Source organism: Castanea sativa, chromosome 11 (assembly GCF_040712315.1).
Source record: "Castanea sativa cultivar Marrone di Chiusa Pesio chromosome 11, ASM4071231v1".
NCBI lineage: Eukaryota > Viridiplantae > Streptophyta > Magnoliopsida > Fagales > Fagaceae > Castanea > Castanea sativa.
This window is the reverse complement of record NC_134023.1, coordinates 54,027,460-54,171,638: the sequence shown is the minus strand read 5'-3', so window position 1 is coordinate 54,171,638 and position 144,179 is coordinate 54,027,460. Positions and strand designations below refer to the sequence as shown.

Sequence of the window (144,179 nt, the reverse complement as noted above, 5' to 3'; positions counted from 1 at the left end):
TCATTTAGTCCACTTGTTTCTATTCTTAACCAAAACAAACTGACTGGATCCAACTATGTTGATTGGAAAAGAAATTTTGACATTGTTCTTACTGCTGAAGAGCACAAATATGTGCTTACTCAACCATGTCCTAACTTTCCTTCATTAGATACTCCTCTTAAGGAAAAACAGCGATATGATCGTTGGCAGAAATCTAATGAGATGGCCAAGTGCTACATCCTAGCATCTATCTCAAATGTTCTACAGCATCAAATGCAGGATGTAGAACTTGCTTCGGACATAATGCATAGTTTGAAGGAGATGTTTGGTGAGCAAGCAAGGCAAGAAACCATGAGGAAAATTTATAATACCAAAATGGCTGCAGGAAGTTCAGTGAGAGAGCATTGTCTTAGGATGATTGCTAATCTGAACACATTAGAAGTTTTAGGTGCCGACATTGATAGAGAATCCCAAGTGGATATGATACTCCAGTCACTACCAGAATCATTCAAGGAATTCAGACTCAATTATAATATGAACAAAAAGATTTATTCTTTGTCTGAATTAATGAATGAGTTAGTGGCGGCGGAAGGCATCCTTGGTACTTCTAGTGTTGAAGCCAATGTGGGTGAAGCTTTTACTTCTCAACCTAAGTCGAAAGGCAAGAGTAAGAAGAAGAAGAAGAAGGACTTCACTAAGAAAGATGGTAAACAAATTGCCTTAGGGGTTGCCAACAAAGGAAAGAAAACCAAAGGAAAGTGTTTCCATTGTGGTGAGAAAGGACATTGGAAGAGAAATTGTCCAACATTCAAGGCTGCCAAGAATAAAGGTATGAAAAGTTCATTTCTTCTTGAAATATGTTTGGTACGAGAATCCAACGGGTTCTGGTGTGTGGATTCGAGTTGTACTAATCATATACGCAATTCTTTGCGGGGGTTCCGAGAGACCGAGAAAGTTGAATGAGGGAGAACTATTTCTTACTTTGGCTAATGGGAGCAAGATTACGGTTGAAGGTTGTTGGAGTGTTTAATTTGTGTTTTAAGTCTAGAGTTTTAATATTGGAAGACTGTTTGTATGTACCTAATGTTCGTAGGAATTTAATTTCTGCAACTTACTTAGGTAAACATGGATATTGTATTATCCTGAAAGACAATGTTGTAATAAAGAAAGATAAAGTGTTTATCTGTTCTGGAAATATTGTGGATGGTCTTTATATTTTAACTCCTGATAAGCATGAATTATACAATTCTGAATTAGATAGTAGCTCTCATGTGAAATCATTAAAGAGAAAGTTTCCTTCTACTAGTGATGCATATCTATGGCACTTGCATTTAGGTCATATTAATTCAAGTAGGATTCAAAGACTAATCAAAGATGGACTTTTACAGCCCATGGACTTTGATGGTTTTCCAGTTTGCGAATCTTGTTTGGAAGGAAACATGACCAAACAACCTTTTAATGCAAAAGGTAGAAGAGCACAAGATTTGCTAGAACTAGTACATTCAGATGTATGTGGTCCTATGTCAATCCGAGCAAGAGGTGGCTATGAGTATTTCATTACTTTTACTGATGATTACTCTAGATTTGGTTATGTGTACCTAATGAAACGGAAGTCCGAATCCTTTGAAAAGTTCAAAGAGTTTAGGGCTGAAGTTGAAAATCAATTGGGTAAACACATAAAGGCCATTCGATCTGATCGAGGTGGCGAATACCTTCTTGGTGATTTTAAGGATTACTTGACTGAAAATGGGATTATATCCCAGTTGACTGTACCTGGAACTCCACAACAAAATGGTGTAGTAGAAAGAAGGAATAGGACTCTTTTAGATATGGTTAGGTCCATGTTGAGTTATTCGACTCTACCAATTTCTTTTTGGGGATATGCCTTAAATACTGCAATGTATCTTCTGAATTTAGTACCTTCAAAGTCTATTCCTAAAACACCTGTAGAGTTGTGGAATAGGCGTAAGCCTAGTATGAGACATCTCCACATTTGGGGTTGTCCAACACATGTGTTGAAAGGAAAGTCTGACAAGTTACAGTCTAAAACAGAAGTGGTATTTTTTGTAGGGTATCCAAAAGGAACAGTTGGAGGTTTATTCTATAGTCATAAGGATAATAAAGTATTTGTTAGCACAAATGCCAAATTCTTGGAAAATGACTATATGAATAATTTTACTCCTAGAAGTAGAGTTGTCTTGGATGAAATGAATGAACTTGTAGTTGAACAACCAATGGATGAAACTAGGGATGATGTGACTGTATTAGATACACCACAAGATACTACTCATGAGATGTCTAGTACACAGGTGCCTCGTTGTAGTGGGAGAATTATTCGGCCTCCTATAAGATTCATAGGTTTGGGAGAAACTTATGAGGCTATCTCAGAAGAGGCTGAATCGGATCCTTACACTTATGATGAAGCAATGAATGATATAGATGCACATCATTGGGTCCAAGCTATGAGATCTGAATTGAATTCTATGGATTCCAATCATGTATGGGATCTTGTAAAGGCGCCTAACGGCATTAAACCTGTTGGTTGCAAATGGGTTTACAAGAAAAAGAGAGGGATAGATGGAAATGTTGAAACCTTTAAAGCAAGACTAGTGGCAAAAGGGTATACACAAAAAGAAGGTATTGATTATGATGAAACTTTTTCGCCTGTAGCCATGCTTAAATCTATCAGAATTCTCTTATCCATTGTTGCTCATCATGATTATGAGATTTGGCAAATGGATGTCAAGACTGCATTTCTTAATGGCAATCTTGAAGAAGAAATATACATGTTGCAACCAGAAGGTTTCATAGCAAAGAACCAAGAGCATATGGTATGCAAGTTGAATAGGTCCATTTATGGACTTAAACAAGCATCTAGGTCATGGAACATCAGATTTGATCAAGCAATCAAGTCATTTGGTTTTGAACAAAATCTTGATGAACCATGTGTGTACAAAAGACATCGAGACAAAGTAGTAATGTTCTTAGTGCTTTATGTTGATGACATTCTGCTCATTGGGAATGATGTAGGGGTAATGTCATCGGTTAAAGTTTGGTTGTCAAGCCAATTTGATATGAAGGACTTGGGTGAAGCTAACTTTATTCTAGGGATCAAGCTTTGGCGAGATCGCAAGAATAAGATGTTAGGCTTATCACAAGTTGGATATATAGATAAGATTCTAGAACAGTTTAGCATGCAAAACTCTAAGAAAGGATTGCTTCCTTTTAGACATGGAGTTCCTCTGTCTGATGACCAAAGGCCTAAGACTCAAGAGGAAGAAAATATGATGAGACAAGTTCCTTATGCTTCTGCAGTGGGAAGTCTCATGTATGCTATGCTTTGTACTAAACCGGATATTTGTTATTCGGTTGGCATGGTCGGTCGATATCAATCAAATCCGGGACCAAAACATTGGCAAAATTTGTAAAGCATATTCTCAAGTACCTTAGGAGAACGAGAGATTATATGCTTGTTTACCATAGTGAGGATTTGATTCCCATTGGCTATACAGATTCAGATTTTCAATCAGATCTAGATTTTAGAAAATCCACTTCAGGATGTGTTTTCACCTTGGGAGGTGGAGCCATAAGTTGGAAGAGTGTCAAGCAATCTTGTATTGCGGACTCCACCATGGAAGCCGAGTACGTTCTTGTTGTGAAGCGACAAAGGAGGCTGTTTGGCTTAAGAAATTCCTTTCTGATCTTGGTGTAGTGAGAATGGAGCAAGTTCCCATCACATTGTTTTGCGACAATAGTGGAGCGGTTGCACAATCCAAAGATCCAAGAAATCACAAGAAAGGAAAGCACATTGAGAGGAAGTACCACATCATTCGAGACATTGTTGCTCGTGGAGATGTTGTGGTAGCAAAGATTGAAAATGCAAATAATCTAGCAGATCCTTTTACCAAAGCCTTACCTCAAAGGACTTTCGAGTCACATTTGGAGGGAATGGGAGTTAGATTAATGCACAATAGTCTTTAGGGCAAGTGGGAGATTGTTAGGATTAGTGCCCTTAAATCCTATTGTATGATGCTATGTATGATATTATGTATGACATTATGTATGACATGATGTATGACTTAATATTGCGGTTGATAAAGTTATTTTATTATTATCTAAAATAATGGTAACATGAATATGAGACATTATCATATAGTCCATGAGATGCATTGTATGTGATTTATGTGAAAAGTCACAGAAGATGTAAATCACAAGTTCTTTGTAAACTTAGAATTTATAGTTCGTAGTCGGTGATGAAATTGGGCATTTCATCTGCGAAGACTATAACGTGTCAACTACGATGATTTGTCTTGATCATGGAAGTGGAGACTTCTAGTTGATATGTTGATATGTTTTAAGAGTTAAAACATATTGAACAGGACCGCTGTGAGATTTATTATTCTCCTAATGACTGTCAAATGAATAATAAATCTCACGACTTCTATTTGCATGAGCTCTTAATCCTGAGAGAATAATGGACCTGATCATGAAGTGTAGGTTGCTTTGATATATCATGAGTGAGACCTGAAGTGACGGTCAAAACCTCAGTATGTTGGGCAGTCACATTTAGTGTTGATGAAACATATATTCTCAAGATGGAATTCATAGTCTCTTGATGGAGATATAAAATATTCCCTTGAGATAAGTTTAATGGGTTCAGTTATTCAGAGAGTTAGGCCTAACCACTTTAGTAAGAAATTGCTAAAGTATATATTTATGAAATTGGATTTCATAAATATATAATGAATAACTTTAAAAAATTAAACCGGGTACTCAAGGATAAGATGTAGTAATTTACAAAGTGGCAGTCTACATTTATGACTTTGTGTTACTACGAATATTTTATGAAGGGGTTACGTGTATAATAAAGTCTTGGGATATAATTTATTAATAAGGCCTAGAGTGCAATTATATTTATATAGTGGTATTAAATATAATTAATGGTAACTTTGGACTTGTCAAGAGTTGACGGAAAAACCCAAGGCCCATTGGAGCTAGTGTCTTATTGGTCTCACTCCAAGCCACACACTAAAGCCCAATTGGAAAGGCCCAATAGGCCAGCCCAATTAGATAATCAGTTAGTTATAAAGGGAGAAACATGCAGAATTTTTTTTTAGAAGAGATAAGAAAAGAAGAGAAACGGTGTGTGAGAGAGTGTGAGACACATTTTCATTCTCCCTTTGAAAAACTGATTGAGAGACCGCACATCTTGGGCGTAAAGTGGAATTGGAGTGAAGATTAAAAGTGTTCCCAAGTGCTTCTAATCTTTGTTTTGAATTTCTCCACACCAAGGTACGCCATCTTGTTCTTAAATTTTGAAATTTACATTGTGCACGTTATCAATCATGAATGAAATAGACCCTAGTTCGTTGCTTCCGCTGTGGGTTTTGCATGAGATGCAAAACCAAAATTTTTCCTACAGCGAGGACGCAGGTTCTTCTTGGATGGCTGTTGTTTGTGAATGCGCCGAGAGCGGAACTGATGCGATGGGGCGAGAGTACAAATTGACGGAGGGGTCATCTGGAAGTTCGTTGATAGAAAGGCAGCCCGGTCTTGAAACATCTATTCTTCTACGTCTCTGGTCACCTGCGGTGATCGCGTTGCCAATCTCTTGGAAGTCCTATGATAAAGGGTCGTATCTTAATATTAGGTGGGCTGCCCTCACTTGCAAATCTTTGCTTATGAACACTTTAAATCGAAGAACGCGATTAAGATCCACGATGCTGCAATGACTTAAACAAGGCCGAACGTGGTGTTTATCTGCGGAAATATCAGAAGAGACAGGCATGGTAAGGTCAGCAGCGAATGCCAACTCAAATGAAATAACAAATAATGCAACTAGAAATGGTCTGGTTAAATAGGACTAATTCACAAGTTAGGGAATCTAACTCCTATAGAGTCACACCTGGGTCTCTCCATTTGACTGAGCAATGAGGACTGTCAGACCAGTACCCCGAGTTGATGAGATAGTCATCTTTCATGCCTTTGTTGGATTTGGGAAGACAGGATATTAGCCTAACAATGTTAGATTTGGATTTAAGGTAATACCCTACGCCTTTAAGCTTGTAGCACTCATACATATAAACGATGTTGAGCCATGTAAGGTTCAAACCCATTTGCTCGTTTAGAGCGTCGGCGCAACCTAGGATTCTAAACACGTTGGGTGTACATTGGTCTGGGCATAACCTATGGCTGCGTAGGTATTCGTTGGTTACGTTTCTCATAGGAAGGGTCATCCCACCCTCTAGAAAGGCGATGATGGGGATAATCACTTCTCCCTCTTTCCTAACGTTACCTATGGCTTCTGCAGGGCAATAATTTAGGCCTTCGTCTGGGGGAATATGGTACTTGGCCCTAAAACCCGCCATACTGGCGTCGGTGTCTACTAAACACTTGAATCTACCCAATTGGTGGGGGTAAGAACGGATGTTTGGGAAGAGAGAGGATGTGATTGGTGGCCGAGGACAAAAGCCGAGAAGAAATGAATGAAGAAGATTGAGAACTTACGGGAAATAGCTAGACGATTCTTCATGAACTTCTTGAAAGGAGTGAGAATGAGAAAATCTTGGATTTGATTGATTTATGAGAGAGTAGATTGAAATTCATTTTTCTAGGCGTTTTGGCGTGTGAGAGGCGGCTTAAAATCAGAGTTATCCCGCTCAAATTTCGAGGAGGAACTCGGGCCGTTAGATGCGAATCTCGCTGTTGAACTTGGGGAACAGGGTGTAACTTACGGCCATTAATGCGGGTGTTACAGATTTTGAAGTGTCAGGGATAGTTTAAAAGGAGTGAAGTGATCCTTACACATGTGGCAATTCGTAGAGCATGTGGAAGTTCTGCCGTTAGGTCAAAACTCCATTTCTCTCCTCGGATGCGGAGAAAAATGAAGTTTTGAGGGGCTATTGTGAGGGAAAAATAAATAAAAAATATATATATTTGGGCCTTGGGCCCGATTTGGTGGTGTAAGTCTGTTCAAGCAAAGCATTCAAGGCCTACAGACCAATTCATTCTACAAGGGGAGAAGGAGTTGTTCGAGGAGGAGTATCTCCTCAGACGGGCCTAGTAAAGGCCATGGGACGTGCTAAAGGATTTAAAGGCAGAATTCTGGAAGATCTGTTGGGTAAAGACGTGATCCAAGCAGTCGTTAGAAGGAAGAACGTGTGAGGAATATCAGAGGAAAAAAGCTGCTACCACCTCATTAAAGGGCTTGCACCTACCTCCCTGGCCGCATTAATGGAGAAATGACCTCTAAACAGTAATATTCAGTCTTTCAGTTATTATTTGAAGACTTCAAGAAGGTAGTGGATGGGACAAGTATCTATTTGGAAAATCTGTGCTACACATGAAAGAAAAAAAGAAGAAGAAGAGGGATATAAGAGTACATGAGAGGTATGAAGATGGAGGGGACAGAAGACTTGAACACCAATTGTAATCTTTTGCTTAAAGAAAGAAAGGCAATATAAGTGGTCTTCAACTTACATCCGAGGAGAGTTTTTTTGTCATATTTAATTATTATTTGCATAGATTGCAGCATTTTAGCCTGTTTATTAACTCTCCAATATCCCTAACCTAGATTTCAAACCCATACTCTACAAATTTTATTGTATAAGGCTCTTTGGGCCTGGGTCCATCTAATGATTGAACTGGATACAAATTGTGCACTTACATACATACATACATACATACATATATATATATATATATATATATATATCACCTTATTTTATTTGTCCATTATTATTCTATGTGCAATATCCTAAATCATTATATGTTCATTCCTTTTAGTACAATTTCAACAATAGTTCTTTTTTTATTAACAACTTTGAAACACTCCTCTATTTCGTTGAAAAATTTAATGCGTTTTGTTTCTTTGCGTTATATATAATTTAAATTATAAAGAATAACGTTAGAACACTTTAATTTTTAATTTACAGGATATTATATATTAGAGGATATTAAAAAAAGAAGAAGAAGAAAATAATCTATTAAATGACTGTCAATGAATGATCTTCTGAAACACCATTCCGAAAGCTCGAAATATCTGTGGCGATGTGGCATGCATTTTGATCGCAGTACACATTTGTCAACAACAGCTTTTACGCCTTAAACCTAACATTTTGGGGTTTGGCAGTACTATTTATTATTATATTTTCCTTTATTTATATATATATATATATATATATATATATATAGGGTTTTACTAAGGACATATTTTAGTAAATTGTTTAAAAAAAAAATTTATGAGAAGATAAAAGAGTTACTAATTTTTTAAATAATATTTTTAATTTTTCATAAAAATATTTTTTAAGATGAATGATTAATGTCTGATCTAAGAACTATATTAACAGGAGTTATATATAAATAGGAAAATATTAACCAATGTCAACCGTTCCTGTTTATTGTTAAAGCATGTCATACTGTCATATCATTTTCCTCAAAAACAAAAACAAAAACAAAATATGCTAAATTCACTGTCATGCTCATGATATATTTTTTGGTCGGAGTTTGGACCACTTCCGAATTAAAAATGGCTTTTTCTTTTCCGATGAATAGGAATATGATTGAATTAACCTTAAAAAAAAAAAAACAATAAAAAAGAAGAAGAAGATTGAATTAACATATGGTCCATTATTTTAATCCCCATGTTAAAAATATGTCATTTTCATATTTCTTTTTTTGTCCTCATATCTTTGAGACTATTTTCAAATTATTCCTTTCATTCATTTATGTGAGTAATGCATGTGCCCTTGCATGTGCCTCTTAAATATTAATATAAACCAGAACCTACCATTGTGATAAGGTTTTTCCTCCTGCCTAAGTGACAATTGTTCTAATTAAAAAGATGACATTGTTAGAATATGGTTGAATAATTAAATTTATTATTTTTTTGATAGTTTAAGTTTTTTGAAACATCAGTAATTTAGCGCGGTATTATATTAAGGAAAATGTTAACCAACACTACCGTAAAGTACTCGCTAAGGATAATTTTATTGTGGGGTCCATTTAATAAAAAATTTATATAAATTAATGAAGGGACATAAATTATTACTGAAGTGACAAGTGGAACTCAAAAGGTTAGCTTTTTTGGCTCTATACTTTATAAAGTTGGTCAAAAATTTGACATAAAAAAAAAAATTTTTTGAGAGAATTTCAACTTATGGCATTTGTTCTCGATAATAACTCTTTATCATTAGACTAAGACATTAATCGGTTTTTAGTGCAGGCGAGAATTGAACTCCAGATCTCTTGTTTAATCATCAGAGATTTTACCAGTTGAGTTAACTAGAACCCGTTGACATAAAAGAATATGATTTGACATAAAACTGTTTGTTAACGAACACCTTACAATGCCTGTTAATACTACCCTATTATATATTAAAGGGGAGTTTAAAGCCCACACATGAGGAGAAGTATTGGAATTACGATTAAATGATTAAATTCATCATTTTCTAATAATTTAAACTTTTGACACAATCAATAATTTAACATTAAATCTAACTCTAACAGTAGCTCCTACAGTAGAAGAACCAAAAAAAAAAAATCTCAATATCGTTTCCTATCACTCCCATTGCATCACTCTCAAGCACCCTATCTCTAAATTGTCAGTGATTGAGGCTTAAGAGTGGTGCTAGTGTAAGCTTTGGAAATTGTGCATATCGCAACAAAGCATAGGTTATAATGTGAATGGATTCAATTGTGGACATATGGTTGATTGGGTGGGTTTTAGGATTTTAGTGTGGCATGTTGTGTATTTGTCAGGTGGGTATTTGCGTGGCCATGCTCTCATTGTCAATTGCTGGCAATGATAGTGTACGTTTTTAGACCCCTTAAATACAAGTTGTTTAACTTAGTTATTTAGCCAAGTGATTAACTTAGGTAGATTATTCAAATCTAGGTTAACACAAACAAATCATATCATGTAAAGCAAAGTGGAAAAGTAAATAACACACGATATGATAACTCAAGAAAACCAAATCGGTAAAAAATCTGGGTAGGATTTAACCTAACTATCCTCAAGGTAAAACAGATTCACTATGAAAGAATTGAAGTTTTACAATAGCGACTTAGACCACTAACATCCTATTACTACCTCAAGTAGAAAACTTACTATCACGACCATGTGATAGTTCCGAGTCCATGGACTGCTTCTTTCTCAGATCTATAGCATCCACAAGTATACCACTTGTATTTCTTTAAGCTTTTTATGCAGCAATTGAAACGATCACCAAGCTCTCGACATCAATCTTGATCTTGATAACCCTAAGTATGTATGAAGACAAATACCAGTAGATCTCACAAGAGATTCACACACACAGCATAAAAATGTGGCTATGGTTTTTCCTTTTATATTTAAGGCAAAACATAAAACCCTATACGTCATATGGGCTTGGGCTGAGTTGAAAAATTCTATAGAAAAACAATCTGCACGAGTTTCAATCGATCGAGTCTAATTTTCGATCGATTGAGCTTTGCAGAAAGTGAATAGTAATTTTTCGCAATTAGTCGATTCCAACTTTACATTAAACATACTTTGAGTAACCTAAATCTAGACTAAACGTTTTGATCATGGTTTGCCAACATATACGCATTGAAGTTCTAAAATATTTAAATCCTAAATCCTTATAACCTAACAAACTTGTTGGTAATCTGTGAAAAAACACAAAATAAACAAAATGCTCAAAGTTACAAAAACAGCCCATTACATTAAAATTTCCCAACCAAAAACAATTCAACTTAACCACTATCTATTAGTTGCAAGTGTAGATAGCAGCACGACTAAATCAACCTGTATATTTTTGAAACACTCAACAAATACGTAAACGCATGTGTGAAAAATACAAGTAAAACAAAATAAATTCTTGATTTCACATAACATAAAATAAAAGACATATATCATGAATAACCTCATAATATAAATCAATAACCAATGTAGCACAATGTCAAACAAGAAACAGAAATAATAAATAAAATGTCTCCCCCTAACATATACAACACATAAAAATAAATACATCAAGATAAAAACATTATGAGCAAAAAAAAAAAATACAAGATGAAGCACCTAGATAAAATATAAAGCTCCAAAAAAAAAAAAAAAATCTCCCCCTATCTCCATCCATATGTATTCCTCCTTTTTGTGACGAATTGCCAAAGGGCAATCAAGACTCACAATTAAAAGGAGGTGGTGGAGGTGACCGTCGACTACTTGCCAACTTTGCATGTAAAGCCTGAAACTCTGTGAGTACATCCACCAAAAGCTTACCATGAGTCGCCTGAACGGTCACGACAGTGTCCAACATACGACGAATGCTAGAATCATCCGAAGTAGAAGGTGGATGATCAACAGTAGCAGTCGGATTAACAAACTCCTCAGCAGTGGGGTCACCTGAAGAAGGAGGAGGAGGAGGAGGAGGTGCAACACCCGAAGAAGACTCAACTCTAAGGCGTTTAGAGCTTTCTCTCATCTGAGCAGCTCTCTACCGAAGGAAGGTGGCACCTATGGGAGCTATAATGTATACGGGCTCAGATGCAGGAAAAACATCTAATCAAGTGTAACAAAATCTGATGTATGAAAACAGGGAAGAAGAGACCATGTGACCTAGAACTACTCCTTTGAACCTCAACCAAGGATCGAATGAAAAGAGTAGGAAAACTCATAGGAGCATCTGTCACAAGGGCATACAAAAACGCACAACGCTCAATAGGAATGGTGTGCAAGTGAGAAATAGGCTAGATGGAATGACAAGAAATCCGAAAAAACAGATAATTAAGCTCAATAAGCTCATGAGATGTGATACGAGGATTAGTACCCCACTGAATGGTAGTACCAGTGATGAGGGACATGATGGCGTCCAAGGGAGGAGACCTAGGATAGGGATAAACTGGCTGTTGTACCAAAGGTACACCAAGAGCAGAGACCACTACATGAGGAGTAATGATATACTCGTCTCATTTTATCCAACTCTTCACAAACTGAATGTTGGATGAAGTGGAGTGAACAAAGAGGTTCAAATAGAACTCTCTGATCAGAACAGTCGAAGGAGAATGATCTACATCTAAAAGAGGCAACCAACCCCTACGATCAAAGTTTCTACGAATCTTAGAATCCAGCTCATCTAAAATCACTTTCCTCTCAGCCCACACCTTCCTATATATATTTAGCTTCTCAAGGGTTTCTTGGTTTTTCTTAGTTAGAAACCTATCACTCTCAAAGGTTGGAGAAGAAGAGGTGGTGGTCCTATGGGATCTAGTCTTCCTAACCATGATGCTAAGAGATTGGAAAGGATAGATAGAAGAGAACCAAAAAGAACAAAAACAAAGAAAAACCAAGGGCAAACTGCATCAGATAGAGGTAGAGCACAAAAATATAGAAACAAACAATCTATATGATGCATGAACAGAATAAACACATGATGCATGCTCTAATGCATTGAGAATAGTCCAATTATACTTGAAAACCCAACAATTGACTTGAGCATAGAGTTTTAGTACAAAAACCCCAAATTTTGAAAACCCACTTTCAAAACATTTAACCAAATTGAGTAATTAATCATTATACTAGATAGAAATCATCATATAATGATATAATCAATCAATTTCACAAGTCAATTTTACTCATTTAAGCCCAATTGAAAAAAATTCCCAAATTCAGGTAGTTACAAGCCCTAGAATTTCAAATTGTCCCAAAACACAATTTTGATCAAATTAAAGCATGAGGATCAATTTAATAGTATCTAGAGACAAAAAAGGATGAATCAATTTGGACAAAAACCAACTCAAACATCAAAAACCTCAAAAATCATTAAGTTCGAAATTACACCTAAAATGCATGAAATATGTGAATAAAATGAAAAATGAGATGTAGAAATGACTTACTGACACAAGAAGACAAAAACCTTGAGAAAAAAATTGGACGAAAAACGACAAAAACTTGGCTTTGAATCTGGACTGGTCGAAGAGAGAAAAACTTTTTGAAAACTTTTGAAATAGTGAAGAACATGTGAAAATCTCATGTTTTAAAAAACTGTCTTTACGATTTTCGATTGGTTGAAAAATAGATTTGATCGATCGAAAATCACATTTGATTGATCTAGCATCAATCGAACAGCGATCAAGCCAGGTAGATTCAAACCAAAATTTTAATTGCAATTTCGATCGGTCAAGCAACAGGTTCGATCGATCGAAAAATCTTAAAAATTCAATTTTTTTGAAAAACAGAGCAATTTAAAGCAGAAACACCTCAAAGCACATTGTTTTATGAATGAAATGCATGAGTATGAGATGAAAAGTTTTTCAAAAACTCTTGAATTTAACCCAGATCTTCCAAAAACAAGATTTTCAATCAATTTGTCCTCAATTCTCAAACTTTAAAACACATTTTGCATTAAAATCAAGGAGTTTTTAATCTTGGATGGCTACAACAAGATCACACACAATATTATGTACTAAGTTTAACAAAGAGTAACTTGTGTAGTGTGTGCAACTAGCAAAAACTTGAGATACATGTGAGGTGATATGTAGATAGTAATCAATCACAATTTCTACAAAATTCATCACATAAAGTTGAAAAGATACTATCACTTAAAGAGTTACATCATATAACTCCACATCTCCATAAGCTTGCAATCATGTAAGTTTTTATTTTGCTTTATAATGTACACACTAATTTTATTTGATTTGGAATTTATTAGAATATTCAAGATAATGTACACACCAATTTTATTTCATTGTGAATCGATTATAGTTCAATAATGTACACACCAATTTTATCATTAATCTGAGGCTACACCTTATGTTCTCATTAAGTTCAAGTCCAACAATAAAAAGCATGTGACTTCATGATTAAGATCAAATGATCAAAAACTATAAACATCTCCTACACAACATGCACTACAAAGCTCAAACTAGTAAAGTGAAATAAAATAATCACATCCAAGCTAAACAAAGTACATAAACAAGTTACGTAAAGATAATATGGCTAGCCTTAATTTCAAATCCAAGAAAAATAATGCAAAACACATTTTTTTTTTCAATTTTTGAAAAAAATAACAAAAACAACATAGCATGAAATGCATGAATGATATGCAATGCAAATCCTAGAAAAACAAAGAAAACATGACTAACAAAGAAGAATGGTCACAAAGAATAGAGAGATGAAGCAAAAGGACCATATCAGAAAGATTCAATTAGATTGAGCCTTTTGCATCCAAAACTTTTTAGATGCAACTCTAGCATTGGAGTTATTATTCTGATTAGAATGATGAGCAACTCCAAGATTGGAATAAAGGTTTAAAGCCTTCACCAATTCACCAATAAGTACCATAGGATCTTGTGCTTGAGGCACAGGTACTTTTGACTTATTTGCACGCTTAGTAGCTTGCAACTTGAAACAGTTTGGACGAATGTGCTCAAACTTTCTACAAAAATGACAAACCCATGCAAGTCTATCATGCAACTTATCCTTAGGAGGGTTAGGAGTCTTAGTTTAAGAAGGAGCAAACTTTATGGAATTAGTTTAAGACAAAGAGATGCTTTCAACAAAACTTAGACCAGTTTTGTCTAAAGGAGACTTTTGAACACTCAACATGTGATCAAGTTTAATTAGAACTAGCAGACCTATTTGTTTATTCTCTAGCAACAGATAATTCTAGTTCTACGTTCTTAACTTTATCAAGCAACAACATGTTCTCAGTCTTCACCTTATCAAGCAATTCATTAGCATTAAACAATTTCAAGAGCAAATTCTTCTTATCAAGTTCAAGAGAAGCAATTTTTTGTAAGCCTAAATCAACATCCATAGCATCCTTTGTAGCAACCTTGCAAAGCTTATTATAGCCTTTTTGCAAATTAGCATTTTCAGAGAGTTGCCCATTAGAAGGGTTCTCATCAGCCACAACATTTTCATTAACTACAGCAGTAACTGTGAGAGTAATGAAGTTTCCATCATCATCACTATCGAACTCATTATCAGAAACTTCATCATCACTTAGGGTTACAACCATAGCCTTATCCTTTGATCTCAAGAATATAGGACATTCTGATTTCACATGACCATACCCTTGACAACCAAATCATTGTTGACCCGTAGAATTATTAAAGGTTTGACTTACTTTCTCTTTAGGTTTTTAAATATTGTTCACTTTAGTGGGATCATTCCTCCTAAAATTTCTAGGTTCAACATTGTTTTTACCTCTTGCCTTTCTATTGTTGTTCTTAAGAAAGTTTCTAAAGTTTTTGGCAAGATATGCAATCTCTGTTGCAAAGAGTTCATCATCAAATCCATTCCCATTTACATCATTAATTGACTTAAGAGGCATTGATTTGGACTTGTTTGTCTTGGGTAGGTCTAACTCATAAGACTAGAGAGATCCTACAAGTTCATCAACAGGGATGGATTCCACATCCTTGCTTTCAGTTATGACAGTCACTTTGGGTCTAAAGTCCTCAGTCAAAGATCTAAGTATCTTCCTAACAATTTTAGGTTGATCATAGATTTTACCCAAATTATAAGCAGAATTAACAATGTCATTAAGCTTAGCATAGAATTCATCAAAACTTTCATCATCAGACATCCTAATGCTTTCAAATCTAGTCGTTAATTGTTGCAATTTGTTAATCTTAACTGCCTTTGTGCCTTCATGCACAGTTTGGAGAATATTCCATGCAGAATGAGCAACCTCAACATTAGAGATTTTCTTGAATTCCTCCATAGAAACAACATTAAAAATAGTATTCATGACTTTGCTATTAAAAGCGGCTGTTTCTTTTTGAAAAGTTTGCCACTCACTAACTAGAGTAGTGGGCTTCTCCCATTTGTATTCAACGGAATTCCAGACTCTCTCATCAATGGATTTCAAGAATTCTCTCATTCTTACTTTCCAGTAGGTATAGTTGTTCCCATCAAAGTGATGTGGGATCACAAGAGAGTGACCGTGTTTCATGACAGTAGGGGTCAAGGATCAACTCTTAGATCAAAGGATCTAAACACTAGAATTCTGATACCACTTGTACGTTTTTAGACCCCTTAAAACACAGGTTATTTAACCTAGTTATTTAGCTAAGTGATTACTTAGGTAAATTATTCCTATCTAGGTTAAAACAAACTAATCACAAATATTAAAGCAGCAGAAAATAAAAAAACACAACGATATGATAACCTAGAAAAACCAAACCAGAAAAAAACCTGGGGAGGATTTAACCTAGTTATCCTCAAGGTAAAATAGATCCACTATGAAAGAATTGAAGTTTTACAATAGCGACTTAGACCACTAAAATCTTATTGCTACATTGAGTAGAAAACTTACTACCACAACCACGTGACAGCTTCGAGTCCACGGACTACTTCTTTCTCAGATCCACAGCATCCACAAGTATACCACTTGTATTTCTTTAAGCTTTTTATGCAGCAACTGAAATAATTACCAAGCTCTCAACATCAATCTTGATCTTGATAACCCTAAGTGTGTATGAAGGCAAACACCTCTAGACCTCACAAGAGATTCACACAAACAGCATAAACAACACCCTAAAAATGTGGCTAGGGTTTTTCCTTTTATACTTAAGGTAAAACATAAAATCCTACACGTCATATGGACTTGGGTTGAGTTGGAAATTCTGCAGAAAAAACATTCGGCACGAGCTTTGATCAATCGAGTCTAATTTTCGATCGATCAAGCCTTGCAAAAAGTGAACAGTAATTTTCTGCAATTACTTGATTCAAACTTTACATTAAACATACTTTGAGTAGCTTAAATCGAGACTCTAAGTTTTGATCATGGTTTACCAACATTACACATTGAAGTTCTAATACATTTAGATCCTAAATCCTTAGAACCTAACAAGGCCTCCACCACGCTGATCCCAAACCCAGACTTCCACCACACCGATCCACAAACCCATGCCCTCCACCTCACCTCCACAACCACAACACCAACCCACCTCAGCACGACAACAACACCCCACCACCACGGCAACACCATATGCACAAAAATCCATAAAAAAAAAAAAATCAAAGAAAATCCACACAAAACCGACAAGCACCGAGCATGCAAAGAGTTGAGAGATGAGAGTTTCAGAGAGAAGAGAGTTTTAGAGAATTGAGAGAAAAGAGAGTTGAGAGGTTCAGAGAAAAAGTGACTGAGAGAGGAAAAAACAATGAATAAAATAATATATTTCAGTTTACAAACTCATGAACAGTAGGCTCTAAATGTAAGTACCTACTGTTTACAAGTTGTAAAATATTTAGAATTTGCATACTGGGTTGGAGCATGTTTTTAGGTTCTCAGTGGCAAAAATAGCAACTAGGAGTGTTTTACACCCCCGACTGCTAATGCTCTAAGAGCTACCTTGATATCTATTCTTTTTTTTTTTTTGACTGATTGATATCTATTCTAATCCACCTAGGGATTCAAATTAATTCACCTTGGGATTTGTGTTAATATGTCTTAAGATTTTTTCACCTAGATGTATTAATTCAACTTAAAATTGAGTAGTATTAAGGGTATTACAAATTCAACAACGTAAGTCTTACAAATTGAGATGTCACTGATTAAAAATAATAATAATAACTCAAACATTGATTTTATTATGGTGTTTAAGTGAGAATTATTATATTCCTGTTATATCAATTTGTGAGCTTTATATAGTAAAATGCATAACAAATATATAGTAGCGGAACTAGGAAATTTTCCTAGGGGGGGCCAAGTTAGTTATGCCTACATTATGTTAATGGGCTAAGCCTACTTTAGTCCAGCCTATATTGGCTCAAAATGCAAAAAACTCAAGTTAATTTGGCCCAAATTGTGGCAAAAAATAAATTACTTTTTTTCATAAACTAACTTTAAGTAAACTTGTGCCTACATTTTTTTTTCACTATACTAAATTATTCATACTTAGGTTTGAACTTACCTTTTTTACATTTTAGAGCTTTTCAAAGGAGTTACATCTAGTATTTCAACATTTAGGATAAAAAAATTGATTAGTAGGTTCTGAATTTTGAAGATTTATATAATACTTTTTGTTAAAAAAAAATTGTGAACAATGAAGTACAAATTACTATTTAAGTGCAATTAGATCAAATCAAACAATTAAACAATTATTTGTCTTCCTACTATTATCATATATAAATAGATAATCTAATATTCAAATATAAACCACATTATTATTATTATTATTATTATTATTATTATTATTATTATTAATTGTAGTGTATTGTGTAAAGAACATTAAATCAACAGAACAAAACTAATATATGTTATTTTAACAAAAAAAATAAAGAGAGATAAAAGTATTATATGTGAAATGTTGTACAGCTGTATAGCACTTCATTACTCAGTCTAGAAGTTTACTAGTCGGTCAAAGTGAACTGCTTTACAGCAGTGTTGAGCAATTATTAACAAATATAATAGTAGTGTTGAAATGATAGTGGCAAGAGAGATAGAGGTGTACCAGTGTTGCTACTGAGGAGTGGCATTACAGACTCTCAACAAGAGCACTGGTGGCGTGGTCAACTGGCCATGGCAAGCAGCTTAATTGGGACAATACATAGTAACTTAAAATTTTTTTTTTTAGTTTATATATGTTGCAAATTTAGAATTTATAAAAGGTGAATGAGGGGTTTTGGAGGAACGTGGGATGATTATTGGGCCAGATGGTGGATTTCGTTTGTTTGTTTATTTTTAATTTTTACCAAATTTCATTTTTTGGGTTAAATTTTTACTGGATTAGATTAAAAATTTGAGTGTTCATAAAAAAAAAAAGCTTAAAAATTTGAGTAGTCCATTCTAAATTTTAATGATATTTCCATTATATATTTTTTAAAAATTCAAAATTTTTAGAGGGGCCAAGGTCCCCTCAGTCCTCAAGTGGCTCCGCCACTACAAATATAGCGTTTTCCATTAGATAAGGGTCATCCCATTTTGAGATTTTTGTCCATTTCAATGAACATGTTTTAATCCTCCTTTCCCTCAAATCAATTTTTTGCAGTGTTCTAATTTTAACATTGTAAGTGAATTCTATTGTATCACATATTGTACAAATTTCCCCCCCACAAAATATATTGTTTTGCTAGCATCTCCAAAACCCTCAGAGGCAGAGAACCAGACACACTACAGAATGTGGTTGAACAAGGTTCACATCCTTATTTATTGGCATGTGGACTTATGCGCCAAAATAAGAAAAACAACTTTGATTGAAAGTGAACTGTACCGGCATTATCATTTCACAATTATTATCACTTTAGGACCTTTCTAGATTTTAGTTAAGTACCTTAAATATAGGACTTTTTAGGTAAGTAAGTAAAAAAAAACGTCTTTACGTAACCTTGAAACACATCACACATGAATACAAACAGCCTTTAAAGATTGTGACTGATATTATTAATTAGCCCTTCCGTCCACTTTATTTGTCTACCTGTTCGGCCTTGGTGGTTGGGGGTTTTATAATCACCCTTACAATGGTGGTTTGTTTCAGTGTGGGTGATCTCGTACTGTACTAGTCGGTACGACCAATTTATATCGTACTAGCCAGTGCACCAGTACAGGCACACCCCCTGTTTCATACTAGAAAAAATATTGGTCATACCGACGAAATTCGGTTGTTTCGTCCGGTAAATGAATACCGGGCCAAAACACGATTCTGCCATTTTCTGGGTTCACAATCAATTTCCAAAACAAAGTTAATACCCAAAAGAACATTGAAACTGAAAAATCCAAATATTTGTGAACTTACCCAACTGAGAATTGTCCGGAGCAAGCTGGGTAGTGGCCGGACACGCCAAAAAAACCTCTTTGGAGCCGCCACCCAAAAATGATTTCTTTCCGGGTTTAGCGAGTGGCCGAAGGCAGCTCTCTCTCTCTCTCTCTCTCTCTCAATCCAGAGGACAGTGATGGGAACCCAAAGAGCACTCATCCTACACTGAAGCGCAAGAACCGCAGTTCGCTTCGAATTCGAGGTCATCACACCGGGCTTCGCTTTAATGATCTGGGGTTGGTGGTGGTGGTCTTAGTTGAACTCGGTCCCATCAACCAAGAAGAAGAAATGGAAGGGAGATACAGATGGGTTTGTTGTCAAGTTAGGGTGGGATTTTGGGATTTTTTTTTTTTTTTTGAGAAACTGAATTCTGGGATGAGGGGTGAGATTTAGACGTCTCTGTCCCTTTGCTTTTTGAGAAATAACAAGAGGAGTGGGAATGTGGGATTTTGACTCTTTGAGGGTGTTACCCCTTTTTTAAAAAATTAAATTTAATTTAGAAAATAAATAATAAAATAGAATTTAAAATATAATATAAATTTAAATGAGGGGCATTTCCAAGGTTGTGTTTGTGTGCGTGTATATATATTTATATATTAATTATATAAAATAGTGGTAAATCCGAAACGGTACACTGATATTGACTGGTATCCGAAATATATTGTACCGTTGACCAAATCGGTACAGCCTTCGGTACGGTATTGACTTCCTTGGTTTGTTTGGTATTTGTCAACTATCCCATTTAAAATTGTCTTAAAATATTGGTAATATTTTAAAAGTTTAATAGGTATAATTTGTTCAATTTTAGTTTAAAAATTATTGTGGGGACAGAAGGGTCAAGATGTGTCCTTGGGCTTGATTCGGGGGTATTAACTTGTCTAAACAGTGTCTTGAAAGCCCACAAGCATACTATTACTAATGAGGTTGATGGGAATGATCTGAGGAGGGGTATCTCCTCGGTTAAGTCAAGTGAAGATCATATGATACGCCATGATATTTGAAAGGAAATTTTGGAAGGTCTGGTGGACGAAGATGTGTTCCACAAGGGCACAGAGAGGAAGAACGAATAAGAAATATCTTATAAAAAACTGTTACCACAGTATTAAAGACTTTGCACCTACCTCTCTGGCCACATTAATGGGAAAATGACATTTGAACAGTGGTGATCAGCCTTACAGCTATTGTTTGAAGACTTCCAGAGGGCGGTGGATGGGACAAGTATTTGGATCATTGATCTGATCCATACGTGGAAGATGGAGGGAAGAAGGAGAATGATATAAAAGGAAAAGAAAGGCATTCTAAGAGGGGGGATCAGAAAAGAAAGAGAAAAATACTGTACACATCACCTATAATTGTACTTTGTCTTTAGAACAAGAAAAAGTAATACAAATCATCCTCGGCTTATATCCGAGGAGAGTTTATTTGACATAAACAGTCCGTTGCATGTGAATCGCAGGTATAGCCCATCATCTTTTTTATCTAATATCCATAAAACCTAGGTTTCAAGCCCACACTTTACAAATTTCATTCTATTGGGCTTTTTGGGCCTGTTCCCTTCACACTGTTGGCATGGGTTCGGGTGCGAATTGTGGCCCTACAATTATTATTCATTTTCTTTATTATTTTATTAGAGTTTAAATTAGGAAGCATAATTATGGAAACATGTATGTTTCAAACTCGATCAATATCTTTTTATTTGAGGCGAGTTTTGAAAATCTAACCATTGGATTGCATGTTCTTATTATATACCCTATTCTTGCAAAATTTCAAGAAGATTAAAGATTAATAACTATATCATCAATCAAATATTTTAATTTCAAGTCTTTGTGATCTAAAATTATGAATAAAAATAAGTTTATTGATCGAATAGTAAGTAACATCTGATTTGAATGAAATTTGACATGCATGTTAAGAATATAAGGACTCTAACGGTTAGATTTTTAAAATTCACACTTAATAAAAAAATATTGGCAGAGTTTGAAAGATTTTTTTTTTTAAACTAGTTTGAAGAGAAACCTTTTCCTTAAAGGATATTACTTTAAAAAAAATAAAAAAAAAATTCTAAGTTGGATAAAAATTTTCTAAGATGGAGAGAAACCTTTTTCTTAAAGGACATTCCTTAAAAAAAAGATTTTCTAAGATGGATAAACAATTTAAGTTGAGGAAGTAAAATTAAGGGGCCAATGAATGTTATATTAGAATGCTCTACATTTCAACTAAAATGAAGAGTATCCATGTCTTGGTGAAGATTTTGTTTGTATTTTATTTTTTGTTTTTTTTAAATCTAATAATAATATATATTGTGTCACGTTAGTTAAAAATTATAAATGATATGATACTATATACATATTTAGAAATCAATAATACTTTCTTATATTTTCCAGTAAACGTGGAATTCCAAAATCAAACTAGAAAACCTTTAAAACTACTTCCACATGGAGTAGATTTAACACCACACTTTCCTCCATATGGACAATTCTGGTGTAAATTCATTTTCTTCTTATCTCAATTTTTATTAAAAGGATATGTTAATATTAGAGAGCCTTAGGGCTTGTTGGATTAGAGAGATAAAAAAGTGGGAGGATAGAAAATGGAGAGTTAATGAAAAATTGGGAGAATAGAAGAGATTTTAGTTTTTTTCTCATGATGTTTGATTGGGGGTGAGGAAAAGTAGAGAGATAGCAAACTCTTTTATTTATTTAAGAAGACTAATGAGAGGATAAATAATGAAGTTTGTATAAATTTACTCTCATGCCTGTGTGAGGTAAAAAGACTTTGATGGTTACAGGGGCCGTTGGGCCATGCTAAGGAAGGCCGACCTGCTCTTGGGTTTAGGACTTGTTAGAATTATGGATCGGCCCATACGCCGAGGATCCGAGGATATCGCTGAGGGTGAATTTCTCTTCGGATGGACACCGGAGAACCTAGGACTTCATGATAAACGTTAGGCAATGACATGGTTAAAACCAGTGGATAAAAGGGGTAAACCCTTGAATGTCCTGGAAGCACCGATGTAAGAGAAACACCAAAGATAAAGGCTGTCACCTCCACATTAAAGACCCTGCACCTACCACCCTGGCCGCATTAATGGGGAAGTGACACCTGAACAGTGGAAGGGAAACTTCTGGTTACTATTCAAAGGCACTGAGAAAAGAAATATCTAGACTAAGGGGGAGTTGGGGCTACACGTGTGTAGAGTATCAAAAAGAGTAGTATTTAAGGAGCAACTTAGAACAGAAATGAGGATCCCTTCTTTGTAACCTAAAGGAAAGAGAAAAAGATAGAGAGAAATAATATAAGAACAGTTCTCGGCTTACGTCCGAGCATGTTGACTTACAGTATTCCTTGTTGTTTTTCAAGTGTTTATAATCTTTGGCTTGTCATTTAATCCTCAAACACTTCTAACCTGGGTTTCAAGCCCACACTCTACAAATTACATTGTTTAAGGCTCATTGGGCCTGAGCCCGTAACTGTTCTTGGGGCCAGGTGCAATTGTGCACTTACAATTGGCGCCGTCTGTGGGAAATCTAGTCTAGAAGGGACAGGGATACTATGGCAGGCTTAGGTGCTCACCATGCTGAGTCACAGGGATCACAGCCGGAAGATCATTTTGAACGTCTTGAACATCGAAGAGATCGTGAGGGGAGTGTCCATACAGAATATCCAGGTGCTAGCCATATTCATGAAGGGGGTAGCACCACCCACGACGAGGGTTCTAAATCCATGCAGAAGGAAATCAACCGTTTAAAGAGAAAGCTACGCCGCGCTAAGCGTAGGTTTTCACCGTCCTCATCTAACTCTTCCTTAGAGGAGGATAGGGGAGCTGGCCACGGCTCAAGGTCGCGCCCTCCCACCAGTGCAACATCCTCCAGTGAGGAGGGCGACCAGCCAACTCGCAGACGTAAGAAGCCTCGTTCTAGGGGCTTAGGCAACGATGCTATGAGTAGGGCGTTGCACCAGCTCTCCAAATCTCCATTTGCACGGAGGATTGAGAAAGGAAGGCTTCCCAGAAGGTTTACCCAGCCCACTTTCACCATCTATAATGGCCGGACTGATCCGGTGGAGCATGTGAGTCACTTTAACCAGAGGATGGCGGTGCACTTTCACAACGAGACCCTAATGTGCAAAGTTTTCCCCTCCAGCCTGGGACCTGTTGCTATGAGGTGGTTCAACGGCCTTAAGTCGGGGTCTATAAGTTCGTTTGGGGAGCTTACTAGGGCATTCGCTTCACGGTTCATCACGTGTAGCAGAATACCTCGTCCATTGGACTCACTGTTATCCATGACCATGAGGGAAGGGGAGACGTTGAAAGCATACTCCGATCGTTACTGGGAGATGTTTAATGAAATAGATGGCGACTTTGATGAGGTGGCACTTAATACCTTTAAGGTGGGCCTCCCTACTGATTACGACCTGAGAAAGTCTTTGACTAAAAAGCCTGTTCGCAGTGTACGTCGCCTTATGGACCGTATTGACGAATATAAGAGAGTGGAGGAGGACCAACAACAAGGAAATGGAAATGAGAAGGTTATCCCGCAGGAGAGAAGGGATTTCAGGTCGGACAGATATCACAATAACAAGCCGAGGAGAGATTACGTTGGACAGTCCGCCTCGGCAGCACCTCAGGCCGTGAACACTGTTTTCCGAGAACCAGTACATCAGCTGTTGGAGAAAGTTCGCAAGGAACCCTTCTTTAAATGGCCTGATAAGATGGCAGGAGACCCTGCGAAGAGGAATCACAACCTCTTTTGCCAGTACCATCGGGATGTGGGCCACGCTACCGAGAATTGTCGGACCCTGTGGAACCATCTGGAATAGCTCGTCAGTGAGGAAAAGTTAAAGCAGCACCTGTGTCAGCCCACTGGGCAGGTCAGTCAAGTAGGCTCAAACAACCAGAGGAACAATACATCTCGGCCAGCTTTGGGAACAATTAATGTTATCTTCGCTGCCCCTGGCAGGACCGGCTCAGGTCCCACTAGGGTGATGGCGGTTTCCCATCCACAGACCGAGGATGTGGGTCATAGGCCGAAGAGGTTGAAGGGCACTTTGCCCGTCCTAGATTTCTCGGAGGAGGATAAGGTAGGGACTATCCAGCCCCATGACGATGCTCTTGTGGTTACCCTCAGAATTGAGAACTATGACGTGAGAAGGGTGATGATAGATCAGGGCAGCGGTGCAGATATCATGTACCCTGATCTATTTAAGGGGTTAAGGTTGAAGTTGGAAGACCTTACTCCTTATGACTCGTCACTTATAAGCTTTGAAGGAAGAGCTGTTGTACCGAAGGGACAGATCCGTTTGCCCGTTCAATCCGGCTCAGAAACGGTTGAGGTGGACTTCATCGTGGTTGATGCGTACTCTCCATACACGGCCATCCTTGCCAGGCCTTGGCTGCATGCGCTTGGAGCCGTCTCCTCTACCTTACATGTTAAAGTTAAATTCCCCTCGGGGGAATGTGTTGAGGAAATCCTCGGCAGCCAATCAGTAGCCAGGCAGTGCATATCGGCTGCAATACTGCATCAGACAGAAGCCGAGTCTTCGGCTTTGATCAACAAAGACTTATAGCAGTTAACGGCTCCTGATTCATCTGGAGTGGTGACAGGAGATGAGACACAGTGCGAGGGATTAGAGAAGTTTCCAGTGGCCGATGACCCGGAGAGATTCTTCCAAGTCGGTGTACTTTTGCCACACCAAGAGAAGATGGAGTTGTTAGAGTTCTTGAAGGATAATGTTGATGTTTTTGCGTGGGATCCTTATGAAGCTCCAGGCCTGGATCCGGGCTTCATTTGTCATCACTTGAATGTCAACCCGGCTATCATTCCGAGAAGGCAGCCACCTCGGCGATCTTCCAGGGAACATTCCGAGGCTGTGAAGGAAGAGGTGCTTAAACTCAAGAGGGCTGGGGCTATCAAAGAAGTCTTCTACCCTGAGTGGTTAGCCCATACAGTCGTCGTCAAAAAGAAAAATGGAACGTGGAGGGTATGTGTGGACTTTACTGATCTGAACAAGGCCTGTCCCAAAGATTCGTTCCCAATGCCACGTATTGATCAATTGGTGGATGCCACTGTCGGACATCCTCGGATGAGCTTTTTGGACGCCTTCCAGGGTTATCACCAGATTCCCCTGGCATTAGACGATCAGGAGAAAACTGCCTTCATTACCCCGACGAGGAATTATCATTATAAGGTCATGCCATTCGGCTTGAAGAATGCCAGGGCTACCTATCAAAGGATGATGACCAGAATGTTCGAACAGCAAATGGGGAAAACCATTGAGGTATATGTTGACGATATGGTGGTGAAAAGTAAGACAATACCCTCACACGTGAAAGATTTGGCCGACACTTTTCAGATACTAAGAAGGTACAAGTTGCGCCTCAACGCCTCAAAATGCTCTTTCGGCGTGGGGTCTGGAAAGTTCTTGGGATACATGATTACTCATAGAGGCATAGAGGTAAATCCAATGCAGGTCAAGGCTATTCAGGACTTGCAGCCTCCTCGGAACCCAAAAGAAATTCAAAAGTTGACGGGAATGATTGCCGCTTTGAACAGGTTCATATCTCGGTCAGCTGACCGGTGTCGTCCTTTCTTCCAACTGTTGAATAAGTGGAAAGGGTTTCAATGGACCGAGGACTGCGAGTTAGCTTTTCAACAGCTCAAGCAATATCTTTCTCGGCCACCCATTCTGTCTCGTCCCGAGGCGCATGAGATTTTGTTTGCTTATCTGGCAGTGGCCGTTCACGTGGTTAGCCTGGTCCTGATAAGAGATGATAACAGGGTGCAAAGACCGGTATATTATGTTAGTAAATCTTTGGGTGATGCCGAGGTGCGTTATCAACCCTTAGAGAAAGCGCTCCTGGCCGTGGTTCATGCCACGCGAAAGCTTCCCCATTATTTTCAGTCCCACACAGTGGTTGTTCTGACCCAATTGCCCCTTAAGGCAGTGCTGCGTAGCGCCGACTACTTAGGAAGGATAGCAAAATGGGGGACTATCCTGGGGGTTTTTGACGTTAAGTACAAGCCTCGCACCTCGGTGAAAGGCCAGGTTCTCGCTGACCTGGTGGCGGAATTTGCCGAGCCCTTACTGGAAGAAACTCTAAAAGAAGCACACATGGATGAAAAATCAGTTGGTGTGATTACAGCTGCCATGCCTCCGATTTGGAAAGTGTATGTGGATGGGGCGGCTAATCAGAGAGGATCTGGTGTTGGACTTGTTCTGACGTCCCCAGAGGGAATTGTCTTCGAAAAATCTTTGAGATTGGCATTCTCGGCTACTAACAATGAGGCCGAATACGAAGCGGTCTTGGTAGGCATGAAAATGATGCATAGGATGGGTGGAAGAGAAATCCATATCTTCTCGGATTCTCAACTGGTGGTCGGCCAGGTCACGGGAACCATGGAGGCTAGAGATCCAAGGATGCAGGAATATTCGGCCCAGATTAAGCGTCAGCAAACTGAATTTGACTCCTTCGCCTTAACTCATATCTCTAGGAGCGGGAACACCCATGCAGACTCCTTAGCCATGCTGGCAACGTCCTCGGCTCAAGGTTTACCTAGGGTTATCCTCGTTGAGGATTTACTAGAACCCTCTCTTGTCATTACCAACGCGTCTCGCATCTATCTAATAAGGCCTGGACCTAGTTGGATAGACCCAGTCATATCTTTTCTAAGGAATGACGTCCTTCCTGAGGACAAATCTGAAGCAGATAAGATACGCCGAAAGGCGCCACGTTTCTGGTTGTCCGAGGACCAGAAATTGTACAAACGATCATTTTCAGGACCGTACTTGTTGTGTGTACACCCTGATTCAACGGAAGGGCTTTTAGAAGAATTGCATGAAGGGATTTGTGGCAGCCACACTGGGGGAAGATCCTTAGCCCACAGAGCTCTGACTCAGGGTTATTGGTGGCCCAATATGCAAAGAGAGGCCCAAGACTATGCCAGGAAATGTGATCAGTGTCAGAGGTTTGCTCCTAATATTCATCAACCTGGAAGAGTTCTTAACCCCCTTTCCAGTCCTTGGCCCTTCGCACAGTGGGGACTGGACATAGTTAGGCCATTTCCGAGGGCAACAGGCAATAAAAGATGGCTTATCGTGGGAACAGACTATTTTACTAAATGGGTTGAGGCCGAGCCCTTAGCAAATATAAGAGATATTGACTCCAAGAAGTTTGTCTGGAAAAACATCGTTACCAGATTCGGTATACCACACACACTCATCTCAGACAATGGTGTTCAGTTCGACAGTAAGGCTTTTAGGAAGTATTGTGGTGACATGGGTATTATAAATAGGTATTCCACCCCAGCTTATCCTCGAGGAAATGGGCAAGCCGAGGCCGTTAACAAAGTCATTGTCAGTGGGCTGAAGAAAAGGTTGGATGATGCGAAAGGCAGATGGGTAGAAGAGCTCCCTCATGTTCTGTGGACGTATCGGACCACACCGCGCAGATCCACTGGAGAAATTCCATTCTCTATGACTTATGGAGCCGAGGCGGTGATACCTCTGGAATCTGGTTTTCCCACCCTAAAGACCAACTCTTTTAGCTCGGAGAATAACAATGGACTTCTGAAAAAAGGCCTAGATTTGCTTGAGGAACGGCGCGAGGCAGCAATGGTCCAAATGGCTTATTATCAACAGAAGCTATAACGGGGATATGACGCCCACGTGAGGCTAAGGCCACTTGCACCTGGTGATCTCGTACTAAGAAAAGTTGTGGGCACCTATAAGAACCCAGCTTGGGGTAAGTTAGGACCCAACTGGGAAGACCCCTACCGCATTGTTTCAGTAGCAGGCATAGGGTCATATCGGCTAGCTGACCTAGATGAAAGAATTGTACCACGCCCATGGAATGTAAATAATCTTAGAAGATATTATTATTAATAAAATGTGCTTTTATCAGTGAACATTTAAAAGTTATGACTACCTCTGACGCATGAAGTTACTATTCTTAAGAGTCAAACAGAAACTTGGTTAAGTGCAGTCCTCGGACCACAAACCTTGTGAAAATTGATGTCTTGTCATTTGTTAAACAGAACCTTAGTTATGCCAGGTCTTCGGGCCTCCTACTTTGGGGAAATTAACATTTGAAGCTACTATTCATAAGAGTCAAACAGAAACTTGGTTAAGTGCAGTCCTCAGACCACAAACCTTGTGAAAATTGATGTCTTGTCATTTGTTAAACATAACCTTAGTTATGCCGGGTCTTCGGGCCTCCTACTTTGGGGAAATTAACATTTGAAGCTACTATTCTTAAGAGTCAAACAGAAACTTGGTTAAGTGCAGTCCTCGGACCACAAACCTTGTGAAAATTGATGTCTTGTCATTTGTTAAACAGAACCTTAGTTATGCCGGGTGTTCGGGCCTCCTACTTTGGGGAAATTAACATTTGAAGCTACTATTCTTAAGAGTCAAACAGAAACTTGGTTAAGTGCAGTCCTCGGACCACAAACCTTGTGAAAATTGATGTCTTGTCATTTGTTAAACAGAACCTTAGTTATGCCGGGTCTTCGGGCCTCCTACTTTGGGGAAATTAACATTTGAAGCTACTATTCTTAAGAGTCAAACAGAAACTTGGTTAAGTGCAGTCCTCGGACCACAAACCTTGTGAAAATTGATGTCTTGTCATTTGTTAAACAGAACCTTAGTTATGCCGGGTCTTCGGGCCTCCTACTTTGGAGAAATTAACATTTGAAGCTACTATTCTTAAGAGTCAAATAGAAACTTGGTTAAGTGCAGTCCTCGGACCACAAACCTTGTGGAAATTGATGTCTTGTCATGTGTTAAACAGAACCTTAGTTATGTCGGGTCTTCGGGCCTCCTACTTTGGGGAAATTAACATTTGAAGCTACTATTCTTAAGAGTCAAACAGAAACTTGGTTAAGTGCAGTCCTCGAACCACAAACCTTGTGAAAATTGATGTATTGTCATTTGTTAAACAGAACCTTAGTTATGCCGGGTCTTCGGGCCTCCTACTTTGGGGAAATTATCATTTGAAGCTACTATTCTTAAGAGTCAAACAGAAACTTGGTTAAGTGCAGTCCTCGGACCACAAACCTTGTGGAAATTGATGTCTTGTCATGTGTTAAACAGAACCTTAGTTATGCCGGGTCTTCGGGCCTCCTACTTTGGGGAAATTAACATTTGAAGCTACTATTCTTAAGAGTCAAACAGAAACTTGGTTAAGTGCAGTCCTCGGACCACAAACCTTGTGGAAATTGATGTCTTGTCATTTGTTAAACAGAACCTTAGTTATGTCGGGTCTTCGGGCCTCCTACTTTGGGGAAATTAACATTTGAAGCTACTATTCTTAAGAGTCAAACAGAAACTTGGTTAAGTGCAGTCCTCAGACCACAAACCTTGTGGAAATTGATGTCTTGTCATTTGTTAAATGGAACCTTAGTTATGCCGGGTCCTTGGACCACCTACTTTGGACAAATTGACATTTAAGCTTATTAATCTTAAGAACTAATGGGAAATTGTTTAAGTCTTGTCCTCGGATCACAAACTTGATTAAAGTTAATTGCTTATTTCGCCTAGAAGTTAGTGCCTTACTGGTCATTAATTTGGATCTTAAGTTTTATATCTTTAAGTGTTATGTAAATTTGTGTAAGGAATGGTCCTCGGACCTTACATCTTACTAAAAAAGATGTTGTACATTACAAGTGTTTAATCGTTACACAAGATCTTCTCTTCTTTTTTAATCAAAGGCATTGTTTAAGTATCTCAACCATATCACCTTCTGTCAAATCTTTAATAGTGTGCGCATGATTATGTGGAAATTATGGTTGTGCAATCCTTGGAGTTAGATTTGTTTACTTTGAGAAACTTTTGTTATGTATTAATGGGAAACTTTTACGATAAATATATAAAGAATAAAGTAAAAATAGATGCAACACAATTAAAAATCAAGTAAAGTCGTTCTTCATTAATCATTGGGGTATGCATTACATATAAAGGCTGAACATGGAGAAAGAGAAGCCCTAAACTAAGTCCTAAGCTTTTGGAGGAGGATCTTGCTGAGAAGTGCTGGTTCCCTCTGTCTCTTTCAACTCCAATTCAAAAGGAGACAGAACCTTTTTTCCTTTGTCTGCTTCTTTTGTTGGAGGGACATTGGACTCCATGGCTTGGCTAAGTCCCTTCTCGGCATCTCCGCCTCCTTCCTTGTCTTTATTGGAACCCAAAGGTTCTGTAGGATCTGGAATTGGCTTCCAGACTATGGGAGGAAGAGCAGGAAGAGTTGTCTCAGGGGTAGGAGTAGCAGCAGGAGCTTCTTCAATCTCCTATATCTCCAGGGGAAGCCAAACGTTCTCGGACTTCCTCAGATCCGAAGATAGAGGAACTCCTGCTACGTTTAAAGCTTCCCCCCATACTTTTTGATAGTATTCACGGCACAAAGCCGCGAACTCCTCTGTCAGTTGCTCCTCTGTGGTTGCTACCTCTTCATCGAAACTCGCCTGCTTGGCAGCTTGTAGAGAGAGTTGGAAGGAGCTGGCTTCTTCCTTCATCAGCGCCAGTTCCTTTTTCAGATCCGAACACTCCCTTTGAGATTGGGAGAGCTCTTCATCTCTTTCGCGAAGGAGCTTGCGCTGTCCTTCTATCTGGGTCTTCATGGTCTTCAAGTTTGACTCGACCCCATTTTTCTCTCTCCTCAGCCCAGCCATCTCCGAGGTAAGCTTCTCGTTCTCAGCAAGGGCAGTGCCCAAGGACTTCTCAGTCTCCAGCCTTATCTCCAGCTCAGTCCTGGCCTTCTTCCGAGTGTCTTCAATAAATTTCTCGGCTACAAAGACCTCCTGAATGGCCTGCAACGAAGTATGATGGAATCAGGAATAGTAAACTTATGAATATTATTAAAAGTGGAATCTTCCTAAAAAGAGGTAAAATTACCAGCGCTAAATCCCTTTTTAAAGAAAGGAACAGTTGTGGCTGGCTCATTTTTTCCAAGGTCTCCATGTCCTTGGGCAATAGAAGAGGGCGCTCCAACACTTCGGCCAAGTGGTGGGCATGGCCTTGTTGAACCGCCCTTATACTAGACTGGCAGGAGATGGGTGCGCCGTCCAGTCTTAGGTCGGGGGACCAAGTGGTCGGTACTCGGCGCACTTCGGCCTCGTCCCTGATTTCCCAGCTTTCAACTGAGCGGGCCCTACCCTTGCCTTTGTCCAGCTTTTGCTGCTGGACCAGTGGGAGTTGTTGTCGTGGTTTTTTGGGGTCCTTATTGATCGTCCCATCGGTATCCCCCTTTCTCTTCTTCTTGGGATCCTCAGCTGGAAGTTTTGGCTCAGCTAGAGGAGGGGGAAGTGGTAGAGATGGGGGAACTTGGGACGTCCCCGTCTTTTTCTCCACAACCTTTGCAGCTCTATTGGTCAGGAGACCCTGCATCCTGCCCATATCTTCCTGAGATTCGTCCTCGGGTAGGGCAACCACAAATCCTGCAATTCCAGAGGCCTCGGCGGCTTCTTCCTCCTCGTCGGAAAGTACAACAAACTGATTCCCGCGAGGTCTCTCAGTGTCTTCAAAGTGGAATTGATCTATCTCGTCGTCAAGTGTATGCGAGGAAGACACCTGCTCTTCTGGAACGATAGTTGCCTGTGAGTGCACGGCGAGGGGAATTGCTGCTATAGGTCGGTTGTGCAAAACAGTGTGAGGAGCGTCCGGGAGATCGCGGTCGTCCAGAAAGTGGGGCCGAGCTACGTTTATCCTCCTTCGTCTTCGGTCACCCGCAACTATGGCGTTCTCTATCTCCTGGAAGTCCGAGGAAATGGGAGTTTACCCCAGAATGAGATGAGCAGCCCGGAGTTGTAAGTCTTCGCTAACGAACACCTCGGAGCGAAGTACTCGGTTTAGATCTGCGACGTTACAGTGGCTCAAACGGGGACGCACGTGTTGCTTATCTGCAAAAAAAAAAAAAAAACATCAAAACAAACAAACCTGGTTAGGTTCACATAGATATTTAGTAAATTTAAGTAAGTATGAATACGCATTTCTGTGTGTGTTAGAGGAAGTTGTGTTATGGGGAGATTAATCCTACGGCATCGCACCTGGATCCCCCCACTCAACTGGGCAGTGGAAGCCGTCGTGCCAGTTCCCAGAGACGATCAGGTGGTCGTCCTTCATGCCTTTGTTGGATTTGGGCAGACAGGAGATTAACCTAACGACACTAGAACGAGACTTTATGTAGTAACCTACGCTGGATAGTTTATGGGACTCGTACAGAAAGACGATGTCGTGCCAAGTGAGGTTTAGACCCATTTGCTCATTTAGAGCATCGACATTACCCAAAACTCTAAAAACGTTTGGGAGGCACTGGTCGGGGCACAACCGGTGGTTGCGAAGATACTCCCTAGTTACAGGTTTCATTGGGAGGGTCATCCCACCCTCTATAAAGGCTATCATTGGGATGATAACCTCTCCCTCTTTCCTAGAATCAGCCACTGCTTCCGCCGGACAATACTTTAGACCTACGTCGCTGGGAATACGATACTTGGCCCTAAAGCCTTCCATCCCAGCGGCGGTATCCACTAGACACTTGAATCTTCCCATTACAGAGGAACGAGAGATTAAACTCTAAGAGGGAGAATGTTTGTAGTGACAGCCGAGGACAAAGACCGAGGAAAAAAGAAGGGTTAAGAGTAGAAAGAGCAAGAACTTACAAGGTTGAAGGTGTGCAAATTTCCACGGTTTTCTGCAGGTAAGGTATGATGGCTGATGTTTTGATGGGATTAGCCCTGAGGAATTAAATGAAAGCGCAGGTTCCCGAAGCGTCATGACGTGCGAAAAGGCGGCCTCGAAATTATATTTGTCCCGCCTAAAGTTTCGTGGAGGAACGAGGACCGTTAGATGTCCATCTCACCGTTGAATGTGGAAGACAAAGTGTAACTTACAGTAATAATTGCGCGCGTTTTTGAAAATGAAACCGCCAAGTGGCATCTTCTGGGACGCGAAACGATTTCCACACGTGCCGTAACTCACAAAGTGTGTGGAGTAAGTTCTCGTCAGATCAAAACCCTATTTTTCTCCTCGGACGTTGAAAATTAGAGTTTTGAGGGGCTATTGTGTGAGGTAAAAAGACTTTGATGGTTACAGGGGCCGTTGGGCCATGCTAAGGAAGACCGACCTGCTCTTGGGTTTAGGACTTGTTAGAATTATGGATCGGCCCATACGCCGAGGATCCGAGGATATCGCCGAGGGTGAATTTCTCTTCGGATGGACACCGGAGAACCTGGGACTTCATGATAAACGTTAGGCAATGACATGGTTAAAACCAGTGGATAAAAGGGGTAAACCCTTGAATGTCCTGGAAGCACCGATGTAAGAGAAACACCAAAGATAAAGGCTGTCACCTCCACATTAAAGACCCTGCACCTACCACCCTGGCCGCATTAATGGGGAAGTGACACCTGAACAGTGGAAGGGAAACTTCTGGTTACTATTCAAAGGCACTGAGAAAAGAAATATCTAGACTAAGGGGGAGTTGGGGCTACACGTGTGTAGAGTATCAAAAAGAGTAGTATTTAAGGAGCAACTTAGAACAGAAATGAGGATCCCTCCTTTGTAACCTAAAGGAAAGAGAAAAATATAGAGAGAAATAATATAAGAACAGTTCTCGGCTTACGTCCGAGCATGTTGACTTACAGTATTCCTTGTTGTTTTTCAAGTGTTTATAATCTTTGGCTTGTCATTTAATCCTCAAACACTTCTAACCTGGGTTTCAAGCCCACACTCTACAAATTACATTGTTTAAGGCTCATTGGGCCTGAGCCCGTAACTGTTCTTGGGGCCAGGTGCAATTGTGCACTTACAATGCCCCTATTATATATAAAAAAAATTTCACATTATTTTTTATTAAAAAGGTGAAAAAATGATGAACACAAAAATAAACTAACAAGAAGTAACAGAGAAAAAAAAAAAAAAAAAAAGGGATTATTTTTTATTTTTTTCTCTCTGTTACTTCTTGTTAGTTTATTTTGAAAAAAGAAAGGGATTATTTTTTGGTAGGTATGGGGAGAAAACTCTTAAGATCTATCAAAATCTCTTATATTTTCCTCCCTCTACTAAACACCTCCCATACCATTTGTTCATTTTCTCTCAACTTTTCTTTATTCCCCTTTTCCATCCTTCCAATTTCCACTCCAACCAAACGCACTCTTAAAGTTCATTTTCTTCTTTCCCTTGTAAATTTTCCTTTAGTTAATTAAAAGGTAATTTGGGTTAAATTTTTAGCTACAGAGCCACATATATGGAGACAATGGGAAGCCATGGTCCCTAAACTCTATAATGGTAGTGTCCTTTATTAACCTACGTACAAATATTAAAAAAAAAAAATTGGTACAACTGTGAAAACATGTACAATTCTTTAACTCTTTGACCCAATAATTTGTTACAATACCTAATTGTACCCACACTCAAATATAATCGTCCCCATCCCTAATTAAAATTCCTTAGATGATCTCTGACGTGCCTGACTTCTTTGGTGGTATGGCAACCATTTTTTTTATTAGCTTCAGTGCCCAAAAACTATGTATTGAGTCATAATTTAACCGCAATTAAATCGATTTTATATCATACAGCATAATTTACCTTTTATTTTCGAAAAATAAACTATTATCAATAAAACGTAGATATAGTTTTTTAAGTGTTGTATTTTACGATTCTCTGCCAATTACAATTGAACTTAATTGTTATGAAAAATGAGAATATATTTTTGTGTTACATTGGTCAATACAATCATGTAGTTGAATTTAATTATAGATTTAGGGAAATATATTAAAAAATTTGCTCTTTTACCATTTTGCCAGATAAAGTTTGAATGATTTCATGATTCGTCAATTAATTTGATTCAATGGATAAACTACTGTAACTAAAATACCGTTTGGTCCTAAAAGTATAAAAAATTTATCAATTCGATCCTTTAGTTTTTAATTTGGTCAATTTGATATCTCTCTCTTTTTTTTATTTTATTTTTATATTTAAATGTAAGCAATTTAGTCCTATTAATTTTCGTTGCACTTTTGTGGTTAAGTATGAAAAAAAATACTATTTTGGAACTGAATTTTAATCTAGTTGATGTTTTAAAATTCGGATTACATATTTTACAATATAATTTTTTTAAATCATTCTTATATGTTCTTAACTGTTTATATATTATTAAAAATTATGAAAAAAATTTGGTTATATATTTTACTATATATATTTTTAATTATCCTTAAGTAATTTTAACCATTTACTTATTATTAAAAAATATATAAATAAAATAATATCTTATATCCCTGGTTAAGTTTAGATAAATATGTCACATACGTTTCTCAAAAAAAAAAAAAAAAAATGTTACATACAAAAATTTGTACCGTAAAATTCTTGAGTAGGAACCATTTGTTTCTTACTTTGTACTCACATGCACTTGCAAAGTTACAAGGCACAATGATGTCATTTTCTCATCCTCAAAAGCCAGAGCTTCCATAACCCCTTACCTATTTTGTTTATCGTTGCATGTAATATCTATTTACATGTGAGACATGTGGGATTCATATATTGTGAGAGTGATATTATGCGCATCTAATGCATATACTAATTGTTAGCATGTAGCTGTGATTGATAATTAATAGCATAACATGGCGCTTCATGCACACAATAAACCTGCTTGGTGGATGATTTTGGCTCACATAGGTAGGATTGTTTTTAATAAAGAATAAACAACAAACTAGTATTTGATACATGTAATATCACCTCAAACTAACGAATAATGAATATGCCACAGTAGAAGCATAGCACCTGCCATAACTATTCAATAACAATAACCTATGTTACAATCTTATTAGCTACTACCTAAATTTCTTTACTATGCACATGGAGTAGAAGAAGAAACACTTCCAATTCCAAACCCTACACTGATATACCCCACAACACAACTAACAAATCTTCATACTCACGATCAATAAATCCCACACCCACTCGCCTGGCTACTCACCCATTGCCCTACTCTGCTTTTCCCTACTTCCCCTTTTCTTGTGTAACCCCAAATTTATTTTCAAATATGGAACTTGATTCTTTAATCGAAAGATTAAATATAATTAGAACAACACATGAAGAACAGTATTTAAATTTTTTTTCTAATTCAAATAATTTTAGTCTTAATTTTTTATAACAAATTTGGGGTACACAAGAAAAAGAGTAAAATTTGATGTAACGATGAATTTATTAAAATAAAAACACATAAATACATATATATATATGAATTATGTTTAAGTTACACTTTTTTTTTTTGTTGAGAAATGAAGTACCAGTTTGTGTTATTATGGTACTTTATAGCTTTTTATTAAATGAGTATTTTGAAAAATCTACCATTGGATTATATATTAATTTTATACTATCCATTACTTACAAAATATCAAAATGATCAGAGATTAATAATTATCTCAACATAATTTTGTGTTAAAATTTCAACTATTTTCTAATTTTAAAATTATAGGTAGAATATAAATTTATAGATCAAATAGTAAATAACATTTGATTAACTTAATATTTAGTGTGCATATATTAAGAACAAAGACAATATATAACCCAATGACAAAATTCTCAAAATATTAATATTATAATAAGTTATGATATTGTTTAACATAGAAAAGTTCCACGAGCTTCCAATTTGAAGTTGTGCAGTTTATCTCAACATTGAAGGCACAAAACCTCCAACTAATTGCTTGAAGTAATTGTATGTTTTTGATACTTGAAAATTGAACTTTCAATAAGTAAAAGTGGAACAATAAGTCAATAAGTCGGTGTCATAACTGTCACAACTATCAAATGATAAGTTGTGTACGGTAGAACTATGTGAATCCACACAAACCAACTATTGACAACTACTTACATGAACAAATTAAGATAAAAGTTGTAAAAATTATTGTGCTAAATAGACATATAGTTTGAAAGTAATAATCTCGCTAGATGATACTTTACAATGCCATGCATTTAAGTAAAAAATGAATGACAACTCATTATATGATAAATTATGAATAGTAGAATTGTGAAATCACATGAACCCAATATTGATAACACGTTGCTTGAGTGAATTATGTTAAAAATTGTGAAAATTTCTGTGGCAAATAGACATAAATTTTGAAAGTGATAATCTCACTTGAGGAAACTTTATGATGCCATGTTTAAGTGTTTGTTTAGATACCGCTTATTACTAAAAATTAAAAATTTATTACTGAAAGTATTGTAATAAAATAATTTTTAAATATAAATAGTACTGGGTGAGACCTAAAACATTACCTAATATGCCATGTGCACAGTATCCACGTTGCCATGGGACCCACTGTCGCCGTAAGTCCCGCTATTTAAAACGCGAAACGCCAAATGCAGGCAATTTTAAGCAATAAATGAGGTGCAGTAAGGGCGGTGAGAAATGGAAGCTGTGTAAATGAAGGTTGCTGGATAATATCAAGAGGGATCAAAGATGGGGGTGAAAGGACGGTTCTGCTGTGTTGGGCTTGGAAAGTCCACACTCCACTGTGCTGAATAATAAGTATCCACGTGTACAGGTCCCCACATACTTTAATTTGTATAGAAGTCCGGTTGGCTACGTGGCATGCATCATATCCGTACTGACTTGGACAAGTGAATGCTACCCAGTGTGTCATGATGAAAGTAGTGTATATATGTAACAGACCTACCATAAGGTTGATTTGCACATATATGCATCAGCAACAGAAAGTTCCATACTTGTAATTGTATTTCTATGGCTACTAAACCAGGAATTCTCACAGACTGGCCATGGACGCCTCTTGGAAGATTTAAGGTGGTGTTCTTATATAAGCCAATGCTCTCTCTCTCTCTCTCTCTCACACACACATACACAATCTGTGACTTGAGTTTAGGTTGTAAATGCTTGTTTGTACAGTTTATTTTTTAAGTTTTGGATATTGTTTGAAAACGTGCACTAAAATGTGGCATATAAAGCATGGGCCGTATAATGGTGAGGTTGGTAAGTGTTTGAAATAACTTTGCTGCAGGGTTACACACATTACCATTTCATCCACGCACGGTGGATGAACAAATATTCTCTGGTTTAGAACTATCTGCTAACAACATATGAAAAGTAAGAAGACAGTATTTTATATATATATATATATATACTCTTCCCTATTTTTAATTTTGGGTTAAAGTTTCTCTTTTTTATAATAATCTAGACAGTTTCTCAACACAGCTTCTTAAGAGCAAAAGTTAGAAATAGTTTCTAAAGGATGGTTGTAAACAAACAAGTGGTGGATCAATGCAAGTTCAGTTTTTGTAATTTTTGTAAACTCCACAATTTTTGCCATAACTGTCCTATGCTGACAAACTGTGATTAGCTGCATATATGTCACTTTTATATAGACCCACGACTTCTTTTTTACTAGTCCTAATTTGCAATGTGGAAAGTTATAATAAAAATTGTGATATTTTGTGTGATTATAAAGTTTTACTTCTAATAGTTTTCTATAATTGCCTTTCCATACTTTTTAGGGTGTTTTTTGGACTTGGCTTAAGTTTGACTTACCTCTTATGCTTTAATAAACTAGGCCCATTAAAATAATGACACAAAAGTAAATAGTGTACCAGAGTATTCAATAATACCCCTTAAATGTGATGGCACTAAACAAGATTCAATGCAATCTCAATTCTTGTCTAGTGTACTAAAGCTTTTAAGTTTACATATGTTTGTCTTACATTTTATGTGTAAGACAGATTCAATGCAATCTCAATTCTTGTCTAGTGTACTAAAGCTTTTAAGTTTACATATGTTTGTCTTACATTTTATGTGTATGTTGGGGGGTTATGTTCTATTTGTTCGTTTAGACCCCTTAAAAACTAGATTAACTTAACCTAATGAATAAGCTAAGTATTTACTTAGATTAATTATGAGATCTAGATTAAACACATGCAAACATATTACTTGGTGCAGAAAAGTGAAGAAGACATTAATATAATAACTTGGGAAAACCAATGAAACCAACCGTTTCAAAATAAAAACCTGTGGATGATTTAACCTATCTATCCTCAAAGTAAACAAATCTATTATGATAAAATGGAATATTATAATAGATTTAAACCCTAAATCTAAAGCTACCATATGTAGAACTTACTAATACGACCACGTGTAGCTCTGACTCCATGGATTCTTCTATCTTGAATTTGCTGAACATGAACTCCCTGTTTGTGACTTTGAGATCCCACTCAAAGATTTCAAATCATCAGCAGTTGTTGATCTTGTAGCAGCAACTTTAGATCTACCGATTTTAATGGTATGAGAATGATTTCTAGCAACGACTTAGAAAAAACAAGATATAGTACATTTTAGATCTCACAAGAGCACCTCCAAAGTCTTAACGAAACGTGCCTTAGGGTTTCTTTAAATATTATGTCAAATAAATTTGAAACAAATCACTTAATGGGCTTAATGATCTGCTGGGCCGAAATTAAATTCTACATGATATATTGATATGATATGAATAGGCCTTTTTAAATAGTCTTTCTAAGTGGGCATATAAGTTTATCAAAAAAAGAAAGAAAGTAGGGCATATAATCATATTATTGCTGTTGTTGTTGTTGTTAATCCAAACTTTCGGTTTCTGCTGTGACCAAATCTTTGTTGCTTAGAGTGCTTTTTTTTTTTAATAATTTTTTTTTGTGGTAGTACGTGATCCTAGCTCCTTGGGCCATTCATAGCACCTACTCGTTCATAGTTAAGGATAAGAGTGAAAGGTCCCTTTCACTTTTCCTCATATTTCCATTTCTACTATGGAGGATGCTTCACAACCAAATATGGATAAGTCTCTCTCGTTACTGGACTGCCAGAGGCAAGAGCTCGATCGTTGACAAGAGTATCGAGTTTGAGCAAGTTGACAGAGAAAGCAATTGGTCAGTAATTATAAATTAATACAAATACATACATTCACACATACATGCATGTACACAAACACACTTGTGTACGTAGAAATTATAATTATCTTAATTATAATTTGGTGTGTTTCATTTTTATTTTTCCTTACAAATATATTTGGACAGGGATGACCAAATATTGTTAAGTGGAGCGTTGTTCTACCTAGTAAATAAGACATTGACTCAGGCAGAGAACCTACCATTATGGAGGACAAATGGAGTAATTATGACGATTCTTCTGTATTCTGGTCCTGTGGAGTTTCTCTATTATTGGCTCCACAGAGCACTGCACCACCATTATCTTTACTCTCGCTACCATTCCCATCACCATTCTTCAATTGCCACAGAGCCTATAACTTGTAAGTTTATTGTGTATAAAATATGAGTCCGATTAAGGTATACATTAACTATCCATTTTAGAGAATTTTTATGAAAAATTAAAAAAATTGTCAAAATAATTAATTAATTTTTTACTTTTCCATAAAAAACTTCGTAAAATGGTTTACTAATATATATTGTAAGAGCATAAGTTAGTAAAACCCATAAAATATTTGTTTGCATTATCGGGCTAATTTGACCTTTCCTGCTCATTGGACTCACATTTACCAAGAAAATAGTAAGTTACTATAAATGGAAACTGTAAACATATCATTTAAAATGATAAAAAAAATTAATATTATTTAAAAAGAGGGTTGTTAGTAATGATCATTGCAGTTGTAACCCAATTCAATTTTATATTTTTAGAGAGGTAGGCAAAGTATTTTAGTGTGTTGCTCCATGAGAGATTAGGGTCACTAGTGTTAGCAAGATATTAGTTTTAAAACATGATAGTCTCAAGCTATTATAGTAAATGGGTCGTGTGTCGATTAAAATTTTGTTTTATGTCCTATTTTTGACCAACTTTATAGGGTTCAGATTTGGAATAACTAACTGTTTGAGTTTTACTTATCACTTCAGCCGTATCTTCAACCTCTCTCGTCAATTTATTTCAATTTTTTGTTAGTTATACTCTACACTAACTCATCCTTAACTGTGCTCTTTAACATTTTCCATAATAAAATAAATCATTATGATGATTTAACACACTTATAACATTTTCAAAATAATTTAAGGTTTCATTTGGTTATATTTTTATTGGGCTACTATTTTATTGGTCTAGTTTTTAAAACAATTTTTATTGTAAAAACTTGGACGTTCTTATAATGAAAGGTAGGACCTTTTGTAGTGGGGCCATAACATAAGCCTGGGCTAATAACGTCGGTGTTTTTTAGTATTGAATACCACAATAGATTTATGTTCGAACATCATATGTTCATATGAGTATGACTAAATGATTTTGTGTTACTTCTTTTTTTTTTTTTTTCTTTTTTTCATTGCAAAATGTATTTTCTCCATAACTATGGTGTAGTTACAATTTCTCCCAAATTTCATAACTAAGCAATGTTTTCCCATGATTTATTAGTAATAAGCATTCTATATTAGGATTTTCGTTAAATTTAAAAATTAAACTTCTATCTAGCACATTTAAAAAATTGTACTTAACTTTTGTATAATAAATAAGAGAAAAGTTATTAGATATCTCAAAAGTATTGGTTTATAGAATATTTTAATTTAGAAAATTTTTATGCGAAAAAGAAAAAATAATTGATTTTTTTTTACAGTCCTATAAAAGTTAACAAATACATTAAGAGCACCCATTAACTTTATTTATAAAAAAAAACCATTAAGCAGATCTAATAAATAATTAATTAGATGACACCTCTCGATATAACACTTGGCCTAATAAGTTTAGATCAACTGTGGCCCCAAGCCTAATCCGCCGCAGCTTAAACTGTAGGACTATGATATATAATACATTATTACATGCACTTTGATATTGAAGTATGCATCTATAAGGTTCATCAGAAAAAGTATGCATCTATAAGTACCACTCAGTGTGGTACCCAGTGATTAGGATCTTAATTGGTATGTGTCATTAATCATGAATTGAAAAAAAATCCTAAAACATTGACATGATTAAAGATTATTGTTTAGGTTGAGTTTAAGGTCAACCTATAATTTTTTTTTTTTTTTTGTTGAGAAACAAGATAAAATTTATACTTTGACATAATTTAAGTGTATATGTGTGTGAAGCTCCTTCCTAGAGACTTGAACTCCAGCCTTTACCCCCCACACTTCACAAACACTTATATTTATGAAGTGACCATCACATCAAGAATGTGCAGTGGTCAACCTATAACTCAATCACGTGAGGGAGCCAGTGGTCCCTTACCATTGATATCAGTCTCTTAATCATTGACTTTTTTGCTATGAAAACTCATAATAATTGCAAATTGAATGCCATGACTAGTCAACTTCTAATTATCTGTTTTATTTTGATGAATATATATATATATATATATATATATATATATATATATATATATATATATATATATATATTATGCTTGCTTGTGTGGCTTAGTAATCCTAATACCAATCAACCTTATTTTATTTTTATAAATCCATTTTTTTTAGGTAGAACTAGATGCAATCATGCAAGTTGTGCAACAATATAAAAATCTTAGAATTCCAAACTTTTTACTTTGGGTTCAATCTCAAACCGCAGATGACAAAAATGTCAAATACAAATATTCATTTGATTTTCAATTTTGGATGGATCACTAAGTATAATTATTTAACAAAAAAAAAAAAAACCCAACCTTACAATTCTGCATAACAATTAATAAATCCCTATGTAGTATTGGTAAAGGGTGTTTGGCGGGGGGAATTAGAAATTCCTATGGTTGAAGACTTAGAAATTAATGTGAAGTCACGTCGATTTTGGAAATTTTATTATCAACAATATTATTTATACTTTTAATAATTGAATAGTATTTTTTGGTGTTGACTTTTCAAATGTTTCAAGATATCCTTACTTTATATATATAGTACCAAGGTCAAAATAGTGAAATAAAAAAAAAAATTGTTTTATAAGGCCCAACTTTGGATTTTTATGTGAATTTCAATTTATTTTCTACATTTCCAATTTGAATAAATAACTTCTTAGATATTATATATGTTTGTGACAAAATAGAATCTTTCACTAACTTTTTTATTAAATCATAATGGACTTAATCATATTATAAGACTTTTTTTTTTCAGCTGTCATTCATCCATTTGCAGAGCACGTAGCATATTTCGCATTGTTTTCCATACCAATGTTAACAGCAATACTTACTAGTACTGCCTCTATTGCATCTATTGCTGGCTACCTCACTTATATTGATTTTATGAACAATATGGGTCACTGCAATCACGAGCTCATTCCAAAGTGGCTCTTTTTCATCTTTCCTCCACTGAAGTACCTCATGTACACCCCCTCGTAAGTCTCTCAAGCCCTTTCTTTCACCTTATTTTCTATTGCCTCTGTCCCATATTATTGGTTCTATTTGAAAATTTCAACTTTTAAGTGAATATTATTTATTGTGATGCAGTTAGTAAAAATGATAGATTATGAAATTTATTTATTCACTTTTTAATTAGGAATACATTTTGTAACATCTTAAAATAAAATAAAATAAAACCCTTTCTCAAAAAAATAAAAAATAAATAAAACTAACAATTTAGAATGAGAGAGTGTTTTAGCAGTACTCATTTTATAATTTTTCTCTTTCATCTAGCAAAACATATTATTGCTTGGTATCCAACTGTATCTAACACAAATTAACGCACAAATACATTTCAAGTTGATTAATTTAATGCCTAATGTGTTTAGATGAAAATTAATATACATACATACATATATATATATATATATATATATATATATATATAGAGAGAGAGAGAGAGAGAGAGAGAGAGAGAGAGAGAGAGATCTGCACCTTATTTTGTTTGTCCATTATTATATGTTCATTCTTTTTAGTACAATTTCAACAATAATTCTTTTTTTTTATTAACAGTTTTGAAACACTCCTCTATTTCGTTGAAAATTTTAATGCGTTTTGTTTCTTTAAGTTGTATATAATTTAAATTATAAAGAATAACGTTAGAACACTTTAATTTTTAATTTACAGGATATTATATTTTAGAGGATATTAAAAAAGAAGAAGAAGAAAATAATCTATTAAATGACTGTCAATTAATGATCTTCTGCAACACCATTCCGGAAGCTCGAAATATCTGTGGCGATGTGGCATGCATTTTGATGGCAGTACACATTTGTCAACAACAGCTTTTAAAGGGTGTGTTTGGATAGAATTTATTACTGAAAATTGAAAACTGAAAATACAGTAGCAAAATAATTTTTAAATGGGTAAAAAAAAACTGTTCATACCAAAAATTACTGTTCATTGGTCTAAAATCACTGTTCATGACCAATGAACAGTGACAGACACGCTTGAAAAAAAAAAAAGAAAAGCCCAGATGTGGACGTGGACGCGCAAACGCGCTATCCAAACGCCACCAAAATGTTTGTGTTTTGAAACAACAATTTTCAGTTTTTAAATAATATTACTTGTATGTTCACACACTTTTTCATCCACACGTATTTTTACAAATGTTTTCAAACAACGATTTTCAGTTTTTAAACACATATACCAAACGGGCCCTTAAGAGTTTGGTACGTACACATCCACGTACTATTTATTATTATATTTTTCTTTATATATGTGTGTGTATATATATATACACGGTTATATATAGGGTTTTACTAAGGACATATTTTAGTAAACTATTTAAAATATATATATGAGAAGATAAAACAGCTACTAATTTTTAAAATTTTTTGAAAATTTTTTTTCATAAAAATATTTTTTAAGATGAATGATTAATGTCTGATCTAAGAACTATATTTACAGGAGTTATATATAAATAGGAAAATATTAACCAATGTCAACCGTTCCTGTTTATTGTTAATGCATGTCATTCTGTCATATCATTTTCCTCAAAAACAACAACAAAATATGTCAAATTCACTGTCATGCTCAAGATATATTTTTTGGTCGGAGTTTGGACCACTTTTGAATTAAGAATGGTTTTTTCTTTTCCGATGAATAGGAACATGATTGAATTAACCTTAAAAAAAAAAACAATAAAAAAGAAGAATATTGAATTAACATTTGGTCCTTTATTTTAATATCCATGTTAAAAATATGTCATTTTCATATCTCTTTTTTTGCCCTCATATCTTTGAGACTATTTTCAAATTATTCCTTTCATTCATTTATGTTAATAATGCATGTGCCCCTTAAATATTAATATAGGTTGAGAGAATTTCAATCTATGGCATCCGCTCTTGATGATAGCTCTTTATTATCAGATCAAGACATCAATCGTTTTTTAGTATAGGTGGGGATTGAACTCTAGATTTCTTATTTAATCATCAGAGACTTTACCAGTTGAGTTAATTAGAACTCATTTACATCAAAGAATATGATTTGACATAAAGTTGTTTGTTAACGAACACCTTACAATGCCCGTTAATATATACTACCCTATTATATATTAAAGGAGAGTTTAAGGCCTACACATGAGGAGAAATATTAGAATTATGGTTAAATAATTAAATTCATCATTTTCTAATAATTTAAACTTTTGACACCATCGCTAATTTAACATTAAATCTAACTCTAACAGTAGCTCCTACAGTAGAAGAACCAAAAAAGAAAAAGAAAAAATCTCTCGTTTCCTCTCACTCCCGCTGCATCACTCTCAAGCACCCTATCTCTAGATTGTCACCGATTGAGTCTTAAGAGTTGTGTTGGTGTAAGTTTGGGAAATTGTGCATATGGCAACAGAGTATGGGTTAGAATAAGTCTTATGCCATATAAAGTGGCACAACAAATGTCAAAACTCGCTCATGTGACGAGCTGTGGTTGGTGAGGGGTGTTTCCACATGGACTCACCACCACCCCTCCACCAACCACAACTCGCCATATGGGCGAGTTGTGACATTTGTTATGTCACCTTTTGTGGCACTAAAAGGACTCTATGGATTACGATGTGAATGAATTCAATTGTGGACATATGGTTGATTGGGTGGGTTTTAGGATTTTAGTGTGGCATGGTGTGCATTTGTCAGGTGGGTACTTGCATGGCCATGCTCTCATTGTCAATTGCTGGCAATGATAGCTAGGCGTGTTGATGTAAGTTGGGTTTATTTGTAGAGATTTGGAGGATATGGGGTTTAGCTTAGTGGATAAAAAGCTTGTTTATATTTGATTATTTACTAAACAAACTAAACTCTGAAGTTTAAAATTCGACTAATAAATAAGTCAAACTCAAAAATAATAATGTGGTTTTAATAAGCTTGTCACTAGGAAACTCAATTCATTTATATATAACTATGTCTATATGTATTTGGTAGAGATTTGATATTGGATTGCGTGAGTTAATAAATTATTTAATTAGAAGATGTAATTTTAAAAAAAATTTATTGATAATGTGAACCATCCATTTCGTTGTCAGAATTATATATAATTTTAGCCAAATACGTGAATGGTAAATCAAATTTTTATAAGTTTGTAAATGAAATATTTCTATCCAATTAACTTAAATAATAAATTTTCAATTATAATTTAATTATTAATTTAAATTAAAAATAATATATTAATCAAATATAATTTATAAGCATAAATTTGTGAACAAGTGAAACTTTTATTCACGATATTATTATATATGGAAAAATAAAAAGTTAATTAAATAGTATATGGATAAGCTAGAATTTTTTTGATAAGAAAATAAATTAATTTTGAATATCTAATATAGTTTATTGATGATCATTAATTTGATTCATGCTTAATATAAAATTAAATTAACAATCATGAACTTTTAATATTCAGTTTGATTTGGCTCATTTATATTTATGGATTTTGTAAAGCATGAGTGCTCAACCATCTTCATCATTCTTAATAATAATAATATTATAATCTATAATGGTTTTGGTTTTGGTACAACAGGTTTCACTCTCTGCATCATACACAATTCCGTACCAATTATTCGTTGTTCATGCCACTCTATGACTACATATATAGTACCATGGACAAATCTACAGATGAATTATATGAAATTTCACTCAAAAGGGAAGCAGAATTACCAGATGTAGTGCATCTAACTCATCTAGCTACGCCTGAGTCCATCTATCATCTTAGGCTTGGTTTTGCCTCTTTGGCCTCCAAACCCTACACATCAAAATGGTACTTCTCATTGATTTGGCCTGTGACATTGTGGTCTATGATGTTAAATTGGTTATATGGCCGTACTTTCATTGTTGAGAGATACCGTTTTAATAAACTCAGATTACAAAGTTGGGTCATACCAAAATACGGAATACAAGTAAGAATGATTTTTCTATGTTATTTTAATATTGACCTATATTTGTTACTTTCTTTCAATCGTATGTGATCTATATTTCTCAATACTTATGTATGCAGTACTTTCTGCAATATCAAAATGAGACAATAAATAGCTTAATTGAGGAAGCCATACTGGAAGCAGAGGAAAGAGGTACTAAAGTGTTAAGCTTAGGTCTCTTGAATCAGGCAAGTTTTAGTTCTTTCTTGAATTTTTTTTCTTTCTATAATTTAGTTTCCAACTCTAGGTGATATATTCATCAATATTTTCAACTAAAATTCTCTTTCCTTTAATTTTTTTGTTATTTAATTTCTCCAACTTTGTTGTCGCACTAACAATTCAGATAGTCAATGTGCTTTCCCATGCATCTGGAATTTTTTTAATATATTTTTATTTAGAAAATCCCTAAAAATTTCAAAAATGATGTTGAAGATAATTATAAATTTTAGTATATAAATCTTATAAATTGATGTATTACCGATTTAAAAAAAAGAGAAGTAATTTAGACTTTATTTATTATGTTATTGAAATAATACCAACCACATTATTATTATGTCAGTTTATAAATATGTTGTAGTAAAATTAATAGTGTAGCTTTATATGTTTTTACTTTTTGCTTAATATAATCAAGTTGAGGAGGGGATTTGAACTAAAATTTTCCTATTGATCAGATAGTCGGATCGAATAATGTTGTTTAGTTATAAGATTCTTGACAAGTATTAATTTTAACATTCTCCAAAATTTAATTCAATGGCCTTCACATGAAAGCCTTCAATGTTTTTTTTTTTAGTCTATAGGATACATATCATTATTATTAAAAAAACCATTTCCATATGAACACATATCTGCATATTCCATTTTTTTGTTGTCTTCCAAACTTCACAGTTCATATTATCATCATACTTTTTCATTGGATGCAGGGAGAGGAGCTTAATAGATATGGTGAACTTTATGTTGAGAGATACCCTAAGCTAAATGTGAAGGTCGTAGATGGGAGTAGTCTGGCAGTTGCTGTTCTGCTAAACAGCATTCCCAGAGGAACAACCCAAGTGGTTCTTAGAGGCAAACTCACCAAGGTTGCTTATGCCTTGGCCTTTACCTTATGTCAAAGGGGTGTCAAGGTACGTTTATTTTCTTCAAGCCAATACAAAAACAAAGGCCAAAATCGATGTTCGGCCACAGGCAAAGTCTGGCTTAGGATACTATCAATTATTTTTTTCCATGTTACAGCCCAATGGGCTTGTATGCTAACACTTTCATACTTTGTAAGCATGGTATTCAATGTTCTGTACTTTTGCAGTGGCAAAAGAAATTTGGTGCCCTTTTCACTGGCTAATTAATTGATACACAAAGTGAACATTATGAAAGTCTTCTCAGTACATAGAAGTTTTGCTTGATACAAATTTTAGGTCCCACTATATACTTCACGGAATATACAAAGTTGAGAGAGAAGATTTGTATTCTTATTTATGTATACATGGCAATCATTTTAAATAACTTCGGTTTGGCCTAATATGGTAAAAGAAAACTTCTTTACCTTCTCCTCAAATTGGGAAAAAAATGTATGGACAAAAACATGATAGGACATGAAACACAATGATATGATATTCTTTGCAAAATTAGGATGTCACATTGTGGGTATATGACAATTAATTAGTTAATATATATTAATCCTTATTAGTTAATATATATTAATCCTTAGTTATATTATATAAAAATGATCAATATCTTTCAAAATATAGCGGAAATCAAATTTTTTTATTTTTTTTTTCTAAATGGAAAACCATTCTTTTTTCCTCCCAACAGATTGAGGACATGCCCCACGGAATGTCCCAAGCATGTATGTGTGTGACTTTTGGGGTGTTCATGCATATATATATTTTTTATTTGCTTATAATACATGGGGGAGAGGAATTCAAATTCAGGTTTTATACTTTCCTTATTAGGATAATTAGGCAATTCTACTGAACTACAAGACTGTTTAGGAAATGTGTTTGAGCTTCTTAATTAGTAAAACATTGGAGAGAACACGTTCTTTTCTTTTTCTACATGCATATGTTGCAAAAAATATTATTTATAACAAAGTTCTGATTCCTTTTTAATCTAACATAATTCAGGTGCTTTCAATACTAGAGGATGAGTTTTTGAAGCTACACAAATCATTCAACACCAAGTCTAAAAGTAATTTGATATTTTCAGTAAGTTATTCTCAAAAGGTAAGTCTATGAAATTTTTATTGTTTTAGTTCAATTATATTCATATTCTATTGTTAAAGAATATATAGCTACTTTGAACCTTAGAAACAGTAAAATCATTATGAATTTTTGAAGATTTGGTTCGTGGGAGATGGATTGGATGAGGAAGAACAATTAAAGGCGCCCAAAGAAACATTATTTATTCCCTTCACACAATTCCCACCAAAGAAATTGCGCAAAGACTGTAACTACCATAGCCCTCCAGCAATGATGACTCCCAGGTCTCTCGAGAATATGCACTCTTGTGAGGTTAGTAGAGAATCCTTCCAAGGTCTCTTCATTGATGGCATTACATGAATATAGAGAAGTTAGAAAAAATAAAGTGGCATGCATGTCATATATTGTGGAAAGTGGAAGATATAATTATGTTTGAGCTAAATTTATGGAAAACGAAGGCTTTTTTGTTGGTATTGAAAAGACTTCTTCAAATGAAACCTTTGAAACCATTTGACTTCTTCCATTGGGTGGTAATGCTGGAGGAAAGAATTACTAATTGTGAGCATAGTTAAGCTAATCAAGACATGAATAAACCAAAGTTTTTGCATGTACAAAACATACATATATGTGTCATTCGAGTAATTCTTAAGTACTCCCAGAATATAGAAAATAGTGCTCTCTTCTCTTACATTCATGATGGAGTGCACCATAAATGTGAGAGGAATGAACACAATTTTTCCGTACTATTGGAGTACTTAAGAATTTTCTATGTATTTCAACTGAATTTTGAATTTATCACTACTTTATCCCAAAATAGTAAAGAAACTTTAATTTTGGGTAGTCTAGTAATAATTGAACATGGTTCGTTCAATGCAAATGCAAGGCATGCAGACTTTTTTCATTTTTTTTTTCTTCTTCGTTTACAAGAGTTTGTATTTTGAATTGGTGGCAGAATTGGTTGCCAAGAAGAGTGATGAGTGCTTGGCGTATAGCTGGGATTGTGCATGCTTTGGAAGGATGGAATGAACACGAGTGCGGTTACACAATGTCCAACATTGAGAAAGTTTGGCAAGCAAGTCTTCAACATGGATTTCAGCCTTTGCTGCTTCCAACTGAATGAAAATACTAATAGCCTAATATAAAATATGCAAATGTACCTGCTTGAGCTATTGGATCTATGCAAATGTTTGATGGGTTAGATTTGGGTGAATAGACTGTATTAATACTTATCAATTTGGGTTTTAACAATCATGTTCTCTCTCTCTCTCTCATATGAATGATTTGAAATTCTTCTTTTGTTATACGAGAAAAGTTAATGGATATCCTAAAAACATTAGTTGAAGAGAAAGTACTAGTAGTAAAGAAAGCATTGTATTTATATTTGTATTTGCAATGTTGATTCCCCTTTTATTTGAGTATATCTACTCTTGTGACGTTCATGATGATAGATTAAATACATGAATAAATTTATCATTTCCTAATAACTTAAACTTTTTAGAGAATCAGTACTTTAATATAGTATCAGAGTAAGAGATCCTCTGTTCAATCCCCTGTATCCACCTTACCTCCCATTTAAATTTCTACATGTTTGGCCCACTTAGTTTAAAATTACTATTAATAGGAATTTTGTGCTAAGAATGAATCACTCCCTTTCTTTTTAAATGTAATTTTGACCCTATTATTCTAAATTTGATTTTTCCAATCACTTTGCTCATTGAAGTTGTCATGCCTCGAACCCAACAATACAAATAGGCACGTGATAATGGCTGCACTCTTATAAAGTTTTCATCCTACAAATGTGCAAGGCCTTCTTAGCTGTTGGGTTAAAATGAATTTACCCTTTGCAAATTAATTAATTAATTACCCAAGTTAAATAATTAGTCAAATTACATGCAATAGTGTGGTAGCAGAAACAAATCACCAAATAACTAAATGCAACGGAAAATAAATTTGATACAGGAGATTTGTTTACGAATGGGGAAAACTACAGAGCCAAAACCCCACTAGGTGATTTAAGGTCACTACTTCCGAGAATCTACTATTATTAATCACAAGCGGTTACAAATATAAGGAATCTTACCAAACCCTATGGTTTATCCCGAAATACCAACCTACAACTGAACTTTTACCCTAATACCCAATTGGACTTGTATTGTAGCGGAAATCTCTCTGTTCAATGCATGAATCCCAGTACGTAACTAACCAATGATGACAGATCCTAATACGTGACTAACTCCTTTGCACAAATCCCAGTACGTGACTCACTCACTAACTTGAGAAAGATTGTTGGCTACAAAGTTCTTCAATTCATCAACAATGAAGATCAGGAAGCTTATTGGTCATAAAACCCTAGGCGTAAAGACACAGTAGCTTCAACAGAAAGAATGATGAACTAGGTTACAATATGCTTGAATTTTGTTTGCATAATCCTGTGCATATCTCGACAACCTTTAAAATAAGCCTTATATATTGATAGGCCAAGAATGTATTGCCCCTTTGTAATAAATTAATTGATTAATTACCCAAATTTATTAATTAATCAAATTAACATGCAATGTACGTGGCAGCACAAACAAATCACCAACTAAAATATAATCCAGTAGAAAATAAAGTTGACACGATGATTTGTTTACGAATGAGAAAAACCTTCAAGACAAAAACCCCACAGGGTAATTTTAAAGTCACCACTCCCGAGAATTCACTATTATCACAACAAGCGATTATAAGTAAAGGAATTCTAGTACCTTATACCAACTTGTAGTTGAACCCTTACCCTAATACCCAATTGGACTTCTTCTATAGTGAAAATCTTTCTTTGTATTGCACGGCTCCCAGTACGTGACTAACCAAAAGATGCACGAATCCCAATACGTAACTTAATCACTAACTTGAGAAAAATGTTGGCTGCAAAGTTCTTCAATTCCATCACACGATGAAGATCACGAAGTTTCTTGGTCACAAAACCCTACGGTGTACAAACACAACAGCTTCTTCAAGATGAACTAGGGCAAACTAGGTTTCCAGTCACAATTTGCGTGAACAACACTTTGCTTCACACTTGTGCACTTGTGCAATTGTGCTCTTTGTGACGGCCCTTAAAATAATCCTTATATATGTTTAAGGTTGTGGGAAAAGAAAGCCCAAACATACATTCACAAATTGGATGAAAACCAAAACTTAAAATCTGTTTTTCATAAATATCGACAGATACCCTATCATTGAGAAGCTGTCGGGCCTCGAGCTGAAATAGCTTTTTAAGCCTCGATAGATACTAGCTGTCGAGCTTTAATGAACAACACTTCTTCACTTGATTCTTGGACAGACTTGCATGTTTTTAACACTTGAACTTGAAGCCTTATTTCTTGAAGCATTAAACACATCCTAAATCTACCCAATTACAAGTAAAGTGCATTTTGTTAAAGGATTAGCCAATTACATAAAATATTGACATATGTTCCTAACATGATTCACATATGTCCTAACAATCTCCTCCTTTAGTAATCCATGACAAAACCACAACAAACAAATGAACATATGAGAGAAGTCATAAATCACTCAACTCATACTCATTTGTTGAATACAATAAAATCTATCTTAACACAAACTCTTGAAAAACTTTGCAAGAAGAGGGTTCATGGCAAGGAAGACTTTGACAACCTGTATTTTTGAAACACTTTAAACAAAACTCATCAAGGCATCTTAGTGTGAGACAAAAATAAAAGATTGCATACAACATATAAGAAGCATGTGCACAACGAGAGAAAAGAAACAACACATGTAAAGCTAGGCGAAAGAACTGTAATAACAACCTCAAATGTATATATATCATCAATAAATACAAGGTTTGCTATTGCAAAGTGGTCACAAGACCAAAGGTACACAAAAAATGTATCTAAAAGAAAAGAAAAAGATACATAACTACATCCCTCAAAATATAGACACTCCCCTTTACAAAATTCTCCTAAGTACTAACTCTTCCCCAATGTATATGACTACTCTTATATCCAAAACTACTTCCCCTTTTTGTCGCGAGTGACAAAGGGTAAGTACATCAAGTAGACATCTCATATCACTAGGCAAGCTAGCACCATCGTCCTCATCAACATCATCATTATCGGAGCCATCATCACTCTTATCCTCTGAAGCTAGTGGAGATGGAGAAAAGTAAGCAGCGAAACCACCCATGGGAGCCTGTCGTCGTGCAATACGACCAACACGGGTGTTTACCTGACACAACTTATCACTAAGAATGTCAAGGCGAGCATCCATGCACACAAGCTATACCATGATGTCCTCAAGAGTCACCACACCTGCAGAAGAAGAAGGAACGGAGGTGGATGGAGCTATAGAAGCTAGAGGAATTTTCATCACGGTCCGCCTCAAACGTAGCTGCGCCTCGCTCCGTTTAACAGTAGCAGTGTCTATGGTACACATATTGAGAAGTGGTCTAACTCAGGATAGGAGATAGAAAAATGACGAATAATCTGTGTGATAGCCGAAGGAAAAATGAGCTTATCATGGGTTGCCGTATCCCTATAGACATCTATGAGGGATAGAATGAAGTGAGAGGGGAAGCCAATAGAGATATGCTCTAATAAGGATAGAAAAAATTGAGCATGGGGCTCTGTGATAGAGTTATAGTGAGACAGAGGATGCAAAACAAAAGTCATCACCATATTAAGAAACCTCAGACCTTTAGCAAAGGCCAAGCAAGAGGTATACTGACGATCACCCTAATCAGAAGGTCGCTCACGAAAAAAAGACATGAGCTCATTTTTAGACACAGTCTTAAGACAATCACAGCCGGGGTAGTCAGGATGCACTACCCTTGGGACATGGAGCATGTCGAATACAATATCTAGAGTGACCACAATGCGCGTACCTCGAACGCGAGTGACAAAGAGAGGTACTAAATAATCAAATCCGTGCGTGTTGGAGTAAAACTCCTGTATGATCATGGAAGGACAGGTGATTGGGACGCCACACAATAACTCCCAACCCCTACTGTGAATGACAGTGGGTAGGTCAGTATCGGAGAAGCCTGATAAAATGACTTGGCGTTTCAAATGAATGCCTTATCTAGAAAAGTTCTTCCAAAAGTCCTTGTGGGCTTTATCATCACAGAACCATATATGGGAGGGGGTAGAATCAGAAGAAGATGCCCCGAAATGAAGAGGGTTCAAGGACAAAGTAGATTTCCATTTAGGTGCCATAGAGCAACTAACCGAAAGAAGGAGAGAGAGAAAGAAAGACACGCAGAAAAGCACCAACACAGATCAATATAAGAATATAGAGAAATGAAGGTACGTATGCATGAAAATGCCTGAACATGTGACATGCAAACTTAAAAAACATCATGGGCTCAGCCCAATCCAAACCTACCATCACACAAGTTTGCAACAATGTAAGCACACATCTAAAATGAATGAAACATTGTTATAATGCAAATATGATGCAATGCATGATGATTTGAAAAAAACTTAAACAAGACCCATCCCAAAAATTTCAGAAAAAACTTCATCAATTTTGAAAAAACGCTTAAAATTTTCAAAAATCCCAAAAGTTAGGTCAAAAACATGAAATGCATGATAGAATGAGTGAAAAAGATCATACCAGATGAAAGAAGATGATCTTTAGGCCGAAAAACTCTTGGGAAAGTCGTCTTTGGACACAGTCCGTAGACGCTCACAACCAGGGTAGTCAGGATGCGCAACCTTTAGAACATGAAGCACATCGGATACCAACTCCGGTGTGACTACTATGCGTGTACCTCGAACGCGAGTGTGAAAAAGAGGTACAGAAGTATCAGTTCCATGCATGTTGGATTAAAACTCCTGAATTAGCACGGTAGGACATGTGACCGAGACGTCACACAGTGATTCCTATTCCCGTTTGTGAATGACATCGGGAAGGTCAGTGTCGACAAAATCCGACAATACAACTTGGCATTCAGAATGAACACCTCATTTAGCAAAGTTCTTCGAGAAGTCCTTTTGGGCTTTCTCATCATGGAACCTGATAGAGGAGGGAGTAGGATCAAAAGATGAAGAGGCCCTAGAACGCAGAAGGTTCTGGACCGGAGCAAACTTACGTTTTGGTGCCATTGACGCACTAACGTAAACTAGAGAGAGAGAGAGGGAAGAAAGAAACACTTAGAAAAGTTCCAACACGGTTTAAATATAGCAAGTATATTGAAAGGAAAGAATGTATGCATGAAAAATGCATGAATATATGACATACCATATAAAAGACATCATGGACTCCGCCCAATCCAATCCTACCAGCACACAATTAATTTTCACACATCTAAATGCATGATAATACAGTTATTATGCTGATGAAATGCAATGTATGAGATTTGAAACTCATTTAGGCAAAAACCCATCCCAAATTTTCACAAAAACTTAACAATTTTGAAAAACCCCAAAAATTTTCAAAAAGAACAAAAACCTAGGTTTCAAAACACGAAATGCATGTAGAATGAAGAAAATCTTGAAAAAGCTTGAAGAAACCTTGAGGAAAGAGTTTAAGTGAGAGAAAGTGAAAATGGGAGGTGAGAAGTCAAATCTATCGAGAGAGAGATCGAGAGAAATGAAGACCGGATCACACAGAACCTACATATAGAGCCTCAGTAAATCTCGACAGATGAAGGTGTCGAAAGGTGTCGAGAAAAAGAACATCGACAGATTCAGCTGTCGAGGAAGTGTCGAGGAACCAAATATCAGACACACAACAGACGCTCGATCGATCCACAAGGTGTCGAGAAGCTATCGAGAGGTCAGGGGGTTTCTTGATCGATTCAGAAGCTATCGAGAAGCTATCGAGAGGTCAGGAGGTTTCTCGATCGATCTAGAAGCTATCAATAAGCTATCGAGATTGCGATAAGATGCAAATGAAGAGCTCGACAGATAAGCCAGGTATCGAGAGGTGTCGAGAAGGTATCGAGAGGTGTCGAGAAGGTATCGAGATGGCTTAAAAATAGTTTTTCAAAGAGGAGAAAAACATAGATATGAATGCAATCAAACATCCAACATAGCCAATGATCCAACCAACATTTTAACCTTTCAAAACATGTCTCAACCAAAAAAGAGTTAAGCATTTAGCTCCCAAAAACACACACACACTAAACAAGTCTAACCAATTTTATATTTCAAAAATAAGTTAAGACAGTTTAGTGACCATACATCAACACATGTAAACCTTGTGATGGTCAAATCATATTGTACATGCACATGTATCAAGAGTAGCAAAGAATATTGTGTGTTGTGTGTGTGAAAAATATCGCAAGATTGCATGAGTGTCTCAATGTTATGATGATTTGAGATGTGAGAAAATCACTTTAACTCACACATAATCATAACTGTTTGATGGGAACTATCACATTTGAGGTACATCCTATAACTCCCACATCTCCTAGAAAACACGCTTGTAATCAAATTTATAAGCATTTTGTTCTTCTTGCTTTCATTTTCTTTGCATATTTTCTTTTTATTAAGCAAGCCATGCATGGGTATACAAATGAGAGAAAAGAAATACCCAATTATGTTAAGCATTTGACATTGCACTTTTGCTATGCCGAAGCATACAGATGTCATATCATGATTGGCGGGTAACAATGGTGAGATGGTTATTTATGCCTTTATCTTAGGATTTTTTAGTCTTTCCTGTCAAAAAGAGTGATACGAGTGTTAAGTACAAGAGATCACTTAACCTTACTCATCACAAATAAAGAGCCCCAAAGCTCACTTGCTTAGTTGTACATAGGAATTCTCATCTAAGCTACAAGAGATACAAAATTTAGAAAACTTTGTTTCAAATGCCATTTTAAGGTTCGCAAGAACCGATGTACACAAATACACTGTTTTTGTATTTTTTTTGAATTTTTCAATTTTTTTTAATTAAAACAAAATAACTGAAACTGAAAAACTAATAACCAAAAATATGCAAAACAAAACAAAGCAATGCATAAAACTAGATTGACTTAAAACATTAAAGCAAAACACACAAGTAATGCAAAAACAAAGAAAAACAGACGAAGAGAGAGAAAAAGTGATTAGATCACTTGGAACCCTTTTCCTTCCACACCTTGGAAGAACCTTTCCTCTTTGCAAACCCTTGAACTGTCGGTGAGGGGGAAGAATTGATACCGTTCAAGTTTGAAAGGAACAAGAAGGCTTTGAGAAGATCTCCAAGAGGAGCAAACGAGGACGAAAACTGATTCTGGTTTCCCGACGCCAATATGCTGTTGCTATTTTGAGTGGCTAATCACTTATAGCAATTTGGTAGAGTATGACCAGCTGCTCCATAGTGATGACAAAGATGCTGCTTCTTTTGTTTAGGCCTTTGAGAGGTAGCCTTCTTAGCCCTAGGGTTTTTAACTTCCTTCTTATCCTGCTTAGGGGGTGCTCCTAAGATAGATTTACCATTGTCTATGTTCTCATCAGCTAATTCAGTTTTAACATTAGTGTTCTCAACTTCAACATTATTACTAGGGGGAACAAAAACAGTAGTACTAGCAGAAACAACATTAGAGGAAGAGAAATCATACCCTAAACCTGTTCGATCTGAAGCGGATTTTTGAAAATCGAGCATCTCATCGAGCTTAGCACTTGAAGTCCTTTCCAGCTAAGCTCTGACTTGGAATAGTTCTGCCTCAAGCTTCTTAGTCTTCTCAGCCAGGAAGTTATTTTCGAACCTCAGTGCTCCAATAGTTTGATTTGCTTCATCAAACTTTATGGAAAGCTCTTCACGTTCAAGCTCCACATCACTAAGCTTTTTGGTAGTCAACCTATACAGCTTCTCGTACTTTTCTGAGACCTTATATAATTTTGCATAGGATGTGTAAATGTCATCTTGATCATCCATCTTCTGAAACTTGGCTTCCACCAATTCTTCTTCTTCATCCACATCTTCAACAATTCCTTCAATAGGATTAACTGTGGCAGTGAAGGCATTCAAAATTCCGTCATCCTCATTGTCGGAATCGTCTTCAGGCTCGGTGTCACTTAGCATAACAGCAAGTGCCTTACTTTTCCCAACAGCAAGTGCCTTGACACCCAAAACACTTAGATCCTGTAGGAACAGTGTAATGACCGCCATCTCTTGCATCCTTCTTCCCTTTGTCTTGACCCTTGAACTGAGAAGAACTGGATTGCCTTAGGTCTTTGTTGAAGCCTTTCCCATTGGCATTCTTTATGAACTTCTTGAATTGCCTGGTGATGTAGGACTTCATCTTAGAATCTTCATCGTCTGAAGACTTTTTCGTTCACTGCTCTTGGCCTTCAGTGCCATATTCTTGCTCTTGCTCGTCTTTCCGATTCTAGACAAACCCAACTCATAGGTCTGTAGATTTCCAACTAGCTTTGTCAAAGGAATTTTATCAATATCCTTTGATTCCTCAGTCGCAGTGATTTTGGCATGGAATCTTTCGGGTAGAGATCTGAGCACTTTTCTCACAATCTTGGGTTATAGAATAATTTCTCTAAGATTAAAGGCAGAGTTCACTATGTCTTTGAGTTTTGCATAGAACTCGTCAAATGACTCATCCTCCTCCATCTTTATCTCTTCGAAGCTTGTAGTGAGCCTCTGCAGCTTTGAATCCTTGACAGTCTTTGTTCCTTCATAGGTTGTTTGAAGGATGGTCCATGCTTCCTTTGTAGTTTCTGTGGAGGATATCTTCTTGAATTCCTCATTTGTGACTGCACTGAACAACGCATTCAATGCCCTACTATTAAAGTTTGCCACCTTGATCTTTGCCTCATCCCAATCAGCCGGCGCTTCCTTTGGCTTGGTCTAGCCAATTTCTACAGCTTGCCACACCTTCTCATCTAGAGACTACAAAAAAACTCTCATGCGTACTTTCCAGTATGCATAGTTAGTCCCATCAAATAAATGAGGGATATTAAGAGATTGTCCTCTATCCATGACAACAGGGATCAATGGATCACACACAAGAATTAAACCCTAATCAGAGTGTGCCTGCTTTGATACCACTTGATAGGCCAAAAACTTATTGACCCCTTGTGATGGATTAAGTTTATTAATTAGCCAAGTTTATTAATTAATCAAATTAACATGCAAACGCGTGGTAATACAAACAAATCACCAATAAACTAGAGTGCAGCGGAAAAAAAATTAACATAGTGATTTGTTTACGAATGGGGAAAACTTCTAAGGCAAAAACCTCACCGGATGATTTTAAGGTCATCACACCCGAGAATCCACTATTATCACAACAACCAGTTACAAGTAAAGCAATTCCAGTACCTTATACCAACCTACAGTTGAACCCTTATCCCAATACCCAATTGGACTTGTTCTATAATGACAATCTTTCCTTTTCAATGCACGGCTCCTAGTACGTGACTAACCAATTGCGCGGATCCTAGTACACGACTTCAATCACCAACTTGAGAAAGATGTTGGCTGTAAAATTTTTCAGTTCATCCTCACAATGAAGAACGAGAAGATGCTTGGTTACAAAACCCTATGGTGCAAAGGCACAGCAGCTTCTTCACAAAGAGATGAACTAGGGCAAACTTTGTCTCCGGTCACAAATTGCTTGAACAGACTTTGCTTAATGCTTGCGTAACTTGTGCTGACTTTGACGGCCCTTAAAATAATCCTTTTATATGTCTAGGGATATGAGAAAAAAAGGCCCAAAGACATGTCCATGGATTAGAATCAAAACAGTACTGAAAAACAGTTTTTCTTAAATCTCGACAGTTAGAGGTGTCGAGGTGTTGTCGAGCAGCTGTCGAGCCACGGGGCTAGAACAGCTTCTTAAAGCTCGATAGATACAGCTGTCGAGTTTTAATGAAGAGCACTTCTCAGCTTGTTTCTTGAACAGTCTTGCATGGCTTTAACACTTGATCTTGAAACCTTGTTTCTTGAAGTATCAAAAACATCCTAGATCTATCCAATTACAAGTAGAGTGCGTTTTGTCAAAGGATTAGCCAATTACATAATATAATGACATATGATCTTAACAAGTGAACCACATATGTCCTAACAGTGTCCACAGCAAAAGGGGCTCGATGGATTGAGAAGCTATCAAGCATCTATCGAGGAGACAGAAACTTTCTCGATGGATCGAGAAGCTATTGAGATTGCAATAAGAGGAAGCTGAAGAGCTCGATAGATAGCCTAGCTTTCGAGAGGTGTCGAGGAGCTGTCGAGATTGCTTAAAAACAGTTTTTCAAAGAAGAGAAAAACACAGACATAAATGCAATCAAACATGCTACTCAACCAAGGATCCAACCAACATTTTAAGCTCTCAAAAACATCTCTCATCTAGAAAAATGTCAAGGATTTAGATCCAAAACACACACACACACACTAAACAAGTATAACTAATTTTATATTTCAAAAACAAGTTAAGACAGTTTAGTTAGCATACATTAGCACATGTAAACCTTGTGATGGCCAAATCACATTTGTACCTGCACATGTATCAAAAGTACCAAAGAATATTGTGTGTTGTATGTGAAAAATATCGCAAGATTGCATAAGTGTCTACATGTTATGACGATTTGAGATATGAGCAAATCAATTTAACTCATAAGAATGTATTGACCATTTGTGATGAATTAATTGATTAATTACCCAACTTTAATAATTAATCAAATTAACATGCAGTGTACATAGCAGTACAAACAAATCGCCAATTAAAGTATAATGCAGCAGAAAATAAAGTTAACACGGTGATTTATTTACAAATGGGGAAAGCTTCCGAGGCAAAAACCCCACCAGGTGATTTTAAGGTCACCATTCTCGAGAATTCACTATTATCACAACAAGCAGTTACAAGTAAAGGAATCCCAGTACCTTATACCAACCTACAGTTGAACCCTTACCCCAATACCCAATTGGACTTGTTCTGTAGTGAAAATCTCTACTTGTATTACACGGCTCCCAGTACGTGACTAACTAATAGATGTGCAGATCCCAATATGTGACTTAATCACCAACTTGAGAAGGATGTTGACTACAAAGTTCTTCAGTTCATCACATAATGAAGATCACGAAGTTGCTTGGTCACAAAACCCTACGGTGTACAAACACAGCAACTTCTTCAAGATGAACTAAGGCAAACTAAGTTTTCGGTCACAATTTGCATGAACAACACTTTGCTTCACACTTGTGCAATTGTGCTCTCTGTGACGGCCCTTAAAATAATCATTATATATGTTTACGGTTGTGGGAAAAGAAAGACCAAACATACATTCACGGATTGGATGAAAATCAAAACTTGAAATCTGTTTTTCATAAATCTCAACAGATACCCTATCTATTGAGAAGCTGTCGAGCCTCGGGCTGAAACAACTTTTTAAGCCTCGATAGATACTAGTTGTCGAGCTTTAACGAACATCACTTCTTCACTTGATTCTTGGACAGACTTGCATGGCTTTAACACTTGAACTTGAAGCCTTGTTTCTTGAAGCATTAAACATATCCTAGATCTACCCAATTACAAGTAAATTGCGTTTTGTCAAAAGATTAGCCAATTACATAAAATATTGACATATGTTCCTAACATGATTCACATGTCTTAACATATATGTCTAGGGTTGTGAGAAAAGAAACCATACACAAATATATTATAATATGCGTGTAATCAGATCTGAAAATTTGATTTCGTAATTCCCGACAAATACAGCTTGTGTCGAGATTCTGTCGAGCTTTAACATTAAATCTTGAACATTAAATCTTGATAGAAAGGATTCTGTTGAGCTTCTGTTGAGTTTTAATAAACAAAACTTCATTCACTTGTTTCTTGGTCAGACTTGTAGTACTTCAATACTCAATCTTGAACACTTGTTTCTTGAAGTACTAAACCCATTTTAGATCTACCCAATTACAAGTAAAGTGCGTTTGGTCAAAGGATTAACCAATTACATCAAATATGTCCTAACAATCTCTCCCTTTGGCAATCCGTGACAAAACCACAATAAAACAAATAATCATGAGAGAAGTCTTAAATCACTCAACTCATAACCACTTGTTGAAATACAACATAAATCTAATCCTAACACAAACTCTTGAAAAACTTTGCAAGAAGAGAGTTAATGGCAAGATAGACTTTTACAACCTATTTTTCTAAAACACTTAAACAAAACTCATCAAGGCATCATGTGTGAAACAGAAATAAAGATTGCATACATAAAGAAACATGTGTATAAAGAAAGAAAAGAAACAACACATGAAGAGATAGGTGAAGAAAAACATACATCATCATATATATGAAAATAAATACAATGTACGTCATAGATGGTCACAAGACTAGTATACAAGAGGCTAATGTAAAGATAAGAAAATAAAAATACATGTAAACCTCACTACATCCCTCAAAAACTATAAATCATTCTAATGTCCTATACTAACTCTCCCCTTAAGAACAAGACTAATTTCAAACCAAAACTACTCCTTTTTGTCACGAATGACAAAGGGCAAGTCACTAAGATTAGGGGTGTGCAAAATATCCGCTTAACCTGCCAACCCGCACCCGACCTGCCCACCTCATACGGGTTATTAAGTTAGGCGGTTTGGGTTGGGCAGGTTAGACCCCCAAAATTGCGGATTGGATTGGATTAAGGATTGAAAAATTGCCAACTCATTGAAACCCGACCCGCCCACTTAATTATACATACATAAAAAAAATATTAGTTCAAATTGTTAAATATTTAAAATTAATCAATTCACCTAATAAATTTTTACAACTAATCAATAATCAATTCCCTAAACAGAACTAGCCTTCAAAAAATTCCTTAAACAAAATCTAAAAATTCAACATTGAAACCCTAAACACCCCTACCTACCACCCATCCCATTTACTTCAGCCGTATATACAGTATATACTTTGTGGCTCTAGGTCTCACTTTTTCTTCTCACCTTTCACTTTTGGCTTTCACCTTCAGCCACTATCTTTCCCTTCCTCTTTCTTCTTTAACCTTTTTGTAACCTATTTCTTATCATTTCAATTCTTCACAGACAATCACAAAGGAATGTAATTGCGTAATTGTCTTCTATTGTTTAAATGTTTTTTGTCTTTTTTATTTCAGTTTATGTCATTTGATCTGTTTATATATTATAAAATGTGTTATAATATTACAAGTAAAGCCATTTTGGCAAGCAGGTTCATTGTAAATTCAAGTAGTTCATTGTATATCCAAGTTAAATATGTTATATATTACATAAGAATACAGTTCATCTAATTCTTTGTCTTTGTCTAATTTTTTTTTTTAATCCTTGATGTGACTTTGGAAATGTTAAAACTTTGAGTTTGTTGATTTAATATTCCTAAGCTGTAAGGCAGAGCCTACTTTTGCTCGAGATGATATATCTCTTTTTCATTGACCATATGTTTATGTTAGAATTGAGATTATTCAATGAAATCTATCTTTAGTTTTTTTTTCGTGCATTAGTTATATTTTGAGATTATTCAATAAAAAATTGTACTTTGTGATAATTTTTTTTAAAATGTTATTAATGCCAACCCGCCTAACCTACATAACCCGCCGAGTTGAAACCACCAAAATTTGTAACCAATCTACCGAATTTAAACTTTGGTGGGTTGGTAGCGGATTGAAATTTTTTCCAACTCGCTATTGGTAGATTGGATAGAAATATTGGCATTTACCCCGCCCAATCTGACCTGCACACACCCCTAACTGAGAGAGCGTCATCTCGTCATCACCAGAAGAGCTAGCATCATCCTTATTATCACCATCATCACCATTCGATGCCTATGGAGAAGGAGAGGGAGAAGGGGCACAGCCAGCCATGCGAGCCTGTCGGCAGGCAATGCGACCAACTCTGGTGTTCATCTGATACATCTCATCGGTGAGAAAGTCAAGATGATCACCAAAGTCAGCTTCCATCCGCTGAACCTAAGCCATGATGGCCTCCAAAGTCACCCCACCAGTTACGGAGGTAGAAGGAGCCGAAGAAAAAGGTACAGCAGAAGCTATAGGATCGGTCGTCTCCATACGCGACTGCTTTGGATGAAGCTGGGCCTCGCTCTGCCGAACAAAACTGGTGCTGATGGCACCCATGGTGGTGAAGTAAGGAGAGGAAGGAATATCAATGGAGAAATGCCAAAGGATTAGCGTGATAGCCAAAGAAAAGATGAGCTTATCACGGTTGGTAGTGTCTTAATAGACATCAAGGATAGAAGTGATAAAGTGAAAGGGAAAATCTATAGAGAGATCCTCAAAAAGACCAAGAAGGAAACAAGCACGAGGCTTAGTGATGGAGTTATAGTGAGACAATGGAGTAAGAGTAAATGTTATCACCATGTTAAGAAACCTCTGGCCTTTGGCAAAGCCCGAGCATGGGGTGTTTAGCTTACCACCCCATGTGGAAGGAGTCTCACAAAAGTGAGAGAGAAGCTTGTCTCTAGACACGGTCCGGAGATGCTCACAGCCAGGGTAGTCAGGATGCGCTATCCTAGGTATATGTAGTACCTCAGATATAGGATCTGGAGTAACTACGATACGTGTACCTCGAATGTAAGTAAAAAACTGAGGCACAGAGGTATTGTTGTTGTGTATGTTGGAGTAAAACTCTTGTATAAACACGATGGGACACCTCAAAGGACTCTTACAGAGAGAAGCCTAACCCTGGGTCTGAATGATAGCAGGGAGAGGAGTGTCGGAAAGGTCCAAGATAACCTAGCGTTCCGGATGAATGCCACATTTTTTAAAGTTCTCCGAGAAGTCCTTCTAGGCTTTCTTATCATGGAACCGAATGTGAGAGGGAGGATCGAAAAAGGTAAAAGACCTAGAACCACAGAGATGGTTCTAAGTCGGAGTAGATTTGCGAGGCTTGGGTGCCATAGCCCAGTCTATCAGAGAGAAAGAGAAAGAGAAAACACCTCACAACCAGAAAGAGAAAGAAAAGAAAAAATGTATGCATGAAAAATGAATGCACATGTGGTGTGCAAAAAATAAAGAGCATCATGGGCAAAACCCAGTCCAACCTAACAACACTTATAGTTTTAATCAAGCACACAATCCTAAAATGCATGAAACATAGTTATAATGCATAGAGAATGTATTGCATGAACATATAACAACAAAAACACAAAGCCCAACCCAAAAATTTCAAGAAAAGCTCAAAAACCCCAAAAACCTAGGTCTATATGCATGAAATGCGTGAAAAAGAGAGAAAAAGAAGACATACCAAGTGATTCTAGCTTGGATTAGGCTGAAGACTTTATGGGTAGAGGTATTTTAGAGAGAAAAAGGGTTTTAGGTCGAGAGAGAAGAGTTTCCTATCGAAGAGAGAAGTGAGAAATGAAGTCTGAATTGCATCAGACCTATATATAGAAATCGCAACTTGATGGATCAAAGATGCTGTCGAGCACTAAATCTCGACAGAAATGAATCTATCAAGGTGTTGTCAAGAATCTGTTGACGGCAAAACACTTCGATGGATCAAGAATTTGTCGAGAATCTATTAGTTAAACAAAATGCTCAGAAAATTTGGCTTGATGGATTGAGAAGCTGTCAAGATTTCGTTAAAAAAAAAAAAAAACCCAAAAATCTCGATGGATCAAAGATCTGTTGAGATTCTATCGAAGCTGAAGAAAGAAAGCTCGATAGAAGAGAAATCTGAATGTTTTTAGATCCCTATAAACTAGATTGGTTAACCTAATTAATTAACCAAGTGAATACTTAGGTTTATTTTTCAAATCTAGGCTAAAAGAAAACAATCATATCATGCAAAGCAGTGGAAAATATAAAGAACATAACGATATGATGACCTAGGAAAACCAAACTGGTAAAAAACTTGGGGAGGATTTAACCTAGCTATCCTCAAGGTAAAAAGCAAATCCACTATAGAGAATCGAAGTTTACAATAAGACTTAGACCACTAACGTCCTATTGCTACCATATGTAGAACTTACTGACACGACCACGTGCAAACTCCGAATCCATGGACTTTTTCTCTATTAGGCCTTTGCAATACAAGCACCCACACTTGTGATAAAAAACACAAACTCTTCTATTTGTGACTCCAAGATCACCCTTGAAGGTTTAGATCATCAGCAACTTTGATGACTAGAGAATGCAGCAACTTTTACAACATTGGATCTTGAGATTTTTCAAGGAATCACACCGGTAGAAGACATGAGAGAGCTTTTTGCGTACAAAACCCTAGATACAAAAAAGGCACACTCTTCTCTCTTTGAAAAGCCTTATCAAAACATGCTTAGGGTTTTCTTTATATACTAGAAGAAGTAGATCTAAAACTCTAATCCTTTTTGGGCTTGAGCTGTTGTTTGGGCTTAATTAAAATTCTACAAATACGAATCTCGATAGGTTGAACTTGTCTCTCAATCGGTCAAACCAGTCAAATTTTGAATTCTCTTTTCTGTGGCTTTCTTGTTCTTGAATCTTGACTTGAATCACCTTGAGTATTGTCTAATAATACCTATAGACTCTAAGATCTATATTTAGACAAATTTGTGTTCACGATTTGCCAATTGTTCTAAACTTTTAGAACCTAATAGAATCTATCGAAATCTGTCGAGAAGCTGTTGAGCTGGAGGAAAAAGAGTTTTTCAGGGAAGAAAAACACAAAAAGATGAGTGCATCAATCAAGCTACTCAAACAATGATCCAAACAACATATTAAGCTCTCAAAACATATTTCAACATATAAGCATAGCCTCCAGAGATCCAGAAACACACACACACACACACGCACACACACACACACTAAACATGTCTAACCAATTTTATATTTCAAAAACAATTAAAGACAGTTTAGTGAGCATATAGTAACACATGTATTCCTTGTGATGGCCAAATCACATTGTACCTACACATGTATCAAAAGTAGCAAAGAATTTTTGTGTGTTATGTGTAAAAACATAACAAGTTTGCACAAGTTTCTCATATTATCACGATTTAAGATATGAGAGAATCAAAAACACGCTTGCAACCATATTTAAAAGCATTTTAATTCTTTTTTACTTTTATATTATTTTCTTATTTTCTTTTTGAACATATCATGCATGGGCATATATAGAGAGAGAGAAAAATACCCAATTATGAAAGCCAAAACATCACAATTTTGCTATGCCGAAGCACACAGATGTTATACATGATTGGCGGGCTTTAGTGGTGGGATGGTTATTTATACATTTTGATGGGATATGATAAAATACACCAACTCCAAGATCGTCCATGACGGTCGTCCAGGCCAAGGACAGGAAAGCGAACGTTGTAAAACGCTCATTCGTGATAAGCTTGTCCGTGCAGGAAGATGCTTGGACGACCTCCATACGTTCCGAGCGAGTTTCTCTGTACAAACCGAAGACGAACTCCATGTGCCTATTTCAGAGCATAAGTAAAAATTAAGGTTCATTATTACAAAACCACTCTCGATGACAGTTATGGAAAATAAGGCCAAACAATTTAACTTTCATGGCAGTTATGGAAGTTAACTCCGAACTTTTCGACCTCCCCAATAATAGGGGAAGTTATTAAGCAAGTAATCGCTTCAAGTGTTATATAAAGTGTTCATCCACACCAAAGTAAGGGGGTATTTTTGAACATTTTCCTAAAAGATTGGAATTCCAAAAACTAAGAGAAATACTGACTTAATCATCGGAGGGTTCTTGGCTGGTCCTCCCCGGTCACCTTTGATTGTGTGTTCTTCCTTTCAGGTTTTCCAAGCGTTTTTCTCATCATTGAAGCCCGAAGGATTCAGTCTACTAATTTTACCGTGTAACAGCAGTTAGCCCGAAGCATTTAATTTACTGATTTTACCGTGTAACATCAGTTGGCGCCGTCTGTGGGAAAGATTGATTTGTTTTTTACAATTAGTCTTTCAACAAAAAGGCTACATGGTTCGGACAAGATCAAGGGCCACCAGCCCAGGTCATCAGGAAAGTAGGGATGCCTCTAGTAATCCCCACCATGATCGTCAGTCAACACCTGTCATGCAATCGCCATCTGTTCAACATATATAGTCTATGGCGGCCGCCATGGTAGAGTTAACCCGTTAGAACCAAGAGTTGACCAGGGAGATTGGCTTAAGAAGACAACATCATGAAAGATATGCAGAAGGGCAGGCTCAAAACCAGGAAGATAAAGGAAATGTTGAGCATATGGTGCCCGAAAGCCAGTCGCGGGGCGTCGCGTCGCGAAGGGTGCCACATTTGGAGAATGAGATGGATTAGATGAGGAAGGCCATGGATGAGATGACGGAGAACATGAGAAGGGCAAATCCCGTAGAGGATTAAGTTCATCGTACAGACTCCCCTTTCACAGCTTCCATCAATGGTCATTCTTTGCCTCCGAAGTTTAAGATGCCTTCCTTGGATTCGTATGATGGAATGCGTGACCCTTTCGATCATATTGTTACTTTCAAGACTACAATGCACCTTCAAGGGGTTCCAGATGAGATTATGTGTAGAGCCTTCCCTACCACCCTCAAAGGACCAATGCGAGTATGGTTCAGCAAAATACCTCCGAACATAGTGAGTTCTTTTGAAGAGTTGAGTAAGTTATTTGTTAATAATTTTATCGGAGGACAAAGGTACAAACGTTCCTCTTCTAGTCTACTGACCATCGAACAAGGAGAGAATGAAAGCTTGCGGTTTTTCATTACTTGTTTTAACAGGAAAGCCCTGTCAGTGGACGAGATGGATGACAAGTTGTTATTGGCCACCTTCCATAATGGAGTGAACTCTGACTTATTCATCCACAAGCTTTACGAGCAAGAGCCTCAAACCATGGCCGAACTCGTTCATTTGGCCCAAAATTTCATGAATGCAGAAGACGCTATTATAGCCAAGAAGAGGAAAAGAGTTGAAAGAATGGAAGCAGATCTCCCCCGTCATCCTGAGCAGGGTCCTCGTCCAAAGAAGGCTCGGGAAGGAGAGAACAAAGACAGAGATAGTAAGAAGGCAAGTTCTTCAATGAGGAATCAACAATATACCCCCTTGAACATGCCACTTAAGCAAGTGCTTATGCAGATCAAAGACGACCCATCCTTGAAGTGGCCTGAGAAAATGAAAGGAGACCCTAATAGGCGTAATAGGAACAAGTATTACCACTTCCACAGAGCCCATGGGCATGACAAGGATGACTGTTTCGATTTGAAGTAGTATATAGAAAATCTCATTAGGCAAGGAAAGTTGAGATACTTTCTTGGACGAGACCACAAGGATGAGAAGTTGAAAGCAAAGGTCAAAGAGTCATCACGACCCCCGCTCAGAGAAATAAGAGTTATCATAGGAGGTTCAATGGGGCAATCATCCAAGTCAAGGAAAACATACTTGAAGGTAGTGCAGAACGTTCAACTCGCTGGACGATCGCCAAGGACGAGGGACACGGACGAACAAGCCATCATGTTCATGGATGAGGATGCTGAAAGAGTTCACCACCTTTATGACGACGCCATTGTTATCACTTTGCTTATTGCTGACTATACAACCAGGAGGGTGTTGGTGGACAATGGAAGTTCAACAAACATTTTGTATTACCCTGCTTTTCAGCAAATGAGGCTTGGACGAGATCAACTTCGTCCAGTGAATTCGCCCTTGGTAGGTTTTGGAGGAATGAAAGTACAACCTATGGGCATTGTTACATTACGTGTGGTGGTGGGGACGTACCCACAAGTAACCAAGGACGTGAATTTCCTTGTGGTAGATTGTTCGTCCTCCTATAATGCCCTAATCGGAAGACCAACTTTAAATAGTTGGAAGGCAGTCATGTCTACTTACCACTTGTCAATCAAGTTTCCTACGGAGCATGGGGTAGGACAGGTGCAGGGAGATCAACTAGCATCAAGAGAATGCTACTTGGCCATGTTGGCCACGAACGAACAGGTTCAGACGATGAACATTGAGGAAAGGAAAGTTGTGGCAGAGACCACTGAAGTATTGGAAAATGTTCCCTTGGACGAAAATAACCCTCAGAGGTATACCAGGGTTGGAACGGATTTGGAAAAGAAGACAAAACATGATCTCGTCCAGTTCTTAAAGAAAATTATTGATGTATTTGCTTGGAGTCATGAGGATATGCTAAGTATAGACCCTAGTGTCATTACCCACTGTCTAAATGTATATCCTTCCTCTACGCCTATACGACAAAAGAAAAGAGTGTTTGCTCCTGAGAGAGACAATGCCATTAAAGAAAAGGTTCAGAAGTTGACTGCGGCAAAATTTATTTGAGAAGTCTATTACCCAGACTGGTTGGCCAATGTAGTAATGGTCAAAAAGGCTGATGGCAAATGGAGGATGTGTGTGGACTTCACCGACCTGAACAAAGCTTGCCCCAAAGATAGCTATCCATTGCTGCGTATTGACCAATTGGTGAATTCTACCGCAGGTCATAAGTTGCTGAGTTTTATGGATGCTTTCTCTGGATACAATCAGATAAGGAAGGACGAGGCAGACCAAGAGAAGACTTCCTTTGTCACCAGTCAAGGCTTGTTTTGTTACAAAGTGATGCCCTTCGATCTGAAGAACGCAGGCGTGACATACCAAAGGTTGGTCAACCATATGTTTCATCCACAGATTGGACAGAATGTGGAAGTTTATGTAGAGGATATGCTGGTAAAGAATTTGGACGAGGGGAAGCACTTGGACGACCTGCAAGAAACCTTTGACACACTCAAGTGATACAACATGAAGTTGAACCCCAGGAAATGCGCTTTCGAAGTTTCATCAGGAAAATTTCTTGGATTTACGGTTTCACACAGAGGGATTGAGGCAAATCCTGATAAAATTCAAGCAATATTGGATATGAAGCCTCCGCAAAATATCAAAGAAGTCCAGTCTCTTACTGGACAAGTTGCTGCTCTTAACAGGTTTGTCTCCAAAGCTACTGACAAATGTTTACCATTTTTCAAGGTTCTTAAAAAGGCATTCGAATGGACGGACGAGTGTCAAAAGGCCTTCCAGGATCTTAAAGACTATTTTACCGCGGCTCTATTGCTAAGTCCATCTGTGCTAGGAGAAGAATTGTATTTGTACTTGGTAGTGACTCCACATGCTGTAAGTTCAGCTTTGATCAAGGAAGAAGGGAAGGTGCAGAAGCTTGTGTACTATACGAGTCGAGCGCTTAGGGGAGCGGAAGGATGATATCCACTAATATAGAAGTTGGCTTTTGCACTAATAATAGCCTCTAGAAAGTTGAGGCATTACTTCCAAGCTCACATCATCAACGTTATGATGGACCATTGGATCATGACACGTGGCACACCTAACCACTAACATAAATGCACATGTCCAAAGGACGGTATCAGCTTATACGTTTCCCTAGACGACCCATGGACAAGGCGGCAACTGATGGGGTATGATAAAATACACCAACTCCAAGATCGTCCATGACGGTCGTCCAGGCCAAGGACGGGAAAGTGAACATTGTAAACGCTCGTCCGTGACAAGCTCGTCAGTGTAGGAAGATGCTTGGACAACCTCCATACATTCCGAGCGAGTTTCTCTATATAGACCCAAGACAAACTCCACGTGCCTATTTCAGAACATAAGTAAAAATTAAGGTTCATTACTACAAAACCGCTCCTGATGATAGTTATGGAAAATAAGGCCAAATAATTTAACTTTCATGGCAGTTATGGAAGTTAACTCCGAACTTTTCGACCTCCCCAATAATAAGGGAAGTTATTAAGCAAGTAACCACTTCAAGTGTTATATAAAGTGTTCATCCAGACCAAAGTAAGGGGGGTCTTTTTGAACATTTTCCTAAAAGATTGGAATTCCAGAAACTAAGAGAAATATTAACTTAATCATCGGAGGGTTCTTGGCCGGTCCTCCCCGGTCACCTTTGATTGTGTGTTCTTCCTTTCAGGTTTTCCAAGCGTTTTTCTCATAATTGAAGTCCAAAGCATTCAGTATACTGATTTTACTATATAACATCAGTTATCCCGAAGCATTCAGTCTACTGATTTTACCGTGTAACATCACATTTCTCTTAGGGTTTTCTAGTCCTTCCCATCAAAAAGAGTGATATGAGTATTAAGTGTAAAAGAGACAAACTTAATCGTACTCATCACAAACACAAGTCACAAAGCTCACTTGCTTAGTTGTGCATTAAAGTGCTCATCTAAGCTACAAGAGATACAAAGTTTTGAAAACTTTGTTTCAATGGCCATCCAAGGTGCACAAGTACCAATATACAAAAACACTTACTGTTTGTGTGTATATATATATTTTTCAAAATTTTTTTTTTTTTTTTATGAAAAACAAATAAAGCAAAATTGAAAACAAACAAACAAAAACATATTAAACAAACAAAGCATAAAACTAGACTGACTTAAAAGCTAGAAAGCAAAACAAACAAGTAAAGCATAAACATAAAAGGGAGAGAGAGAGAGAGAGAGAGAGAGAGAGAGAGAGAGAGAGAGAGAAGTGATTGAATCACTTTAAGCCTTTTTCCTTCCACACATTGGAAGAACCTTTCCTTTGTGCGAACCTTTGATCCTGAGGAGAGGGGAAAGAGTTGAAATCGTTCAAGTTCGAAAGGAACATAAGGGCTTTGAGAATATCTCCAAGAGGACCCAAAGATGGTGGAAACTGACCTTGACCACCAGATAATAACACACTATTGCTCTGTTGAGTGGCTAACCACTTATAGCAATTTGGACGAATGTATCTCGAAACTCCATAGTGATGACAAAAATGCGGCTTCTTTGGTTGAGACTTTTTATTTTTAGCCTTATTGTCTTCCTTAGCCCTATGGTTTCTGGTCTCTTTCTTCTTTATCTTAGGGGGTGCTCCTAGAATAGATTTGCCATTTTCTATGTTCTCACTAGCTATATCAGTTTTAGATTTATTGTTCTCAGAATTAACATTATTAGCAGGTGAGACAAAATGGGTCCTACTAGAAGAGGCAATATGAGAAGAGTTAGAAAGTTCATGCCCCAAGCCAGTTCTGTCAGAAGCTGATTTCTAGAGGTTCAGCATTTCATCCAGCTTTGCATTGGAAGTCCTCTCTAATTGAGCTCGAACTTGGAACAACTTTGCTTCAAGCTTCTTGGTTCTTTCAGCCAAGAAATTGTTCTCAAAACATAGTGCTCTAATGACTTGGTTGGCTTCATCAACCTTGGTAGAGAGCTCTTCTCGTTCCAGCTCTACTTCATTAAGCTTCTTAGTGGACAACCTAAACGATTTCTTATGCTTTTCAGACACCTTGTATAACTTCACATAAGTTATATGGATGTCATCCTAATCATCCATCTTCTCGAACTTGGATTCTACCAAGTCCTCTTCTTCATCCACTTCTTCTATGATCCCCTCAGTAGGACCCACTATGGCAGTGAAAGCATTGAAGATTCCCTCATCAAAACTGCCATCTGACTCGGTCTAAGGCTCGGTATCACTCAAGGTAGCAGCAAGAGCCTTGCTTTTCCCAATCAACTTGAGATATATTGGACATTCTTATTTCATGTGTTCAAGACCTTGACAGTCATAGCACTATGGTTCGAAGGGAATAGTATATTGACTATCGTCCTTAGCATCCTTCTTCCCTTTGTCTTAACTTTTGACTTGAGGAGAACTGGATTGCTTACGGTCCTTGTCAAAACCTTTCACATTGGCGTTCTTCATGAACTTCTTGAAATGCCTAGTGATATAGGACTTCATCTTGGAATCTTCATCGTTTGAAGACTCATCAGTCTCATTGCTTTTGGCCTTCAGTGCCATGCTCTTACTTTTGGTTCCTTTCCCAAGTCTAGTCAAACCTAATTCAAAGGTTTGCAGGTTGCCAATCAACCCTGTCAAAAGAATGGTGTCAATGTCCTTTGACTCTTCAATAGCCATTATCTTGGCATGAAACTTCTTAAGCAGAGACCTTAGCACCTTTCTTACAACCTTGGGTTTGAGAATGGTTTCCCTAAGATTAAAGGCTGAGTTAACTATATCCTTGAGCTTGGCATAGAGCTTATCAAATGACTCATCCTCCTCCATTTTTATCTCCGCGAAGCTAGTCGTGAGCATTTAGAGCTTTGAATCCTTGACAGCTTTAGTCCCTTCATAGGTTGTCTGGAGGATGGTCCATACTTCCTTCACAGTTTTAGTCAAGGATATTTTCTTAAATTCCTCATTCGTGACCGCACTAAATATGGCATTTAATGCTCTGTTGTTGAAGTTTGCAGCTTTGATCTTTGCATCATCCTAATCAGTTGGCACTTTGGCTTAGTCGAGTCAATCTCCACAACTTGCCACACTTTCTCATCTAAAGACTGCAAGAAAGCTCTCATGCGTACTTTCCAGTATGCATAGTTAGTGTCATCAAATAAAGGAGGTATAATAAGAGACTATCATCTATCCATGACCAACAGGGGTCAATGGATCATATAGCAAAGATTAAAACCTAATCAGAGTGTGCCTGCTCTGATACCACTTGTTGGGTTAAAATGAATTGACCCTTACAAATTAATTAATTACCCAAGTTAATTAGTTAGTGAAATTACATGCAATATCATGGTAGCACAAACAAATTACCGAATAACTAAATGTAGTGGAAAATAAATTTGACACAGGTGATTTGTTTACAAATGGGGAAAACCACCGAGGCAAAACCCCACCAGGTGAATTTAAGGTCACCACTCTCGAGAATCCACTATTATCAATCACAAGTGGTTGCAAATATAAGGAATCTTACCAAACCCTATGGTCTATCCCGAAATACCAACCTACAGTTGAACCCTTACCCCAATACCCAATTGGACTTGTATTGTAGCGGCAATCTCTCTGTTCAATGCATGATTCTCAATATGTGACTAACCAATAATGCATGGATCCTAGTACGTGACTAACTCCTTTGCATGAATCCCCATACGTGACTAACTCCTTTGCACGAGTCCCAGTACGTGACTCACTCACCAACTTGAGGAAGATTTTTGGTTGCAAAGTTCTTCAGTTCATTAACAATGAAGATCAGGAAGCTCCTTAGTCACAAAACCCTTAGCGTAAAGACGCAATAGCTTCAATAGAGAGAATGATGAACGAGGTCATAATATGCTTGAATTCTGTTTGCATAATTTTATGCATATCGTGAGGGCCTTTAAAATAAGCCTTATATATGTTTAGGGTTGTGAGAAAAGAAACCCTACACAAATATATTACAATATGTGTGTAATTAGATCTGAAAAGTATGATCTCGTAAGTCTCGACAGGTACAGCTTGTATCAAGATTCTGTCGAGCTTTAACATTAAATCTCGATAAAAAGGATTCTGTCGAGCTTCTGTCGAGCTTTAATGAATAACACTTCCATCACTTGTTTCTTGGTCAGACTTGCATGGCTTCAATACTCAATCTTGAACACTTGTTTCTTGAAGTACTAAACTCATCCTAGATCTACCCAATTACAAGTAAAGTGCGTTTTGTCAAAGGATTAGCAAATTACATAAGATATGTCCTAACATTAGCAACTAATTATCTTCAAAGAAAATTCTATCAATAAATCAACAATCATTGTCAATAATGCATTTGTCAAAAGATTTCCAAAGTACCAATAGAAGCAACAATCCAAACCTTATGACCGTTAAACAAAAGATATAGTAATTATTACAAGATTATCTTATTTCAAAAATTCCTAATCTCCATTCAAGCGTACACCTTCAGCAAAAGTATCAAATCTTGCTATTCTTCATAATTTGAAATTGGAGGGAAAAAGGGAGGTGAGTTGACAACTTAATAAGTAACCAGATACCAAACTAGTTGAAACAAGTATATAGATTGACAAAATAATATAAATTTATGAGATCAAAATATTTCACATATGTCAAAGTTATAATATACTATGGATTTTAAAAAAATAAACTAAAGAAGTTTCGTAGACTTAAAATAATTTTTAATTCAAACATATTCACATTCTTAACAATCTTATACATTTATAACTATGGTCACACTATATCCCCGTGACTAGGCATTAGATTTAGAAAAAACTAGTTCCGTGCTAATATATCCCCCATTAGCTGGGTCCGGAAACATGATAAGCTCGTGATGCTCTAGATAGAATTAGTTTTAGTACCAATGAATAACCCCCATTAACTAGGTATCAGAGTCAAAACATAGTTATATTGTCCAAAATTATATATATCAAATCAAAGTTCAAATAAAAATATATCTTATTCAAATACATATATATATATATATATAATCATATATTCAGTAATTAAATATATTTGTGATAATTCTTTATTCTTTATTTAAAGCAATAGTACCAATTGAAATAAAAACTTAACAATTATAAACAATATTTAGTAGTTAATACACACTAGTATAAGCAAAATAAAACCAATTAGGATAAAGTTACTTGTCTCAACTAACTCACCCCAAAAGAACTTCTCCTTAATACTTCCTCTAAAATCCTTAGATATCACCTAAAACAATTTTTTTTTAAGTATCATTTTCTCAAAAATTAAATAATTTAAGAAAAACTTATAAAAGTACCCGACCGGAAGAGAAACTGCCAAAAATATCCTCAGAGGGGGAGTTCCCTGGATTTACCTATCTCAATAAAGTATATGATTGGTTAGATGACCTTCACTCCGGGCAAGAAATGATCTATTGAATAAAGGGAACTCCACCTCTGGACAGCTCAGTACGCATAGAAGTACAGTCTACCTAATTTTCCCATTATTAGCTCTCCTCATAAAGGACAAAATAGCATCACAGAGGGCCTATCCATATTTTGGAACCATCAATAATATATATATATATATATATATATATATATATATATATATATATATGGGTTTTACTAACGTATGCCCTAAGGGCATATGTTAGTAAGCTATTTTAAGAAACTTTTAATGGAAAAATGAAAAAGTAACTAACTGATTTGATAGTTTTTTCAATTTTTCATATTATGGACGGTGAGGGCATACATTAACCGGACCCTTTTTTTCCTTTACTTTCTGCCACTAATAGTTTCTTAGAAATAAAGCCTATAGAATACATATAGCCATTTAGGGTCAAAAGTCAATTGTAAAAGAACACCCTAGTAGACTTTCCCTCTACAAATGTGCAAGACCTTTTTAGCAACTAAAAATTATCCTCAAAGAAAATTCCATCAATAAATCCACAATCATCCTCAATATTGCAGTTGTCAAAAGATCTCCAACGTACTAATAGAAAACAAATCTAAATCCCATGACCGTTATACAAAAGATATAATAATTATTACATGATCATCTTATTTCAGAAATTCCTAATCTCCTTCAAGCGTACAACCTTAGCCAAAATCCCAAAACTTGCTATTCCTCATAATCTGAAACTGGAGGGGAAAAGATGGGGTGAGTTGACAACTTAATAAGCAACCAAATACCAAACTAGTTAAAACGAATATATAGATTGGCAAAATAATATACATTTATGAGATCAAACTATTTCACATATGTCAAAGTTATTATATACAATGGGTTTTCAAAAATAAACTAAAGAAGTTTCATAGACTTAAAATAATTCATAAATTCAAATATATTCACATTCTTTACAATCTTATATATTTATGACTATGGTCACGCTATATCCTCATGACTAGGCATCTGATTCAGAAGAAACTAGTTTCGTGCTAATGTATATCCCCCATTAGTTGGGTCCAAAATTATGATAGGCTCGTGATGTCCTAAATATAACTAATTTTGGTATTAATGAATAACCCTTATTGACTGGGTATCAAAGTCAAAACATAGTCATATTATCCAAAATCATATATATCAAATCAGAGTATAATATATATATATATATATATATATATATATATATATCATTCAAATACATATATAATAATAATAATAATAATAATAATAATAATAATAATAATAATAATAATAATATATTCAGTAATCAATGTGATAATTATTTATTCTTTACTTTAAATCAGCCGTACAATTGAAATAAAAATGTAACAATTATAAACAATATTCAGTAGTTAAAATATAGTAGTACAAGAAAAATAAAACCAATTAGAATAAGGTTACTTACCTCAACCAGCTTACTACAAAAGAACCTCTTCCTAACACTTCCTATAAAATCTTTAGATATCACCTAAAATAATTTTTTTTAAGTACCATTTACTCAATAATCAAATAATTTAATAAGAACTTATAACGGTACCAAATCAGAAGAGAAACAGTTAGAAATATCCAATGATTTTCCATTATTTACTCTCCTCGTAAAAGACAAAATAACATCACAAAGGACCTATTCATATTTTGGAACCACCAATAATAATAATATATATATATATATATATATATATATATATATATATATATATATATTTCCTTTACTTTCTGCCACTAATAGTTCCCTATGAATAAAGCCTGTAGAATACATATAGCTATATAAGGTCAAAGGTCAATTGTGAAAGAACACCAACTGGACTCAACTTCTTCTATTCGAATGTATGATCCCTTTTTCCTTTTCTTTTTTTCTTGTTACATCTGATTTTTTGTCAGACTTTAAGCCTACATTAGTAGACATTTCCTCTTCAACCAATCCAACACTTCGGTACAACTTCTTAAAGAGAAACCTGTGTAGAAACCGGACCTACCATGCCTAAAAATTTGCAATTCTATCCACACTTACACTCAACAATGGGCATAGAAAAAATATTAAATTACGGAAACAGTAACAGGTACTTAGCGTCCAAATTACAGAAAATCTAGTCTAAATCCTTCTTAGTTGACATTAAAAAACTCATTGGATATTTAGATAGTCTTATTACTGGCCAAAAATACCCACCTAAAAATATTTTAATTTCATATAAAGTTTAAATTTGATGAAGGATGAAATTTCTTAGGCTCTTACCTCAAATGTGCTGTCAATCTTTCTTTACATGAATATACTGAGAAATCCTTCTTTAAAAATATCTATAGTTATACATTGACTTAATTAACTTATATATAGCTAGGGTTTCAACCTAATTTTTTAAAAACTCCCTTAATAATATTAATTATAAAATTGACCACACAAAGAGATTTACTTAAATACCCCATCTATAAAGTCTCTCTCTTTTTCTTTTTTTCCCGGGTATAGGTGCAGAACTGGTTGCCAAGAAGGGTGATGAGTGCATGGCGTATAGTTGGGATATTGCGTGCATTAGAAGGATGGAATGAGCATGAATGTGGTTACACAGCGTCCAACATGGAGAAAGTTTTGCAAGCGAGGCTTCATCATGGATTTCAACCTTTGATGCTCTCCAATGAATCTTCATAAATATAAGACTTGTGCAATGGATAATGCATTTTCAAACATTTTGCAATACTTTATATTATATGTCTCATATAACAATACTATGTGATATAATATTTGAGAAACCATCTTAATTTATATTACATGGAGAAAAAGGGCTTTTACCCCTTTCGCACAAAACATGTAGCAAAATGCCCTTGTTCTGAAATTATTTAGGAAAATGTCACTGTTTTGAAACTCGATTTAGCAAAAATCGAGTTCCATGTAGTTTTTTTTTTTTTTTTTTTTTTTTTTTTTTTTTTTTAAGTTTGATTGCAAGTAACTCGATTTTCCCCAAATTGAGTTTTTCATTGAAACTCGATTTTTAGAAAATCGAGTTTAAAATAGGAGCATTTTCCTAAATAGTTTCAGAACAGGGTCATTTTGCTACATGTTTTGCGCGAAAGGGGTATATCCCCGTTTTGGCCATATTACATGTCATTAGAGAAGATAGGATAATAAAATTAGATACGAACCAATTGCTTGAATGAATTGAAAATAATTTAATTATTTCCACTCATTTAATCATACAATTACCTTTTATCTTCTTGATTGGTGTAAATAAAGTTGCTTTTATCTTTTTTCTGTACCATGTTCAATTATTAATATTATTTGGTTTGAGTGGAGGCCCATCTATATATATAATAATAGGTGACGCAGAGAGAAACTCAAATTAGAATTCCAAATTTGTGCCATGTGTCTAGATTTATGTGGGGACACACCATAATTATCCTTCTAATTGTTCAATTCAAATCTAAAATTGGAGTCCAATTTTGCTCCATCTGTACCATGTTATAATTATCCACCACCCACTCTCATTAAAAAAGCGTTGCCTCCTCTCTTTTTTTTCCTGAATAAAACGCTAGGTTCACCTCCCCTTCTAGAATTCTGCATTTTACATTTAAATGTTGTTGTTGTTTTTTTTTTTTTTTTTTTTATGGCAAAATAAAACATTCTGCTTTTCTTTAAATATTAGACACGCTTATTGTCAGGTTCACCTCCCCTTCTACAATAATTAAACACAAATTAGAAATACAGCTCCCTTATTTTTCAATGAATGCTATGAAATTTGAAAGGCATCTCTCAGGATTAATGATGAATGCTTTTCTGCTATGACTATTCTTATTTAATATTTTCTGGTTATTAGTATTTTTGGATTCATGTTTTTTGGATTTATATCTGTCAATTCCTTTCTCTATAGAGATGAGGATTATGGAGGCATAAAGAGAGGGGAGGCACGTACTACCATAGAAAGAAGGAGCACCAAGGGGTAAGACCTTTGTTTTATTCTGCACTTTTATTTAGTTGCTTTTCTGAAATTTAATAATTTGTTCAATTATTATACAAAGACGTGAATATGAAATTGAAATTCAATTAATTTGTATTGATATTATTCTTGAGTAACAAAGTTTGAGATTGTTGGTTTTACATTGCAATCCTTCATTGCGTTGGTAAAATTACCATCAAAGTTTGGGATTTTGACTTCCCATAGTATTGTGGTTTATCTGTTTGGTTTTTTAAATGATATTTTTGTTTGTGTTTGTGATTAATATGAGTCTAGATACTATAATGGGTCATGAGCCGTCGCCATAACCTATCCAAGCATTAACAGTAGCAACTATGACAATGACACCAAGGTATTCCAAAGTCTCTGTCCCAAACTTGGCTATGTTTTTAAAATACTTTTGCAATTTCTTTGGTCCTAAACATCTGCTTCTCTATTTAGTTATCAAATATGGTTCAATTTGTGGAGCTAAATTTCAGATTTATTTGTTATTTTTATATAATTACATCTTGATGTTGTTTAGTCATTTAATAGATTGCCTACAATGTGTTTGATTATAGTTGTCTATGAGTTTGCTATGAGTCCTAATAGAATAAAAGTTGTTAATCTTAAGGTTTTTGTCTTGGTTTGTTTAAGATTATAATATTGGCAACAACTGTGGTAATGAATTATTCTTTTGAAGGTAACACCTCTTTTCTCTTATATTTCTCTATTTTTACATTGGTGGTGGTTACATTTGAAGAAATGTTTAAAATTTAGATGGTTTTGATTTCTTCTTTTGGGGGGGTGGTGTTTCTTTGGATCATTCCAAGAATTAGGATTGTGATTGTCGAAGATAGCCGTCTGTTGCCATTTTCAAATTAGTTAGTTTCTCTTTACTAAAAAAAAGTAGCAAGTTACTTTATATTTCATTACTAACATCTTTTTTTTTTTTTTTTTTTAATTCTGCTAATAGAACAACTTAATTTTTTATACACAATTTGTTTGAAAAAAATATTGATCTTTTGTTTTATTCTAGAATTCTTAATACATGGAGGTGGAAGGGAAATAAAAAGCGTGGTCTTGCAGGAGTAAATAAATGGTCCTTGCCTCCTTTGTGCAATGTTGATGGTCTTGAGACCTTCCTTAAAATTCAAGTACTACCATATTATTAAGTATGGAGCATTAATTGATTATTGAAGAAATTTGTTTCTTTTAGAATCATAAAAACTCTTTAGGTAATTTCTTTTTAATACCAAAAAAAAAAACATGATTTTCTTTATTGTTATTGTTTTGTGAGAATGCTTAAGATCTTTCATAAATGGATTGGTTTTCAAATTTTGAAATACAAGTTTCCTCAAGAAAAACTTTGACCAATCTCACCATGTTTTGATTGGTATTAAGAAAATTGAAATGCAACCAAACTTTCACCAATCTCAGCCGAATGCATGAGAATGCTTCAAATCTTCCATCAGGTGAGATTATATATTTATGGTTAGGATAGTCCTTATTCATAAGACACTATAATCCTCTTGCTAATATATTCCAAATCAAGTTCCAAACTATGACTAATGTAATCTACAAAAATTGTTATAATGTAAAAATGTTTTCCTTTTTTTCATATTAGTTTATTCACATTTATGCTGTTGGAGACATATTTTTGTGTAATTGGCATATCCTTTGACAAAATGCACTTTACTTGTATTTGGGTAAATCCAAGTAGGTTCATGATGATCATTACAAGTGGTTAAATTGAAGACATGAAGATTACTCAAGAACTGCTCAAGAAAAGTGCAAATTGCAGGTCTCGATACCTCCTCGACAGAAGCTCGATCTGTCGAGATTCATTAAAGCTCGACAGATGTCCCGATCGATCGAGCTTACAAATTTCAGATTATAACCAGCAACATTTTTACTCTAAAAAGCTATTTGTTTATGGGTTTGTATAATTCTTATTGGACTAGGAAAGCCCAAGGTTTGTGAAAACCTATTTGGAATAGGAGAGCCCATTAAGCTCCTATTTAAAGGAGGTGGAAAAATGAAAACCTAACCCTAGAGAGCTTCATAAGGTTTTCTTTTCGAAACCCTAGCCTCCTCCTACAAAAGAAGGAGTTCTTACTGTGTTTCTTGTACGCCTTTGGGTTTTGTAACCAAGCAAAGTCTCTTGCACCAACATTGAAGATCTTATTGGTGTTTCTATGTGAAGCTGCTGCAAATCAACTACAACAATCAAAGGGTTGCTGTGGAGTTAGTCACGTACTGGGATTCGTGCAAAAGAGTAAGTCGCGTACTGGGATCCGCGCAATTGGTTAGTCACGTACTTGGGAGCCGTGCATTGAAAGGAGAAATTGTTACTATAGAACAAGTCCAATTGGGTATTGGGGTAAGGTTCAACTATAGGTTGGTAAGGTACTTGGGATTCCTTTACTTGTAACCGCTTGTTGTGATAATAGTGGAATTTCGAGAGTGGTGACCTTAAAATCACCCGGTGGGGTTTTTGCCGTGTAGGTTTTCCCCATTCGTAAACAAATCACCGTGTCATTTAATTTCCGCTGCATACTTAGTTTAATTGGTGATTTGTTTGTGCTACCATGTGTTTTGCATGTTAACTTGATGAATTAATAACTTGGCTAATTAATCAACTTAATCCATCACAAAGGGTCAATTCATTTTTGGCATATCATATGCCTCAAAGTTGGGTGTTGATATTACTTTTCAAAAAAGAAAAAAAGAAGAAGAAGTTGGATGCTAATATTGATTTTACTGCTTCATACAGGTTTGGAAAACAATGTTAACTATGTTGATGACTTTGTAGTTGACATCAAATGCTCTAATTTAGTTGATGTTACTGTTGAAAATTCTTTTGATAGTTCACAAGATAATGAATCTTCTGCTTGCTTCAAATGCCCTTTAGAGAAGGTAATTCTTTCATTCCTTTAGCATAGAGTGTCTATAAAGACCGTTAAGATTTTAGCAAAAATAGATCAAATGTTATTGCTTCATAAGCAATATCCTTTAAGACCTTAGCAAACATAGATAATATGTAATTGCTATATAATTAATATTTTGGTCTCTTTTGTAGTAAAACCAAAATGTCTTCCATGAATCAATTTCGTTAAATTATTAGTAGGTTATTCTACTAGAGTTCAAAACCAAAATGTCTTTACTTTTTAAATGACGACAAATTCTATACTGTATTAAACAAATCTGCCTTCTCTTATGTTATTTTCAGTCTATTCTATTTAGTTACTTAAGTTCATTTACCAAGAATTTTATTTCATATAATTTAATCTATTATACCTAATTTGTAAACTTAATTTATCACCTTTGCCTTTTGTTTTGATGACATTGGGAGTATCACCCATGATTTTAATAGTCAAATTTGAAAGCTTAATTCTGATTTGTTGAGTTCTTTGCCAATTACAACACTTGGGTAATCTCCAAGAAGAGTTGCTAGAACGAATTGATAGGTTAGGATAGTTTGATTTCCCTTCTATTTATTTCATACTTCGTATTAGATTTTGTCCATTTAGTGTATTTGTGTTTGAATTGGCTCTGACTTGCATGTTTTAGCTTGCTTTTTCTTTATAGACTTATTTTTAATAGCCAAATATGAAGTTTAGAGTTAAGATTTTGTTAAACACTGTGTTACTACATATTAAGGGATTATTTACTTAGTATGGTTGTTTGGTTTACATAGTAATCTGTGGATCTAAATTTTTTTGAATTGTTCTATAAAAAATTGTTGAATTGTTGGATCTAATCTTCAAGAAAAGTTGCTAGAACAAACTTATAGGTTAGGATAGCTTGATTTCCCTTCTATTTATCTCATACTTTGTATTAATCTTTGTCCATTTGGTGTATTTGTGTTTGAATTGGCTCTTATTTGCATTTTTTAGCCAGATTTTTTCCTTTAAAAAAAAAAACTAATCAATCTAATTCAAGCATGAACTAACACAACAATAATTTAAAATGATAAAAGTAAACAATTGGCCAAATTACCTATCGGAGGCATTAGATTTTTTTTTTTCTTTTTGAAAATTGAGACTACTAAGTTTTTGAATTTAAAAGTATTGATGAGTTTTGCAATGCCTAAGATAGTAATCAATATATAGCCTATGTTGTCTATGGTGCTACTCATTTTAGTTATTTTAGGCATTCTTTGTTAGAAAGCTTGTTTTTGATGGGGACAAATCAAGCTAAGTTTGAATGAATTCAAACTAGAAGTATTTTCCATATTTGTTATTGGCTTCTCGCAAGTTATTTGAAAGAATTCATATTTCATAAATATGTGTTACTATGGCATGGTTTGTTTTTCCACATGAATAATTTAGTTTTTGAGTCCTATTACTCCAACACTTCTTATGTACAAATCCAAACCAATGTAACAACTATCTATAGACTCCTTAAACCGTTGTTCCCTACCCAATTATTTTTCTTTCATTCTTTCTTTGTCTCTATATCTCTCTCTTTCTCATTTTCTTAACAAAAACCACTCCTTTCATTGAAGGCTATCCTTCAATCACAATGTATATCACACAAATAGAAGTGGATGTTCTTCTAGGAAAAAAAAAGGGTGATAGTATTGCAGTTCATTTGCCAATTTTATAAAGTACAAGCTCTTATAGTATATTACTTTTTTGTTGAAACATGCTGCTTATTTTATAGTTGTCTTTGTCTAATTTTTACGTAGGATAGTCCAAAGTTATTATATGGTTGATTGCAAAAAGGAATTTATTGTTTCATATAATAGAAATTGGGTTATTTATTTGTGTAGAAACAAAGGTCAAAGAGCTATTTCTTCTGGAGCTTGTTAGGCATGTGTAGATCTGTCTATTTTTTCTAAGATTGATGGATGAATGATATTTTCCTAGCTGTATTTTTCCAAATAATTTTGATACTTGGCTAAATTGTGGTTTGAGTCCAAATAGTGCAATTGATATAACAAAGGCCGGGCATTATTAAAAAATTGCAAACAACATCTCTCATGGTGTCTCACATATAATGAACATTGGTGGCCACATAGAGTCTAGGTTGGAAGTTTATTTTCAACTCCAAAAACTAGTGTTTTTTTCTTTGGTTTTCAGGTGTGATATGTTAGGATTAGTGTCCTTAAATCCTATTGTATGATGCTATGTATGTTATTATGTATGACTTAATGTTGTGTTTAATAAATCTGTTTTACTATTATCTAAAAATAATGGTAACATGAATATTAGGACATTATCATATAGTCCATGAGATGCATAGTATGTGATTTAGTCACAGAAGATATAAATCACAAATTCTTTGTCAACTCAGAATTTTAGTTCGTAGTCGGTGATGAAATTGGGCATTTTATCTGCGAAGACTATAACATATCAACTAAGATGATTTGTCTTGATCATGGAAATGGAGATTTCTAATTGGTATGTTGATATGTTTTTAGAGTTAAGACATATTGAACTGGACCGCTGTGAGATTTATTATTCTTCTAACGACTGTCAAATGAATAATAAACTCATGACTTATATCTACATGAACTCTTAATCCTGAGAGGATAATGGACCTGATCATGAAGTGTAGGTTGCTTTGATATATCAAGAGTGAGATCTAAAGTAACGGTCAAAACCTCAATATGTTGGGCAGCCACATTTAGTGTTGATGGAACATATATTCTTAAGATGGAATTCATAGTCTCTTAACGAAGATACAAAATGTTCCCTTGAGATAATTTTAATGGGTTCAGTTATTCAGAGAGTTAGGCCTAACTACTTTAGTAAGGAGTTACTGAAGTATATATTTATGGAATTGGATTTCATAAATATATGATGAATAACTTAAAGGATTAAACTGGGTACTCAAGGAATAAAGATGTAGTAATCTACAAAGTGACAGTCTACATTCATGACTTTGTATTACTACGAATATTTTATGAAGGGGTTGCATGTACAATAAAGTCTTGGGATATAATTTATAAATAAGGCCTAGAGTGCAACTATATTTATATAGTGGTATTAAATATAGTTAATGGTAAATTTGGACTTGTCAAGAGTTGACAGAAGAGCTCAAGGCCCATTGGAGCTAGTGTCTTATTGGTCCATTTTGGTCCTACTCCAAGTCACACACTTAAGCCCAATTGGAAAGGCCCAAAAGGCCAACCAATTAGATAATCAATTAGATACAAAGGGAGAAACATACAAAATTTTTGTAAAAAGAAAAAATAAGAACACTATTGCCAAGTGGTGTAAGAAGTGTTAGACACTTTTGACATTGTCCCTTTGAAAACTGATTGAGAGACCACACATCTTGAGCATTAGTGGAATTGGAGTGAAGATTGAAAGTGTTCCCAAGTGCTTTTGATCTTCGATTTTGAAATTCACTACTCCAAGGTACACTCTCTGATTCTACATTCTGAAACTTATAGTGCATGTTAACATTTACGAATGAAATAGATCCATTATTTTTCCGCTGCATATGTTTTGTATGCTATACAAACATGTTATTTTCCATCATGATATAATCTGTATAGTGAAGTATGATTGTGATTATATATGTAAAAACTGCTTGGGTTTAAAAGGGGCTGGTGTATATGGTTATTCCCTAGCATTGAACTTTGTCATAAATTAAGGGAAAAAGAAATTAATAATCTAGAATGTTAAAGTTTCTTTTGAGTTAGATGATTTTGATTATTCCAAAATGTGGTTTATTATTTCACAGCAAAGCAAGTGATGACTTTAGACAAGTTGTCATTTCTCAATGTTGATGAGCTTGAGCTTTTACAAGAGTATGTTGATCTTGATATTCATATTCAAGCTAATAAGGATAATGTAATCGTTAATATCATGTAAACTTCTTGAGCATCAACATCAAACCCACAACCTTCAGAAAAGCCTTGAACCTAATTTGCATTAGTTATAACTTATAAGACTTCAATTATCATTTTTTTCTAAACCATGTGTTGATGCCAGATTGGCCATTTTCTGAACAAAAGTGTGTGTGTGTGTGTGTGTTTTTTTTTTTTTTTTTTTTCTTTTCATTCATGCCCTAGGTTTAATCCCATGATCAGAGAAGTGTATACATAGAATTTTGAGTTCTTTGAATTGTGTGTGTGTCCTAATTAAGAGATACTTTAGTTCACGAGTATTTTCCTTGAGATTATTTATATACACATTGATTTTTGAGTTTATGACGTTTACATACTAAGTTTAATTCTTTAATGCATGTATGAATTTAGTTAGTTTGAAAGTAACTGACTGATATTAGCTTAGTGGCAATACTCAAAGTAAATTCAAAGAAATCCAAATTGGGTTCCCCTACGAAAGAATTGTTGTTGGTGACAAATTATCATGGGAAGCATAGGCTTCTAAAATGCCGAAGAATACTTCGACTACTTGCCGCAGGAACCACCATGTATCAAAGTCCAAACTTTCAAGGTTGCCAAAAAGTTGGAATGGGACATTGGAACCATAATGAACCTTATCCTTATGGTTTTGAAGAATTTGTGGTTACGTGCAAGAGATGCTTGATCGACCTTAAAATGTGTAAGTTGGTGAATAGGTTTTTTTTAAGTTTGACAAACAAAAAAAATATATTAATGCCCCTTTATATATATTTTAAATAATAAAATGCAATATTCTCTTTTTCTTTTTTCATTGTAGCATCACTTAATAAAATGTAATATTCTCTTTTTTTATTCATTTTTTTTATCTAATTCTATCCTCCGTATGATAAACCAAATAAAAAAAAGGTCCAATAGCATCACTTAAATAATAAAATGCAATATATATTTTTATTGTTTTATCTAATTCTATCCTCTTTGTGATAAACTCAAAAAGACAAAAAAGAAATTGACCAAGAGTATCACTACAATTAACCATACGGGTTACATACTAGTTAAATCTAATGGGTAAGTAACATGATATAGCTCTAAATTCCCTCATGCATGCAGCCCTTCTTCATAGGTAAGGCGAATTCTAAAATTCCTTTATTAATTGTGTACCCCCCCCCCCCCCCCCAAAAAACCAGTTTAGTCAATTGACATTTATGTTGATACTTGTAATTGACAGGCCAAAAAAAAAACGTATTGACCCCTTGTGATGGATTAATTGATTAATTAGCCAAGTTATTAATTAATCAAATTAACATGAAAATTGCATGGTAGCACAAACAAATCACCAATTAAACTAAGTATGTAGTGGAAAATAAAAGATATGGTGATTTGTTTACGAATGAGGAAAACCTATATGGCAAAAACCCCACCGGGTGATTTTAAGGTCACCACTCCCGAAATTCCACTATTATCACAACACGCGGTTACAAGTAAAGGAATCCCAAGTACCTTACCAACCTACAATTGAACCCTTATCCCAATACCTAATTGGACTTGTTCTGTAGTGACAATTTCTCCTTTCAATGCACGGCTCCCAAGTACGTGACTAACCAATTGCTCGGATCCTAGTACGCGACTTCAATCACCAACTAGAGAAGATTGTTGGCTGCAAAGTTCTTCAATTCATCCACACGATGACGATCAAGAAGATGCTTGGTTACAAAACCCTACGATGCACATTACACAACAACTTCTTCACAAGAGAGATGAACTAGGGCAAGAACTTTGTCTCTAGTCACAATTTGCTTGAACAATGATTTCTCAATGCTTGTGCAACTTGTGAACTCTTTTACGGCCCTTAAAATAATCCTTTTATATGTCTAGGGTTAGGAGAAAAGAATGTCCAAAGACACATCCACGGATTGGAATCAAAACAGAACTCAAAATCTGTTTTTCTTAAACCTCAACAGATAGAGGTGTCGAGATGTTGTCGAGCAGCTGTCGAGCCACGGGCTAGAACAGCTCTTTAAACCTCGACACATGCTAGCTGTTGAGATAGCTGTCGAGCTTTAATGAACTTGCACTTTTCAACTTATTTCTTGGATAGACTTGATGACTTCAACACTTGATCTTGAAACACAGTTTCTTGAAGTATAAAACTCATCCTAAATCTACCCTATTACAAGTAAAGTGTGTTTTGTCAAAGGATTAGCCAATTACATAAAAGAATGACATATGTTCTAAACAAGTGAAACACATATGTTCTAACAATCTCCCCCTTTGGCAATCTGTAAAAAAACTACAACTAACAAATGAACATATGAGAGATGTCATAAATCACTCAACTCATATTCACTTGTTGAATACAATAAAATCTATCCTAACACAAACTCTTGAAAAACTTTGCAAGAAGAGAGTTTATGGCAAGTAGACTTTGACAACCTGTATTTCTGAAACGCTTTAAACAAAACTCATCAAAGCACTTAGTGTGAAACAGAAATAATAGATTGCATACAAGTAATAAGAATCATGTGCATAAAGATAGAAAAGAAACAACATGTGTAAGGGTAGGTGAAAGAAACATACATCATCATATAAAGAGAATAAGTCCAATATATGTCATAAATGGTCACAAGACCTAGGTACAAGAAGAAAATGTATCTAAAGTAGAGAAAAGAAAAAGATATAAGTAATCCTCACTACATCCCTCAAAACAACAACACTCCCCCTATCAAAAATGTTCCTATACAAGCTCTCTCCCTAAGTATGACTACTCTCATAACCCAAAACTACTCCCCCTTTTTGTCACAAGTGACAAAGGGTAGAGTGTCAAGTAGACATCTCATCTGTAGAGCTAGCATCTCCATCATCATCATCCGAAGCATCATTGTCATCACCATCATCATCCTCAGACTCGGAAGCCACAGGAGGTGGTGGAGGAGAAACCTCAGGAGCAAAACCACCCATGGTCACCTGTTGCCGAGCAATGCGACCAACACGAACATTCACCTGATACAACTTTGTGGAGAGCGTATCTAGACGATCATCCATGCGCAGAAGTTGCGCTATGATGTCTTTTAGTGATACATAGCTTGAAGAGGAGGAGGGAGCGGATGAGGCTCAAGCAGATCTAGATGGAGCTGGACGGGAGGAAGAAGCTGCTGAAACCATCTGTCGCGACCTAAAATATGCCTCACTACGTTTTACGGTAGCGGCATCTAAGGAACCCATGACATGAAAGGAGTCGGACAAGGGAAAAAGGATGGAAAAATGGCGTAAAATCCTCGTGATAGCAGAAGGAAAGATGAGCTTATCACGGGTAGCCGTTTCCCTATACACATCTATGATAGAAAAGATAAAATGTGAGGGAAAGTCTATGGTAAGATCCTCAAGAAGAGACAATAGAAAACAAGCACGAGGCTCTATGATAGAGTTGTAGTGAGAAAGAGGATACAACACAAAAGTCATCACCATGTTCAAGAAACGAGGACCTTTAGCAAAAGGTCGACATGATGTAAACTGATGCTCACCCCAAACAGAAGGGCACTCACAGAAAGTAGAGATCATCTCGTCTTTGGACACAGTCTGTAGACGCTTATAACCGGGGTAGTCAGGATGCACAACCCTCGGAATATGAACCACATTGGATACCAACTCCGGTGTGACTACTATGCGCGTACCTCGAATGCGAGTGTGAAAGAGAGGTACTGAAGTATCAGTTCCATGCATGTTGGAGTAGAACTCCTGGATTTGCACGTAAGGACATGTGACCAGGACGTCACACAGTGACTCCCATTCCCGTTTGTGAATGACATCGGGAAGGTCAATGTCGACGAAGTCCACCAATATAACTTGGCGTTCCGAATGAACACCTCGTTTAGAAAAGTTCTCCAAGAAGTCCTTATGGGCATCCTCATCACAGAATCAAACACAAGAGGGAGTGGGATCAGAAGACGAAGAGGCCCTAGAACTTAGAGGGTTCTGGGACGGAACAGACTTACGTTTTGGTGCCATAGACACTACTAATGTAGACAGAAAGATAGGGGGGGGGGGAGAAAGAAACACTCAAAGAAGTCCCAAAACAATTCAAATATAACAAATATATTGAAAAGAGAGAACGTATGCATGGGAAATGCATGAACATGTGACATGCAATATGAAAAGCATCATGGGCTCAGCCCAATCCAAACCTACCAGCACACAAATAGTTTGCACACATCTAAATGCATGAGAATATTGTTAAAATGCGAATGCGATACAATGCATGGAGTTTTTAAGATCAAATCTACAAAACCCATCCCAAAAATTGTAACAATAACTAATCAATTTTGAAAAACCCCAAAATTTTTTAAGAACCCTAAAAACTAGGTTTCAAAACATGAAATGAATGTAAATGAAGAAGATTAAAAGCTTACCAAGTGAAGGAAAGCTTGAAAAAAAATTGAAGAAACCTTGGGTAGAGGTTTAGAGTGAGAGAGAGAGGTTTGGAAGGTGAAGAGACAGATCAATCAAGAGAGAGAGAATGAGAGAAATGAGAAACAGGATCGCACAGAACCTTTAAATAGTGGTTCAGTAAATCTCGATAGATACAGGTGTCGAGAGGTGTCGAGACATCTATCGAGGAATGTGTCGAGAAAAGCAACTTCGATAGATAGAGCTATCGAGAAGGTGTCGAGAATAAAGCAAAGACACAAGAACAGAAGCTCGATCGATCCACTAGGTGTCGAGAAGCTATCTAGAGGACATAAGTTTTCTCGATCGATCCACCAGATGTCAAGATTGCGATCAGAAAAAGCTAATAAGCTCGACAGACAGCTAGGTGTTGAGGAGGTGTCGAGCCAGCTTTTAAAAGCAGTTTTTTGAGAAGAGAAAAACACAAACATGAATGCAATCACGTATGCAACTCAACCAATGATCAAATCAACATATTAGACTCTCAAAATCATCTCTCAACAACAATTTTAAGCACATGGATCCCAAAACACATGCACACACACTAAACAAGTCTAACCGATTTTATATTTTAAAAACAAGTTAAGACAGTTTAGTGAGTATACATCAACACATGTAAACCTTGTGATGGCCAAATCATATTGTACCTGCACATGTATCAAAAGTAGCAAAGAATATTGCGGGTTTTGTGTGAAAACATCGCAAGATTGCATAAGTGTCTCTATGTTATGACGATTTGAGATATGAGAAAATCACTTTAATTCACACACAATCATAACTGTTTGATGGGGATTATCACCTTTGAGGTACATCCTATAACTCCACATCTCCTAGAAAACACGCTTGCAGTCATATTTAAAGCATTTTGTTCTTTTTGCTTTTATTTTCTTTGCATATTTTCTTTTATTAAGCAAATCATGCATGGGTATGAAAGGAGAGAAAAGAAATACCCAATTATGTTAAGCTTTTTGACTTTGTACTTTTGCTATGCCGAAGCATACAGATGTCATTTCATGATTGATGGGTAACAGTGGTGAGATGGTTATTTATGTCTTTCTCTTAGGATTTTCTAGTCCTCTCCCTCAAAAAGAGTGATACGAGTGTTAAGTACAAGAGATCACTTAACCTTACTCATCACAAACAAAGAACCACAAAGCTCACTTGCTTAGTTGTGCATAAGAATGCTCATCTAAGCTATAAGAGATACAAAGTTTAGAAAACTCTGTTTCAATGGCCATTTTAAGGTTCACAAGAACCAATGTACACAAACACACTGTTTTTGTATTTTTCATTTTTTTCATTTTTTTTATCCAAAAAAAATAAAAAAAATTGAAAGTAAGCAAACAAAAACATGTTAATTAAAGCAAAACAATGCATAAAACTAGACTGACTCAAAACAGTAAAGCAAAATACACAAGTAATGCAAAAACAAAAACAAGAAGGAGAGAGAGAGAGAGAAAACAAATGAATAAATCACTTGGAACCCTTTTCCTTCCACACCTTGGAAGAACCTTTCCTTTTTGCAAACCCTTGAATCGGTGATAACGGGGAAGAATTGAAACTGCTCAAGTTCGAAAGGAACATGAGGGCTTTGAGAAGATCTCCAAGAGGAGCAAGAGAGGTTTGAAGCTGATTCTGGTTCCCAAATACTATCATGCCATTGCTCTGTTGAGTGGCTAACCACTTATAGCAATTTGGTCTAGTATGACCGGCAATACCACAATGATGACAGAGATGCTGCTTCTTCTGTTTAGGCTTTTGAGAGTTAGCCTTCTTAGCCCTAGGGTTTTTAGTTTCCTTCTTCTCAAGCTTAGGGGGTGCTCCTAAGATGGATTTACCCTTGTCTAGGTTCCCACTGGCTAATTCAGTTTTAGCATCACTATTCTCAATTTTAATGTTATTAGCAGGAGGAACAAAAACAGTAGTACTAGCAGAAGCAATATTAGAGGAAGAGAATTCATACCCCAAACCGGTTCGATCAGAAGCAAATTTCTGAATGCTGAGCATCTCATCCAGCTTTGTACTTGATGTCCTCTCCAATTGAACTCTAACTTGAAATAGCTCTGCTTCAAGCTTCTTGGTCTTCTTAACCAAGAAATTGTTCTCGAATCTTAGTGCCCCAATAGTCTGATTAGCTTCATCAAACTTAGTGGAAAGCTCCTCACGGTAAAGTTCCACATCACTGAGCTTTTTGGTGGCCAGCCTATAGAGTTTCTCATGCTTCTCAAAAAGCTTGTACAGTTTCTCATAGGCTAGATATCATCTTAATCATCCATCTTTTCAAACTTGGATTCCACCAATTCCTCTTCTTCATCCACATCTTCAACGATCCCTTCAGTAGGATTGACAGAGGCAGTGAAGGCATTCAAAATTCCGTCATCCTCATTGTCGGAATCATACTCAGGCTTAGTGTCACTCAAAGTAGCAGCAAGTGCCTTGCTCTTCTCAATGCTCTTGAGATATGTGGGACACTCTTGTTTCATGTGACCGAAGCCTTGACATCCGAAGCACTTAGGTCCTGCGGGAACAGTGTACTGACCGCCATCCCTAGCATCCTTCTTCCCTTTCTCTTGGCTCTTAAACTAAGAAGTACTGGATTGCCTGTGGTCCTTGTCGAAGCCTTTTCCATTGGCATTTTTCATGAATTTCTTGAATTTCTTGGTGATGTAGGACTTCATCTTAGAGTCTTCATCGTCTAATGACTCATCTGTCTCACTGCTCTTAGCCTTCAGTGTCATGCTCTTGCCTTTACCCGACTTGCCAATTCTTGTCAACCTTAGCTCACAGGTTTGCAGATTACCAACTAGCTCAGTCAGAGGAATTTTTTCAATATCCTTTGATTCCTCTATCACCGTGATCTTGGCATGGAGTCTCTCGGGCAGAGATCTGAGCACTTTTCTCACAATCTTGGGTTCAGGAATGGTTTCCCCAAGATTGAAGGCTGAGTTCACTGTGTCCTTGAGCTTGGCATAGAACTCATTGAACGACTCATCCTCCTCCATCTTAATTTCTTCGAAGCTTGTAGTGAGCCTTTGTAGTTTCGAATCTTTGACAGCCTTTGTTCCCTCATAGGTTGTCTGGAGGATGGTCCATGCTTCTTTAGCAGTTTTAGTGGAGGATATCTTCTTAAACTCCTCATTAGTGACCGCACTGAATAAGGCATTCAATGCTCAACTGTTGAAGTTTGCCGCCTTGATCTTAGCATCATCCCAATCGGCCGGCGCTTCTTTAGGCTTGGTCCAACCTATCTCCACAGCTTGCCACACCTTCTTATCTAGAGACTGCAAGAAAGCTCTCATGCATACTTTCTAGTATGCATAGTTAGTACCATCAAACAATGGAGGTATAATACGAGACTGACCTCTATCCATGACAAACAGGGGTCAATGGATCACACACAGAGATTAACTCTAATCAGAGTGTGCCTGCTCTGATACCACTTGATAGGCCAAAAAAAAACATATTGATCCCTTGTGATGGATTAATTGATTAATTAGCCAAGTTATTAATTAATCAAATTAACATGAAAATTGCGTGGTAGCAAAAACAAATCATTAATTAAGCTAAGTATGCAGCGAAAAATAAATGATACGGTGATTTATTTATGAATGGGGAAAACCTATATGGCAAAAACCTCACCGGGTGATTTTAAGGTCACCACTCCCGAAATTCTACTATTATCACAACAAGCGGTTACAAGTAAAGGAATCTCAAGTACCTTACCAACCTACAATTGTACCCTTACCCCAATACCCAATTGGATTTGTTATGTAGTGACAATTTCTCCTTTCAATGCATGGCTCCCATGTACGTGACTAACCAATTGCGCGAATCCCAGTACACAACTTCAATCACCAACTAGAGAAAATTGTTGGCTGCAAAGTTCTTCGATTCATCCACACGATGAAGATCAAGAAGATGCTTGGTTACAAAACCCTACGGTGCACATTACACAGCAACTTCTTCACAAGAGAGATGAACTAGGGCAAGAACTTTGTCTCTAGTCACAATTTGCTTGAACAAGGATTTCTCAATGCTTGTGCAACTTGTGAACTCTTTTACGGCCTTTAAAATAATCATTTTATATGTCTAGGGTTAGGAGAAAAGAAGGCCCAAAGACACATCCATGGATTGGAATCAAAACAGAACTCAAAATCTGTTTTCTTAAACCTCGACAGATAGAGGTGTCGAGATGCTGTCGAGCCACGAGTTGGAACAGCTCTTTAGACCTCGACACATGCTAGCTGTCGAGATAACTGTCGAGCTTTAATGAACTTGCACTTTTCAGCTTGTTTCTTGGACAGACTTGATGACTTCAACACTTGATCTTGAAACACAGTTTCTTGAAGTATAAAACTCATCCTAAATCTACCCAATTACAAGTAAAGTGCGTTTTGTCAAAGGATTAGCCAATTACATAAAAGAATGACATATGTTCTAAACAAGTGAAACACATATGTCCTAACAGTAATTTTTAGTAATTGCATATAGGTAGGTGGTTGGCCTTATAGTAGCCTAAACTACCATATTTAAGTATATTAATTGTGAGTGCCCTAAAGTGTGACCCTTGAATGTTAGTGACCTTTTTAGAAATAGCTTGGTGTAGCCAATCATAAATATGGATTTAGAAATATTATACTAACTCTAGGGTTAGGACGAAGAAAGAAGTTGGCTCTTACTTTCGGTCAAAAAAATCACTTTCCCCCCTATGTGTGGAGGTCTAAAATACCTAGACTTGAGTTCAGAGTTGAGGTACGTACGAGATTGAGATGATTTTAGGTACTCAATACCTTCTAATTGTATGGAAGGTTTCCAATCGTGTTTTAAGGGCATTTTAATTATTGAACTTAATTATTAAGTGGGCGCACATCATATGCATGCATCTTCTACATTAAATTGCATGTTCTCCTCTAGATAGGAGCTCTCTGTCTCACCTTGGGTGAGCTTTCTTCCCATCGTTTGGTTCTTCTGATACCCATTACTTTGGAAGCAAAACGAGTGGTGGTAGTCCTACAATTTTGTTTTGCTATTACAGTGAGCAATTCCCCTTGCTCTCCAAATGGATTCTGACTTTATAAAATGGATTGAGAGAACCAAACTCACTTTCGAAGAAGGGGAAGCAATTTTAGTCCGACCAACTCAACGAGCTAGAACTCTAGAAGAGTACTCAAACAACATCATTGGGAAGTTCCTCACAACTAGACCAATATCTTAGAGCTGCGAAGAACTTGTTGAGAGCAGTCTAGAAGATGGGGAACGATTTGAAGATTATTGATGTTGGTGAAGGTCTATTTCAATGTAAATTTGCTTTGGAAATCCAGCTAAGGTGGGTGATGGATAATGGTCCTTGGAGTTTTGACGACCAACTACTAGTACTTCACAAATGGGAAAAAGGCATGACGGCAAGATCAGTTTCCTTCCCAGTCATTCTTACCTGGGTTCAAGTCAGGGGACTACCATATGATCTTATAAATGAAAAAGCTGGTATGGATATTGGAAAGGGACTTGGCCGTATGGTGGAAGTGGATAGTAAGGCAATAGCATCTGACCAATCACGATTCTTGGTTTCGCATTGAAATCCCTTTGAACAAACCTCTCCGTAGAGGAGCTCCCATAGTCAGTCCGAAGGGTGACAAGGTGTTAGTTGCCTTCAAAAATGAGAGGCTTGTGGGTTTGTGCTATAATTGTGGCATGTTAGGCCATGAAGTGAGGGACTGCTCTCAACCAATACAAGATGAGGATGGAGAACTCCCATACGAGATGTGGGTAAAGGCGGGTCACCGGCGGTAAGTTGATACATCGACAAAGAAAGCTCAAGGTCAAGCATGGCATGACAGCGCAGCAGGAAGTGAACCACGCGCCAGGTCTTTGCCGCCACAACCTAAGAATCCAGCACTAACATCTGTAGTAATTAATTTGCATATCCAGTGAGTCAATTACGAAACCGATATGGGAATTACTGCTGAAACAGAAACTAAACCAGAAACTGAGATGCACGCTATGGACAAATGCTGATACAGTAATTGATACGCATAATCATGGGGCGAAAAATGGACCTAAAATTAATGAAATTAACGGGGATGATTTGGAAACCAATATGCATAAAGAGGGGCAGAATAACGGGTCCAAATTTAATTGAAGGAGTTGACTAGCATCCTAATTACGTATGTTAATGAGCAATTATTAGATCAGTTGGCAAACTCGATCACAAAGCGCAAGACAAGTGAAGATGCACGTGAGGAGACTAGGGCAGAGGGGGTGGCACATGATAGAAATACATGTGGAACGTGGAAAAAAATGGCAAGACAGTCAGTCGTAAACACGTATCTTAACTTACAGAGTGGAAGAAAACCTGGGAGTAAAAAACGTGCACACAGTGATCAGATTGTTGAGGAACCATAATCGGAGGAGTTAGGAGAGAAGAAATTGCTTCGGAGGTTGGCCGGAAACACAACTTCTTCTATGTCAACAGTGGTGGCTGCAGATCAGCCCGGCCGATCACAATGAAAATCATCAGTTGGAACTGCTGGGGGCTTCAGAACCTCTGTGCAATCACAACCCTCACACACATTGTGAGAGTTCAAGCGCCCAAGGTTTTGTTTCTTATGGAGACGAAACAATTAGTGATAGAGATGAAGAAAATAACAGATGACCTACCTTACCAAGGGGTGTTTGTAGTACCTAGTGTGGGAAGAAGAGGCAGATTGGCAATGATTTGGAAGGAGGAAGTAGACATACACATTCAAACATACACCCAGAATGACATCGATGCAATCATATACAGCAAAATGGGTCCAGCATAGAGAATCACAGGTTTTTTATGGCCAATTAGATGCAAGCCTTCGCCATGAAACTTGGAGTCTACTAAGGCATCTCCATTCCCAATACACGATGTTGTGGTTATGTATTGGGGATTTTATTGAGATCCTATCATTGGAGGAGAAGCAGGGCCGACTCCTAAAACCAGCTACTCATATAGAAGTAGGGTCGACACTAAGGCAAAGCTAGAGGTCAAACAAAAGGAATTGGAGGAATTGACAACAAAATATGGGTGATAAGATGGAGAGAATTAACATGGTAAAGGGTGAAATAAACAGGTTGTTGTATCATGAGGAATTAGCATAGAGACAACAGTCAAGGGCAATTTGGCTACAAGCGGGAGAAAAGAATAAAAAGTTCTTCCACCAGAGAGCAAGCCAAAGGAGATGAAGAAATCAAATCATTGGGGTCTTTAATGGTGAAGACAATTGGGGTACAGATGAAAATGAGATTGCAAATGTGGCAGAAAACTACTTCAACAATCTATTCACTACGTCACACCCAGATCATACAATCATGGAAGATGTCCTTGATTCAGTTGATAGGCGAGTGACGGATGACATGAACGGTATACTCCTATGATCGTACATTGTTGGTGAGGTCAAGAGAGCCCTCTTTTAGATGCACCCATCAAAGTCTCCAGGATCGGATGGTATGTCCCCTTTTTTCTTTCAAAAATACTGGCATATTGGGGGTAGGGATGTCATAGAAGCTGTCTTATCAGTATTGAATTCAGGCCACTTTTCACATCAAATGAACCATACTCATATTGTATTGATCCCTAAGAAAAATGACCTATAGTATCTGTCAGAATTTCGCCCAATTAGTTTGGGTAATGTAATATCTCATATTTATTCCAAAGTCCTGGTTAATCAGTTAAAGATTATATTGCCCAATGTTATATTTGATGCCCAGAGTGCTTTTGTGCCAGATAGATTGATTACAGATAATACTACTATAGCTTTTGAAGTATTGCACATGATGCGTAATAGAAGGGGAAAAAGAGGACAAATGGTAGTAAAATTGGACATCAGCAAGGCCTATGATAAGGTGGAATGGTGCTTCCTCGAAAAAATCATGGCAAAAATGGGGTTGGATGAGAGATGAGTGCACTTGGCAATGGAAATAGTCACTACAGCCTCCTACTCTGTTTTCATTAATGGGGAACCAAGAGGTCACATCAAACCATCTAGAGGAATTAAACAAGGTGATCCTTTGTCACCTTATTTATTTCTCATGTGTGCTAAAGGGTTGTCAGCCATGCTAAGAAGGGCGGAGGAGAGGAGACAGCTACATGGTATAGTATCTTGTAGAAATGGAGTTCAGATTTCTCACTTACTGTTTGCAGATGATAGCCTGCTATTCAACCATGAACTATGGAGGAATACCAACAGTTTCAAACCATTTTGGAGCAATATGAGGAAGTATCTGCCCAATCCATAAACTGGAACAAAACATCTTTGTTTTTCAGCAAAAATACAAGGGCATAGGTGAGGGATACTATCCAAGGCATGCTAAGGGCTCAAGTCATGACTAATTGTGAAAAATATCTTGGACTACCCATCGTGACTGGCAATTCCAAGGTGAATTCTTTCAAGGAGCTAATAGAAAAAATTACAAAGCATGTCATGGGATGGAAGGAGAAGTTTATCTCTAAAGTGGGAAGGGAAATATTGATAAAAATAGTGGCACAAGCAATCCTTACCTACACTATGGGCATTTTTAAGATTCCTAATTCCTTATGCAATGACATCAATACCTCTCTAGCAAAATATTGGTGGGGGCAAATAAAAGATGAGGAAAAAAATCCATTCGATTAACTGAAAGAAACTATGTAGTCCAAAAACCAAAGGAGGGATGGGTTTTCATGACTTCCATGCGTTCAATTTAGCCATGCTAGCTAAACAAGCGTGGAGATTGGTACACCATACTTAATCGCTCTTTTACAAAGCAAGATACTTCCCAATTGTTCTTTCCTAGAAGCTGATATTGGAAGTAATCCCTCATATGTGTGGCGAAGTTTACTCATGGCTAAAGAAATCCTTGTGGAGGGGACAAAGTGGCGTGTTGGTGATGGGAGACAAATTGAGGTGGCTTCTCACAAATGGCTACCCCATGCACCTGTTTTCATAAGCCCTCCACCATCTCCTCTATATGTGAGGGACCTTATTGATGAAGATACAAGACGATGGGATCATGGGAAATTACAGACATTGTTTACTCCATCGACCCAGCAAGAAATCCTAGCTTGTACCATTGGACAATCTGACCTCCAAGGACAAGCTGATATGGAAGGAAAATGCCTTTTGGAAGTTTACAGCCAAATCAGCCTATAGGGTAGCACTTGGGCTTCTAAACAAATCTCCAGCTGAGCACTCACAGGCCCAAAGTGACGAGAGTTTGTGGAAGAAGATATGACAATTGATAGGTCAAAACTGTATTGACCCATTTGAGAAATTAATCAATTAATTAGCCAAGTAAATTAATTAAATCAAATTACATGCAAGACGTGTGGTAGCACAAAAAAATCACCAAATAACTAAATACAATGGAAAATAAATTTGACACGGATGATTTGTTTACGAATGGGGAAAACCATCATGGCAAAACCCCACTAGATGAACTTAAGGTCACCACTCCCGAGAATCCACTATTATCAAAACAAGCGGTTACAAGTAAAAGAATCTCAGTACCTTATACCAACCTATAGTTAAACCCTTACCCCAATACAAAATTGGACTTGCAATGCAGTGACAATCTATCCTTTCAATGCATGGCTCCTAGTATGTGACTAACCAATCGATGCGCAGATCTTAGTACGCAACTTACACACCAACTTGAGAAAGATATAGGCTACAAAGTTCTTCAGTTCATCCACACGATGAAGATCAAGAAGCTCATTGGTTACAAAACCCTACGACATACAAACACAGCAGCTTCTTCAAGAGAAAGATGAACTAGGACAACTTTTGTCTCCAGTCACAGAATGCATGTAACAACAAGTGCAACAACCTTTGCATCCAGTGAGACGGCCCTTAAAATAATCTTCATATATGTCTAGGATTGTGAGAAAATAAACCCTACACAAACATACATGGATATGTGTGAAAACAGATCTGGAAATCTGATATTCGTAAATCTTGATAGATAGGTTATCTGCCGAGTTGCTGTCGAGCTTCAAGCAAAAAGCTTCTTTTAAACCTCGATTGACTTAATTTGTTGAGCTATCTGTCGAGCTTTAAAATACAGCAATTCTTTACTTTTTTTTTAAACATATTTGCATAGTTTTAACTCTTGACTTGAACACAAAGTTGCTTGAAGACTTAAACCATCCTAAATCTACCCAATTACAAGTAAAGTGTCTTTTGTCAAAGGATTAGCCAATTCTAAATGACATATGTACATAACAATTTCCATATATGTCTTAACAATCTCCCTCTTTGACAATCCGTGACAAAACCACAATAAACAAATGAAATATGAGAGAAGTCATAAATCACTCAACTCATACTCACTTGTTGAATACAATAAAATCTAATCCTAACACAAACTCTTGAAAAATTTTGCAAGAAGAAAGTTCATGGCATGATAGATTTTGACAACCTGTATTTCTGAAAAACTTATAAAAAAAAACTCATTAAGGCATCTTAGTGTGAAACAGAAATTAAAAGATTGCATACATAAGAAACATGTGTATAAAGAGAAAAGAAACAACACATGGAGAGATAGTTGAAAATGTAATAACAACCTCATCAAATATATATATATATATATATATATATATATATATATATATATATATATATAAAGTATATAAGGTTTGCTATCACAAAGTGGTCACAAGACCAAAGGACAATAACAAAGTATCTAAAAGATAATAAAAAAAAATAAAAAAGATACATAAGTCCTCACTACATCCCTCAAAATGTATAGACACTCCCCGTAACACAAAGTTCCTATGCTAACTCTCCCCCTATATACATGACTATTCTCAACCCAAAACTAATCCCCCTTTTTGTCATGAATGACAAAGGGCAAGTCTCTATGAAGCAGTCATCTCCTCATTACTAAAACAACAAGCATCCTCATCGTCATCATCACCGGAGCCATCATCATTGCCCTCAACCTCTGAAGCCTGTGGAGCTAGATATGGAGAAGCAGTGAAACCACCCATGACAACCTATCGTGGTGCGATACGACCAACACGGGTGTTCACCTAACACAACTCATCACTGAGAGTGTTAAGGCGAGCATCCATGCGCTCAAGCTGAGCCACGATGGCCTCGAGAGTCACACCACTCGCAGAAGAGGGAGGAGCGGAGGTGGATGGAGTAGAACAGGCTGGAGGAGTCGCCGTCTCAATCCGTTGCCGCTTCGGTCGAAGCTGAGCCTCACTTCGTCAAACAGTCCCAGCGTCAATGGCACGCATGATAGGGAAATGATGAGACTCAGGATAAGAGATAAAGGAGTTGTAAATGATCCTCATGATAGCAGAAGGAAAGATAAGTATATCACAGGTCACCATATCCTTATAGACATCTGTAAGGGAAAGGATGAAATGAGAAGGAAAGTTTATAGAAAGATCCTCTAAGAGGGATAACAAAAAGTGAGCACGAGGCTCAATAATAGAATTATAGTGAGACAAGGGATAAAGAACAAATGTCATCACCATATTCAAGAACCTCGAAACTTTTGCAAAGCCCGAGCATATTGGAGTAGAACTCTTGGATGATCATGGAAGGACAACTCACGGGCATCTCACATAGAGACTCCCAACCCTGTCTGTGTATGACATCCAGTAGAGCAGTATTGGAGAAGTCTGATAGGAGAACGTGGCATTCCGAAGTCCTTACGGGCTTTCTAATCACGAAACCTGACATGAATAGGAGTGGAGTCAGAAGAAGATGCCCCGGAACGAAGAGGGTTTCGGGACGGAGTAGACTTACGCTTTAGTGCCATTGCTTAGACTATCCGAGAGAGAGAGAGAGAGAGAGAGACAGAAAAGCTCCAATCACAAAATAGTACCAGGATATGAAAAGAAAAGGTATGTATGCATAATTTATGCATGATCATGTGACATGCAACTAAAACAACATCATGGGCTCAGCCCAATCCAAACCTAACAATACATAAGGTTCTAACATGTAAATCACACAACTAAATGCATGAAAATACTGTGAAAATGCTAATGGAATGCAATTCATGATTATATATCATCATTTAAGCAAAACCTAACCCAAAAATTTCACAAATAACTCATAAATTTTGAAAAACCCCCAAAAATTTTCAAAATCCCAAAACCTAGGTCAAAATGTATGAAATGCATGAAGAAAGAGTGAAAACAAGATCATACCAGTAAAAAGAAAATCACACTAGGCCGAAAATCAACTAGGTTTGAGGTTTAGAGAGAGAGAAAAAAGTGTTTGGGGAGGTAAAGAGTCAGCTTCTGTCGAGAGAGAACGAGAGTAATGAAATCCGATTTCGCGCTGAAGCTATTTAAAGAAAACACATTTCGATGGACCGAGAGGTATCGAGAAACTGTTGAGCACTAATTCTCGATAGATAAATCTAGTGCTATTGAGAATCCGTTGACAGCAAAAGTACCTTGATGGATCGAACAGCTGTCAACTATCGACCAGACATAAACTTTCTTGATGCATCGAGAATCTGTCGAGAAGCTATCGACAAAAATTCTAAATAGCTCGATGGATCGAAGATACAATAGGATCTGTTGAGAAAAAGAAGTTCTGGGGTCTCGATGGATAGCTAGCTATCAAAAGGTGTCAAGAAGCTGTCGAACTTTATAAAAACAAAATTTTCAAAGAGGAGAAAAACACACAAATGAATGCAATCAAGCAAGCTACTCAACCAAAGATCCAATCAACATGTTAAGCTCTCAAAAACACTCTCAACAAGAAGAAAGTAAAGCATTTAAGATCCAAACACACACACACATACACACACACACTAAACAAGTCTAACCAATTTTATATTTCAGAAAACAAGTCAAGACAGTTTAGTGAGCATACATTAACACATGTATTCCTTGTGATGGCCAAATCACATTGTACCTGCACATGTTTCGAAAGTAGTAAAGAATTTTTGCATGTTGTATGTGTGAAAACATCGTAAGATTGCACAAGTTTCTCATGTTATGACGATTTAAGATATGAGAAAATCAATTTAACTCACACACAATCGCAACTGCTTAATGGGAACTATCACCTTCGAGGTACATCCTATAACTCTCACATCGCCTAGAAACACGCTAACAACCATATTTAAAATCATTTTGATTCTTTTTGCTTTTAAATTTCTTTGCATATTTTTTCTTTTGAGCATATCATGCATGGACATATAAGAGAGAGAAGAAAATACCCAATTATGTAAGTCAAAAACATCACAATTTTGCTATGTCGAAGCACACAGATATTATTACATGATTGACGGGCTTTACTGGTGAGATGGTTATTTATGCCTTTCTCTTAGGATTTTTTAGTCATTCCTATAAAAAAAGAGTGATATGAGAGTTAAGTACAAGAGATTACTTAATCTTACTCATCACAAACACGAGCCACAAAGCTCATTTGCTTAGTTGTGCATAGAGATGCTCATCTAAGCTACAAGAGATACAAAGTTTAGAAAATTTTGTTTCAATGGTCATCTAAGGTATACAAGTACCAATGTGCACATAACACACTGTTTTTGTATCTTTTTGATTTATCAAATTTTTTTATTTTTATGAAAAAAAAAAATAAAGCAAAGCTGAACCAAACAAACAAAAACATGTTAATACAAAGCATAGCATAAAACTAGTTTGACTCAAACAAAAGAAAGCAAAACACACAAGTAATGCATAAACAAAAAAAAAAGAGGGAGAAAGAGAAAAGTGACTAAATCACTTTGAGCCTTTTTACTTCCACACCTTGGAAGAATCTTTCCTTTGTGCGAACCCTTGAACTAGAGGTGAGGGGGAAGAATTGAAACCGTTCAAGTTCAAAAGGAACATGGGGCCTTGAGAATATCTCCAAGAGGAGCAAAAGAGGATGGAAATTGATTTTGGTTTCCAAATAAGATCATACTGTTGCTCTGTTGAGTGGCTAACCACTTGTAGCAATTAGGTTGAGTATGTCCTGTAGATCCACAGTGATGATAGAGATGTTGCTTCTTTTGTTTAGACTTTTGGTTATTACCCTTCTTAGTCCTAGGGTTTTTAGTCTCTTTCTTTTCAAGCTTAGGGGGTGCTCCTAAGACAGATTTACCATTGTCTATATTCTCACTAGCTAAAACAATTTTAACATCATTGTTCTTAGAATCAACATTATTAGCAGGTGAAATAAACACAGTAGTACTAGAAGAAGAAATATTAGAAGAAGAGAAATCATACCCCAAACCGGATCTACTAGAAGCAGATTTCTGAACACTAAGCATCTCATCAAGCTTTGCATTGGAAGTCCTCTCCAATTGAGCTCTAACTTGAAACAGCTTCGCTTCAAGCTTCTTGGTCCTCTCAGTCAGGAAATTGTTCTCAAATCGTATCACTCCAATGGTCTGATTTGCTTCATCAACCTTTTTGGAGAGCTCTTCTCGATCAAGTTCCACATCACTCAGTTTCTTGGTGGCCAACCTATACAATTTCTCATGCTTTTCGAAGACCTAGTATAGTTTTGCATAGGCTGTATGAATGTCATCCTGTTCATCCATTTTCTCAAACTTAGACTCCACCAAGTCCTCTTCTTCATCTACCTCTTCAAAAATCCCTTCAGTAGGATTTACTTTGGCAATGAAAGCATTCAAGATTCCCTCGTCATCATTATATGAATCATCCTCAGGCTCGGTGTCATTCAAGGTAGCAACAAGGGCTTTGCTTTTCCTAATGGTCTTAAGATAAGTTGAACATTCTTGTTTCATGTGTCCAAAACATTGACAACCGAAACGCTTTGATTCGGAGGGAACAGTGTACTGACCGCCATCCTAGCATCCTCTTCCCTTTATCTTAGCTCTTGAAATGTGAAGAACTGGATTGCTTTTGGTCCTTATCAAATCCTTTCGTGCTGGCATTCTTCATAAACTTTTTAAACTGCCTCGTGATGTAGGATTTCATCTTAGAATCTTCATCATCTGAAGACTCATCGGTGTCACTGCTTTTGGCTTTCAGTGTCATGCTCTTGCTCTTGCACGACTTCCCAATCCTAGACAAACCCAATTCATAGATTTACAAGTTGCCAAACAGCTTTGTCAAAGGAATTTGGTCAATGTCCTTTGATTCGTCATTGGCGGTTATCTTGGCATGGAATCTCTCTAGAAGAGATATTAGCACCTTTCTCACAATCTTGGGTTCAAGAATGGTTTCTCCAAGATTAAAGGCAGAGTTCACTATGTCCTTGAGCTAGGTGTAAAACTCATCAAATGACTCATCCTCATCCATCTTAATTTCTTCAAAGCTTGTGATAAGCCTTTGAAGCTTTGAATCCTTAACCGCCTTAGTCCCCCCATAGGTTGTCTGGAGGATATTCCATGCTTCCTTGGCAGTTTTAGTAGAAGATATCTTCTTGAACTCCTCATTTGTGACCGCACTGAATAACGCATACAATGCCCTACTGTTGAAGTTTGTGTCTTTGATCTTAGCATCATCTCAATCAACCGCCGCTTCCTTAGGCTTGGTACAACCTATCTCCACAGCTTACCACACTTTCTCATCTAAAGACTACAAGAAAGCTCTCATGCGTACTTTCCAATATGCATAGTTAGTGCCATCAAATAAACGAGGTATAATAAAAGATTGTCCTCTATCCATGACAAACAGGGGTTAGTGGATCACACAATAAAGATTAACCCTAATCAGAGTGTGCCTACTCTGATACCATTTGATAAGCCAAAAATGTATTGACCCATTTGGTAAATTAATCAATTAATTAGCCAAGTTAATTAATTAGATCAAATTGCATGCAATACGCATGGTAGTACAAACAAATCACCAAATAACTAAATGCAGCAAAAAATAAATTTGACACAAGTGATTTGTTTACGAATAGGGAAAAGTACCAAGGCAAAACCCCACCGGGTGAATTTAAGGTCACCACTCCTGATAATCCACTATCATCAAAACAAGCGGTTACAAGTGAAGAAATCCTAGTACCTTATACTAATCTACAGTTGAACCCTTACCCCAATACAAAATTGGACTTGCAATGTAGTGACAATCTTCCCTTTCAATGCACGGCTCCCAATACGTGACTAACCAATCGATGCATGGATCCCACTACACGGCTTATACACCAGCTTGAGAAGCTCCTTGGTTGCAAAATCCTACGGCAGCTTCTTCAAGAGAAAGATGAACTAGGGCAACTTTTGTCTCCAGTCACACAATGCATGTAACAACAAGTGCAACAACCTTTGCATTCAGTGAGATGCCCCTTTAAATAATCCTTATAAACCTTGCATAAACATACATGGATATGTTTAGGGTTGTGAGAAAATAAACCTTGCATAAACATACATGGATATGCGTGAAAACATATCTAAAAATCTGATTTTCGTAAATCTTGATAGATAGGTTATCTATCGAGCTGCTATCAAGCTTCGGGCAAAAAGCTTCTTTTAAACCTCGACAGATTCAATCTTTCGAGCTTTAAATACAACAATTCTTTACTTGTTTCTTGAACAGATTTGCATGGCTTTAACTCTTGACTTGAACACAAAGTTGCTTGAAGACTTAAACCATCCTAGATCTACCCAATTACTAGTAAAGTGCGTTTTTTCAAAGGATTAGACAATTATAAATGACATATATACATAACAATTTCGACATAAGTCTTAACAGAAATTAAACGTTCCTCCAAAAGCACGGACTCTAATGTGGAGGGCCTGTTCAAACATATTGCCCACAAGAGATAATCTGCAGTGACACAAGGTGAAAATTGATCCAAGGTGTGAAATATGCCTCCAACAACCCGTGACTACATGCCATGTATTATGGGAATGCCCTTTTGCAAGAGATTTTTGGTTAAAGGCAAGTAGGAGGACTCAAAAAAGCCCAACTGATGTGTCCGACTTCTTTAGCTTGTTTCGGAATATGGCAGACAGGTTGAACAAGCATGAACTAGAAAGATGGGCTGTGGTGGTGTGGGTGATATGGGGAGCATGAAATAAGTTTTATTTCGAAAGAGCTCAGCTACAACTTGAGGGCATTGTTGAGGGAGCTACCAGCATGTTGACAGAGTTTCAGAGCCACACAGCTACACGGACAACCCCCTAAAGGAGGTCCAACGTCTGCAGTTTTTTGGCTTATACGAGTCTGCAAAACTAAAGTGCTGCATTAGGCCCACAATGGATCTCGTTCAAGTGTAACCTTTATGTGTAACCTATTTGTAATCTTCATGTAACACTTTTTCAATCAATAATATATATTCTATCTTCGGTCTCAAAAAAAAAAAATCATGACAAGTCTCACCTTGCTTAGAACTAGCAGTCTTTCTTGGAAAACCCTACATATATATATAATCACACTTGAGAGTGTTTTTAACGCAACTCAAAGGGAAAAACACAAATTAAGAACCATTATTCCATTATTCTTGGAGGGCTTTTACAAAAAAAAATGAATTATATAAATTGATTTTTACAGTGTCTTTTATCAAAATCTCTCATATTTTCATCCCTCTACCAAATACCTCTCATACCATTTGTCCATTTTCTCTCCCTATTCCATCCTCTCAATTTGTACTCCAACCAAAGACACTCTTAATTTCCTTTTCTTTTTTCCCTCGTAAGTTTTCCTTTAGTTAAAGGTGATTTGGGCTAGATTATTTGTAGCTGCAGAGCCACATATATAGAGACAATAGGAATCCATGGTCCCTAACTATATAATGGTAGCAGTGTCCTTTATCAACCTACAAATATTTGAAACTAGCCACCAAATTTTTTTTTTTGGGTACAACTATGAAAAAATGTACAATTCTTTAACTCTTTGACCCAATAATTTGTTACAATACCTAATTGTACCCATCCCTAATTAAAATTCCATAGATGATCTCTAACTGCTTGACTTCTTTGGTGGCATGGCAACCATAATTTTATTAGCTTCAATGCCCACAAACTATGTATTGAGTCATGATTAGGGTGTTTTTGGTAAAGAAAATTGGGACCCATATGCAGACAAAGCCCATCAGTGAAAAGGCTGATGGTCCCTATGGAACCGTCAGCTCCATAGAAACCGTCGGTTTCCTTAGGAAGCCGACAGCCATGCGAACGGATCATTGACAAAGCTGACAGACCACTACAACAAAATGTATTTTTAGTGACGAAACTTAGTGAGGAAATATTTTTTCATCACTAAAATTACAGATTTAGCGACAAAATATGGATTTCATCGCTACTAATGAAAAAAATTATAACATTTAGCAACCAAAAGTAATTTTCGTCGCTATTGTTGATTTGAAACAAGAGCACCAACGGGGAAAAACTAGGCATGAACTTAATTAATCTATAGTGACAAAATATTTCGTCACTAAAAGTTGAGATTTTTAGTGATGAAATATTTCGTTGCTATAGATGTTGCTTTGAACAGTATTAGCAATGAAATTCATTTCGTTGCCAAAGGTAACCAATAGTGACGAAACTGAATCATCGCCAAAAGTCCAATGCATATAAACTGGCAGCTTTAGCAATGAAATCATAATTCATAACAAAAAAGTTAGAAACGTCGACGAAATAAATTTCGTCACTAAAGTGTACAGCTTAAATGGGTTAAATTTCAGCAAAAGAATTTTCCTTTCCCACATAAAATTTCATTTGTCCCACCCACTCACTTAAAAAATTTTCAGCCCTCCCTCTCTCATTATCACTCACTCCCTAACACAAACACAAACTCAAATACAAACACAAACACACACATCCCCCTATCTCTCTCTCTCTACCAAATCTCTTCTCCCTCTTGGTCTCTTGGTTAGCTTCTATTAGATTTTCAGTCATCAAACTCTTATCCATGGTTTGACTTCTCCTAACATGAATCTAAGGTAAAATCTCCATGACCCACCTTCTAATATCTTTGGGTTTTTATCCTATATTGTTAGGATTGCTCTTTATGTTGTGGGTTTTGTTTTAGAATTAGTTTGTTGTGTTTGTTGGTACATTTAAAATCTTATTGGAGGTTTTTAATTTAATGGAGTGAAATGGATTTTGTTGTTTGGCAACTATATGAGTTGGGTTTCTTAAGAAATCATTTGAGTTTTTGATTTATATGGGAGATTGGGTTAATTTTGGAAAAAAGGGTTTCCTTAAATTTTGAAATGTCTTTGGCATATGTGGTTATGATTGTGGTGTTAAATATAAATTTGTGCAAGTAGTATGAGCATGTGCCTTTTGCTTATCAAGTGTTTGACAAATTGCCTATATGAATTATGAAATGGATTTTGTTGTTTGGCAACCATGTGAGTTGGGTTTCTTGAGAAATCATTTGGGTTTTGATTTATACGGGAGATTGGGTTAATTTTAGAAAAAGGGTTTCCTTACATTTTGAAATGTCTTTGGCATAAGTGGTTGTGATTGTGGTGTTAAATATAAATTTGTGCAAGTAATATGAGCATGTGTCTTTTGCTTACCAAGTGTTTGACAAATTGCCTATATGAGTTATGAAATGGATTTTGTTGTTTGGCAACCATGTGAGTTGGGTTTCTTGAGAAATCATTTGGGTTTTTTATTTATATGGGAGATTGGGTTAATTTTAGAAAAAGGGTTTCCTTGCATTTTGAAATGTCTTTGGCATATGTGATTGTGATTGTGGTGTTAACTATAAATTTGTGCAAGTAATATGAGCATGTGTCTTTTGCTTACCAAGTGTTTGAAAAATTGTCTATATGAGTTATAAGATTGAATTTCTTGACTTGTGTTGTGATGATTGTTATATGAGGTTTTGGGTTGTAATCCTAGTATTTTATATGTACTAACACATGTAGCTTTAAGGTTTAATCAAGTCTCAAAGCTTTTGGCACAGGGTTAAAATTATAGTATTTTTCTTTTGTGACTTTATACAGATTTGAGTCAGTTGCACTACATGATTTTTAATAAATTATAGCCAAATTATTTTGAAAGAAATTTTGGATGGTTCATACTAGACATATAAGGGCTTCTCCCTATTTAATTTGAAGCCTTTTGGATAAAACTAAGTGTACCAAACGAGTTTTTAAAAAGAGCTGACTTGTTGCAAATTTAATCAGAAAGTATGATTTGAATGTTGAGACTATAAGGAATTTACTACAAGCTTTTGTTGTGTGATCTATCTTGTAAGTTCATATGTGCTTTCTTTGACAAGTTTTTTACTTTGGTTAATTTTATCATGGTCTAGTAATGACATGCTTTGTATTAAGTTGGTAAATGCACATTGTTTGTGGTAGGGAAATAAAAGGTTTTGGTAGGGGTAGGGGTAGGGGTATTCTTTTTAGGATGGTAAAGTCAGGCTTTAGGGCCTTAGGTTTTGGTTGAGTTATATTTGTTGATTACATTTTTTTTTCAATACTTGAAGCACTTGGTGGTGTGGAGAGGTGAGTATATGATATTTTGATGGTTTGGGTGTTATGAACTTGTTTTAAAACAAATGGGTAATGAAGTGTTAACCATGAAAGTTTAAGTGCTTTGAGGTTTTGCTTTTTGCACATAAAGTGTTTGATATATTACTTCAATGAGTTATGAAGTTGGGTTTAATTGTTTGTTGTTGATTATTTAATTTGAAGTTGGACTATGTTTTATATATATATACTTAAGTACAGTTCCTTAGGTACAGTACCTTAGGTTCCCTACCTAAAATTTTGACATCTATCCCATTTAACAGTCTAAACAAACGACGTTAAAACAAATTATTTTTCTCCTTCTTCCTTTTTTTTTTTTTTTTTTTTTTGTCTTGTACTGCAACAGCAAGAAAAAATCATACCAAAAAATGCAAAACCAAATAGGAAAGATCAAAAAATTAAAAAATAAAAGCCAGATCTACTAAGTTTCAAACTAAAAAAAAGGGATAATTTCTCTCTCATTTTCTCAGTAATCAAATAGAAAATATCAAAAAATAAAATCCAAATCTACTGGGTTTCAAACCAAAAAAAGGGACCCTTTCTCCCTCATTTTCTCAGTAACCAAACAGAAAATATCAAAAAATAATATCCAAATCTACGGGGTTTCAATCCAAAAAATGAACCCTTCTCCCTCATTTTCTCAGTAACCAAATAGGAAAGATAAAAAAAATAAAAGATAGAAAAAAAGAATCATAGATCAGGAAAGAAGAAAGAATCATAGATCAGAAAAGAAGAAAGGAAGCAGATACACATACATACACACACCGAGAGAGAGAGAGAGAGAGTCATAGATTAGAAAAGAAAAAAGAGTCACAGATCAGAAAATAAGAAAGGAAAGAGATAAACATACATACACACACCGAGAGAGAGAGAGATCTGAGATATTCTTTCTTTTTTCTTTTCTTTTCTTTTTTTCTTTTTTTGGGTTTTGGGTTTGGAAGATAAACCATCTACAAAAAAAAAAAAAAGGAAGAAGGAGAAAAAAAATTTTAGTTTTAATGCCGTTTGTTTAGGTGATTAAATGGGACAAATGTCAAAATTTTAAGTAGTGAACCTAAGGTACTGTACCTAAGTTTTGCCCTATATATATATATATATATATATATATATGTGTATGTATGTATGTATGTATGTAAACTTTGTGAAATCTGAAATTTTGTTTAAATTATTTTGCTCTAGAGGTGAGTATGTGATACTTTGATGGTTTGGGTGCTATGAACTTGTTTTAAAACAAATGGGTTATGAATTGTTAACCATGAAAGTTTATGTGTCTTGAGGTTTTGCTTTTTGCACATCAAGTGTTTAATATATTACCTCAATGAGTTATGAAGTTGAGTTTAATTGTTTGTTGTTGATTATTCAATATGAAGTTGGACTATGTGATATATATATATATATATATATATATATATATATATATATATGTGTGTGTGTGTGTGTGTGTGTGTGTGTGTGTGTGTAGTTTGTGAAATCTGAAACTTTGCTTAAATTATTTTACTCTAGTGGTTACCCAATCACTATTTTTGTTGGGTAATGGATTTTGGAGGTCTTGGTGGTGTGGAGAGGTGAGTATATGATACTTTAATGGTTTGGGTGCTATGAACATGTTTTAAAACAAATGGGTAATGAAGTGTTAACCATGAAAGTTTAAGTGATTTGAGGTTTTGCTTTTTGCATATAAAGTGTTTGATATATTACCTTAATGAGTTATGAAGTTGGGTTGAATTGTTTGTTATTGATTATTTAATTTGAAGTTGGGCTATGTGATATATATATATATATATATATATATATATATATATATATGTATGTATGTATGTATGTATGTATGTATGTATGTACAACAAAGGATCTTTGGCTGATGGAGGACCCTTAACTGACAGAGAGGCATGCCGACAGGTCCTACGTGGCCTTATTTGATCTACACTCATACTCATATATATGAAAACATCTTGTGTATCACGCAATTAGACCCTATCACACAATTTTCACCTTTCAAATTAGAGAGTATCCCCGAGATCTCGATAGCAATAACTCCACATCCTCCCCATAAGGAAAATCCTCCTTATTCTCGGGATCTAGGCTTTTCCCCACCACTATATAAGTGATAGTTCTTCTCCTTTCTCAAGTACGCAGAAAATCCCTAGCTCTCTCATTATAGAGTTCTTAGAGATTTTTCACTCACTATAACTTAATGTTTGGAGGGTTTTTGGCCTGTATCACACCGATGCCTTTTGTTTGATTCTTGTTTTCTTATTCCACAAGTATCCATCAGCATGACCAAAAACCATCAACTCGCTGACAATTTTCATGCAACATCAAGTCATAATTTAACCACAATTACATTGATTTTATATCATACAACATAATTTACCATTTATTCAAAAAATAAACTTTCATGAATAAAATGTAGGTATAGTTTTTTAAGTGTTATACCTTACAATTTGCCAATTATAATTGAACATAATTATTATGGAAAAAAAAACAACATTATTTTTGTTATATTAGTCAATACAATCATGTAGTTGAATTTAATTAATGAATCTAAGTAAATATATTAAAAAAATTTCTCTTTTACTATTTTGTCAGCTAAGTTTGAATGATTTCATGATCTGTCAATTTGATTCAATGGATAAACTACTGTAATTTGGCCCTTACAATTTAAAATATATCAATTTGATCCTTCAGTTTTTAATTTGGTCAATTTGATATCTCACTTTAAAAAAAAAAGTAGGAAATTTAGTCCTATTAATTTTCGTTGCACTTTTGTGGTTAAGTACGAAAACAATACTGTTTTGGAACGGAATTTTAGTCTAGCTAATGTTTTAAAATTCGGATTACATATTTTATAGTATAAATTTTTTTATTCATGCATTCTTATATATTCTTAACTGTTTATTTATTACTAATAAATATAAATAAAATTGGATTATATACTTTACTATATATTTTTTAAATCATTCTTAAGTAATTTTAACGATTTATTTATTATTAAAAATATACAAATAAAATAATATCTTATATTACTGGTTAAGTTTAGATAAAATGTTACATAAAAAGATTTGTACTATAAAATTCTTGAGTAGGAACCATTTTTTTTTTTTTATCGTTAGTACTCACGTGCACTTGCAAGCTAGGCACAATGATGCCATTTTCACATCCGCAAGAGCCAGAGCTTCCATAACTCCTCACCAACTTTGTAATAGTTGCATGTAATATCTATCTACATATGAGATGTTTGGGATTCACACATTGTGAGAGAGACACTATATGCATCTAATGCATATATACTAATTGTTAGCATGTAGTTGTGATTGATAATAGCAGCATAACACGGTGCTTCATGCAAACATTAAATCCTCTTAGTTAATGATTTTGCTTCACATGGGTAGGATTGTTTTTAAAAGGAATAAATAGTAAACTGGTATTTGAGTTAGATTGTGACTCTTCATACAAATTTGTCCGTGCTTGCCTATAAAGATTCACTCGGAGATATACAATTTTTTTCCCCTCCAACAAACATAAAATTTAGTATATTAGGGGATGCTGCAATTATTGCATAAAATATATATATATATATATATATATATATATATATATATATTTATATAGATTTCTCAAAACACCCATTGAAGCACCATCCACAACTCAAGTACACAACCCAACCCCACAAAAACCTCATGCCCATTAACTTAACACGTAGCCTTCTCAGCCCCTTCTCAGCCTTCCAAACCAATAAATAAAATTTATCATGTACTCAGCCATTCATAGGGAGTGGGTCCTACAAATGTGGGGTCCACCCCCATGTGAAAGGGCGGATACATGTATCCAATACATGCAATACCACCTTAAATCAACGAATATTGAATACACCATTGCAAAAGTACCACCTGCCACAACTAATCAACAACACCAACACCCACACCAACATAATTTTTTTATTTTGAAATGGTTGGTTTTATTGGTTTTCCTGGGTAATCATATTGCTTACCTTCTTTATTTTTCCGTGCTAGGTAATATGATTGTATCTGTCTAACCTAGATCTCATAATAAACCTAAGTATCAACTTAGTTAACTAATTAGGTTAAACAATCTGAGTGCACAGGAGTCTAAACGTACAAACAAATATCACCTCAAACTGACAAATAATGAATACGCCACTACAAAAGCATCACCTGCCACAACTATTTAACAATAGCAAATATGATTCAAAACCAAGGTATAACAAAAAAAAATCAGCCATTGCTTTCATCAATATTATTGTTTTGACTTTATCATGTACTCACCCTTTCACATGGAGTGGGTCCTACAAGTGTGGGGTCCACTCCTATGTGAAATGGCAGATACATTTATATATCCGATACATGTAATATTACCTAAAATCAATGAATATTGAATACGCCACTATGGAAGCACCACCTGCCACAACTATTCAACAATATATATATATATATATATATATATATATATATATATATATATATATATTTATTTATTTATTTATTTATTTATTTATTTATTTATTTATTTGTGCCCCTCCACTGCTGTGGTTCAAAACCTTGGACCATGGTACCACAAATATATATATATATATATTTATTTATTTATGCCCCTCCAGTGCTGTGGTTTAAAACCTTGGACCATGGTACCACAAAAAATTAATCGTTGTTGCTTTCACCAATATTATTGTTTTGACTTTATACATCGACAACAACCGCCCATTTTACATTCTTAGCACCTTCATAAATTTCTTTATTGTGCACACACAGGAGAAGAAGAAACACTTCCAAACTCTACATCAATAGTTCAATACCCCTACAACATAATTAACAGATCTGCATAATTATGATCAATAACACCATTTCCCTACTCTGTTGTTCCACATTTCTCCTTTTCTTGTTTACTAGAAATTTGTTTTAAATAGAATGGTTAAATATAATTACAATATCTAAGGTATAACACGTAAAGAACTGTACTTAAGTTTTTACCTAATTCAAATAGTTTTAGCTTTTAATATTTATTTTGAACAAATTCGGGGTACACAAGAAAGCGTTAAATTTAATCTAATGATGAATTTATTAAAAACACAGGTAATATATATATAGGTTATGTTTAAGTTACAAATGAAGAGCCTATTTATGTTATTATAGTACTACACAACTTTTTATTAAATAAGCATTTTGACAAATCAACCATTGGATTACATATTAATGTTATACTATTCATTACTTACAAAATATCAAATTAATCAAAGATTAATAACTACTCACCATAACTTTTGTTAAAATTTCAAGTATTTTCTAATTTTATAATTATAAGTAAAATATTAATTTATTGATCAAATAGTAAATAATTTTTTATTAACTTAATTTTTAGTGTGCATGTTAAGAATAAAGACAATATATAACCCAATGACAAAATTCTCAAAATTCGCATCAACTTGTGAAAAAAATCTAGTCTATTTTAGTATAAGAATTTATTTTTTCTATTATACATATCCACTTTTCAAAATTCCTCACATCAAATAATTTATTTTACACTACATTTCATTAGATATCAATTTTTCTTGATTTTTTTATGTGTTTTTTTTTTACGCATACAACAATTACCATCAACTTTCTTCTTTCATCCCTGGGATACATAAATATAAAAAATTAAAAACTAATTACAAAATGAATATTGTCAATACTTTAGCAAATTTATAAATTTCTATAATTATGCACTCACTGATGTGGATCATTTTTAGGTAAAAAAGTGTAAATTTTATACTTTTTTATATTATAAACCCACTAATATAAGTGTTCCTAAATAGGTGTCCAATATGAAATGGATTAGTTTATCTCAAAATGGAGGCACAAGCCTCCAAAAAATTTGCTCGAAGTAATTATGTTTCCATATACTTGAAATTAACCTTTAAAGTGGAACAATTATTCAATAAGTCTAGTGCATCATACACGATGAGTTGTGAACTTATGTAAACCCATAATTTTTTGTTCACCATTGATAATTGACCACATGACTCGTTACGTGGGCGGGTTATGACAAAAGTTTTGAAAATTGCTATAGTAATAGACATTTTGAAAGTGGAAATCTCATGAGATGACAATTTACGATGCCATGTATAAGTAAGGAATAAACGAGGATCTGCAAGGGCGGTGGGAAGTGGGAACTGTGTAAATGGAGGTTGTTGTTCACTATCAAAAGGGTTAAAACCCCACACCCATTAATTTAACAGATAGCGTCCTCATGCATTTCTCTAATACTTGCAATACCACCTCAAACCCACAAATAATGAATACACTACTGCAGAAGCACCGCCTGCCACAACTACTCAACAATAGTGGCTGTGATTCAAAACAACGTTTTAACAAAAAATCGATCATTGCTTTCAAAATTATTGTTATTTTGATTTTATCATGCATTCACCATTTCATGTGGAGTGGGTCCTACAAGTGTGGAGTCCACTCCCATGTGAAATGGGGGATACATGTATATATCTGATACATGTAATACCGCCTAAAACCGACGAATATTGAATACGTACACCACTACAGAAGCACCACCTGCCACAACAATTCAATAATATAGGCCCCTCCACCGCTGTGGTTCAAATCATGGACCACGGTACCACAAAAAACTAACCTTTGTTGCTTTCACCAATGTTGTTGTTTTGACTTTGCACATCGACAACAACACATTTTGCATTCTTAGCACTTAACCTACATTTCTTTACCATGCACATGGAGAAAAAGAAGAAACATTTCCCACAGTGGTGGCTCCGGAATATATTTTTATGGAGGTTAGGTAAAAAATGCATTTTGGGTATTAAAAAAAAAATCTTGTGGTCTACATGATTTTTTTATTACAAGTTTGTCCATAGTAAATACTAGCAAGAGAATACAAGATACAAATTGCTGCATTCATAATATTTTCACAATACTTTTCCAACAAATTTTAAGTGATAAATTGTTATTTTGTTCTAATTTAAACCCACTACTGAAATTATTTTTTTATCCACAAGTGATAACAATCTGTCACTTAGAATTTGTTGTGAATATTGCGTTTTTCATATAAGATCAACTATAAGTTCATTGCATATTGTTTCTTAATACAATGATATTAATTATTATTGCTAAGATTAAATCTTTGAAATCATCTATTGTTTTTTAAATCCAATAAACCTTTTAATTATTTTTTTTTAGTAAACTCCAAGAGAGATCTAAATGGGTTTTTTTTAATTTAAGATGAACAAATTTATACTTTTGTTGGTAGGCTTACTATTTTTCCCCCCATATTTTAGATCAAATTGGTTTGTTAAGAGGGGTTTTTTTTTAAAAAAAGATCAGGATATTGTCAAGATGATTATATTCAAGTTTATTTCAATTGGGCATAAAAAAAAAAATTAGATTCAAAGGGTTCAAAATTTTATTTTAAGAGGGTCAAATAAAAATAAAAATGTTGGGTTCTAAGACTTTAGGTTTAAATGTATTAGAACTCTAATTTGTAATGTTGGCAAACCATGATCAAAACATTTTAGTCTTGTTTAGATGTGCTCAAAGTATGTGCCTTTTATGTAAAGTTGGAATCGAGTTGCTGCAGGATTTACTGTGTAAATCTGCCTAGCTCGATTGATCAAGAATTAGACTTGACCAATCGAAGCTCGCGCAGATTGTTTTTCTGCAGAATTTTCCAACTCAGCCTAAGCCCGTTTTACGTGTAAGGTTTTATGTTTTGCCCTAGGTATAAAAGGAAAAACCCTAGCCATGTTTTAGGGATGCTCTTTATGTTGTGTGTGTGAATCTTTTATGAGATCTAGAGGTGTTTGCCTTCACATACACTTAGGGTTATCAAGATCTAGATTGATGTCAAGAGTTTGGTGATCAATTCAGTTGCAGATTCAAGAGTTTAAAGATATATAAGCGGGAGTGTTTATGTTTGCTAAGAATTTAAAAAAGAAGTAGTCCGTGGACTCGAAGCTGTTACGTGGTCGTGGTAGTAAGTTTCCTACTAGAGGTAGCATTAGGATGTTAGTGGTCTAAGTCACTATTGTGTAAACTTCAATTCTTTCATAGTGGATTCAGTTTACCTTGAGAATAGTTAGGTTAATCCTCCCCAGGTTTTTTACCAGTTTGGTTTTTCTAGGTTATCATATTGTTGTGTTCTTTATTTTCCACACTTTACAATGATATGATTTATATGTGTTAACCTAGATCTGCATAATTTACCTAAGTTAATCACTTGGCTAAATAACTAGGTTAATATGGTTGTGTTTTAAGGGGTCTAAAAACATACAAAAAATATATTAATTTTAGTTTTTTGGCCAAACTAAGGGGGTTCATTTGAACCTCCTAGACAGTACCTAGAGCCGCCCATGTCTTCCAAACTCTACACCGATACGCCCACAACATAATTAACAGATTTGCATACTCACGGTCAACAACACCAACACCCACCCACCTGCAAGTCACCCATTTCCCTACTCTGCTGATCCCCATTTCCCCTTTTGTTGTTTACTAGAAATTCATTTAAAAAATATGGAACTCATGTATTCTTAAAATAGAATGGTTAAATATAATTACGATATCTAACATATAACACATAAAGAACTATACTTATGTTTTTCCTAATTCAAATAATTTTAGCCTTTAATATTTATTTTGAACAAATTTGGGGTACAAAAGAAAGGGTAAAATTTAATCTAATGAAGAATTTATTAAAATACACAAGTAATATATATATATATATATATATATATATATATATATATATAGGCTATGTTTAAGTTATAGATGAAGTACCTATTTGTGTTATTATAGTACTATATGATTTTTATTAAATAAGTATTTTGACAAATTAACCATAGGATTATGTAGTAATGTTTTACTCTCCATTACTTACAAAATATCAAACCACTCAAAGATTAATAACTATCTCACCATAATTTTTTTTAAATTTCAAGTATTTTCTAATTTTAAAATTTTAAGTAGAATATAAAATTATTGATCAAATAGTAAAAAAGATTTGATTAACTTAATGTTTAGTGTGCATATTAAGAATAAAGACAATATGAAACCCAATGACAAAATTCTTAAAATTCGCATCAACTTGTGCAAAAATTCTGATCTATTTTAGTATAAGAATTTACTTTTTCTATTTTATATACACATTTTTCAAAATACCTCACATCAGATAATCAATTTTACACTACATTTCATTATATATCAATTTTTCTTAATTTTTTTTCACATAAAACAATTACCATCCACTCTCTTCTTTTATCCTTAGGATCTATAAAAAAACTTAAAAGCTAATTACAAAATGAATATTGTTAGTATTTTAGCAAATTTGTAAATTTACATAATTATATACTCATTGACGTGGATCATTTTTAGGCAAAAGTATGTAAAATTTATATATTTTTATATTATAAAGCCACTGATATGGGTGTTCTTAGATTGGTTTCTAATATAGAATGGAGAAATTTATCTCAAAATGGAGGCACAAACCTCCAACTAATTTGCTTGAAGTAATTATGTATCCATATACTTCAAAATTGAACAATAAGTCAATAAGTCTACATTGAAGTAAAATTAAACTCTATATTATTTTATTCATACATTATACCATATAATTATCAATTTCCTAACATTATATGTACTATAGATTTTTTTTTTTAATTGATAAATAGCGGATAAAGAAATATGAGATTTCAACCACATGATGATGTACAACATACTTTACTACAAGATTTAAAATTTATATATCTTCTCATATAATAATAAACAAGGATAATCAAAAAATATTTCCAAATGGGGTGGTAATTTTTATTGGAGTTGAAAAGTAAATTGAAAAGGTAAAAAAAAATTTAATACTTACTTGGGAAATCAAAAAAGTTGTTTCTTTGAACTTGTCATGTTCAAGGAAACAACTGAATCACCATTAAATACTGGCCAGTAATAGTAAAATAGTCGGTCTTGGGAAGGGCAAATTTGAGAATAATTAATGAATGACAAAAAAAAAATCCACAATAATTTCACAAAGTTTCTAAAATAGCATATCATATTATTAAAACAAAAAATTTAATTTGAAGATTGTGATGGCCGCATGTAAGTTGGGATGCTAATTTAGAAAATGTGAAATTAATGGGATATCAGATTACGAAACTTCAAACCCAAAACAGAAAGAGAGGAAGGAGAGAAAATGAGAAAACTACTTGTTAGGTTCTAAAAATTTAGAACAATTGGCAAATCGTGAACACAAACTTGTCTAAGTATAGATCTTAGAGTCTATATGTATTATTAGACAATGCTCAAGGTGATACAAGTCAAGATTCAAGAACAAGCAAGTTGCAGAAAGAAGAATTCAGAATTTGTCTAGCTTGACCGATCGAGAGACAGGCTCGATTGATCGAGATTCGTATCTGCAGAATTTTAATTAAGGTCTAAACAACACTTCAGGCCCAAAAAGGATAAGAGTTTCAAATCTACTTCTTCTAGTATATAAAGGAAACTCTAAGCACGTTTTTAAAAGGCTCTTTAGAGAGAGAGAATAGTGTACCTCTTTTGTATTTAGGGTTTTGTATCCAAAAGCTCTTTAGAGTCTTTGATAAGTTATGTGTAGAATCTTTTGTGAAATCTAGAGGTGTTTACCTTCATACACACACTTTGAACTATCAAGATCAAGATTCACATCAAGAAGTTGATGGTTATTTTAGTTACTGCATAAAGAACATTAAAGAAGGTTTGAAATCTTTGAGTGGAGTCTCAAAATCACAAGTAGGTAAAGTTGCGGTTGCTGCAAATCAAGGAAAGAAGTAGTCTGTGGATTCGGAGCTATCATGGGGTCGTGGTAGTAAATTTTCTACATGAGATAGCAATAGAATATTAGTGGTCTTAGTTTTATTGTACAAACTTCAATTCTTTCATAGTAGATTTGTTTTTTTACCTTAAAGATAGCTAGGTCAAATCCTTCCCAAGTTTTTTACTTGTTTGGTTTTCCTAGGTCATCAGATCTTTGTATTATTTACTTTCCGCTGCTTTGCATGATATGATTTGTTTGTGTTAACCTAGATATGAATAATTTATCTAAATAATCACTTGGCTAAATAACTAGGTTAAATAACTTGTGTTTTAAGGGGTCTAAAAACAAACAAGTGGTATTAGAGCGGGTTAACTCTTGTTTTTAGGTCTCTTAAACTAGAGTTGATCCTTAATCCCTGTTATTATGGATAATTTGAAGTGTCTTTCTGCTCATGTTTGTGATGATTTGAATAAAAAGGACACTATTGTTTGTGTTGATCTTTTTGATGTTTGTGAAACTCTTCATAAGGAATTATCTAAATCTTTGAAAATTGCTAAGAAATTTAAAGAAGAGTTAAAATTTTCTAATCTTGAAAAAGAGGAATTGATTGTGAGATTAGATAAATCTAATAAAAAGAATGAATTTATGAGAAATCAAATTTCCTCTCAAGATGAAAAGATGAAAAGCTTGGAACAAGAGTTAGTTGAGTCTAAAGCTAAACTTGAAAATTTGACTAGTGCCAAGCTTACTGTTGATAATAGAAGTGTTTTTGTTTCTCTTAAGCCTAAAGCTAAAAAAATTTATATCCCTCCCTTCAAAAGGAATAATAAAGAAAACGTTTATTTTGCTAGGTTAGACAAAAATTTTGATGTAGACGCTAAAGTTTCTAAACCTATGTCTAAACTTACTGTTAGAGAGCATAAGAAATCTGTTTTTGTGCCTACTTGTCACCTTTTGTGGTGTTGTTGGTCATATTAGACCAAATTGTTATTTGTTGAGGCAAAAATCAAAATCTGAGACTAAATTTGCTGTTAGGAATACTGATATTCCTAAATTTGTTCTTGTTTGTCACTTTTGTAGTGTCTCCGGTCACATTCATCCTAATTGTTATAAATTAAAATTTAAACATTCTGTATTTCAATCTAGGATATGTGATGATATTTCTCCTGCCATAAGTCCATATAAATTGTTTCATATTCTTTTGAAAAATTTGAGTTTCTTGGCTTGTGAAAGGAATTTGCAAGATTTCAGTCTCTTTCAGAACATTGGTGTAATCCCTCAAATACACTCTGCTTCTCATGAATTTTCACCTACAGAGCCAAAGACTAATGCTATATGGGTGAGAAAAGACTTGCTAAAGTGAGTGTTGTTTACTTGTCCCTGATTTAATTCTTTCAATTGTTTGTGGACATGTTTGTTTCTGTTTTTAGTTGTTCTATTTTCTTAAGTTGATTTGATTTTTCAAAAATCCAAAAACATTGAAAATTTTCAAAAAGACAAAAATATTTTATTTTGTGTCTAGTTTTTTTTTTTTCCGAGGATTTCATGAATTATTATATCTCTCTCTTGATTTAGAACATGCTTGACATTGTGGAGAAACTTAAACAGTATGTGTTACATAACTAAATGATAAGTTAATTTTGAAAACACCCATTAAAGCAATTGTTACATAACATAATAGATTTCTCAAAACACCAATTAAAGCACCATCCACAACTCAAGTACACAACCCAACCCTACAAAACCCCATACCTATTGTTAGAGATATATTAGCCCATTAGCATAAGCCCAAGTCTAATTCTACTTTGTGTGCAAGCCAAGTTTCCTACTTGTGCTAGAAGTCTATTAGTTTAGGGTTTAGTCTACTATATATACACATGTTATGGTTCATTGTAATACAGGATTTGTTCTACACTCTAATATATTATTGATATAGCCCTTTAGGGTTTCCTCCGTGGATGTAGGCCGTTAGGCTGAACCACGTAATCTTCTTGTGTTATTGTGTTCTATACTTTATGTTTTCGCTTCCGCATCCATAATAGCATATTCAACATAGTGTATCAATGCTAATATTTAACATGGTATCAGAGCTTCCTTCCTATGGCCATGGTTTTCTGTCTTTACGGTGTATTAAGAGCAATCTTTGTCTTCTTCGGTGTTTCTTCGCTGCGTTCATCTTATTTGTTTTTCCACTGCTGCTGTCAAAATTCTCCGGTATAGTCATGTCACCGTTAGAAGTCGCATCAACACTGCAAGACCATTGCCTTTCTCAAGCCACCGTCATAGAGCCAAACTTCATTCAAGGGATCTTTTCAACCTAATCAAATCTCAAGATTTCATCAAGTTTCCATCTTGAGTTTGAGAGGGGGTGTTAGAGATATATTAGCCCATTAGCATAAGCCCAAGTCTAATTCTACTTTGTGTGCAAGCCAAGTTTCCTACTTGTGCTAGAAGTCTATTAGTTTAGGGTTTAGTCTACTATATATACACATATTATGGTTCATTGTAATACAGGATTTGTTCTACACTCTAATATATTATTGATGTAGCCCTTTAGGGTTTCCTCCGTGGATGTAGGCCGTTAGGCTGAACCACGTAATCCTCTTGTGTTATTGTGTTCTATACTTTATGCTTTCGCTTCCGCATCCATAATAGCATATTCAACATAGTGTATCAATGCTAATATTTAACACCTATTAACTTAACACATAGCCTCCTCAGCTTGCCAAACCGAGAAAATTTATCATATATGTACTCACCCTTTCACATGGAGTGGGTTCTATAAGTGTGGGGTCCACCCCCATATAAAAGGGTGGATACATGCATGTATTTTATACATGTAATACCACCTCAAACCGACAAATAATGAATACGCCACTGCAAAAGAACCACCTGTCACAATTATTCAACAATAGTTGTTGTGATTCAAAACCATGGTATAACAAAAAATCAGCCATCGCTTTCACCAATATTATTGTTTTGACTTTATACATTTGTAGACAACATCGACAACAACAACCCATGTTACATTCTTATTAGCTCCTACCTAAATTTCCTTACTATGCCCATAGAGTTGAAGAAGAAACACTTCCAATTCCAAACCCTACCCCGATATACCCCTCAACACAACTAACAGATCTGCATACTCAAGATCAACAAAACCCACACCCACCCATTTGGCTAGTCACCCATCTCCCTACTATGTTGTTCTCCACTTCCCCTTTTCTTGTGTACCCCAAGTTCGTTTATAAATATGGAACTCAGTTCTTTAATCTAATGGTTAAATATAATTAGAACAACACATAAAGAATTGTACTTAAATTTTTTTTTCTAATTCAAATAATTGTAGTCTTTAATTTTTTTTTTATAACAAATTTGGGGTACACAAGAAAAAGGATAAAATTTAATTTAACGGGAATTTATTAAAATAAACACACATGAATACATATATATGAGCTACGTTTAAGTTGCACTTTTTCTTTTTCTTTTTTGAGAAATGAAGTACATGTTTATGTTAATATAGTACTTCATAGTTTTTTTATTAAATGAGTACTTTGACAAATCAACCATTGGATTACATATTAATTTTATACTCTCCATTAATTACAAAATATGAAAATAATCAGAGATTAGTAACTATCTCAACATAATTTTTGTTAGAATTTCAACTATTTTCTAATTTTAAAATTATAAGTAGAATATAAATTTATAGATCAAATAGTAAATAACATTTGATTAATTTAATATTTAGTGTGCATATTTAAGAATAAAGACAATATATAACCCAATGACAAAATTCTCATAAAATTAATTTTATAAAAAGTTATGATATTGTTTAACATAGATAAGTTTCACGAGCTTTTTATTTGAAGTGGTGCGATTTATCTCAACATTAAAGACACAAAACCTCCAACTAATTTGCTTGAAGTAATTATGTTTCTGATACTTGAAAACTGACATTTCAATAAGTAAAGTGGAGCAATTAGTCAATAAGTCGATGTCACAACTGTCATAACTATCAAGTAATGAGTTGTGAATGATTGAACAATGTGAATCCACATGGACCAACTATTGATAACTCGTCACGTGGACAAATTACCATAAAAATTGTGACAGTTATTGTGGTAAATAGACATGCATTTTGAAAGTAATAATATCACTAGAGGACACTTTACAATGTCACCATTTATGTAAAGAATAAATGACAACTTGCTAAGTAATTAATAATGAAGGGTAGTATTGTGGAATCATATGGACACACTATTAATAACATTCTGGATGGGTAAATTATGATAGAAATTGTGAAAATTGTGGTGGTACATAGACATAAATTTTGAAAGTGACAATCTCACTTGAGTACACTTTATGATGCCACGTATAAATAAGGAATAAATGAAGTTCAGTAAGGGGGTGAGAAGTGGGAACTGTGTAAATGGAGGTTGCTGATCAATGTCAAAAGATCAAAACTTCAAAGATCAAAGATCGAGAGGAAAGGACGGTTCTGCTGTGTTGGGATTGGACAGTTCAAACTCCACAGTGATGAATAATAAGTACTTACATGTACAGGTCACCAGACTCACCACATACTTTAATTTGTATGGAGGTCCGGTTGGCTACGTGGCATGCATCAGATCCGTACTGACTTGGACTAGTAACTGTGAGCCTGTGTATCATGGTGAAAGTAGTGTCTATATATAACTGACCTAGCATAAGGTTAATTGCACATGTATGCATCAGCAAGAGAGAGTTCTATATTTGTATTTGTATTTGTATTTGATAGTTTTCTATGGCTACTAAACCAGGAATTCTCACAGACTGGCCATGGACGCCTCTTGGAAGATTTAAGGTGGTGCTCTTATTGAAGCCAATGTTCTCTCTCTCTCTCACACACACACACATAAACAATCTGTGACTTGAGTTTAGATTGTAAATGCTTGTTTGTACAGTTTATTTTTTAAGTTTTGGATATTGTTTGAAAACGTGCACTAAAATGTGGCATATGAAGCATGGGCCGTATAATGGTGAGGTTGGTAAGTGTTTGAAATAACTTTGCTACAGGGTTACACACCTTACTATTTCATCCACGCACGGTGGATGAACAAATATTCTCTGGTTTAGAACTATCCGCTAACAACATATGAAAACTAGGAAGACAATATTTTATATATATATATATATATATATATATATATATATATATATATATATATATATATATATCCACACTCTTCTCTAATTTTAATTTAAGGTTAAATTTTCTCTTTTTATAATAATCTAGGCAGTTTCTCAGCACAGCTACTTAAGAGCAAAAGTTAGAAAATGGTTTCTTAAGGATGGTTGTAAATAAAGAAGTGGTGGATCAATGCAAGTTCAGTTTTTGTAATTTTTGTAAACTATACCATTTTTGCCACAATTGTATTACGTTGACAAACTGTGATTAGTTGCATATATGTCACTTTTATATAGACTCACAACTTCTGTTTTACCAGTCATAATTTGCTACGTGTACAGTAATAGCAAAAATTGTGATATTTTGTATGATTATAGAGTTTTACTTCTAATAGTTTTTTATAATTGCCTTTCCATACTTGTTGGTGTGTTTTTTGGACTTGGCTTAAGTTTGACTTATGTCTGGTGCTTTAATGAACTAGAGCCATTAAAATAATGACACAAAAGTAAATAGTGTACCAGAGTAATCAATGATACCTATTAAAAGTGATGACGCTAAACAAGACGGATTCAATGCAATCTCAATTCTTGTCTAGTGTACTAAAGCTTTTAAGTTTACAAATGTTTGTCTTACATTTTATGTGTGTATTGGGGGGTTGTGTTTCATTTGTTTGTTTAGACCCCTTAAAAACTAGATTAACTTGACCTAATGAATTAGCTAAGTATTTACTTACGTTAATTATGAGATCTAGGTTAAACACATGCAAACATATTACTTGGTGCAAAAAAGTGAAGAAGACAATAATATGATAACCTAGGAAAACCAATGAAACCAACTATTTCAAGGTAAAAACCTAAAAAGAATTTAACATACCTATCCTCAAAGTAAACAAATCCACTATGATAGAACGGAATATTACAATAGATTTAAACCTTAAATCTAAAGCTACCTCATGTAGAACTTACTAATACGACCACGTGCAACTCCGACTCCTTGGATTCTTCTATCTTGAATTTGATGAACACAAACTCCCTATTTGTGACTTTGAGATTCCACTCAAAGATTTCAAATCATCAGCAGTTGTTGATTTTGTAGCAACAACTTTAGATCTACCGATTCTAATGGTATGTGAATGATTTCCAACAGTGACTTGGAAAAAGCAAGGCACAGTACCTTTTAGACCTCACAAGAGCACCTCCAAAATCTTAACAAAACGTGTCTTAGGGTTTTCTTTAAATATTATTTCAAATAAATTTGAAACAAATCACTTAATGGGCTTAATCATCTGTTAGGCCGAAATTAAATTCTACATGATATATTGATATGATATGAAATTATGAATAGGTCTTTTTAAATAGTCTTTCTAAGTGGACATATAAGTTTATCAAAAAAAGAAAGAAAGTAGGGCATATAATCATATTATTGATGTTGTTGTTGTTGTTGTTAATCCAAACTTTTGGTTTCTACTTTAACCAAATCTTTGTTGTTTAATGTGCTTTTCTTTTTCTTTTCTTTCTGTTTTGTAGTACGTGATCCTAGCTCCTTGGGCCATTCATAGCACCTATTCATTCATAATTAAGGATAAGAGTGAAAGGTCCCTTTCACTCTTCCTCATATTTCCATTTCTACTATGGAGGATGCTTCACAACCAAATATGGATTAGTCTCTCTCGTTACTGGACTGCCAAAGGCAAGAACTCGATCATTGACAAGAGTATTGAGTTTGAGCAAGTTGACAGAGAAAGCAATTGGTTAGTAATTATAAATTAATACATATACATACACACATGCATGCATGTCCACAAACACAATTGTATACGTAGAAATTATAATTATCTTCATTATAAATTTGGTGCGTTTTATTTTTATTTTTCCTTGCAAAATATTTGGGCAGGGATGACCAAATATTGTTCAATGGAGCCTTGTTCTACCTAGCAAGTAAGACACTGACTCAGGCAGAGAACCTACCATTGTGGAGGACAGATGGAGTAATTATGACGATTCTTCTGCATTCTGGTCCTGTAGAGTTTCTCTATTATTGGCTCCACAGAGCACTGCACCACCATTATCTTTACTCCCGCTACCATTCCCATCACCATTCTTCAATTGCCACAGAGCCTATAACTTGTAAGTTTATTGTGTATAAAATATGAGTCCGAGAGAATTTTTATGAAAAATTAAAAAAGCTGTCAAAATAATTAATTATTTTTTCACTTTTCCATAAAAAAATTTTATAAAATCTTTTACTAATATATATTATAAGAGCATAAATTAGTAAAACCCATAAAATATTTGCTTGCATTATTGGGCTAATCTGATCGGTCCTGCTCATTGGACTCACATTTACTAACAAAATAGTAAGTTACTATAAATGGCAACTGTAAACATATCATTTAAACTGATAAAAAAATCATATTATTTAAAAAGAGGGTTGTTAGTAATGATCATTTAACCCAATTCAATTTTATATTTTCAAGGAGACAGACAAAGTATTTTAGTGTGTTGCTCCATGAGAGATTAGGGTATTAGTTTTCAAAAATGACAGTCTCAAGCTATTATTGAAAATGGGTCATGTGTCCGTTAAAATATTGTTTTATGTTAAATTTTTTGTTTTATATCATAATTTTGACCAACTTTATAGGGTTTAGAAATGGAAGAACTAACTTTTTGAATTTTACTTATCACTTCAGCATCTTCAACCTCTCTCATCAATTCATTTCAATTTTTTGTTAGTTATACTCTGCACTAACTCATCCTTAACTGTACCCTTTAACATTTTACGTAATAAAATAAATCATTATGATGATTTAACAAACTTACAACATTTTCAAAATAATTTAAGGTTTCATTTAGTTATATTAGTATTTTATTGGTCTAGGTTTTAAAACAATTTTTATTATAAAAACTTGGACGTTCTTATAATGAAAGGTAGGACCTTTCGTAGTGGGGCCGTAACATAAGCCTGGGCTAATAACATCGGTGTTTTTTAGTATTGAATACCACAATAGATTTATGTTCGGACATATATGTTCATATGAGTATGACTAAATGATTTTTTGTTACTTTTTTTCCTTGCAAATTGTATTTTCTCCTTAACTGTGGTGTAGTTACAATGTCTCCCAAATTTCATAACAAAGCAATGTTTTCCCATGATTTATCAGTAATAAGTATTCTATATTAGGATTTTCGTTAAATTTAAAAATTAAACTTCTATCTAGCACATTTTAAAAATTGTACTTAACTTCTGTTTAATAAATAAGAGAAAAGTTATTAGATATCTTAAAAGTATTGGTTTATAGAATATTTTTAGAAAATTTTTAAGCGAAAAAGAAAAATAATTGATTTTTTTTTTATACTCCTATAAAAGTTAACAAATACATTAAGAGCACCCATTAACTTTGTTAAAAAAAAAAAAACTGTTAACCAGATCTAATAATTAATTAATTAAATGACACCTCTCTATATAACACTTGGCCTAATTAGTTTAGATCAGCTGTGGCCCCAAGCCTAATCCGCCGCAGCTTAAACTGTAGGACTATCGGTATATAATACATTATTACATGCACTTTGATATTGAGGTATGCATCTATAAGGTTCATCAAAAAAAAGTATGCATCTATAAGTACCACTCAGTGTGGTACCCAGTGATTAGGATGTTAATTGGTATGTGTCATTAATCATGAATTGAAAAAAATCCTAAAACATTGACATGATTTAAGATTATTGTTTAGGTTGAGTTTAAGGCCAACCTATAACTCAATCACGGGAGGGAGCCAGTGGTCCCTTATCATTAATATAAGTCTCTTAATGAAAACTCACAATAATTGCAAATTGAATGCCATGACTAGTCAACTTCTAATTACCTGTTTTATTTTGATGAATATATATATATATATATATATATATATATATATATATTATGCTTGCTTTTGTGGCTTAGTAATACTAATACCAATCAACCTTATTTTATTTTATTTTTATAAATCCCATTTAATTTAGGTAGAACTAGATGCAATCATGCAAGTTATGCATAACAAATACAAATAGTCATTTAATTTTCAATTTGGATGGACCACTAAGTATAATTATTTAACCAAAAAAAAAAACCCAACCTTACAATTCTGCATAACAATTAACAAATCTCTGTGTAGTATTGGTGACGGGAGTTTGGCTTGGGGAATTAGAAATTCCTATGGTTGAAGACTTAGAAATTAATGTGAAGTCACATCAATTTTGGAAATTTTATTATCAACAATATTATTTATACTTTTAATAATTGAAATAGTATTTTTTGGTGTTCAGTGTTCACTTTTCAAATGTTTCGAGATATCTTTACTTTATATTTATATATATATATATATATATATATATATATATATATATAAAGAGTAAAATTTCCTAATTTATAAAACTACTTAGTACCAAGGTCAAAATAGCGAAATAATAAAATTTCCTGGTTTTATAAGGCGCAACTTTGGATTTTTATGTGAACAGTTTCTACATTTTCAATTTGAATAAATAACTTCTTAACTATTATATATGTTTGTGACAAAATAGAATCTTTCACTAAATTTTTTATTATATCATAATGGAATTAATCATATTATAAGACAATTTTTTTGTTTTTTCAGCTGTCATTCATCCATTTGCAGAGCACATAGCATATTTGGCATTATTTTCCATACCAAGTTTAACAGCAATACTTACTGATACTGCCTCTATTGCATCTATTGCTGGCTACCTCACTTATATATAAGTAAAATTTCCTGGTTTATAAAACTACTTAGTACCAAGGTCAAAATAGCGAAATAATAAAATTTTCTGGTTTCATAAGGCGCAACTTTAGATTTTTATGTGAATTTCAATTTAGTTTCTACATTTCCAATTTGAATAAATAGCTTCTTAGATATTATATGTGTTTGTGACAAAATAGAACCTTTCACTAAATTTTTTATTAAATCATAATGGAATTAATCATATTATATGACAATTTTTTGTTTTTCTAGCTGTCATTCATCCATTTGCAGAGCACATAGCATATTCCGCGTTGTTTTCCATACCAATGTTAACAGCAATACTTACTGATTCTGCTTCTATTGCATCTATTACTGGCTACCTCACATATATTGATTTTATGAACAATATGGGTCACTGCAATCACGAGCTCATTCCAAAGTGGCTCTTTTCCATCTTTCCTCCACTGAAGTACCTCATGTACACCCCCTCGTAAGTCTCTCAAGCCCTTTCTTTCACCTTATTTTGTATTGCCTCTGTCCTATATTGTTGGTTCTATTTGAAAATTTCAACTTTTAAGTGAATATTATTTAATTTATTTATTCACTTTTCAAATAGGACTACATTTTGTAGAATCTTAAAATGAAAAAAAAAAAAAAAAACCAACAATTTAAAATGAGAGAGTGTTTAGTTGTACTCATTTTGTAATTTTTCTCTTTGATCTAGCAAAAACGATTATTGTGTGGTATCCAACTGTATCTAACAGAAATTAACACATGAATACATTTCATATTCATTAATTTCATGCCTAATGTGTTTAGATGAAAATTAATATATATATATATATATAGAGAGAGATATAGAGAGAGAGAGAGAGAGAGAGAGAGAGAGAGATCTACACCTTATTTTATTTGTCCATTATTATTCTATATACAATATCCTAAATCATTATATGTTCATTCTTTTTAGTACAATTTCAACAATAATTCTTTTTTTTTTTAACAATTTCGAAACACTCCTCTATTTCGTTGAAAAATTTAATGCGTTTCGTTTCTTTGCGTTATATATAATTTAAATTATAAAGAATAACGTTAGAACACTTTAATTTTTAATTTACAGGATATTATATTTTATCTGATATTAAAAAGAAGAAGAAGAAGAAGTAAATAATCTATTAAATGACTGTCAATAAATGATCTTCTGCTACACCATTCCGAAAGCTCCAAATAAAATTTGTCAACAACAGCTTTCACTGTCATGCTCATGATATATTTTTTGGTCGGAGTTCGGACCACTCCTGAATTAAGAATGGTTTTGTCTTTTCCGATGAATAGGAATATGATTGAATTGACCTTAGAAATCAAAAACAACAAAAAAGAAGATTAAATTAACATTTGGTCCTTTAATCCCCGTGTTAAAAATATGTCATTTTCATACCTCTTTTTTTGTCCTCATGTCTTTGAGGCTGTTTTCAAATTATTCCTTTCATTCATTTATGTAAATAATGCATGCGTCCCTTCAATATTAATGTAAACCAGAACCTACCAGTGTGATAAGGTTTTTTCCCCCTGCCTAAGTTACAATTGATCTAATTAAAAAGATGACATTGTTAGAATATAATTAAATAATTAAATTTATTATTTTTTTAATAATTTAAGTTTTTTAAAAATTCAGTAATTTAACACGGTGTTATATTAAGAAAAATGTTAATGAATACCACCGTAAAGTACTCGTTAAGGATAATTTATTGTGGAGTCTGATTAATAAAAAATTGCTACAAATATTGGGGACTGAAAATATATCTGAAATGACAAGTGGAATTCAAAAAATTAACTTTTTTAGCTCTATACCTTATAAAGTTGGTCAAAAATCTAACATAAAAGAATATTTCTTATTAATAAAAAATTGGTATAAATATCGGGGACTGAAAATATTTCTAAAATGACCACCGCACACCCTTGGTGCGATGGTCACTCCACAAGTATAAGCACTTGTGGGGTGTGGAGGGCAAGGGCCGGGGTTAAAGTCTCCAGGAGGGAGTTTCACACACATATACACTTAGATTAAACTAGAGTAGAATTCTATCTTGTATCAACAAATAAAAATAAAAAATCCGAAATGACAAGTGGAATTCAAAAAGTTAACTTTTTTAGCTCTATACCTTATAAAGTTGGTCAAAAATCTAACATAAAAGAATATTTTTTGAGAGAATTTCAACCTATGACGTTCGCTCCTGATGATAGTTCTTTATCATCTGACCAAGACACCAATTGGTTTTTAGTGTAAGTGTGGATTGAACCCCAAATCTCTTATTCAATTATCAGAGATTTTACCAGTTGAGTTAACTGGACCCACTGACATATATATATATATATATAGACACACACACACACACACATACATACAATTTGATATAAGGTTGTTTGTAAACGGACACCTTATGGTGCCCGTTAACACTACCTTATTATTAAAGGGGAGTTTAATTAAAGCCCACACATGAGAGAAAATATTAAAACTATAATTAAATGATTAAATTAATCATTTTATAATAGTTTAAACACAATTGAAGTAGCTTCTACAATAAAAATAAGTAAAAATAAATCTTAATCTCGTTTCCTTTCACTCCCACTGCATCACTCTCAAGCACCCTCTCTCTAGATTGTCAGTGTTTGGGGCTTAAGAGTGGTGCTGGTGTAAGCTTGGGAAATTGTGCATATGGCAACAGAGTATGGTTATGATGTGAATGAATTCAATTGTGAACGTATGGGTTGGTTGATTGGGTGGGTTTTATGATTTTAGGGTGGCATGGTGGGTATTTGTCAGGTGGGTATTTGCGTTGCCATGCTCTCATTGTCAATTGTTGGCGATGATAGCCAAGCGTGTTGACCTTAGTTGGGTTGATTTGTAGAGATTTGGAGGATATGCGGTTTAGCTCGATAAAAAATTTGTTTATATTTGTTTATTTACTAAAAAACCTAAACTCTTAAGCTTAAAACTCGACTAATAAATAATGTGGTTTTTAATAAGTTTGTCACTAGGAAACTCAATTCAATTATATATAATACTATATGTCTAGTGGCGGCGCCACATATAGGTCAGGGTGGTCCCAGGACCACCCTGACCTGAATTCTTTTTTTTTTAATATATATATAATAAAAAAAATTTATTTATCTAGCTATAAAAAAAAATTAGGAACACCCTCAAAAAAATTAGGAACACTCTCAAAAAAATTTTATGCCAATAAAATTAAATTTTGGTAGATTATTTGTTACATTTTGGCTGGTACCAGTTTTTAGAAGAAAAAAAGAAAAAATCTTAAACTGACAAACTCGTCAGCATAGCATGTCATTACTTGCATCGAACGCCTAAAAAACAAATCTAACTATCGCAAAGGTCACCCCTTCTTCTTCTTCTTCTTCTTTTTTGCTTCGTCTCCGACGTTCTGCTAGTCTACCTCTTCTTCTTTTTTTTACTCTAATTTTTGCTTTGTCAAGTTTTTTCTTTAGTTTGTTTTTTAGACTTTTAGCTTGCTGACCCCACCCACATGACAAAGCTTTGGAAATGACAAAACTCAAAAAGCTAACAAAAGATTTTGATTTCAAATTTATTTATTGAGTCTTGCCTCTTCCCATTATGATATACATATATACACTCTTATTTTACTATTTTTTGTTGTTGTTTTTCATTATTCAATTACATATTTATGTTTTAATATTCTAAAACAATAATTATTATGTAATAACTAAATGATTTGAGTGTCAAAAAAGAAAAACTAATGATTTGTTTATTTGAGTTTTACTTATTTGGATCAATAATTTTATGTTGTATAAGAAAATATAAATATATATATATATTTTTAGAAACCCTAAAACACCCTGAAACGGTATGTCGAAATAGATCGGTACCAAAATATTCCGTTCCACTAAACAAACCGAAACAAGGTCCAAAACGGTATTCATAACATTGCTTTCAAGCAAAAAGAGAAAGCTAAAAAAAAATTTGAACTAAAATCTAAAAAATAAAAAATTGTAATAGAGAATCTGAAGAAAAAAAAATTGTAACAGAGCAAGCCCACCGAGGAACACCCTGAGAAACAATCCTGGTGCCGCCACTGTATATGTCTATATGTAGGGTAGAGATTTAATATTGGATTGTGTGAGTTAATATATTATTTGATTATAAAATATAATTTTTTTAAAAAAATATTGATAATGTGAACCATCCACTGCATTGTCAAAATTATATATAATTTTAGCCAATACATGAATGGTAAATCAAATTTTTACAAGTTTGTAAATGTAATATTTCTATCCAATTAACGTAAATAATAAATTTTCAGATATAATTTATTTATTAATTTGAAGTAAAAAATAATTTATTAATCAAATATAATTTATAGGCATAAATTTGTGAACAAGTGAAACTTTTATTCGTGATATTAGTATATATGAAAAAATAATAAGTTAATCAAATGGTTTATGGACAAGCTAGAATTTGTTTGATAAGAAAATAAATTAAGTTTGAAAATCTAATATAGTTTGTTGATGATCTTGAATTTGATTCATGTTTAATATAAAATTAAATGAACAATCATGAACTTTTAATATTTAGTTTGATTTAGCTCTTTTTATTCATGGATTTTGTAAAGCATGAGTGCTCAACCATCATCATTCTTAATAATAATAATAATATTATTATTATTATTATTATCTTTAATGGTTTTGGTTTTGGCACAACAGGTTTCATTCTCTGCATCATACACAATTTCGCACCAACTATTCGTTGTTTATGCCACTCTATGACTACCTATATGGTACCATGGACAAATCTACAGACGAACTATATGAAATTTCACTCAAAAGGGAAGCAGAATTACCAGATGCAGTGCACCTAACTCATCTAACAACGCCTGAGTCTATCTATCAACTCAGGCTTGGTTTTGCCTCTTTGGCCTCCAAACCCTACACATCAAAATGGTACTTCTCATTGATTTGGCCTGTGACATTGTGGTCTATGATGTTAAATTGGTTATATGGCCGTACTTTCATTGTTGAGAGATACCATTTTAATAAACTCAGATTACAAAGTTGGGTCATACCAAAATACAGAATACAAGTAAGAATGATTTTTCTATGTTATTTTAATGTTTACTTATATTTGTTACTTTCTTTCAATCATATGTGATTAATATTTCTCAATACTTATGTATTCAGTACTTTCTGCAATATCAAAATGAGACAATAAATAGCTTAATTGAAGAAGCCATACTGGAAGCAGAGGAAAGAGGTGCTAAAGTATTAAGCTTAGGTCTCTTGAATCAGGCAAGTTTTAGTTCTTTCTTGATTTTTTTTTTTTAAATTAGTTTCCAACTCTAGGTGATATATTCATCAATATTTCCAACTAAAATTCTCTTTCCTTTTTTTTTTTTTTTGTTATTTAATTTCTCCAAATTTGCTGTCACACTAACAATTCAGATAGTCAACGTGCTTTCCCATGCAGCCGGAAATTTATATATATATATATATATATATATATATATATATATATATTTTTTTTTTTTTTTTTAATTCCTAGAAATTTCAAAAATGATGTTAAGGATAATTATAAGTTTTAGTATATAAATCTTATAAATTGATATATTACTGATTAAAAAAAAAAGGTTATTTAAATTTTATTTATTATGTTATTAAAATGATACCAACCACATTATTATTACGTCAATTTATAAATATTTTGTCATAAAATTGATAGTATAGCTTTATGTTATTTTTACATTTTACTTAATATAATTAAGTTGGGTCGGGGATTCCAACCCAAATTTACCAATTGAGATAATCGGATAAAATAATGGTCTTTCCATGAAAACCTTCTTTTCTTTTTTCTTTTTCTTTAGACTATAAGATTCATATCATTATTATTAAGAAAACCATTTCCATATGAACACATATCTGCATATTCCATTTTTTGTTGTCTTTCAAACTTCACAGTTCATATTATCATCATACTGTTTCATTGGATGCAGGGAGAGGAGCTTAATAGATATGGTGCACTTTATGTTGAGAGGCACCCTAAGCTAAATGTGAAGGTCGTAGATGGGAGTAGTCTGGCAGTTGCTGTTCTGCTAAACAGCATTCCCAGAGGAACAACCCAAGTGGTTCTTAGAGGCAAACTCACCAAGGTTGCTTATGCCTTGGCCTCTAACTTATGCCAGAGGGGTATCAAGGTACGTTCCATTTGTTCAAGCCAACACAAAAAGAAGGCCAAACTCGATTTTGGGTCACGGGCCAAGTCCCGCTTAGGATATTGTCATATTGTTTTTTTTTTTTTTTTTTTTTGGGGGGTGTTGAGGTGGGGTTATGTTACAGTCCAAAAAATAAAAACTTCTTTATCTTCTCTTAGAATAGACCTAAAAAAAACAACGCATGAGGCACGAAAACATTTCGAACACAATAATATGGTAATTTTTGAAAAATTAAGACAATACATTATGAGGATATGATGATTAATTAATAAATATATACATCTTTAGCTGTAATTTATTTTTAGACACATTTTATGTTTATTTTAAGTTTTCAAAATAAATGAAAATTAACAAAATCTTAAAAACATATCTAAGATCAAATGAATTTTTTAAAATAGAACATTATATTTCTTTTTTCCTCCAAACAGATTGAGTACATGCATGGGGAATGTCCCAAGCATTCTGTGTGATTTTTTGGGTGTTTATGCTTATACATACATACTTACATATATATATACATATATATATATATATATATATATATATATATATATATTATTTGCTTACAATAAATGGGAGAGAGGAATTCAAATCCATGTTTTTCTTATCAGACAGTTCTATTAAACTACAAGGCTCTTGGGAAAAGATTTTGGTGCATTTTAATTAGTAAAACATTGGAGAGAGCAAGTTCTTTGCTTTTTCCGCATGCGTATGTGTGTATGTATATATATATATATATATATATATATATATATATATATATTATTTGCTTACAATAAATGGGAGAGAGGAATTCAATTCCATGTTTTTCTTATCAAACAATTCTATTAAACTACAAGACTCTTGGGAAAAAATTTTGGTGCATTTTAATTAGTAAAACATTGGAGAGAGCAAGTTCTTTGCTCTTTCTGCATGCGTATGTTGCAAAAATGATTCTAATTCTAAATCTAACATAAGTTCAGGTGGTTACAATAATAGAGGATGAGTTTTTGAAGCTCAACAAATCGTTCAACACCAATTCTGAAAGCAATTTGGTCCTTTCAGCAAGTTTTTCTCCAAAGGTAAGTCTAGGAATTTTTTACTGTCTTTAGTTGATCTATTATATTCATATTGTGTTATCAAAGAATATATAGCTACTTTGAACCTTAGAAACAGTAAAATCATTATGATTTTTTGTAGATTTGGCTAGTGGGAGATGGTTTGGATAAAGAAGAACAGTTAAAGGCACCGAAAGGAACATTATTTATTCCCTTCTCACAATTCCCACCAAAGAAATTGCGCAAAGACTGTTACTACCATAGCTCTCCAGCAATGGTGACTCCAAGGTCTCTTGAGAATTTGCACTCTTGTGAGGTTAGTAGAGAATTCTTCCAAGATCTCTTCGCTGATGCTATCAAATGAATATAGAGAAGTTGAAAAAAAAAATAAAGAGGCATGCATATCATATATTGTGGAAACTAGAAAATATAATGATGCATGCAAACTAATGATCGAACAAATTTGGTCAACTTGTAAAACTGTTACAAATTACAAGTACTATTATTGCATTAAATAGGTCAGTTTGTAAGTATTTTTTTTAATTGTAAAATTTGTAATAATTTTAAAATTTTCCAATACTACTATTGCTCAAGAGAAACAAAAAAAAAAGGGAAAAAGACAGCAAAATCTTCAGTTATCACTTTATATTATAATAAATCATCTATGTCATATCTAATTGCTAGATTTATCTACAAGCTTCTCCATTTCATTTTAATGAAGTCCATTTTATGATTAAAAATTTATTTGTTGGATTTGACAGCATATACAGTATCACATTAATGATATAACACCTAAATATACCTTAATTTAGATTTACAATATTTAATCCGAATCATAAAATAGATCACTTTCAAATAGAGAATATTTTAATACCTGGATCTATAGAAAACATAGGCTTCTTTGTTGACGTCAAAAGACTTCTTCAAATGAAACCTTCAAGCCCATTTAACGTCTTCCATTGGGTGGTGATGCTGGAAGAAAGAATTAGTATTTGTCAGCATAATTAAGCTAATTAAGACATGAATAAACCATAGTTTTTGTATCTACAAAACATACATATATGTGTCCAACTTTAATATTGGGTAGTCTAGTAATACTAGAACATGGTTCTTTCAATGCAAATGTAAAGCATGCACACTTTTTTCTTTTTTTTCTTCTTCGTTTACAAGAGTTTGTATTTTGAATTGGTAGCAGAATTGGTTGCCAAGAAGAGTGATGAGTGCTTGGCGTATAGCTGGGATTGTGCATGCATTGGAAGGATGGAATGAACACGAGTGCGGTTACACAATGTCCAACATTGAGAAAGTTTGGCAAGCAAGTCTTCAACATGGATTTCAGCCTTTGCTGTTCCCAACTGAATCAAAATACTAATATATAGCCACTATAAGATATGCAAATGGACCTGCTTGAGCTATCACATCTATGCAAATGTACCTACCTGAGCTATTACATCAAAACTAGTTTGTAACCTCATGCATATGCATGAATATACTTAAAGATATATAATAAAATGTATAATATAATTCATATATATATAATTTAAATACTATTGATAGTCATTTTTATATTTTGTTAACTCTTTAAAAAAAATTTTAAGGATTTATATAAAATGTAAATTGTTCATGTTTATTTATTTATTATTGGGAAGCACTTTTTTCTACTATTCATTTATTCTAGACTATTTGATTTTTGTACTGAATATTTATGATATGGTCCCACATTTGATTCTAAAATTAAAAAATAAAACTCTTTAAGAATAAATATTTAGGACACATAGCGCAAAATCGAAACTCTAATTTGAAATTGTAATTTGAGTTTCTCTCAACATATATATATATATATATATATATATATATATATATATATATATATATATATATATGACTTATAAATTTGAGTTGTTTTTAGTTATACAAAAAAAAAAAAAAAAAAAAAACTCATAAATATGAAATCATTCAAAATTTCTCTTCCTCTAATTTTATATATAGAGTTAGATATATGATTATGTTTTTTATGATTTATTTATATTGGATTCCTCGTTTTCTACACTAAATTAACTCATTTGGCACAAAATTAAAGAATTTCAGTTAGATGGGACACACACACACACACACACACATATATATATATAGATAACTTATAAACTTGAATTATTTTTAGTTCTATAAAAAAAAGGCTCATAAATATAAAATCATTCAAAAATTATGTTTTTTATGGTTTACTTATATTGGACTCATCATTTTTTACATTAAATTAACTCATTTGGTACAAAAATTAAAAAACTTAGATTAAATGGGACATATGTCGCAAAATTAAACTCTAATTAAAATCTAATTTTTACATTGAATTAACTCACTTGGCACAAAAATTTAAAAACTTATATTAGATGAGATACGTGGCACAAAATTAGACTCTAATTGAATTCTAATTTAAAATCTAATTGAATTTTCTCTCGGCTTTACTTATTGTTATATATATAGATTGTTTTTTTTTTTTTTTATAATAATGTTAGATGGGTTTGATTTTGGTGACTAGACTATATTAATACTTGTCAAATTGAGTTTTAATGATCAGTCACTTCCACTGTAGGGAAATTACCACAAAATTCCCAACCTGTGAGAACAAAATATAAAGGAAAACACACGCCAAAGAAAAAATAATCACACGCACAAGACAGTATTTACGTGGTTCGGCAATTTGCCTACGTCCACGGAGTTGTAGGGATTTCACTATTATCATGGAAAATACAAAGTGCGGCAGTACAGTTTTTCTCACACTCAAAAGCGACAACCAAAAAACCCTAATCACAAAAATAGCGTTTTCTACATCTTGCACACAGGATTCACAATGCGCTCCGGCTTGGGCCTGTTGGCCCAAGCCTCCGCTCCATGAACTAAGCCTCAA

The 144,179-nt window shown here is 34.9% G+C and overlaps 5 protein-coding genes across 6 annotated transcripts; all 5 read left to right on the top strand.

The window, feature by feature from the left end:
• The first annotated feature begins 38,410 nt into the window (after positions 1-38,410).
• Positions 38,411-51,578, top strand: LOC142614818 (very-long-chain aldehyde decarbonylase CER1-like). Its single transcript, XM_075787453.1, has 10 exons — positions 38,411-38,515; positions 40,394-40,617; positions 40,765-40,997; positions 43,783-44,002; positions 47,577-47,952; positions 48,051-48,158; positions 48,891-49,091; positions 50,088-50,186; positions 50,301-50,474; positions 51,115-51,578. Exons 1-10 carry the CDS (start codon positions 38,456-38,458, stop codon positions 51,280-51,282), a joined length of 1,863 nt encoding a protein of 620 aa, XP_075643568.1. The 5' UTR covers positions 38,411-38,455; the 3' UTR covers positions 51,283-51,578.
• A 17,904-nt stretch (positions 51,579-69,482) lies between these two features.
• On the top strand, positions 69,483-70,283 carry LOC142616732 (uncharacterized). The gene has a single exon (XM_075789524.1). It carries the CDS (start codon positions 69,483-69,485, stop codon positions 70,281-70,283), a length of 801 nt encoding a protein of 266 aa, XP_075645639.1.
• Positions 70,284-70,421: 138 nt separating this feature from the next.
• On the top strand, positions 70,422-71,351 carry LOC142616731 (uncharacterized). The gene has a single exon (XM_075789523.1). The coding sequence runs from the start codon at positions 70,422-70,424 to the stop codon at positions 71,349-71,351; it is 930 nt and encodes a 309-aa protein (XP_075645638.1).
• Positions 71,352-71,807: 456 nt separating this feature from the next.
• LOC142616730 (putative mitochondrial protein AtMg00860) lies at positions 71,808-72,263 on the top strand. The gene has a single exon (XM_075789522.1). It carries the CDS (start codon positions 71,808-71,810, stop codon positions 72,261-72,263), a length of 456 nt encoding a protein of 151 aa, XP_075645637.1.
• A 56,357-nt stretch (positions 72,264-128,620) lies between these two features.
• Positions 128,621-142,834, top strand: LOC142615292 (very-long-chain aldehyde decarbonylase CER1-like). Of its 2 annotated transcripts, none has more exons than XM_075788029.1 (10): positions 128,621-128,939; positions 130,790-131,013; positions 131,157-131,389; positions 134,269-134,488; positions 138,736-139,111; positions 139,210-139,321; positions 140,023-140,219; positions 141,200-141,298; positions 141,417-141,590; positions 142,470-142,834. In XM_075788029.1, exons 1-10 carry the CDS (start codon positions 128,880-128,882, stop codon positions 142,644-142,646), a joined length of 1,872 nt encoding a protein of 623 aa, XP_075644144.1. In that variant the 5' UTR covers positions 128,621-128,879; the 3' UTR covers positions 142,647-142,834. The 2 variants fall into 2 exon arrangements, with proteins under 2 accessions (XP_075644144.1, XP_075644143.1); XM_075788028.1 differs by having other exon boundaries at positions 128,623-128,939; positions 139,210-139,317; positions 140,019-140,219.
• The last annotated feature ends 1,345 nt before the right edge of the window (positions 142,835-144,179 follow it).

What these genes read in the sequence shown, in the direction of transcription:
- LOC142614818 (XM_075787453.1), top strand. Translation starts at nt 38,456, where the DNA reads ATGGCTACTAAACCAGGAATTCTCACAGACTGGCCATGGACGCCTCTT. An exon ending in TACCTCATGTACACCCCCTC is followed by an intron (nt 44,003 to 47,576) that starts GTAAGTCTCTCA and finishes TTGGTACAACAG; the next exon opens with GTTTCACTCTCTGCATCATA. An exon ending in GCTTAGGTCTCTTGAATCAG is followed by an intron (nt 48,159 to 48,890) that starts GCAAGTTTTAGT and finishes CATTGGATGCAG; the next exon opens with GGAGAGGAGCTTAATAGATA.
- LOC142616732 (XM_075789524.1), top strand. Translation starts at nt 69,483, where the DNA reads ATGCCTTCCTTGGATTCGTATGATGGAATGCGTGACCCTTTCGATCAT.
- LOC142616731 (XM_075789523.1), top strand. Translation starts at nt 70,422, where the DNA reads ATGGGGCAATCATCCAAGTCAAGGAAAACATACTTGAAGGTAGTGCAG.
- LOC142616730 (XM_075789522.1), top strand. Translation starts at nt 71,808, where the DNA reads ATGAAGTTGAACCCCAGGAAATGCGCTTTCGAAGTTTCATCAGGAAAA.
- LOC142615292 (XM_075788029.1), top strand. Translation starts at nt 128,880, where the DNA reads ATGGCTACTAAACCAGGAATTCTCACAGACTGGCCATGGACGCCTCTT. An exon ending in GTTGACAGAGAAAGCAATTG is followed by an intron (nt 131,014 to 131,156) that starts GTTAGTAATTAT and finishes ATATTTGGGCAG; the next exon opens with GGATGACCAAATATTGTTCA. An exon ending in CAGCAAGTTTTTCTCCAAAG is followed by an intron (nt 141,299 to 141,416) that starts GTAAGTCTAGGA and finishes GATTTTTTGTAG; the next exon opens with ATTTGGCTAGTGGGAGATGG.